The 107,788-nt window shown below is 42.6% G+C and overlaps 1 protein-coding gene across 7 annotated transcripts; it reads left to right on the top strand.

Annotated features, from left to right (window-relative positions):
• Window positions 1-22,038: 22,038 nt before the first annotated feature.
• Window positions 22,039-105,497, top strand: TPD52 (tumor protein D52). Of its 7 annotated transcripts, none has more exons than XM_033126552.1 (8): window positions 22,039-22,396; window positions 83,746-83,861; window positions 90,091-90,239; window positions 91,648-91,749; window positions 92,835-92,861; window positions 98,726-98,767; window positions 100,264-100,324; window positions 102,815-105,497. In XM_033126552.1, exons 1-8 carry the CDS (start codon window positions 22,378-22,380, stop codon window positions 102,932-102,934), a joined length of 636 nt encoding a protein of 211 aa, XP_032982443.1. In that variant the 5' UTR covers window positions 22,039-22,377; the 3' UTR covers window positions 102,935-105,497. The 7 variants fall into 7 exon arrangements, with proteins under 7 accessions (XP_032982443.1, XP_032982436.1, XP_032982438.1 ...); XM_033126545.1 differs by lacking the exon at window positions 22,039-22,396 and adding an exon at window positions 73,298-73,656; XM_033126546.1 differs by lacking the exon at window positions 22,039-22,396 and adding an exon at window positions 73,302-73,656 and having other exon boundaries at window positions 100,264-100,312.
• Window positions 105,498-107,788: the final 2,291 nt, after the last annotated feature.

Genomic DNA, 107,788 nt, shown 5'->3' on the forward strand with positions numbered 1-107,788 from the left:
CAAGGCCGTCTGGGATTCGGCTGGGCAGCTGCGTCAAGCCTCTGGCTCAAATGGTAGCAATAATACGCACAGTGATTCAAGAGCGGTAAACTGTTGGGGCAGCCGACGTTATGCAGTCCAGTTCAAAGGCACTCAGCTCCGCTGAGAAGGCGAGATGCTTCCGGGACACTTGTGGAACAAGTTAGAATGAATTTGCTGGGTATTTCTTTATGCACCACGGAGCAAGAACCTGCTGAAAGGCTGAGCTCTTCAAGACAGGACGTCCTAAATGTTTTTCACATCTTGGCGCACATTAAGTAACACATTTAGATAAACTAAAGATAGCCATCTCAGCGGCTCAGGCTGGCTGAAACTCTGCTGCTTGATTACCCTGGGGGCTGAGGAATTCAATATTGAGGTTAACCCATTGAGGGCTTAATGAACCCAGTAAATTATTTGTGCGGAGACAGCTATAAAAAATCAGGGAATTCAGTGAGGCCTAGATCCTAAATGTTGTTTGAACCTGTCTTCATAAACTCGATTTACCATGGAGATCATCCTATTTCCTTAAAGGATGGGCAAGACATTTCAGCAGCCCAGAATCAGCTGTGTCCCTCTGTCTCATGAAGTTTCCAGAGTGGAACCAGGGCTAATGATTAGAATATAAGGGGAGGGGGGCGGTGTTTCTCCTCCTTAAAACTTGCCCTCTAGACCATTCTAAATAGCCAGACACAGAATCTATCAGATGAAAAGAACCATCATAAGCACAATGGATCCATTAAATATCTTGGAGAGGTAACCTCCTCTCCAGCCGGCTTCTCTTTGGTCCCCAAGATAAGAAGAGAGCTGGAAGCACCTACCATTTAAGAAACTCCTGAGATTCTGCAAGTGAAGGAGGGGAATCATTATGATAATAAAAGGCTGGAAACAGTTGGATTAGAGGTGGTGCCAATGACGTGGCTGCTAAATCTCACCTTCCTTCAGAGTCTCTGAGAAGGTTCATCCTGACCAGCGACCAAATCCAGGCTATCACCTGAACACATCCCCGCCCCCCCCGCCCCCCCCACCCCATGCCATCGCCACCTTCTGGCTCATGGCTTCATATGGGCAGTTTGCCTAAACTCCAATTGCAGCCCATGGGTTTTATGACAAGCCATTTTATATAAATGCCAAAGAATGTGACACGTCAATAAGTAACACTTTTGAAGCAAATCAAACATGCTATCCTCTCTAAGGAATTTGTGGTCCTGGAGAGACTTAACTCTTGAGTTTGCAAAGTCTCCTCAGAGGAAATTCTTTTGAGAGACTTGTTAACTGTGCCAGGAAATCTGTTTTCACAGGAGGCCCAGGAAGCAGGTGCCTGAGCAGCTGGGAGAAAAAGATTTCTTGTTTACACTGTAAACCTTCCATGGTTCACACTCCTCCAGGGCCCGTTCTGCCCACATAGGATAAAGAGAAGTCATCAAAATGGAAAAACAAAGGGGGAATGGAGAATATAGAAGAGGACAAAGAAATGAGATAAAACCAACAGTATCTAAAATGGGACCTATAAGAGACTAAAAAGTCAGCAGGTGAGATGGTTAGAGCTAATATTTCCAAGTTCAACTTTAAGAATAAAAAAAATGAAGTATTTTAGAAGGCAATTTTCCAAAATCTAATACTATTTAAGCTTCACATCTTTAGACCGAGTTTGTTCCCTTTGACCACCATCTCCCGAATTCCTCTACCCCGAACCTCTGATAACCACCATTCTGCTCTCTATTTCTACACTTTAGCTATTTTAGATTCCTCATATGAGTGATACCTTGCAGTATTTGTCTTTCTCTGTCTGACTCACCTCACTTAGCACAGTGCCGTCAAGTGCCATCCATATTGCCGCAAAGGGCAGGATTTCCTTCTTTCTCATGGCTGAATAATAGTCATATACAGTGGGGTGCCAAAAAAATGAACACACATTTTAAGAAAGGAAAAAACTATTAAAATTACTTTGAGCACCTCTTGCAATTACAGAAGTCAAACGTGACTTGTATTCATCTTTTGTCGTTGGTATATATTAATACAGTTTTCTCCTTTCTTAAAATATGTATACTTTTTTTGGCACCCTCTGTATATATGCCACAATTTCTTTATCCATTCGTCTATTGACAGACATTTTGGATGTTTCCTTAAGTCCCAAAATCATACAGTCGGGCTGTAGTGGTAATCCTCAGATACCAAGTTCTTTTCTCCCACTACGCTGAATTTCTTTGAACAAGGTATTGTGAAGACAATATTATTCTGGAGAATGATAGGTTAGTGAGATTTTGGGGGCTAACAGGGTTTGAGGGTTTGTTGGAAATCAGACCGTTGATTGGTAGGCCCAATTTTAGACAGGATATATCACTGTAGGATTGGATGGATGAAGGCCATAAGACTCTAGGAAAGAAAAGAGTGTGTAGAGGAAAAGTGTGACATTTCAGTTGTCATCCTACCTGGGTTCTTCTTTCTATATTCCGGAGCTGCTTAATCAAGGCACTCCAAAGTCTGCCCTATCTTAAACTAGTTCTTGTTATTGTAAACCAGTTCTAGTCATTGTTGACCAGTTTAATTAGGCTTTCTGTTTATAACTGAAAACATGCTCTTAGATAGCCAGAGCTTCCTGCTGTTTAGTGAATGAGAAGCCAATGAGAATTTTTAGTGAATGCATAATACCACAGGTGTATGCTTTTCTCTACTGATTTTGCTTTCTGAAATGTTGCAAGCTTTTCACAAATAGGTGAAAGTGTTTTACATAGTCAGGAAAACTTATTAAATATTTTTAATTACCCAGATATTATTTAACTTGTAATATACTTGAGTATGTTTGTTTTATTGAAAACTCTTCATAACGTGGAGTAAAAGCAGGTTACAAGAAATTGTGTATTTTGTTACTATATTCTCTCTTTTTTTTAACTAGTGGCTATTGTTTAAATTATGAAATGCTAACTTTGTTATTTCTAAAATTAATTTGGAGAGACGATGATTGACAAAGCTCTTAGTTTGTTTGCAAGTAAAGCAGTGGCAGCTCTGCTGTAAGAATACTATTAACTGTCGCTTTCCAATAAAGAAACGTGGGCACTCTGGGGGAAAAAGTACTCCAAACGTTTGTAATGCTTTGTCCAGTCTCTGAATTCCCCTTTGTTCTGTTTGAATGCCTAAATTAATGAATTTAGTACTGATTTATTTCAAAGGCCCTAAGGATTGAAGGGTTGAGAGAGAATGAAAAGGACAGAAAGGTTTTTCCATAGACTGTGTTTGGCCTCCAGGCGTGGAAGTGAGTCAGTGGAGAGAGCATCAGATCATCTCAGTTCCTTGCTAAAATATGTGGAAAATAACTCTAGGCCAGGGCGGAAAGGAATATTACTGATTAATGAAAAGATTTTACTGTAACCCGCGTTTCTTCATTCCACCAAAGTAAACCTAGCCTGTAGTATCGCAGCCATATGGTTTCCCATATTAGTCTCCTACGTTCAGATTGCACACTGGGCCCAGTCCCCAGTCTAGTCGTACCGTGTGGGTATCCAGTAAATAGTTCCCGACTGACTGGATGGATGGATGAGCTAATGGGAGACTGTAACATTAGTTTAAGTATCTTTTTGATATAAGCCTTACTCTATCACTGCCCAGGCAGGCATGTGAGATATTTGGGTTCTCTGCTTTCAATCACAAAAAAGAAATAGAGCAGTGGAAAGAAATTAGCTTCAAGAGTGTTGTGTTGCTGCTATGGTTTAACACTTTCCACGATATACTACTTTGCCTCACCATAAATACAAATTTTGGCAGTAGCTGATATAAATAGTCACATTGAGTTTTTATTGTATGCCAGGCAATGAGCCATGTAATTTTTTTTTTTTTGTAAGGAGGGCGCAGCTCTCCAGCTCACAGTGGCCCATGCAAGGATCGAACCGGCAACCTTGGTGTTATTAGCACCGTGCTGTAACCAACTGAGCTAACCGGCCACCCCACTGAACCATATTCTTTACACGACACTTAAAAATCCATGCTCACAATGGCTTTCTAGGCAGGTAGTATTGTTTCTTATTTTACAGATGAGAAAATGTGTAAACTATGTTCCCTCTTGGGCTATATAATATATATACATTTGCACAGAAGGAAAATGAGGACATTAATGATCCTTTTACAAAGAGATTCTTTACTGGGTGACAGGATTCCCCCGAGTCTTTTAATGTAACAAATCCTCCTAATTCATTCAAAAACCTTTCAATGATAATAGTTCAACCTGCATGCTTTTCAGTTACAATAACTCCTCAAGAACACAATTTTGTACGTGAAAAAAAGAACTGTCAAGTTTCTGCCCATTAATGATATTTTTATATTTGAAAGAGAGACAGATGCTTGAACTTAGAAGTAAATTTGTTGACACCATATTAGAAAACTATACTATAAAGATGTATATTTATGATTTTTACTATGTAAATTAAATAAATCCCCATATACCAATCACCTGGCTTCAAAGTTATCAAAACTATCCAATCTACCAATATATTTTGGAAATACAGGTGATCAGCAGAAGGATGTTCATATAATTTGTTATCCAGACCAGGGCACTTTTGAGCGTAAAAGGGGGTGTTATGAATTCCCACTAAGGATAACAGGCAGTACTGAGGAAACAGAGCATGGGATCACCTTGCAACAAATTCACTTTTGCAATAGTTAAGGTCTTTGAAAACATACCCCTATAGAAGACTATAGAGGACAAAATAGTTCTGATGTGCAAGAAGACCCACACTTCTCTTGTTAAATAGTTTTCTATATTCGTCATCATCCTGGACGGTATGTGTCCTCTCAAAATTCATATGTTGAAGCCCTAACTTGCAGCGTGACGGTGTTTGGAAGTGGGGGCTTTGGGGGGCACGTAGGTCACGAGGGTGAAACCCTCATGAGAGAATTAGTGTCCTTACAAGAAGAGACACAGATCTCTCTCTTGCTCTGCACCATCGGAGGACACAGTGAGAAGATGGCCATCCATGAACCAGGAAGTGGGTCCTCGCAAGGAATCCAATGGGGCAGCACCGTGACCTAGACTCCCAGACCCCATAACTATGAGAAATAAGTGTCTGTCATTTAAGCCACTCAGTCTGTGATATTCCGTTGTGACCGCTTAGCAGACTAAGGCAATCGTGTTGAAGGGGTTGGTCTGGACTTTCACTGTTCCATGGCAGAATTAAATAAAACACCATTTTTAAGAGCAGGTGTTTGGAAATAAGTCTACGACGGTAACCTAGCAGCAGTGTGGTAATGCTAATGCTAGTCCAGCGGTTACAGTGCATGGGGGTGGGGGGTGACCCCCTACATGTGTGACTGATGCCTGCCGGTGGCGAGCTGCTCCTGCTCCTCAGGCTCTCAGAGGCCCCCCTTCCTCCTTCACCCCATAAAATGGGGGTGATTAAAGGACTTTTGGTCGTGTTGTGGGGACAAACGGGTGACGTGAGGGAAGCACACAGCACGTCCCCTGCACATGCCTTTTCTTCGTCCCTCTCCATTCCTCTTCCGTTCTCCCCCGCTCAGGCTCCTCCCAGGCCCAGGCTCATGGGTGGCAGCCTCAGAGGCCTGGTTTGGGACTTCACAGGGAAGCTGGGGTGGAAGAGCCGGGGCTGCCCCAGGGCCAACACGCTTATCACATACTGGGGACACTGCGATGACATGTCTTCTTCCTAGTCAGAGGGTGTGCAGAGTGCCACAGCTTGAGAGTTTACAAGTATGACCTTATTTATCATCAAAGGCTGGTGAGACCCGAATGCATCAATTAAAAGGAAAATTGGGATATGATTCACCTTAGGGAATTGCTATGAGGAGTCCATCAACGAACTTAGGGACAACTGGGTCTGGCTCATTGTAGGCCTCAAAGGGGTGGTTAGCTTACAGATTAACTTCTAGAAACCCTCCTGAGGAGGCACGATGTACGGAGGACTGACACCGAAGGTTCTTTCTCTGTCACAAAGGAGGCAAATCCCAGATGGCCCCATCGGCCCCATGGTGGATTCCTCTGCCAGTCCGCTCATTCCTTCATCAGCTCAGACACTAGGGCAATACTCAGATTTAAAAGATGGCACTCCTGACCGAAAGTCAAACAGAGTAGAAAAAAATGTTTTTATGTATTTATTGTTCCCCTCCCCTGGCCCCCTAACTCTGAGTCAAGCTGTTGTTCTCAGTCTAGTTGTGGAGGGCGCAGCTCACTGGACCATGTGGGGAGCGAACTGGCGACCTTGGTGTTGTGAGCACAGGGCTCCAAGCACCGGAGCCACCCGGCCACTGGCCGCCCAGAAAAAATGTTTTTAAAGACAATTTCTCCTGCAAGATTTGTGTTGATCATTAAATTTCCATAGCTTATGAAATCTTCATGGAATATTTAACAAATATTTCATGTATTGGCGATGGCGCATGTGTGAAAAATAGCATTTTGTTCTTCACTCATCGTGTTTATGGTAAGTGACGGGAGAATGCTTCACAAACCCGTAAGAGTGCTGCCATAGACGCAAAGAGAGATAAATCTTCTCAGAGGAAATTTGTTGAAACCAGTGGGCCATTAGCTAATGCCTGTGGAACCGTTTATCTTCGTCATAGGGAGGGAGGCCTGAAAGATGGAAAGACGGACCTTTAAGATCTGGCACGATACATGAGGTAATCCTCCAGAGTACAGCTGTTTGTTATATCATGTCTCTGTTTCTCAGTAGATAATATATTACTATTGAATTAGATGGAGAGCTAAGCAAAAATTTTGCCAGACATAAATACCTTCACGGAATTATGAATCTAGAATGGCAGTGTGGGGCGTATAGAAATAGGAGCATCATGTTGGCGCTGGAATTAGGACATTCATTATTTTCAAAGCCATAAACACGGACAACCTGAAGAAGGAAAGCTATGGAGAGAGAAAGAGAGTGAAGCTCTGTATTTGGCTGGATAAGCAAATAATGGCCTCATGATTTGTACGGCACACGGGACGAGTATGTTCTCTTTTCCACGCATGACTTTCCCTGACCCCTCTCACCTCTGAAATGTGATGTTTTCCCAAATCCCCCCAAAATGGTACTGCCCACAAAAATGGGGGCAGCCCACTGACTTCGACAGGAGCCCATGGGGCTCCCAGGGGCTCAGTTTCTGCCCCTGGTTTGAGAGATTCAGCTTCCTGTTTCCTTGAGTGATGCATGTTTCCAGAGCTGCAGGTCAAAGGCCCATTTTCATCCACATATGCATGTAGTCCATGCACTTTAGCATTTTGTGTGCAACCTGAACATTCCAGAAAATGGCACAGAAGCCGTGACTTGAGTCGTTCTCCAAAGGTCAAAGGCCACTCAGCCAGCTCAGCACCTGACCAGCAGGTCCTGTGAGGCAGAGTCCTTTATTCCCTCTCGTCCTCTCTTCCTCCTCCTCTCCCTCCCTCCTTTCTGTCCTTCCCTCCCTCCCTCCGAAAATATTCTCATCCTGACTTTAAGAGCCAGAGTCCATCATGAGAGAAGCCAGTCATCTTGCCTCAGCAGTGACATAGGTGTCCGGTGTCTAGGACAACAGCCCTAGGACCTAATTACCTAAAAGGGTGTCATTCTAGCTCCTTTAAAAATAAAAATGCTCGAAAGAGGATGGAAATTGTGATTCCTTTGTTCTCACTTATAGAAACTGGCAGGTTTGCTGTCCTACTCCCTTCCACCCATAGGTCCCTTCTCATTTCCTTCTTCCTTTTCTCTCTCCTTTTCCTTTCTCTTCTCCGTTTATTTCCTTTTTCTGAGATCCCACAGTTGCTGAGACCACAAATCCCTGTGTATTCTTCCTTTTCCCTCCAGGTTTCCTCCCCCCAGGATGTAAATAAATAGCATCAACATTTAAAAAAACTTATTTTTTATTGGGGAACAGTGTGTTTTTCCAGGGCCCATCAGCTCCAAGTCAAGTCGTTGTCTTTCAATCTAGTTGTAGCAGGCGCCGCTCAGCTCTAAGTCCCATCACCGTTTTCAATCTTTAGTTGCAGGAGTGCAGCCCTCCATCCCATGTGGGAATTGAACCGGCAACCTTGTTGTTAAGGGCTCGTGCTCTAACCGATTGAGCCATCCAGGGTCCCCAAGAGCATCAACATCTTTACCAGCCAGAAAGCTGCTTTAAAATCTGGCAAAAGCAAGTGCTGAAAAGAGGGAATGTTTAAAGGACCTAGCAAACTCATGACTGGGGTGGGGTGGCGGGGGCAGCTTGCTCCTGCATCCCTCTAAACTCCAATTGTAGGGACGTGTTCTCACCAGTTTCTGTGAGGAAACCTTGGAGCTATTTGCTTGAGCAGAAGTCACATCCGTAGCAGCTATGACTGCTTGAATTCCTACAAATGGGCTTCACCTCCAGACTTTAAAAATTTAAGGCAAGGGTTCAACCTCAATGTTTTCATGAAGCGATGGTACATAAGGTACAGTAACTGGAGTAAGTTACCAACTCCATTACAAAAGCCCCACAAAAGAATTCCAAATGAATGAAGGTGCTAACTGTTCTTTCCAGTGGGTGTAACAGTCCCCACTGGTTTTCAGTCTTACACGTATACTTTTGTACTTTTATAGTTCTTGTCTTGGAAAGTCCCTCAGGGACAATGACTTGGGTCTTTGTTTAATTCTCTGTAATGACTGGTCCTCGGAGGCCAACCGGGTACTAAGTTTTTCTCGAAGCTGATCGGTTGCATAGGAGGAACGCCGCTGGGTCTCAAACCGAGGCAGGAAGTAAATGCATGCCTGATCCTTACTTATCAAACGCTGTCACCACAATCAGTGTAATAACCACACCCCAAACGGAACACATCTGTTCTTACCGAGTGCCAGTGTTGCTTCCAGGTGCACAGCGAAGGGTGGAGGTCGCCGCGGGGACTCAGAACTGGGGTTCTGATTCATGACCTGAGAAGTTTGACCCCCTCATTTGTTAAACAGACACGTGTGGTGGACAGAGCGATGTCTCCTCGGAGATGTCCACGTCCTAACCCCGTACTCCGTGAATATGTTACTTTGCCTGGACTTTGCAGTTGTGACTAAGGATTTTGCAATGCAGAGACTATCCTGGCTTATCCAGGAGTGTCCAGTGTAATCGCTGAGGTCCTTCTACAGGAAAAAGGGAGGCAGGAAGGTGAGAGGAGATGTGACAATGGAAGCAGAGGCTACAGTGATGCAGGGGCCACGAGCCAAGGCAGGTGAGCGCTCTCTAGAAGCTGGAAAAGACAAGGAAATGGACCTCCCCTAGCCGGTCCAGGAGGAGCGCAGCCCTGCTGACCCATTTCAGACTTCTGGTCTCCAGAACTGTAAGAATAAATTTCTGTTGCTGTATGCAACAGAAACTTATGGTTGTTAAAGTTTCTGTTAAAGTAGCAATAGGAAGCTAACCCGGTACATTAAACCTTCCTTGCAGGGTTGTGTAAGGATTAAATAAAATGATGTAAAGACTTAATGTAGTCCCAGATACTGTGAAGAAAGAGTGGGGTAAGTGCTGTTATCAGTCTGTAAAGCACCACCCATAACCCCATGGAGCTCTTCCAAAGCTCCCTACAACACATAAGGAAAAAGATAAGGATTTAAGAGCAGAGGGAAGAAGCTAGAATTTATTGAGCTGGGCAGTTTACATAATGCCATGCCTACCACAAGTGTGGGAGGTGGGCTTCCCAAACTCAGAGAAGTCAAGTAACCTGCCCACCATCACACAGCTGGTAAGGTATTACATCCAGATTCAAATCCTGTCTGTCTGAATTGAAAGCTTGTAGGTTTTCTAGCATTCCTTTAGACTTTATAAGAGAAAATGAAGTGAAACGTCTATCTTGAAACACTTGTTAGGTTTAAAAAGACATCTGAATATATCTTCATTATCAAATAATCGTGTCGTATAGAATTCTGTCCCAATTCACAACACAGTGATATGGTCACTGCACTTTGCCAACTCTGCAGGACAAATAAGAGTAGTAACAACAATAATCCATTGATTGTATTTGTAAAGCACTTTTACTGCTAGCAAAGCATTTTTAAAAATATATATCTTGTTTACTATTCCCTTCTGCTGATAAGAACTCCAAGGACCACAGGCCACATTGCCCATGGTGCGTGTCTAAATGAAAAAGCCTAAAGATGTCACTGGTTCAGAATTTTATGTCATGTCCATTACATTGGTCTTTGGGACTGTCCTTCCCCACATGGCCTGAAAAGTGATTTGCAAACTTTTTCCTGCGCAGGGCCTCAGCTGTGGTTAGCTGACAATATACATTTAGGCAAAGGAGTCCGGAAACTGTGTGCTGAGCTGGAGAGATATTTTGAGGTCAAAAGCCAGATCTTGTTAAGCTGCCCGGGGGCTTTCCACTGAGGGCTTAGCCAGACTTCCAATGGAGTTGGAATAAAGATTTACTGCATGTCACTATGGTTTATCACCTGCTTAAAGCTCTATTCTGGTTGATAACTGTAAACTCACATCATTATGGCAGGCTCTCATATTTTATTTTTAGTTACAATGGTGTAGGAAAGAAAATAAACCATATTTCTCTTTGAAGTTCTTTTGTACAAACATAGTCGTTTCTTTTCTCTTTCCAAGTGTGGTAGCTCGCGTTCATTTGTTTCCAGGAATTTTTCTTTATACAATATAAATTCATTCCCACAGCCTGGAGATAATTACACGGGAGCCAGATCCCTTCCTTTGTAATAATTTACCGTTCGCTATCCTTTCCCGAGGCCATGCATAATTAGTCAAATAAGTACACTTAGTACTCCCCTCACTTTCCATGTAAGTTTATGTGCTTTTCTAAAATGGGGATGAATTTTCAGAGCGCTCCTAATTTTGCATTTACTTGTTTATGATGGTAAGTGTTATTGTCTGGCCTCCCCCGATGTTTCCTGTATGTTTAAATCTTCGTGGTTTTGTTTTTTATAAAAAACAAAACAAAACAAAAACCCCTACTATTTTGAAATTCAAAACTCATTGAATTGTTGTGTTTGGTGTTATTTTGAAAAAATAGTCATATTTCTAATCTTCTCCTCTTGTACTTATATACTGCATATTCATTAGTACAAGGGATCTAATTTCTGAGCATTTTTATTGCCAGGAATTTTTAGTAAATTGATACTTGAAATGGCAGAATGAGACAAATGATTGTTTACTACATATGCACACACATTTTGGCGAGTCACGGTGATAATATCTATTAGTGAAGCATTTTATAAGCAAGCCACTGTACTTCATACTAAGATGGACATTTTTTTTTACACTTTTCCATTTCTGGCATTGAGATAGGTCTTCAATCAACATGTTTAGAAAGCATAATTTAATTAACAGTGTGTTTTCTTTCCTGGCCGTATGATGTAAAATAACGCTGCATTGTCAATTTGGTAGCATCTTAGGTTCAAGTGAATGCAATGAGTAATAAGAGTATTCTACATGTGGGACAGATTCTCTCGTTTAATTCTCTAAGCATTCCCATGTTATAGGCACAACTATCCTCCACATTTCACAGACAAAGGAAATCATGAAGGAACCTGCCTCCGTTGCTTATCAGCTACACCACAGCCCGAGGCATGCTGATAACCACTGACTCTCATGGGGCTGGTGGGGGAACCGCTTTGATCTGTAGCGTTTGCCAATTTCTATGGTGTAAATACTCTCCGGATGGCTCACTGCAAGGTACCAACATGAAGTCACTGAACGTAGACTTGGGAAGATATACACCAGCACATGAAACGTTGATACCAGTTACTCATCGTGAGTGGGAAGCAGTGTAGCGACAGTAGATGGAATAGCCCAAAGGGCGCCAGTCAGAAGATCCTGTGAGCTTCTTTCCTGACCTTGAATCACACCCAAACTCCATTAGCTTAATCTTGACCCAACTGTGCCTGAATCCTACTTCACTCTTGTTATGTCCAGTTATGTGGACCAGTCCCCCCACCTTTTTTTTCTTAAACTGGTCCAAGTTGGGTTTCTATCACTTGCAGTCAACTCCAGTATGTGCTACAAAGTATCGTTTAAACCTTGAAAGTCGTATGTAGTCACAAGTGAAAGATTTTAATCACAAGAGTGATATGCTCAGCACGTTTGACTCTCTGGTTGGTCCTGAGTTGGAAGCAGGGATGACAAATAGGGAAGCTGGCCGTCGTTGGCTAAGTCCTGACTGTTCTGGGCTTTTCGCTGCGGAGGCTGTGGTTTGGCTGTTCGAACCAGTTCTGGTTCCAATCCTATTGTCAGACACGGTCCGACCATCATCCATTTCTATATTCAGTCTCCCAGGACCTCTTTTGGTCATTTTCTCACTTTTGATAAGTTGACCAACCCAGAGAATGCTTGAAACACAGAACTTTACATCTTGGGGATTTGTCCAGCTGTTTCCATAGCCAAGTATATTGAGGGATCTCCTTGACTTTTTGTTGTATCATCACGGTGATCATCTGGCAAGAATGTGACTGAGGAGATGCATTTCAAAGTCTGGAGAGAATGCAGTGAACCAATATGAGGACCACTATGACAGAAACAAGAACAATCCATATTCCCTGTAACGTGCTTCAAAACCAGGAACTCCAATTGCTCAAACCAGGACAAGAAAATAAATCCCACAGGCTTCAAGGATCCATCTTAGAAAGCCAAGTAGCTTAACTCCTTCAGACGATGCATAGTCTGTTTACAGAGCCTGCTTCCTGGATCCAAGTACAACAGGACGTGTAACGTGACTGGACAACAGGGAATCTAGAAGGATGTTATTGTCAGTTCCCACTTGTGCCAAAGAGCTGTGACTGGTCGGTGCTGCATCCAGGGCAGAGGCAGCGGTGTTAATTACTTCTACCAGAGTTAGTGAAATGTTTCTTACAGACTTTCTCATTGGTACGATTTCCACCGCAGGAAACATTGCTCGCCTAAGCAGTGAGTCAGTCGTTCCCTGTGGTCGAGTGCTTGTATAATCACGTTTCGGAGCTGGAGACGGAGTTAGAATTGCCAGCCTTGGTGATTTATAGAATTAGGGTCTCTGCTCCAGACAAGTCTTGGAACACTATTCCTAAAGTGGGTGACATCTTACTGTGCTACCGTGAGGCAAAGAGGATCGGGCATCCTTCCCACAGTTTTCTGATCCTAGGTCTGTCCATTGGGAGGGCACCAGGCTGGTGGAGCGTTAGCTAGGAAATGTTCACTTGTGGGCTGTTTTTCTTCTCTCTTGAATGAAGCTGAGTCAGTGCATTCCTGCATCCTCAGAGCTGTTTTGCTGTCATGGTGTAGTGGAAAGATCTCTAAACTGAAAGGGAGAGCTCTGGTGAGTTACAGCTCTGACATTGGAGGGGTGTGGGATTTTGAATATGTTGCTTAACATGTTTGCGTCTTAATGTCCTCATTTGTAGGGCGTCGTTCTGTGGCCCCAAGGTCTGGGGGAAGTCAGAGTATTTATTAATGTACCCTCACGTTAATTTTGTTTTCATTCAAATTCCAATATTGACTATAATGAAGTATGAATGGGAGAAAGCAGCTTGATTTGTTTTTCAGCGAGGAATTAAAAGCTTAAAAGAAAAGGTTGAGAACCATAGGAAATATTTTTCAGACAATTCACCCACAGGCCAGCAAGTGGGACCCCATGAGACCCTTGACTAATGGGGAACCCTCAGATGGTTTATTAGTGGAGACTGAAGAGAACATTTTTCTTTCGTCAGAAGAAGTAGCTCTATGGTAGGTGATTTCATATCTGGAGCCAATGGTTTACTTTAGAAGCCTCTGCTTCTTTGCCCTTTTCCCAGGGGAGGAAACTGAGCGAAGATAAGTGAGGAAGGGGAGATTCTCTTCAATGATCCATCATTTTAATTTTGGTACATTTGCGGAGGAAGGGCGCTTAGGCTTTCGTGTATCTGAGGCTGGATAGGATCCATGAAATGGCTCCCTTCCTTCCTTCTTTCCTTCCTTCCTCCCTTCCCGCCCTCCCTCACTCCTTTTTCTTTTCTTCTTTTTCTTCTTCCTTTCCTCCTTCTCCTCCTCCTTCTCCGTCTCCCTCTCCCTCTTCCTCTTCTTCTTCCTCTTCTTCTTCTTCTTTTTTATCTTCTTCTTCTCTCTCTCTTTCCCCACCCCCTCACTTGAAAAGGAGAACTAGGCTTAAAATACACCATGGGTGACGGTTTCTTTGGAGCTACTTTAAAAAGATTTTAGTGATGATGTTATGGTATATCATTACGCCATTAGGAGTAGATTTTTGTCCCTTTGGGAAAGGTTCTGGGTCAAGGGCCTATCATTTGGGCAGTGGAACATTTTTCTTAAACTCCAGTTTCATTGGAAGGTAGCTTTAGTTTTTATTTCATTGCTTGGCACTTCTTTATTCTATTCTGATTCATGTTAATAATTTATAATGTAGGTAGAAAAGCCTGAGAAGTTTATAAGACTACGATTGAGAGGATGCTAAGTGGTACCCAGGTCCTTCCTTCAGGCCTGGGAGGGTTACCAGTTGATGGATCTCTTCCATGTTCCGCTTGGAGAGTTGCCCTCAGCGGAGAAAGCCCCTTGCTTACGATTATTTCCTGATGGCAGGCTACTTTCTAGGACAGGTCCACATAGGGGTATAAAGGCAGAGTCCCAGCCCTCAAATTGGGACAACTCTGAAGGGACATCCCAGCTCCAGAGCTCCCAGAAGAATGGGACCAGGGTCTTTGTTGTGATTGCATCAAAGGTCTTCTCAGCTTATTTTACTTCTGGCCCCACAGGTTTGATCCCCACAGCACTCCCCACTAAACTTCCTGGGCACAAATTTCCACCTCACAGTTTATTTCCCAGGGAATCCAGCTGTAATAATGACCAAAACAGTTTGCACTGGGGACCCATATTACTTTCTGGTTCCTCCCTTCAGAATTCAACATCTTTTGAATTCATGTCCCTAAAGAAAGGACAACAAAATATTTATTTTATGATAGAAACTTTGAAGTTATGTCGCATCAAGGGCTGCCTTCAGAAAACATGGCTTGTGGAGAGATTCCACAGCATTTGGCCTCATCCTCAAACTATTCAGCGTTTTTTCAGTCCCTCCCAAATCATCAACAATTACTTGTAATGATTAATTAGAAGTGAATAAAAAGGACAAGTGTTGAATAATTCCTTTTTCAAATTGTGGTAACATAACTTTACCATTTTGACCTTTTTAAGTGTAAGGTTCAGTGGCATTACGTACATTTGCCTTCTTCTCCAACCATGACCACCATCTCCAGAACTTTTTCATCCTCCCTGCGCTGAAAGTGTACCCATTAAACAACACGGATAACTTCTGATGTGATAATTTAGTTTTTGTTCCTCTCCATTTTAACGAGTGGAGTTTGGGGAAAGGAGAGCATGCAGAAATCTGAGGTGATTCTGAAGAACTTGGTTTTGTGAAAAATGTAATCGGTAAACGTAAAAAAAAAAGTGAATAAAAAAGTACTGGGAAGCTGGCTAATTGAAAATTAGTATTTCTTTCTTTTTTTGAAATTAAAGTTTATTGGGGTGACAATTGTTAGCAAAGTTACACAGGTTTCAAGTGTACAATTCTGTAATATATCATGTATATATCACATTGTGTGTTCACCACCCAGAGTCAGATCTCTTTCCGTCACCATGTATCTGATCCCCTTTACTCTCTATACCACCCCCCACCTCCCTCCCCCTCTGGTAACCACTAAACTATTGTCTGTGTCTGTAAGTTTTCATTTCTTCATTTGTTTGTCTTATTCTTTTGTTGTTTTCAGTTTTATATACCACGCATCAGTGAAATCATATGGTTCTCTACTTTCTCTGTCTGACTTATTTCGCTTAGCATTATAATCTTAAGATCCATCCATGTTGTCACAAATGGCCTATTTCATCTTCTCTTATGGCAGAATACTATTCCATTGTATCTATACCACATCTTCTTTATCCATTCATCTATCAAAGGACACTTTGGTTGTTTCCATGTCTTGGCCACTGCAAATAAAGCTGCAATGAACATTAGAGCACATATATATCTTTACGGATAAATGTTTTTAGATTTTTTTGGGTAGCTACCCAGAAGAGGGATTGCTGGGTCATATGGTAATTCTATTTTTAATTTTTTGAGGAACCTCCACACTGCCTTCCATAGCAGCTGCACCAATCTGCGTTCCCACCAACAGTGTATGAGGGTTCCTTTTTCTCCACAGCCTCTCCAACACTTGTTATTTGCCTTGTTGATGATAGCCATTCTGACTGGGGTGCGGTGATATCTCATTGTGGTTTTGATTTGCATTTCTCTGATGTTTAGTGATGTTGAACATTGGAAATTTGTATTTCTAAGACCGGAAGTTTTAAAACTCTTGTGAGATAGAGAAAGTTAACAGAAACATTTTGGTTATTGATTCCTTAGATGTTTTTCCTCAACAAAAATAGCTTTGTTGTTTCTCACAAGCTTGGTGTTAAGAAAAATGACAATAACATACAAAAGAGGATAATACAAATAATTTGATCTGCCATCAAGAAGTAACTCTCAGTAATATTTGGTCAATGTCTTCCCAGATATTTTTCTATGCATGCAATCGAATCCTCAAATATGCTTTTCCAACAATGTGATTGCAATCTGCTTTGCTTTTTCATCCCAAAATATGTTTTGTCCATCTTCTAAGCACCAAAATCTTTAGAGCTGAAGGGGAAATTGGAACTAAGATAATTAGGGCCTTTATATCTCACTGGAAATGTGACAGGCTTGACAGCATTCTACCCAGAACAAGTACAGACATTCCACAGGCTACTTCAAGGTCAATGTAATTCAAGGGAAATGCAAAATCACGTCTCCCTAATAAATGTCTGGTCTACCCAATGTGTTCATGCTATTTCATTTATTTACTTAAACTTACATTTTAGTAATTGATTTTTTTTGTTCAATTTTACTTTCCAGGTTTTTTCTTTTTATTCAAGTTACACATGCACATATTTTAAAGATGAAAACAAGGCTTATTACAAAAAACTCCAGAAGGCTTCTCAGAAGGCAACTGCTTTAAAATCATTTTGTCTTCTTTTCTTTTTTCCCCCCTCTGTTCCTCCCTCCCTTCCTTTTTTCTTCCTTATTTTTTACTTTCTTATCTTTAAATAACATGCACATATTGGTACTTCTTCAGTTTTGGGCATTATCTACCAACTTCCATTATGAATGGTGAGGATGTACCCCTCTGCTGACCTCTTTCCATCACCCATCCATAACTTCCTTCTACCCAGTCCCATTCTGTTCCTTCAATACAAGGAGGAAGTAAGGTGAGAATCCATTTTCTTCAGTCAGTTAGCGGTAAGGCTCCATTGTCCTCTGGCCTTGTTCAAAAGTCAAAAATTCTTATTCCTTTTACTTTGAATGGGACCCCCTTATTTTTCATCTCTGGAACTGGTAGGGTCTTTGTCTTTAGTGTTCTGAATTCCCTAAACATATATGGTGCTCTGGGCCCTCAGGGGGCCCTTTCAATCTGGAAATCATGTCCTTCCATTTGGGGAAATTCCTTGAGTTACTTCACTAACGATTTCTTTCATTTCCTCCATCTCTTTCTTGACCTCTTTTTTGGATGTTACAACCACTGGGATCAGTTTTCTAACTTTCTCCTCTAACTATCTCATGTTTTCTCTGTTTCCTAGCTCTTGGTGTTTGTTCTACTTTCTAGGAAATTTACTTGATTTTATATTCCAAACCGTCCATGGAGTGATTTAAAATAGCACAGTTGTAGCATCTCACAGTTCTGAGGATCGGAAATCTTACGTGAGTCTTGTCAGTCCAAAGTCAAGGTGTCTGGAGGGCTGTGTTCCTTTCTGGAGGCCCTGGGGAAGAACCTTTCTTTGCTTATTCAGGTGGTTGGCAGAATTCAGTTTCATATGACTGCAGGACTGTCTGCATTTTCTTGATGGCTGTCAATTAAGGGCTTTCCCCACTGCTCGCTTAGCAGCCAGCTTTCTCAGATCTGCAAGGTCAATGTCATTAGGTCGTCTCTCGCATTCTCTTTGTCCTGGTGGGCTTACCCCTTTTCTGTAATTTTAGAAGTGTTGGTAAGAATTAACGAATGTTGTGCATGTAGTAAAACCCATTAAATTGTATACTTTAAAAGGGTGAATTTTGTTATGTGAACTACACATCAATAAAATAAATTTTAAAAACGATGAATGTGTGTGCTATGCCACCATTATCCCATAATTTATCTCCTGATGTTAGAGAGGAGGCAGTGAGCCAGAGAAGCTGAAGGAAGAAACCAGGTTGTGATGGCTTTAAGTGATTACTTGTAAGTGACAGTTCAGTGATATGTTCTGAGTTGTATTGGCCCTGCAGAGTTGAATTTTAGTGACAGTGGCACAGACTTTTGGGTCCCCTGACTCTGGGCACTTGCCATACGGGCCTACACCATTTCTGCAAGAAGGACACTGGTGCTCTGGAAATCTCACCATCCTTGCAGGAATGACATGTCCCACAGTTACCTTGTAGTAATCTTATGGAGAGATCACAAGACAAAAGTATTTGAGAACAGATGGTGGAGGAACCAGAAGAAAAGAGACCGTGGCTCTGCCTGTACTCTCCTCCCTGCCCAGCTCCTGTGGTATAATCTGATAAACACACAGAATTCAAAGTGGCTTAAAAAAATACAAGGAAGATTAAGTGGTCTATGGCTTTTCTTAACATAGCCAAGATCAATGACGCGAGATCGCTTCCTGTTAATGTTTAGGGATTTACATGTCTGACATCCATTAGTACGAAGTACTGTTTCCTGCCAATACCCCTTTTGGTACATTTTCAAAGTTGTTTATTTCACATTCACCAGTCAGTCTTTTATACAGCTGAGGGAATGCAGCTGTATCAGGGAATGTGATATTTTCTTAAGCAATTAAGTGTTTAGTTACCTGACCTTAACTCAATATTTCTCGAAACCTTGCTCTTGATTTTTTTGGACCTCCTAACCCTGGGTTATGATAACTTTTTCAAAATTGTGGCATCATCTGCCTTCGTTGTTTGACTAATCAGACAGCCAGAAATGCCCATAGAAACAAGTAATGTTGACAGAGCTCACAAATAAAAATACAGGAATCTGTTAAGAATTTCAGACAAACAATAGATACTTGTTTAGCAGAAGTATGTTGCAAAATATTGCTGGGGATATGCTTAAACTAATTGTTTGTTGTTTACCTGAAATTCAAATTGAACTGGGTGTCCTGTATCTTATCTGACAACCACAGACCCAGGCTTCTGGGGGACCCTGTGCTCGGCTCTAGAGACTGCCCACTCACACCTCTACTCTGGGTGACGAGTCCTTGATGCCATGTGGACATACCCATCCAGCCCTGCACCCTCTTTATAGACTGGGCACTGGCTACGGGCTAGTCCCAAATCTCCCATCTAACTGCCCAAGATGTTTTCGGGACCTTTGGACTTTTCCCCAGGACAGTGCAATCCTAGGCTGAGGTGCGGCCAAGGGGTGGCTGAAGGGAGAGCGCAGATGGAGGTGGGGTATGTGGCGAAGGTGTCCACACACAGGTGCATACCAGGCCCTATGGATGGATGTGGGACAGAGCCCGAGGCGAAAGGACAGAGCCAGCCCGGAGAGCCAGGGCCTCCATGTGAACCCTTGCGTGAGGGATGGGCCTGCAGAGAGAATCCACCATCTGCACATTTGCTGTGTTTTCTGTTGGCTATCGGGTGACGGGGTGGGCACAATGAGGGCAGAGAGTGGAAGTTTCCACTTCTACTGTATAGCTTGTATTTCTGTCTATCCCCTTCGATAGTTTCATTTGCTTCGGTTCATCTGCTTTTGGGGAAATTTCCTTGTAGACGTTTTACCAACAGATGGGTATCTGAAAAAAAGAAACTTAAGAGAAAATCCACGTCACCATTAACAAGAACAGTACCGAGTAAACCTAGTGCCTCTCTCGTGTACTGAGCCTTTTGAGGGATGGTTCAGCTAAGTGCACCCAGGTGCGGTGTGTAAGTGCTCACCATCCTCCAGAGAGTCACGCAAATGCAAAAACATCAGCTCCGTTCATTTCAGAAGTAACAGCGTCTGTTGCACGTGCAATTTCTGTTTGTCAGGAAAAAATAATTAAGTAGAGGGAAGACACAAGAGAAAAGCAGGCTTTCGTGGAAATATCACGTATTAGGTTGCTTATGGTGTGAACAGTGCTTATTTAAAACCTCACAGAAAAAATTATGTTCATATTTGTCTAAAGCTCAGGGCTGCACGAACTCGCCTGTGTTGAAAGCTGCCAGAAAGGGGGTTTTTTAATGGCAGGTTGTATCGGTTAGGATTGCGTTTGACTCCATGTAACAGGAAGCCACCTAGAGCGGCTTAAAAGACATCGGACGTTTATTTCCTCCTGTAAGAAGCAGCTCTGTGATGCCCCTGAAGACCCAGGTTCTTTCTGCCTTTCTCCATCCTTGGCTTGGCTTTCTGCGTCATGCTTACAAGATGGCTACTGCCCTGCTAAGCAGGAAGGGGAAGGGTGAAGGTCAAAATGATATTGCCAAGTCTGCCTTCTTTTTAATGATTTCTTGGAGGTTCCAACTAGCAAACTCCGCTCATATCTTACTGGTCATTAATATGCCAGAGAGCCACTCCCAGCTGCAAGGGAGGCTGAAATGGCCAGTGTTTCAGCTGGACACGTTGCTGCTCCTATGTCTGGGCTCTTGTAGGAAGGAGCAATAGGAAAGTGTGGTACTTGGCAGGCTGGTAGCCTTCTCTGCCACAGACGTGAACAAGCATATATGTTTTTTTTACAACACAAGGCATTTTTGCTCTTCCAGCAAACGTAACAGTGAAATTCCAAGTTAAACAGATACAAATACAATGAATAATATTTCTACACAACATTTATTTTCAAGTGCGATTTATTTGTCCACAAGTTAGTTCATAGGCTGAGAGATCGTCTCTCCGGAAATCATCTCTATACAAAAGATCTGTGCAGCAACTTGTCAAAAGTTCTTTACATTATAGAATTTCCTGCCAATGCCAAAATTTACCTTACTGTTCCATTTAAAAAGTTTTAAAAAGCGTATTATTGACACATCTTTGTTCCCAACACTGGATTATTAGCAGATATGATACACATCGTTTTAAAACGCAAACTTGAAAGCTGAACTTAGAAGATTTTTTAAATGCGTGGTGTCATAAAAGGGATGAAAAGGTGACCAAAATAATCCTCGACCTCCTGGAGCTTACAAGGTAGGAGGTTATAACTTAGTAGGACCTGTAGCTGTAGCCCGCTGGCCTGAGACCTGAGTGCCAGGGGTCAGTGACACAGAGAGGACGCAAGTGCAGGGGTGGGTATCAGGGATCAAAGAGGAAAAGTCTCATCTGGTGGGAGATGCAGGTGGAAGGAAGCTGCACTTTGCATAGCATACCTGGCATGGAGTTGCTTCAGCTGACTACCTGATAACTGAAAAACACGTTACTTAAAGCCTAGCGCACAGGGAAGTTCTATGTAACGCTGCTGCGTGCTGAAATTCGAGGCACGGTCTCCATGTAACACAGAAAGACGCTTGCGTCACTCAGATTCAGAGGGCTTCTGCAATTGAGGCGTCACCTTAGAACGATAAAATCTCATGGAGAACTGGTAGCTGCAAAACGCACTTTGAAAGCAGGGCGCTGTGCTCATAATTGAAAGTCATACTACGGGAACTCCAAACTGTCGGTTTGAAGCCTCAAAGTACATTTTCAACAGATGCCCGTTGATCATTCTGTACTCTGGTTAATTTAATTCATTTCACACATTTCACTTAATTCATTTCAGAGTGCTCTGTTTAATCCTGCACTCAGAAACGGCTCTTAGATGCAAAGCTTCCTAATTTGTCACCGGAAAATCCACCCTTTGCGTGAAAAGAGAGGAGTACCTATTTTATGCAGGAGATTTGCGTAATTTTGCCTCTTCGCTTGTTTGGGACCCAGTTACTGAAGCTGTCACACGGTATGATTTCGGTAGGAGGAGAATCTGAAGAACGTCAGGGGGGCAAGGCTTTTCTCAATAACCTTCCTGTGTTTTCTAGTCAGGAGTACCCAAGATCAGGTGCTCTTGGAGGCAGAGAAAGGGGTCGTGGATGCCTCAGAGGACACTTGATGCAAGAAATAACTTGAGGGTGGACCGCACACGCCATCCCGATCCCCAAGCAGCCTCCGTGCTAGGTTCCACGTCCTGGCCGAGCTCCCCCTCGTCCTTCCGGCCGGTTTCCTGCGGGTGCCCCGCGGCCCGCGCTCCCGGTCCTGCCTCCTGCCCGGCTACGTGGCAGGGCGCACCGGTCGGCGGTCAGGTGGTTGGGTGGCGCCAGGGAAAGCGCCACCGCGCCCCACGCCTCTGGGGGCGGAGACTGGGCGGGAGTGGCCAGCGAAGTCGAGGAGGAGCCCACGGCGCGCGGTCGGAGTGGGGACGGGCTTCGGGCGGCGGCGCTGCGCAGAGGACGCGAGACAGCGGGCGGGCGACATGGATCGCGGCGAGCCAGGTGAGGGCGCGGGCCCTGCTTGGCCCCCCGCGTGGGCGCGGGCACGGGGTGGGCCGGCGCGGGTCCAGCAGGTGCACGGGGTCCCCTGGGGCGGCCGCGCCGCGAGTGACAGCTCCCAGATCCGATCGCGCTTCCTGGTGCGGCCAAGCTGGAGGCAACAGCGCGGGGGGCCGGAGCGGGTGATGACAGAGAAGGTTCTGGGAGGCGGCGACGGGGCCGGGACTGCGGATGGTGTGGTGCTTTGGGTTCAGCGCCGAGGGAGTGCCGCACACTGCCTCTTAACTGGTGGAAACTGAGGCACTGGGCACGGGAGGGGGGGTCGTTTCGTCCCTCAAGATGGGTCCGTGACCCCCGACCCCCTTCCAAATAGGGAGACTTTCTGCCCTCTCCGATTAACGTGGTTAGGGTTTCGGGTGGCGTTGGAGCCCACGGCGATGGTTTTGCATGCAGATATTAAACATGAGATGTATCCCCAGATTGTGGAGTGGTGTCTATGGGTTTATGTGGGGAGAAGGCAGCTTTTCATAGTGAGGGTCTTCTTTTAGCCATCAAGGTGAAACCTCACCGCCCAAAACGCTTCGTCTCTTTACCATAACTTTGGATGCACGTGTTTCTGAAAATAGTGCGTCAAGCGCAAGTGTCCCCAATGGAATCCTTGTTTAGGAGAGATGTGGCAGCATTTGTAGGGTAGTGTTTTCAGATTTCCATATTTCCCCATCCTAGAGGCCTTTGCCCGGAGTAACGCAGCAGCTGTAACAGATGCGCAGCACGCTTTTAAAAAGATACATAAAGGCTAAAAACAAATACCAAAGATAACAAGAAGGTAAATTTTAGAAAGCGGGGATAGGAATTTCGCTGTTTTGAGTCCTAACACAATAGTTTTTCTCTTTTGCTTATCACCCTCCAGGATTTACCTTCATGCGTATGAGTTCCTATGTAAATAAAACCGTATTCCATATGTAGAATTTTGTGTTTTACTTTTGAGAAGTTGTAAGACAGAATCTTTGGAGCCTTCCAACCTTTCCTTTCTCCCCACGCATCAAATTAATCTGACGTGTAACATGAGCGCATATATACAATATGTAATATATATTTTACACATATGCATATATAATACATTATATATGTATATATGTATACACACACGCACACATAGTGTCTACATTTTAAATTTCTTGAGGTTAGAAGCATGTACTTTATCTTTGCCCACAGTTGGGTACCATGGTGGTTTGCACATAGTAGGCATTCAAATGTTTGAGTCAGAAAGCTTAGCACAGGTCTTATATGTGTCGTTAGGAAAAGGCCTAGGGGCCACCCTGTAAGCCAGCATTACTCTGTCTGGTTTTTAAGGGGGACAATGGGGGTGTCAAACATGTGAATATGCACATTTGTATGTGTCTCCCATTGTCATATTTAACAGAATGATGTTTTTAGAACAACAACTGTGTTTGGTACTTGCAAACATGGAGTCAGTCGCTGTGGTTGGCTTGGGTGAGTGGAGTGAGTCACTTTATTAGATTTTGTATTCGGCTTGGCTGGTAGGATCAGTCCCTAGTACGTCTGCAATATTCCAGTTGGCTGATACACTGTGTGTGGTCTGTGTAGGCCTTGTTTTTGTGTATGTAAGTCTAAGACATAGTTTGTTAATTCTTTGGCTTACAAGAGGATTCTTTTTCTGTGTCTAACTTATATATTTTTTCTCTAGTCAAGGTATTAGTTAGTCATGGTAGTCCTGTTCTTAATGGCTATTCCTCGAGGACAAGGGAAATCCATCCTCTTCAAGTGGAGAGTCTGGAGCCTGGCTTCAGAATGAAAGATGAGTGACCTGCCAGGGGCAGGTCCGCGGGCTCCGTGTACAGCTGTGCTGGGTGACAACCACATGGCCTTGCCTTACATGTCTGGGTCCATCGGCCTGTCTTTTTTGCCGTTTCATCTTTATGTTCCCATGGCGTATAGTACGTGCTCAGAAATGTTTGTGGACGGCCTCCCATGGAAGGGAAAAGTGCCCAGGAATAACTTCCAGCTGTAGGAACCGCTGATGACCCTCCAAGCTGCCCTCTTGCTTCCCACTTCCTCCTACTCTTCTTTCCCCCTGCCTTTTAAAGAAGCAGAACTCCGGGGTGAGTCAGAGAAAGTTGCTGACCAGGCTTTGCTGGGCTTAGAGTGTAAGTTTCTTGTAAGGTTTTTGAACGAGTGGGATGGATGGCTCAGTTTCCAGGGAATCCATGAGACGCCGGGCTGAAAGTGAAGAAGGAATCTGGAACTGTGCACAGCAGGTTCACTAGCAAACAATGCTGGCTGCAATCAGGTTTGTAAAATGCTGTGCTTCTGTCTTGCATTGTGATTTCTGCACAGTTTTGAAAGCCAAATCAGGACATTTTAGGATTTGTTTAATTTACTTTTTATTTAATATGAATGGAGTTGCTTGCATTTTCGGTCTCTTAAACAAGACTCTAGATGCAAAACTATATGCCCTACCTCTTGTCTTAAATGCATGTCTCTCTTTGAAAATGTCTCCTTGCACCTTCCTCCTTATAGGAAGTTGTCAAAACTTATTTATTTAACAGAGCTATAAAGTTGGAAAGGAACAGTTTTCCTTGTGATTTCAATGACATATTGTAATACTTTTCAGTATGAGACTCAGATTCTGCTCTCTTCCCCAACTTCTCCTATACCCACACTTTGTACACAATACTCTGCTTATATCGAGAGCTCAGTCAGCGTCACGTGATTTAAAATATACTTTAAGCTGCTGGTGCCTCTCAAAAGTTTCAGTGTGTTAAGCCCCGCACAGCACGTTTAATGTGTGTGGTATTCCTACTCTGACAGTGCTGTGTGCCATGCTAACTAGAGGATATACTGTGTGAAAAACCTCCTGAGTACCTTTGATGGGGCTGAATAAATATTTATACTTGCGTATTCTCCTTTGTTAGTAGTAACCTGTAGTTTACCACCATTTTATTGAAGTGACAGTCAGCTAGCTACTAAGCATTTTATCTGTGTTTGAATTTAAAAAAAAAAGACAACAACAAACACCAAAACTTTATTTTAAGGGAAAGAAGGAACGCTGCTGGGGCCAAAACACTGGGGAGAGGGAAAAGCTGTAAGGAACAGTGACATGATGATCTATCACTGTGATTTCAGCATTGTAACCATGCTGTAAAACAACAAAAATGTGAAGTGTCATTCATTTAAAAGTAAAACAAATGTAGAGATGACTAGATAACAATTTTAAGGGTCTGCTCACAAATCTCTGTGTGTGACCCAGCCAGGTTTTTGGTGTCTTTGGTCAGAGTCTCACTTTCCATATGGTGCCGGTGTGATGTCTCTGTTAGCTTACATTCACTTCCTGCATTTATTTTTATGCGGCAGCCTGCCTAGTCCCGAGGGGAACGGTGAGTGGTAGGAGGGGTTGTGTTTAGCAAGATCTCAGAACAGAATAATCCATGCACATAGCTAAACAAATACACTCACAGTTCAAAACAAAAAAGAACACCCAATTGCATGCAATTAGGTCACTAACAAAAGCAAAACAAAACAAAAAAATGAAAAGAAAGAACACTCAAATCCCCTGAACTTCAGTGCTGCTCTTCCTTTTGTTGCAGGCTAAGATGGTTTTATTTTCCTTTGGGGGTTAATTATTTCTGTTTGAATTGTTAACTATTATAAAATCTGTCTCTCGAGACTCTCCCAAATTTTATTTAAACCGGCTGAGCACCAGCTGTACAGAATCCATAATCTTAGTAGTGTATTTTTATTAGAAAATGTCAGTCAAGGAAGCTAAAAAAATGTTTGAGTTAAAAGTACTTTCTGGTAGCTGAGAGTTGTTTGTTTTTAGAGAAACCAGGAAACATAGATGGAGAAAAATAAAATAAAATCATTTATAATCCCACTCTAAAAAAAAAAATCACTATTAGCATATCGGTTTATACCCATTCTTATGTCTAAACTTTTCAACAAATCACAAAATAATCTCTTATTGAATATTTCATTTTATAACTTGCCTTAAAAGAAAATACAGTATGTTTTTAAACACACTTCTCTAACGTTGTTTTGACTAGTGTGCCCAGGTAATTATTGCTCATGATGCAATTCAAAATGACTAAAAGGTTGCAAAATGTAAATCTCTCTGCCATTCCTGTCTCCTGGGCTATGTCTCATGGGTAGTAGTACCACCATTGTTCCCAGGGTTTTATCTCTACATCCAGAGAGAGTCTGTGTATGTAGCTCTACCTACACTTATATTTAAATATATACAAGGTTGGACAATTAAGTTTGTGAACTTGCACGGTGGAACTTCGTGAACTCAATTGTCCTATCTTGTATTATGTATTTATTTATATATTTGCGAGGATATGTCATACAAATTGGCACAAATTGTTTAGCACCTGACTTCCTGCACTTAAATACAGTGTATACTTCAGAGGTCATTCAACATGTTTATATACCACAGTTGCTTCATTTTTAATGGCTGTTTGTAGACGTCTATTTGTAGATGTACCATGTTACTGAGAGGGAACAAAGTTTTGCTACCCCAAAATATACCTTTTGGGATATTGATTTTAAGCTGGTTATTAAGAATCAAAAGACTCAGAAAGAAACTTTGACCTTCCCCCGTTACCTGCCTAAAGGAAATCAGATGGAAAAACCTGCTTAAAGGAAGAGAGCATCAGCTTAGCTTCATAATATAAAATGTGTCAGACAGGAAGAAATCCAGCAAAGCCTGTTTGTTGACCTTCCTTCTGGATCCCACTGTTTCTGGGTGGCCCAGCAAGAATTTGTTTCGCACATGCTTGTTCTTTCATGTCTACCCATGAATTGCCTACTTTGCCTTTGAAATCCCAGACCCCTGCCCCCTTCTCCTTGGTCCAAAAAGATACACATAAGCCTCAACTGTCCAATGCGTCTTCGGGTCTCGGTGTTAGGGCACCCCTGCATGTACACGGTAACGAGCTATGGACATCGTCTCCTGTTAATTTGATTAGTAGCCCAGCCAGAAAAACTTAGAAGGTGGGAGGAAAAAAAAAATTTTTTTTGTGCCCCCCCCCATTATGTCCCATAATGGGTGATATTTAACTTGTTCCCTGTTGGTGGACATTTAGGTTTCCCTTAATAATTTTGCCATTAAAACAAAGCTGCAGCAAATAAATCTGTATCCAAGCCATTTGACAAATGTGCCAGTCTGTCTGCAGGAGGAGTTCTTAGAAGAATGTGACTGTTATGTTCCGACAGTGCTGTGTCCTATCTCCTGGAAATGGCACCAATTATACCCCACCGGCAGGTGTGAGCCTCTGCCTCCCGTGTCCTGTGGCAGGCTGTCGTCACACTTTTTCATCTTTGCTTAGGTCCTAGGGGAACAAGGGCTTCCCGGTGTGTGTTTCAGTATACATTGTTCTTAACATGAAGGTGGTTGTGCTTCTTTTGATATGTTGAAGATCTGTATTTCATTTTCTGTGATTGCCTGTTCATGTACTTTGCCAATTTCACCACTGTGTTGTCAATTTCTCCTTGATCTGTAGAACGCGGCCCTCCGTCCACGATAGGAATTGCTAGGTTGTTGTTCCTTTTTTTGACTTTATAGTCATGTTTTCCCAAGCAGAACTTCTAATTGATGGGTTTTTATTTTTAGCTCCTAGCTTTTGAATCATTCCTAGAAATGCCATCCTCACTTTTGAGTGTATGTTTCTATGGTTTTATTTTTTACATGCAAATCTTTCATCCGTCTAGAGTTTATGTTGATAAAAAGGGTGAGGTATGAATTTTAACCACTTTCCCCTCAGTTGGCTACTCAATCAATTTCCCAACTCCATTCATTGACGACTAGATAGTTCCTTTATTGATTTGAAATACTACTGTTGTCACATACCAAATTCTTCTGTTTTTTTCTTTCCCGTTGATCTATCCGTTCATTCACATCAACTAAACTCTTTAAATGACTGTAGCTTCATGATATGTAAAAATGTCTGGAAGAGTTATATCCAGTCTCCCTTTTCCTTTCAAAACTATTGTTCAAAAGAGCAGCAGGCTATGGCGGCAGCTTTTGAGAGGGAGCAGTAAGAAGTGTGTCGACGCCTGAAAATGGCCGAGTGTCTGTCCTCGTGCGTCAGAAATACTTACAAATGTTTAGGGCAAAGAATGTTGGACGTGAAGTTGCATCTGGGTTCAGAGTTCGGCGGCATCATTTTCTGGTTCTGAGACACTGGAAAAGTCAGTCAACCTCTTTGAGGCTGGTCATACCTCAACTATTTGTGGAAATGAAGGCGTAACCTGTGACTAGCACTGGTGTTCCGTAGACACTGACTGTGAAACTGAGGATTAGATATTCCTGTAAAATGCTAACTCAGGGGCTCCCAGTTCCAATGAAACATTTCCCTCGGAGATAAGTAGGATGTGATGCCTGCCCTCAAGCTCACGGGCGGGCCTGGAGAAACAAGCATGCATCCAACTAGGCCGCGATGAACTGTGACGGAGCAGGAAGTGAGCTGTTCTGGCTGAGTCATCAGAGAAGTGTTTGCAATGTGGATGACCTTTGAACTCTGACGTGAAGGCTAAGTAGGAATGTTTAAAAATGGTAAGAGAAAGAAGGGTGAGGAAGGGAATTGGGGGGCCTGATTTTGGGTGATGATAAAGAAGATTAGAGAAAGGCTTTCAGATTGCATGGAAAAGGAACTGGGATAGGAGTGATGAAAAGAAGCGCAGAAAGGGAGGGAGACACTGAGCTTAGTTTGGGGCATGTCTGGTTATCCAGGGCTGCATAAGAAAACACCCCAAAACCTAGTGGTTTAACAATAAGAGCATGTATGCTGGTCACAGATCTGTAATGTGGGCAGGGCTCCATGGGGAAGGCTGGTTTCTGCTCCATTCAGCATCAACTGGGGCGACTTGAAACATCAAGCTAGAAGTCATTATACCTGGAAGATGCAAACAGCTGGAGCCTCAGGTACTGGTTGGTCCTACTGCGTGGTCCCCAGCCAAAACAGCCTGGCTCTGTTTGATGATGGCTCTTTGCTTGCCTGCATTGAGTATTGTGTTTTGCTGGAGGCCATGCTGCTGGCCCAATAGCATGCTGCCTTAGGATGTTAGCCCAGGGCTCCCCAGGTGTGAGACCCAAGGGGTAGAGGGGTGGGGGGCAGAGAGAGCTGTGTGGCTTTTTATGATGTGGCCTCCAAGTCACCTGGCTTCGTCACTTCGTCCTCATTCTGTTAGTTAGAAATGTGTCACAAAGGCCAGCCCACATTCAAGGAGAGGGGAATTAGACCCCACTTTTGGTGGGAAGAGTGTCGACGAGTATGTGCACATGGTTTAAACCTGCCACCAGGTCCCTGTGGGCCGTCCATGCGGATGGAGTGGAACCACGCGTCTCAGGGAGGGGCTGGGCAGGATAGCTCGGTTTGGGAGACCTTAGCCCGTGTGGTATTTGCAGCGGTTAACTGGCTGAGACAGCCTAGGAAAAAGAGTAGAGAACTGAGCGTGGAATGTGGACGTTTCAGGGCAAGGAGGGGAAGGCACAAGTTCAGAAATGGGGGCTTGACTCTCAGAGGCTGTGGAGAGGCCAAGCCAATTGAGAGGGAAACACAGGTATTGGCTTAGGTGATGAGGGCCAGTCGTGGGTAAAGTTCTGTGGGATTGGGGTGGGGGTGCCAACGGGTGGAGGGACGATCCTGTGTGTTCGTGGTTCGGGGCCTGTGGGAATGGTAAAGGGAGGCAACGCAAGAGGCCAGACTGCTCTTTCCAGAAGCCAAGTGGTGTTTCGAAGGGACATTGGGTTAAATGATAGAGATTTGCTTGCCTGTGTTTGACATCTGTGTGTGTTCGTAAAATGAGAGAAGAAAGCAGAGGCAGGGGAGAGTAATGGGATTTAATATTCCCGTAGTGTATTGTCACCGGTTTTAGTGAAGATGCTTTCAGTGCAAAATGTATTTTAATAGGCATTGCTAGAGCTTGACCTTCAAGGAACTCAAGTCTATAAGCGATAATTCACTTCAGTGTGTAAGAGCCTTGCAGATAATAAGTACTTGTTAAGTATTAGTGGAGCGGAAGTACGAAGGCTTCCCTGGGTGCTGTGAGAAGCATTTGAGCCCAGAGGTGACCACGTTTGAGTCAATCACAGTAACGCTATGGTTTTTTTTTCCCCCCAAAGTGGTGATTTCTCAGGGCAAACGTGAGTTGTTGTGAAGGATTGCTTTGGTCGTGGAGCAGCTCGGCTGTGGAAGCGACTCGTGCAGTGTCTGGATTTGTCCCATATTCTCCCTCAGGTTCTCTTTAGAAATAATTTTCATTCCAGAGGGGCGGTCCCCCAACTGGAGAGTCCAGTCAGCTGTTTCCTCAGGTCCTTGTTGAAAGAGAAACAGACCCTCCAGCTGCCTCTTCTGCTGGTTTTGAAATGAAATGGGTTGCTTCAGGAGTAAATGAAGCTTGTGACCAACAGTGATGATTACATGACAGATTTCTCTTGGTTTCAGGGCCTTGTTTTTCTCAGCTTCACAGTCTCTTCCCCAGTTTACTTCCTCTTTGTAGCCCCTGGTAGGGACTGCAGGCCTGGGAGCCCCACTGCCCGGCTGTCCGCCTCGGGTGGGGCCTGTGGTCCCTGCAGAGGAAGAAGGTCTGATGACATTTCCTCGTCAGATTATGCTGTTTATCATGACGGTTGTAGATGCTAAGTTTGAAAAGCAGTGAACGCTGATGAAACAACCAGCTTTTCAGAGTGCATGAGATGATTTTGACAATTTCCTAAAATTCAGAGTGAAGTGTAAACCTCCAGTCACACATCGGTCCTTCCACTTCCATTGGTTTTCTCTGCGTTTCTTGCAGTGTTTCTGTGACTCCTCTTCACTTTTCCTTTTCCTGCCCCCTCTCTCTCTTCCTTTTTTCTCCGCGTGATTTGCACTTTTTAAAAAATCTTTCCCTACTTGGGCCATAAAGTGGAACTCAAGAGCTTTGTTGTTCTTGTTCTTTTTGTTTTGCTTTTACTCAAGGGATTTCATGGGCTCATTGAATACGAGTATATTTCGTGTTTCTTAGTAGTATTAAATTTTTTTCCAGTAAGAATTAACAAAAAAAACCCTGAAAATGAATTTCCTAGTTTGTTCATTTATTATTAATTAATTGCATTGCTATTGCAAAACTAATTTAGATCCTTCTCTCTCTTCTCTCTCTCTCTCTCTCTCTGTCTGGTATGTATGTAATGATTGAAAGCTTAGAAAAATATTTTTAATTATTAATTGGGAATCTTCAAAAAGCATACATTAAGTGTTTGGATCTTTGTATGAATTCTGGGCAAAGTAGAAACACGTGGAGCCACATAATTTTTAAAACTTGTTAGAAGATGAAGAGGAAACTTGATTTTTTTTTTTCCTCAATTAAAGGAATCGAGGGAAGTGGTTAGTCAATAGCAATTCTGTTCTGGTGCCATCCCAGCACCTCTGTCATAGTGTCACTGCCATGTGGGACTCTGACACACTGTCCCCAGTAAGTGCTGGAGCTCCCTGAACCGAGGGAGAGGCTGTGGGGTGGGCATTTCTTCCATCTGGCCCCCCGGGGGTGAGCTCTCAGGGCACTTGCCCAGAGGGAACAGCAGAAACCCCCAGACCCTGAGTCCCCTGCTCTCCTGACCATGACGCCTGTCCTCCCAGCTACCCTAGTGCTTTTGACAATAAACGTGCAATTCTGGGGGATTTTTTTATGTTTCATTTTCCGATTAACACCACTACCTCACATCCGTATTTTCTGCGCCAAACAAAAGGAAAATGTCACTGTGTCCTTCGCAGTATGGCAGTTCAGCTCCTCTTTCTTTAGATGTTGAAAAAGGTGAAGGAAAGGATGCACAGGGCGTGATGGCCTTTCAGCTCGGGACGAATTAGAAATTCTTAGTTCTTTTCAACCAGTACTGTGTGGAAAAGAAGGAATTTGTCGATGACGTCACCTTCACGGGAGCTTCCTCGGTCCTGGCTCCAGCCAGGCAGTTACAGGCCATGAATGTTTTACTTGATCCCTGTGCAACACCCCCACTTTGTTTTTCTGTTTTTCTTTTTTGGAAGCAACTATGGCCGTCAATAACTTTCTTCATTTGCTGGGCAGCTGTACTTAATGTATTTAGTATTTTTCTATGCTTTGCAATAATTATCATTTCTTTTTGCATCAGTTAACCATAATCATAGCGGAAAAACATGTATCAACATTTCTTGTTCATAAAAAACCTAGTGGCTTCGGTGATCTTAAACACTCTTCTCCCATGTTTATTCTTTGGTGTCGGAGCATCAGTCCTTCAAATATACATGTTGATTAAGGGATCCATCCACTAGAGGAAACATAAGCACAGCCTAGGGAAAGTGAAAACAGAGGTGCTGGCTTGTTTTCTTTGTTCACTAATATCTGTCCACCCGCCTCCCTCCTCCTCCCCTGGGCACACCCTGTCAAGTCAATATTCAAGTTCTTCATCACAGTATTTACTTGCAACGCAGGCTGCTGGCTCTGGCAGGCCTTCGGGTTTCAGGTTTCTTCTGTTCAAAGGGACCCCAGGCCTGGCTTGTGCCTGATTTCTTGCACATAACAGATCTTCTGTAAAGCTGGGTTTGCCAGTCACGTTGTACATATTAATGTATGGGGGGGTGCGTTTGGCAGGGGTGTGTGTGGAGGAAGAAGGGTATTTTCACAGCGGCATTTCAGACCTGATCTGGGTGCCACAGCGGCCTTGGTTTCAGGGCCTTGTTTTTCACTGTGTGTCAGTGATTGTGTCACTGAGTGTGGGAGGCTGGCTGGGCCCAAGGACGCGGTGGCCGTCCTCTCCAGATCAGCGCTGTACCTGGGGTGGGGGGTGGTCAGAGTGGGGGGAGGAAAAGCATTGACCCGCCCCTGAGGTGGAGAGCTGTCGGGGAGGTGGAGGCAGGTCTGTGCAGTCTGCTTCCTTTCTCCAGCTGTTACTGGGTATTCAAAAATGTCAGTTCTGGAAGGTGCCGCTCAGGCCAACCCCACAGAAGGCCGCTGCCCGAGCTGCGCACTCCAGTACTAAGCCGTGTTTGTACTGAAAGCTGCTTATCCGTAAATGCTTGCGCCTTCTCTGACAAACACCGACCTAAAGGCACTTCTGTCCCGTGTCTTGCTTTTCACTTAACTTGCTTCCTAACTCATTTAGGAATCGATACAGTACCGTAGACATATTATGCAATGATCTTGTAATTTGTCTTAACACCTTACACTCATGCTCTCCTGCTCACGTTGTAATTCTCTTTGCAGGTAAAGGATATTTTTCTTTACTGCTCTTGATATCATGGCAATTTTTTTGTTTTTAATTGGATGTGTTTCTATTCTGTGAGGCTATAGTAACTCTTTTTACTTCATTTTCGCTGGGGAAAGAATCCAAGCTTCTTAAATGGATACAGCTAAAAAGTTGGTCTTGTTTAAAAGAGGACTGAATAGTGTTAAAAGTGGATGGAATGGTGGGAGATTAGAAGAACTGTACTGGCTTTCAGGTTTAAAAAAGCAGTGATTTTTGTCTGTACCATGGAGAAACATGGCCCAGAAAATTGGGAGGCACACAGCTGCTTCTTTGTAGTTCTACAGTTGCTGTTAGCACGGGGTTTCACTCCTATCAGAGACCAAATGGGCGGTGATGACCTCTCAGTGTCCAAGAGAATAAAGCCTGAAACCGGAGTAGCTGATGTCCCCAAACCTGGGACCCAGAGTGTCCTTTTCTTCGGCCTTTTCTCTTCAGTGAAATTTGATAAGTACTTTTTATAGAGAGCGAAACTTTTACTTGGTCGTTTACCGTAGAGGTAAGGTGAGAATATCTAGGTTGTCTTAGATGTTGGCTTTTAAAATTTTTGTGTGGTATGTGTTACTGTGACCTTTTGACATCAAATCAGCTAAGCTCTCACTTTTTTTTTTTTTAAAAAAGGTACTTAGAAGCGGAAAATTAATAATTCTTTATGAAGTTGCACTTTGTTTTGTCCCTGCTTTGGAACACGACTTTTGCAGTAGTGGGGAGATTACTGTCATCTCTCAACTGAAAATTAAGTATGGCTAATCCTTTTACTAGATTTATAGGTTTTCATAAGCCTGATTTTCAAGTGGATTCCTGACTACACTTGTGTATTTCTTTTATCTTCATAAATGTTGGCAGTAATGGTTGACTTTACTTCTGACTATGAAGTTGTTGAGAAGTAAAGCACAGGGTGTGTGTGTGTGTGTGTGTGTGTGTGTGTGTGTGTGTGTGTGTGTGTGTATTTGTTTCCAGGCCCTACTCCCTTGAAGGGAGATGATCAGGTTTTAGAGGGGTAATGGCTAGATGTCCTCATCAGGATTTGTGACTTAGATTTCAAAGCTTCCTTTCTTGTCACCTGTGAGACTGTCCAGCCACATGCAAGGATGACAGTGAGGGCTGACAGCGGCGTTGGCCACCGCTGTGTGTAGTGCTCCAGAATCAACAAAACAGGATAACGAAAGGCTTTATAAAGGTTTAGCTTTCCCACAACAAGGTCTTTTTGATCCCTTGGTAGCTAGTTGTCCTGTCCTTCCTGGGAGCTGACTGTCAGGCTCTCTCTCCAGGGGAAAACCCACTGAACTCTGCTGCCAGTTTTGTGGCCCAATTCCTTCTGGGCTGGTTTCTCATGACTTTTGTGGCCTCCAACATTTCAGCAGCCCTTGGGGAACCTCCATTCTCCATCCCGTCAGCTTTTCCTCCATTGCAACTACGGAGTTAATCATTGCCTGGTCCCCTCCCAGCACCTGTCATATCTAAAGCAGTTATGGGAGAAATGCATGCAAACACTCTCCTTGTTAAAGAAAAGGGGCAAAAGAATATAGATAAAGATAGTTGTTCGGAGACCTCTGAGGTTGGTGTGAGTCCCGTTGGACTTTTTTCAGACATCTGTGTCTCTACACAGATATACCCGCAGGTCCAGCTGTTCTTGCCTTGGAGGCTAGACCATCACTGAGTCAGTGGGTCCACAGGGAGGCACGAGCATCTGCATTTTTAGCAAGTTCCCAGGTGATACTGATATGCTGCCCGAGGGTCCACACTTTGGGGATTCTCATAGAATTGATACTGTGAACGTGTGTGTGTGTGTGTGTGTGTGTGTCTTTTTAAAAAAGCAAACACTCCTCTCTCTGGCCCTCCCTCAGCTCTCTGGCCCTTGATCTCCCTCCCTCCCTCCCTGTCTCCTTCTCTTCCCCCCCCTTCTCCCTCTTCCCCACCTCAGCTAGGCTCATTCTCTTCCCTGAGAAAGTATCACTAATAAACCCTGCTTGCTTATTAAAAAAATTAAAAATAAATTTAAAAAGCAGATGCTATCATCCTATATATGCTTCTGTATTTTTCATCAGCTCTGTGTCGTGGAGAGTTTTCTGTGCTCGTCCGTGTTGGTCGTTTCATTCTAACCGCTGCGTAGTGTTCCCGGGGGTAGCTGTGCCTCGGTCTAACGTCTGTTAATGGGCGTTTGGGTTCCTCACAGCAGTTTGTGAAACTGCCGTACACGAGTGCTGCCCTGAATGCCTTTGTTTAATCCTTCTGTGTGCGAGCACGTTGGTCGAGGGTAGTGCAGAGTTGACACTGCTGAGTGTGTGTGTTTTCCACCTCAGTTTTGTTCTGCTGGGCAATGTCAGTCCGACGCTTCGCTATGCTGACCAACCACCTCAAAGCCCAGCCCTGCGGAACTTGTTTGAGTCTCCGAATCCAGGGCTAAAGCAGAGTTGCTAGGAAAATTATAAAAAAGTGCTGGCTGGGCCCTTCACAAACCACCCGACAGGGGCTTTGGGCTGCTGGCCAATCTGTTTTTTCATTTTCCATAGACTTCCTAACACAGCGATATTCAACTGTTTTTACCCCTCTCAGTACACTTGATTGTTAAGAATTGCCCTCGGTACCCATGGCTCACCGGCTAACGTTTCCAGAGGATATGGTTCCAAATGTATCTTTTTTAAGTGAAGTCATCATTAGACTTCTCCAATCTGGATTTTCTTCCCTCAGTATGTAGTGTCGCTATGTAAGTATATGGTGTCAGACTCTATATGCTTATAACCAAATGCAACCTCCACCTTTCAAACCAGTTATTCCTCTTTTTCTGCTCATGTCCCGGCAGTGATGTGTGCCGGGACGTGAGGTGAATTGGGCAGGTCTTAGGTAAGGCTGCCATCGTAGGTAAGTCGTACAGGGTAAGTGGGTGTGACATCCTAGCACTGCCTTTCCTAATATTTTATACTACAAAGATTGCTAAAATTAAAATTACGGGGGATGGGGAAAGCTCACGCTGGGTTTGTCATTTCCTTGTTTTGCCAAGTCATAAAACCACCAACAAAACAGTGTTTTGAAAATAAATGTGATATTTTTTAAATACTCCTCTACCCTCTCAAAATCAGGAAGAATATTATCTCAGAATAAAGGGCATTGATTGCTTTTAAGGAAAAAATATTTTTTTTTCCTTTTGCCTCAAAGTGAAAGTGTTGATTTAGTCTGGAGTTGGCCTACTGTGCAGAGGAACGTGTTACTTCTTGACTAAAAGGTTTGACGTCTGTATTAGTCTTTCCTAGTTTGTCGTGCTTTTTGTGCTGCTCCTAAGAGTGATTGCTGGGGGTGGGGTGGCCCTGTAATGTGCCCCCCACCTGAAGGAGGGAAACTCCGAGGAGTCTTACAGTCCCTCATTCCCACTCCTTGAGCACCTACTGTGTGCCAGGCACTGAACCAGGTCCTGGATGAAAAGAAGCAGAAAGTGTTCTTATATTTCAGCCACTCCCTGATAATCTGGCTTCTTCTAGCACAGAAACTGCTTTCCTGTGAAAATGCGTCCAGACTTTCATGGTGACAACTGCTGAAAAATCACTCGCCATCAAAATCTGTACATACGTCCCTCACTTCTGGCAGCAAGCCTAGCTTAGACAGGGTTGCTATTGTGTCTTTGAGCTCCGTGGGAGAATCTGCGTTCAAAGCGAAGACATTATTTCTATCATCAGAAAACCTGAATACCTATTACTTACTTTTGCACTTCTGCTTTGGGATGTGAAAATATCTTTAATAAATGATAATAAAATTTATGCTAATTTTATCACCAGAGCCTCCCAGATCCAGAGGGGTCTCCCTTCAGGAGTACTTCAGCCTAAGACAGCTATGCATTTTGAACCTCATGTGGTGTGTGGAAACAGATTAAAAAATAACCCACAGAGTAACTCACGACAATGTGTGAATTCTTTCTAAACAAGCAAGATCTAAGGGGCTTATTAGGTTTGATACAGATATCGTGCTTTATTTGATTTTTGTTTTTCTGTTATAATTTACTGGATGCGGTGCTGAGGGGATTGAGATAACCTAAAAAATTTGAAAACCCTTGGGTTTGGGCTCTGAATGCCATGCAAAGAAATGACACAGTGCCATGTAAAAGGGTGAGTCTAACACCTGCCCGCCCCAAGGAACCAGCGGTGGGCACCCCCTTTCTGGGTTTGTTCCAGCGAATCTGATAGAAAGGATATTTCTGAAGGAAGGACAGTGGGTTCTGAGTCGTGTGTGCGTCTCATGAACTTCCCCAAGACGACCACTGTTCTGAAACCTAATAAATATTTAATGGGAGGGGAGGCACGTGGTGCTTTCCTAGCCCTGAAGTGCTTGCTGCAGTTGCTATGGAGAAGGAGGGGCTGGTCCCAGTTGTGTGACAGCCCTTCAGAAAGGGGAGCAGGAGTGAAAGGTCATTTAACCTCAGTCAGTGTGAAAAGCCCTGCTGGTTTCGATGGCTATTGATCCGTTCCCCTATGGCCTCCCATATTGTAATATGTCTACTGTTTTCAACTGTTCCGTATTGTTAAAATACTGTATTATTTTAGTCAGAAATGGCTTCCTGTTGCAAAATTCTAGTGTTGTGGTTTGATAAAATTAAGATGTAATTTATGTACTAATTGTTCATAATATTATCATGAGATTCTTCATTGTACATAAAAGAACAAAATACTACCATACCCGTTTGCCTGACAAGGATTACTTTTCAGTTGAAGAAGCATGATCGCCATGGTTAGTTCTGACTATACCTCGAACTTTTTTTTTTTTTTTTTTAAAGCTGATTACAGAATTTGTCATATATAATTTAAATTTTGGAATCTCTTATATGGATTACACCTTACAGGTTAACCAACAAATGAACTAATGTGGCTTTTGCAAATGTTTGAAAATTAATCTCAAACAGTCATTCATGTTACGAGAGCATACATAACATTTTTTGAGAAGTGTTTTGCTTCTTTTCGTTTGCTTTGGTGCCTAATACAGTGGCATGTACTAGATTCTTAATAAACATTTAACAAACGTGCTTCCTGTTGAAAATGGATCTGTCCGATCCTTACTAGGTTTTGTAATGTGTATACATTCTTGGTCCCCAGAGTAGGGGTAAGTTCTAGAAATGGTGATTTCTAGTGGATTGATCAGTTGGTTGCTTTTAGAGTGGCGGACAGGGTGCTAACTATATGAAGTGCAAGAACGCAAAACAAGAAATGAATCCATGGCTTTGGCACCTAAGGAAGGTGTGCCTCGCTGGGGGATGCTGGCAGATGAATTCGCTACAGTAAGTTCTGTGGGGTGAGACTGCATTTAATTCGCCTGGAACATGCTTATGGGTGTCCTCTTGCTAAGTTTGAATGTGTTTTAGTTGAAGAGCAAATGTACTTTCCAAAGAACCAAACTCTTAAATTAGGGTTGTGTGTTTATGAATCATTATAAATGAAATTGAGGGTTGTCTTCCCAACTCTGGAGGCCCTTTTTTAGGGGGGATTGGTAGCAAGAAAGGCAAACAGAGATGACTTAATTGAGTCCTCGTGGTTGGGGCACAACTTCTGCTAAGGCCGGCTCCAGTGAGGGGGAAAGAAGGGCAGGAGATGACAACCACCCTTCTGGGTGTTTCACAGAAACCTGTAAATCCATCTCTCATTTAGTCTTTTCAACAGCTGCCTTCGTAAGTGACAGGTGGGAGATCTGAAGGTCCGAGAAGTGGACACTTCCTTCCTTCCCGGGGCGTATGGTTCCTAAGTGTGGAATCAAGCTTACCCAGAACGATCTGATTCCCAAGTTCGTGCTCCGGTGCCACCGCCATCAGCTGCTGGAAGCCGTTGCAGCTCCTTGTGGGTATTGTTTTGTTGACTCCTGAGCTGCCTGCTTCACGTCGTTTCCCCTGTGAATGAGCAAACATGATGTTTCTATCAATTGGCACTCTTTACCACTCTCTTCTGATGGGGTTTCCAGGGGAAGTGCAGAGGGAGGGAAGGGAAGGAAAGGTCAGTCTTGCCCACAACCAATCTGATTGTGCTTTTTTGCACACACTTTCTCCGACTCTCCCCAGTTTCCAAAAGTGGTTCCTGACGAAAGAGCCGGGTTCTCCAGTGTTGACCAAGTCTTCTTACTGGGGACCAGCCCAACTCTCACTAAGTCCCGTGGTTTGCCTTCCTAGTCGTTTGTGTACACAGGTGTGGGATGAGTGAGCAGCCCTGATGTGACGGCCCGTGGGCTCTCAGTGAGAAGACAGAGGCCTGACCTACGCCTGTGGCTGGTGTGGGATGCGGCCCGTGAGTCTTCAGAGCAATGTAAGACAGAATAACCGCTGTTAAAGAGTGACCATGCAACTGGACTTAAGAGAAAGGAGTGAATAATTCTGGTGAGGGCGAGTCCAACGCATTTGCATAAAAGACAAGTCACGTGTAACCAATTTATATGAGGATAGAGTCCATGCTGGAGTTGGTGGTGTGTGTGTGTGTGTGTGTGTGTGTGTGTGTGTGTGTATGTGTGTGTGTGTGTGTGGTGGCTCCCAGTGGGTGTCAGCGTTTAGGTGTCCTACATTGGGGGTGTTAAGGGTTGAGCACTAATGAGCACACCCACTAAATACTACCTTATGTCTGAAAAAAGGGTTCCTGGAAAAAGCAAGCTGTTTCCTCTAGTTAACAAGGTGGAGCTGGTGTCCCCTGTGGTTCAGGTTATATTAAGCACTAGACGAGTAAGAAATGATGTTATTCTGGAGACAATTGTAAAGTAATTAGAATTTGACCTCATTTTAATTAAAACTTTCTAACTCTCACCTGTCTTCCCAACTGTGTGGGGGTGCTGGGCACAGGTAGTTCTCCTTCTCAGGTTCCTCAGCTGCTTTCAGGTGACCTCAGGAGAACCTAGGCCTTGGGCTATAGAGAGAGGGCTCACAGTCTCTCCACGAAACAAAGAAAAAGCATTTGCCTCATGGGTTGAACCAGTGTCTGTGTGTCACAGCTGGCCCCGTACTGAAAAAAATCTCTAGGGCCTTAGCATAAGACAAAGGCATGTTTTATTGTGTTGAGAGCATAAACAGACTTCTTTTCTTGTTTTCCAGTAAGATAGGAAATTGGAATTGTTGAATGCTAACACAGAGTCTGCTCGTGGAGCTGGTCGAAAGTGTGGGTCCAGGAAAAAGACCAAGAGATAGGAGAGCTGGGCTGGGGGACCAGGCCGGGTGACTGTGGGTCAGGCACGTGCCCTGAAGGTCAGGTTCCCCATTTGGAGATGCCCCACGTACCTATCCAGATGCTTTGGAGGACAGAAGAAAGCCATTGTGTTGGAGCCATTTTATCAGCCCTGAGGTGCTGTCCAAATCCACACTCTTTACTATTACTTGTTATTTTAACCATTGTGTTGAATTTTCCCTGAGGGAAACCTTCAGCTCTGCCTTTTCACTCACATTTGCCCAGCAGCGGGTAATTATTAACTGTATTAATCTAGATCACATACTGTATAGTCTTTTGGAGGACACGAGTGTTTTAGATTTTGAAATGTTCTAAAACTTCGCAAGTCTGGAACTCTGAAAAAAAATTTTTTTTCCCCATAAAAACACTATCCTAGATGCTGATGGGTGTGGGCTTTCTTTTTGTGATAATGAGATGTTCTAAAATTAGATCGTGGTGAAGGTTTCACAACTCTTTGAGATAGACTAAAAACTACTGAATTGTACCCTTTAAAAGGGTGGATTTTATGGTATGTGAATTATGGCTCAATGGAGCTGCTACTGGATTAAAAAACAAAACAAAACACTTCTAAATATTATCTACAAAAGTCCCATTATTCCCTCCTCCCCTCTGGTGTCTTGGACATGGCAAGTGTGTAGTACAAACCCGTGACTGAATGTTGAGTAATGTACGAGGTCTGACAATGAAGTTCGTGAACTCATCCTAGAAAAAGTGCTACAGACCTCATTGCTGAATATCACTACAGTCACCTTCGAAGTCCTCCCCTTGGGAAGCTATGCACTGACGCCAGCGCCTAGTCCACCCTTCAAAGCAATTTTGGAGCTCTTTTTCTGGAACAGCCATCAGAGCTGTCATTGTATTATCCTTGATGTTCTGAGTGTCATCAAAATGTCTTCCTTTCAATATTTCCTTTATCTTCGGGTAAAGAAAGAAGTCAGTGGGGGCCAGATCAGGTGTGTAGGGAGGGTGTTCCAGTACAGTTATTTGTTTACTGGCTAAAAACTCCCTCACAGACAGTGCTGTGTGAGCTGGTACATTGTCATGATGCAAGAGCCATGAGTTGTTGGCGAAAAGTTCACGTCGTTTTCGTCTTTTTCATGCAGCCATTTCAGCACTTCCACATAGTAAACTTGGATAACTGTGTGTCCAGTTGGTACAAATTCATAATGAATAATTCCCTGATATCACAAAAGGGTAGCAATATCGTTGCAACAAGTTCGCGAACTCAATTATCAGACCTTGTAGTTGAAATAGTCCACATTGCAGATAGGGGAGGGTGGTGGTAGGGCCTGCAGTGGCAGGGGTAAAACTCCGGGGGACAGTGCAGCAGCAGGGCGGGCTCCTCCAGAGGGGCTGCGGCCCAGTGGGTGGGCTTGGTTGTGGGGGGTTGTCTTGTGGCAAGAGGTGGCCCTCATGGTGGACGTTGTCATGGGTGACTGGGGAGGAAGGAGACCTGCCACAAGCAGGTGGGATCTGGGTGTGAAGAGCCGCAAATGATTCCGGATGCAGGTCAGACATGACTCTTGTGTTTGAAAGTTGGGAATGATAGTATTTTATGGTCCGAATTCTGGTTACCTTGGTCTTCTGAATCAGGAAGCCATGTGATGACAGAGTGGGCTGAAGGGCAGAAGATGGCTGCATTTTGGGAAATTGGGGGGGTGGGGGCGAGGGCTGCAGTGAGTCACACTCTTGGTTCTGAGCGTGTCTGCGTCCTTGAGTAGCCAGGTATGCAGATCACAAAGGCTAGCAAATGAGGTGAGGCAAGATGTGAGCAGCTACTTACGGTGGGCTTACAAACTCTGGAGCGGGATTGTCTTGTGGGGATTATTTCCAGTGTTTTCATTTGCGTATTCTCTTTCTTTTTGGTAAATGTTGCTGAGGAGTATATTTTCAATTCTCTAGATGCATATAGTCCTGTACTTGTACAGAACAAACTGAATGCCTTTCCAGATTTACAATTGCAAAGCATAAACCCCTCTGAGTTTCATTCCTGCACCTGCAGAAGCAGACAACTAAATCTTATGAAACCACATTTTCCTCCTCAAAAGGCATTCAAATTCTCTTCCTGTTGGGTTTTATGCAATAAGGTTTCAGACTCAGGCTTCTGTCCCTTTTGGTACCTTACTGTCAAAGACAATCTGTCATCTTTTTAACATAGGTTTCTACTGAGAAATACATAAATTATGAAGGTTCGGACTTTCCCCTCCTTCAAAGGACAGTGTGGGACTCCTTTGAGAGTCCTGCTTCTGCCAAATGATTTTTATGCTTATGAAAAATAGTACATGTTAAGGCAAAAGAATCAAGCAGTACAAGGGGTATTCAGTTAAAATCTAACTCTCCCACCCTCGACCCATTTCCCAGAGACAGCTGCCCTGATCAAGCTCCTGGGTGTCCTTCCAGAAATGTCTATGCAGGTAATGTGTGTAACTTTTTTAAAATCCGCATGGGAACGTATCATACACATTATTCTGCACTTTGATTGTTTTAACCAACACGTATTTTCTGGGATGTTTTCCCTTATCTAACACACATGGTAGATCTTTTTTTAAAAAACAACTTTATTGAGGTATAATTGGCATAAATAATGACCGTATAATTTACCTTAAAATTCATTTGTTTTAAGTGTACAATTCAGTGATTTTTTTTTTTTTTTTTTTTTTTTTAGTAAACTTACAGAGCCATCCAACTGTCACCACATTCCAATTTTAGAACGTTTCCATTAGCCGGGTGCCCTTTTGCAGTCATGCCACGTTCTACCCCCAGGCAACCACTAATCTACTTTCTGTCTCTATAGATTGATTTTACTCTTTTTAACTGCAACCAGTGGCTCATTTTGTGGAAGTACAAAAATGTAACTGGTCTCTCTTCAAGCAAATTTAGTGTTTTACTTTGCTGTCTTCCTACTTCCTTTAAAAAAATGTTTGACAAGACTGAAAATTTGTCTTTGAGCCAGACTTGGTAAGAGTGATGAGGGAATTTTAGTGTGGGCTGTTCGTGGGTTTTCCAATCACTAGCTGTAAGACTGGAAAAATGGTAGGGCCTGGGGAATTACCTACATTTGAATAGAAACTGTCTGAGGTCTTCCTCCATGAGGTGGAAGCCCAAGAATTGATGCATATTTTATGGCTGTGGGAAAGTGGAACTAAGCGTTTACACATGACGGGCACTGAGGGGCATTTATTATTTTGACTTTTCCTGTTTCACTCCAGTCTCAACCTAGGAGCTGCTGAATATGTCTTAAGATTTATATATTTTTCAAGCTGCGTATTGGGACTCATAATTGGGTCTCAGACTAGCTATTTGTTGTTGTTGTTTAAAAAAAAAAACAAGTAGAACAGAATAATATTAAACGTCTTGCATTTTGTCCTTAACCTAAAATTTAAAAGCCCAAATGAAAGGCAATAGCGTTTATTTGGGATCAAAGAATTGCAAGTTAGGAAGCACAGATTCAGGCAGAAACCCTAAGAATGTCCCGATTACAGGATGAGGACAAAGGGTTTTTATGGGAAAAGGAAAGGAAATAATTACATGAAAAGAGTAAAGAAATTCCTATCGGTGCTAATAAGCTGAGTGACTCTCTAGCTCTACATGGCTGGTTACTATTCTATCTTCAGATAAGGAGTCCATCACCATCAGGCCTTGTGGCCAGGATGTCTGCTTTGCTGCTGGCTTTGCAAAAAATTGTGTGGACGACAATGTTGGTTTGGCCCATAGCAGGCAGCCCTGAGGGGTCAAGATCAAAACACACAGGCAGTTCCTCGGGGATGGCAGCACTGGCTCCATTTTAAAATGGCTTCACTGATGTCAACTTTCACACTGTAATGCTGAACATCGTTTTCTGAATTTAAATCTAAATTGTGTGTGTGTGACATAAACATCAGAAATGTTGAAAAGTCATGGCTGAGGAGTTAGTTTCTCTATTTCAGTCAAGGGAATAGATTAGTTCAGGCTTCCTCTTCATCCGAGCTGTGCCAGAGCACTTCCTAGTGGCAGGTAGAGTGAGAAAACTAGGACAGGATAGTTCACTAAGATAAAGATTAGTTGGATATTGGCTGGGAAAGTCAGCCAACTTGTCTGGGAGAGCGGGAGTTGGAAATGAAAATGTTCAGGCAAAGTTCCTGTGTGACCACTTTTCTCTATCAAAATAATGAGTTATTTCCAAAGTTCTAAAGAGGAAGCTTTGGATGGATTTTAGCCAGTTTATCAATTATTCAGTTGTGGCTTTTGTGACAACAACTGTTTATATAGCTAGACTAGGGAGAACTTCAGAACACTTGAATTCGTTGGATCGTGCGATTGGGGTACCCTAAAGTCACCAGGCATGCACCCCGTCCCCAACACCTGTGTTTGGTAGTTCTGCATCCCACACTTACACACATCCACTAAAGGGCAACTCATTAACTCCCCAGGCACCCCAGTTCTTCATCTCCTTTGTGGTGAGGACTCTCAGGCTTCATACATCTCCGGTTTCTGGATTGGATAGCTGTATTGTTCCCTATTGCTGCAGAACAATTTCCCCAAAACGTAGAGGCTTAAAACAACAACAAACATGTGTTATGTCAGGAATGAGTCAGAAATCTTGGAGCAGTTTACCCGGGTGGCCTGGCCTAGGGTCTCTCATGAGATTGCCATCAAGTTGACAACTGGGGCTGTAGTCCTTTGAAAGCTGAGTAGACTGAGGACCTACTTCCAGGATGGCTACCTCACCTCACTGTTTCCAGGGGCTTCGGTTCCTGGCTGTGTGGACCTCGGCCTGGAGCGGCTTGAGCGTCTTCATAACTCGCTCCCTCTCTTGGATCTGCCTTTCCAGGCAGGAGGCAGAGTGTCTTTTATGATCTAGTCTCGGAAGTCACATATCATCCCTCAGTTCCATATTTTATTGGTCACATAGACCAACTCTGATACAGTGGGAGAGGGTCCATACAAGGCTGTGAATACCAAGAGGCAGGCGTTACTTGGGCCATCTTGGAGGCTGGCCACCTTCACCAATGAATGGCTGGTAGTTATAACTTCTAGGGGATTTAGGTGGAAGAGCACAGTTTAGCTTAACTGAAGATGACGAGTTGGGTTTGGGTATGTTGGGTTTAATACAATTCAGAACAAATGTCAGCTTGTTGACATAGCTGCCCCCCAAATGGAAATGGTCTCCCTAAAGTACCTTGGTTAGAAATGTGATGCCAGCGTCAGGTATGAAATCGCCTGTAAGAAGGAAGAAAAAGGTGAGGTGTAATCCTAAAAGGAGACTGAATCATGGCACCATAAAATAGCTTCTTTCTTCCTGAGAGAGAACCTCTTAAGATTTTGACGCATATGGCAAAAGGTGCGTCCTGTCCTCGGTTTTCTACTTATTAAGATGTGGTAGCAAACGGTTGCTCTGTGATTAAGTAAGCAGAGGGGTAACTGGACATGCTGAACCTCATTAGAAGACAAAGCAGCCAGCATCCTGAAGAGCGATGCCTCTCAAAGGTTATTCAGCACACACCTGCAGCGTAAGCACCACCTGGGAACTTGTTAGAAATGCATGTTCTCAGGCTTCACCTCCCTGAATCAGAATTTCTGGTGGGGCTCAGCCGTCCATGTTTTCAAAGTATTCCAGGTGATTCTGATGACTTCTAAAGTTGGAGAAGAACTTCTGTAGATTCCCCACTAGTTCAGGTCTCCTGGGGTGATAAAAAAAACTTTTCTGTGTCCTTCCTATCTTCCCCCAGAGTGCTATCTGCTCCCATCTGGAATTCTCTGCATTTCTCTGACCCGGAGAGTTAAATACGTGCTACGTTTTGTCACACCGCTGTTCTAGCTGCATTGGCTCGCTTTATTCCTGGGGGAAGGGGTCCAGGCCTCCACAGAGGAAAGGGTACAGGAGACGTTGGACATCAGAGGTACCCTTCGCTCCCCTCACAAGTGGGCACAGATACTGCCCTTTTGTACCAGCTCTAGGTAGAAACTGTGCAGAGATGTTTCAAGTCAAGAAGACAGTGGACTGCATTGATTCTGAGGGAGCTTTTCTCAATTGTAGGTCTGGGGTAATAGTTTCTGTCGTGTCTATCTTATAGGATTATTATGGGAATCAAATGAGGTGATGGTCACAAAGGTTTTGGAGACGCCAAGCTACTACATGGATATTTTCCTATCGGAGGCAAAGCATTTCCCTTGTAGTTCAGGGTTGTGTCTCTCCCCCGTCTCCAGTATTTCAGCGATTGCAACACCCCTCATTGGGTTGCGGTAAGAACGGAGGGAAAGAGCACACGTAGGTTACGTAGCACACGCCTGGCACATGGTACATACACAATTAACAGCTACCATTGCTATTCCTGAAATAGATGTGACCATGGATTAGGGGCCACATGTGTTTACTGTGTCATTAACTGCAGGAAATACTGTGTATGGGGAACCAGCTTTCATTATTTGTTATATTCTGTATTTGGATGACTTCCCCAATCTAAATTCTAACCACGACTTCTGGACCCGTGTCTTCATCTTCATGTGCTGACACGATACAACCTAGGTCCTAAAGAATAAAAGGGACCCTACTTACTCTTTTTCCGCACTGTGTTGTTGCTGCCCTTCCCCCTCAGTGCCCAGCTTCCTGTAAACGTACCAACAATTATGGGTCCTTTGCTTTTCATAAGTGTCCGTGGTACGTCACGTTCCTGGAGTCCAGGTTGTAAAGTTGAGACAGTTTCTACAGGTAATTCATGGAGAATCGAGGCGGTGATGTGGCGTAGGGCTAAGGCGGGATGGAAAGAGGAAACAGATGGAAGGACCCTGGAGGAAGGATTGCCAGCACTCTGGTGGACTTGGTGGGTGGTGGGTCACAGAAGTAAAAATTAGGGAGGATTTAAGCCTGGGTGACTGGAGAACGTGGTGGTGCTGTTCATAAGAAATCAGGAGGAAACAAATAGAAGAAAGAAGATATGGTTTTGGAGGCAAGAAGTCAAATTCAGTTTCAGTTTTGAATTGGAGCGGGGTTGGTATCCCCTGGCAGTTCCATGTGGACGACCCATGGTGGGCCACAGGGCTTCTGGTTGCCATCCTTGGAACCGCTCACGGTCAGGCAGAGGGTGTCCAGTCCCTGTTTGCCTGGGTGTGCGGTACCCTGTGATAATATCTGAAGTGGTTCGTAAAGAGGGGCCTATCATTTACGGAAAGGAAATAAAGGGAACAAACTTATTGAACATCGGGGCCTTGTGCTTTTGAAGGTCACATGTATTCCTAGTCGCAGCTGACAAGGTAAGTGTGGTTACCTCAGTGTTACAAATACAGGAAAAAAACACCGGAGAGATAGAAGGCCTGGCTAAAGGCACACGGCTAGTAGGTGCTGGAGCCATGATTGGAACTTATCTTTGTGAATGCATAGGTCTTCCTTTTCCATCAGGACCAAAGGGCAGGATGGCTGGTTGAACTGCTGGAATCTGAAAACTATGAACTAAGGACTCAAAAGGAGCACGGGGCTCATGGTAACAAATTAGTTATTAAGGGTCACCCATGGAGAGGTCCTCTTTTGCCCCTTCTTTTCTCCCATTGCTGAAGGACTTCCTCGTTTGTGCTGTATCTCCGTAAGGGCACTGTTCCCCAAGTCATTTAGGCAGGACACCTGTGTTTGTTTGTTTCTCTGACTCAAAAGGGAGTGGCAGAGAATAGCGAAAGGAAGTGTGCTTTCGTATCCTGTTGTTAACCAACTTCACGCTTCATGAACTCCTCTCCATTCCTGGCACCTTACCCACCCTTATCACGGTGTATCGTTAACCTAAGGGGCACCCGTGTCCGGGCCTATGAGAAGACTTAACTGCAGGGTACCCAGCCCCATGGAAGACAGGATGTGGCCAAATCACAACACTGTTGGGGGGTGGGAGGAGATGAACTGCTCTGCAGGGCCCCCGACCCCTGACATAACAGCCACCAGATGGAGTCCAGCCCAGGAGGAGTTGGAATGAGGGGTTGGGAGACATACTCGTCTTGTAGGCAGAGGAAGAGGATTCCACCTGGAGACTGAATAATAACAGTTAGTGCTTCAAGGGACTCTGTATTCCTTAGTGTACCAGCCAGTATTGAGCACATACTTTGTGCTCCACATTCTGCTGGGACACATGCATACTATATTAATAAAGCAGATTTTACTACCAAAGAGAAACACAACAGTCAAACAGAATGGACTCTGCGCTGTTTGGTCCCCCTGTTCTCCTCTAGCAGGGGAGCCATTCTGGATCTCTCAGCGAACCTCCTGTGCTGCCTTCTTCCTTGTCATCTCAACACTAGGCGTTCTCCTTGGCCCTCCTGCATATAAATTTAGTGGATATGTGATTTGTAATATAATAATGTCTCCTAAAATTTAATTTTAATATAAATGATATGCTCATGTGAATATACTACTTTATAATGGAATATTTGTTCAATATTTTGTGTCTGGCTGTGATTTTAAAAATAATAGCAATGATTCAAGAATTAGTTTTTTTAAAGAGTTCGTGTTCTGAGACAAGCAGATGTGAGTAGGAGGAATAACGAAGATCTTTTCATTATTAATAAACCCGTGTATGTTTAATATAAATAAGGAGGTGAGAATGAGGAAGCGTCAAGCTGGGATCTTGCCCAAAGATTTAAATTCTTGAAAATATGCATAAATGAAGGAGCATCACAACTAAATTTACCGACAAGTTAGAACACATTCAGGCACACCTCACAGGTGTAAAGTTTTAAATGACCCTGTAATTTATACATTTTTGTGATCGGAGCATAACGTTACAAAGGATGAAGTCACTCTGGTGGTCGTCTGTCCTCCCTTAGCCCCCAAAAAACACAGATGGAAAAATGATCTGGAGAAATTTAGAAAACATGAAAAAAAAGTGAATTTTAAAAAAATTATTGCAAATTTTGATGGAAATGTTAAAACTTTCATTGAAAAATTATTACCTATATGTGTAAGATAAATAGAAGAAATGGTATGTACCGTAAGTTCAGTCAAATATTGTACTTCTTGAAAATAGCCTTTACCATTATAAGACATGATATCTTTCCTTCTGTGCATAAAGGTAAGTATAAATCAGAATAAAAGCTAAAAAAAGTTCATTTTATGAATTTTTAAGGTAATATGTATGAAATGAACAAATTGCAAGTGAAATAAGAAAGGCTGAAACATAGGACATTATAAATGAGATAATTATTACTTCTGTTTATTCAGTAATGTGTAGTACTATGGACAGCTGGCAATTTGTTTAAGTAAACTTTGATAGTTTCAGCAGCTATCTGATTTTTCATAAGCTGCTCTTTAGTAAATGTAAAAAGAAAAAAAATATTAAACAGCACAGAGGAGCATAAAGGAAAAAGCAAAAGCAACTTTATCTACTTTCCTGATCACCCAGTCCCATTTCTGAGAGATAACAGCTGTTAATGGCTTAATAGTTACCTGTATATTTTTTTACGCTGTATCAACACATGTGTCTGTGTGTTTAGAAATCACAAATGGGACCTGTATTTGTCTGGTTACAGGTTACAGGACAACTTCTGTAACAACCTCCAAATTTCAGTGGTTTCACCTAATACCATTTTAATTCTCGCATATCGGTCCCGTATGTGGTGTCCTTGGCTGGTGGCACTCCTTGGCAGCTTTGTAGTAAGAAGAGCCTCAGGGACCTAGGCTTCTTCCATCTGATAGCTTTACTCACACCTGTGGGGATGTAAGAGAGAACATCAGCGCTCTCTAGGGCAGGACCCAAGCTTTCTATACTCACGCTGTCACACATACCTTTTCAGTTTGTAAGTAATTAGATTTTGTGATGACGTGAACATTCTGTCAGTTTTTTGTTGTTCAGTTCATTTTATTTCCTAGTTGTATTCATGCATTTATAAAATGATGGTCAGGCCACAGAGTCTGTTAAGAGGTTGTTAAAAACATCTTACTACTTGAATACTAAGAAACACACTGTTATAAACCTTTGGATCAGAATAAAAAGGGAAATTACAAAGTGTCTAGAAACGAATAAGGAGAAAACTTCATAGTAGTGTTGATGGGGCACAGCTGGACTCAGGAGAACAACTTGTAGCTTAAATTACTTTGTTATTAAGGACTAAATACTACAAATACAGGAAAAATAAAAACAGGAAGTCCCCCTAAGGAATCTGAAAAGGAAAAAACAAACCAAAGAAACTAGGAAGAGCGAATGAATGAAGATCAAAGCTGCATTTCATGAAATAAAAAATGCATAACAAAAAAGTTCAGAAAGATAGTTTCATCCAAAACCTGTCATTTTTTTTTTTTTTTTTTTGGGAATGATCAGTAAAATAGAACTTTGTATGGTCCTGATTCATGAAAAAGGAAAAATAGAAAAACTGAAAATGGATGCACTTTGACAGACTGTTCCTTATATCTACTCCAATTGAAAAGAGGGACAGGAATTTTGTTACTGATGAAAGTATCTCAATGACTTTTCTAGCTCATAACGTGACTCATTGACTAACGCTAAATTTTAAAGTATCTTTAACCTTGAAAAATGGGGGAGTCGATGTATTTGTAGCAGTGACATTCAGTATAGTAGTTATTGGCGTGATATGCATTTAGGGTGCTTGAGTACAGCTCGGACAGTCTATGACACGAGGGTTTTAATGCCACCCACCACCCCATTTCACTAATTTCCTTTCAGTGTGTGTTTACACTTGAAAATATTGCCAAGTTGGGAGAGAAGATTCGTAGCACGAACCCTATCTATATATAGATAGATATACTATAAAGCAAAGAGCTGTAACATATTTAGCTTGATGATAAGGGTTTAAAAACATGGGGTTTCTCAGATTTTAGACAGTAGTAGCAGCAACAAAACTTGGAACTGGATAAACATGTGCATTATGTTGCAGGTTAAGGAAAAAAATCAAACAAAACTGGGATAACAAACCATAGTCAGTATGCCAGGCATCTGAGATGAGATGAAAGGCAGTAATCTTTTTATAAAAAGTCACAATTTCTCAGAACTCTTGGTATGCTTATGAATCGCCGCTTGGAAAAAGTACCCGTATCCTATCTCCCTTCCAGCTATACTGGGTTTGCATCTTATCTGCCCAAGAAGCTCTGCCCTGCCCCCTCCCGAGTCTTGCTATGGATCAGATCAGCCTCTGTCCCTCCTTCCCTCCCCCCTTCTTCTCCCCGACCCCCACCTCCGCCTCCACACTTCTCTCTCTCTCTCTCTCAATTCCTGGTAAACTGTTACCTCTGAGTTCAGTGGTTCTTAACTCGGGGAGCTTTTAGAAATGACTGCTGTCCGGCCCAGGTTGAGAACTGCTGCCTTCGTCTATGAAACAAGCCTGGACCCTTCTCTAATCTTGCTTCTCCTTCTCCTGCACAGTTCTGCAGAGAGAGCTGTTGTCATCGTGTTCACTTGCTCACCTTTTGGTCATGTTCAGTTCACTCTTCCTGAAGTGCTGTTGCCAACATCACCAGTCAACACCTGTCTGCCATCGATTTTTCCTTCCTTATTTTACCAGATATTTCCATTGCATGGGACACACTTGGCCATTTTCTCCCTCTCTCCTTCCTTCCCTCCCTTCCTCCCTTCCTCCTTCTCTCCTTCTCGCCCTCTATTTCTTACCTTCTGTGTCTCTGAATTTCACTACCCTAGTACCTCATATAACTGGAATCATATACTATTTGTCCTTTTGTAACTGGTTTATGTCACTTAGCACCATGGCTTCAAGGTTCACCTCCATTGTGGCATGTGTCAGAATCTCCTTCCTTTTTAAGGCTGAATAACATTCCATGGTGTATGTATAGTTTTATTTATCCATCCATCTGTTGACGGATAGTGGGATTGCTTCCATCTTTTAACATTTTGTTATTTAATGCATGTGTTTTTGTTTTAATTTAGTTTGCTGTAGCATCATCGTCGTCATTATTTTGTAATGTTGCTGACTTATCCTGTTCTGTTGCTTGAAAGTATTTCCCACTCTTTGCAGGCGTTGAACTTTCCCACTGCTCCTCGTGGCTGTGTGACCACTGCTTAAATGACTCCAGCTTCTCTGTCCATCTCTTAAGGATACTTGTGTTCCTGCCACCCTGCATCTTCTCCCTCAGAGAGCTTATGCATTGTCAAGTGTTCAGCGGCCATACTGTGCTCCTGATTTACATGCCTGTTTCCTTAGCTATTCCCTTCAGCCTCAGAATCTTATTTCCAGCCGCCCGTACAACAAGTCTACTTGGCTATCCCATGAACTTGACCAAAATGGAATTTCTTTTTCTCCAGACCTGTTGAACCTCCCGTGTTCTCTTTCCTAGTTGGGGGCACCACCATCCACCCCGTCTTCTATGGTAGAAATCTGAGAGTCGTTCTCTCTTTTTCTCCCTCTGTAAACAGCCATCTAATAAGGACTGTACATTTTATATCCTAAATAGTTCTCAGTATTTTATCTTTTTCTCTGTCACAAGCCACCAGGGCCTCCCTAACTCAGGACCTCATTCTCACAGGGTCTCCTCACTAACGGGTCTCTCTGCCTCTGGGTTTGTCCCTCCCAAAGGACCCCTCCACAGTCACCAGAGGGGGTCATCTAAGATGCAGAACTGAACTGTCACCTCAGTGTCTTTCCATCACCAACACTTATCTCCTCCCCTCCCGCCCCTGCCCCCAATCCCCACTGCTCGAATATTTCTTGAGGACCTTCAGGCTGCTTCTGATCACCCTGCTTTTTCCTTCCAATCTTGCGCTCTGCTCCTGGCCTGCTCCTCACTGGCCTCACTGGTCAGCAGGAGTCAGCATTCTCAGCTTGGAGGTGAGGGGACCCCAGACCTTACTGTCTAATCTAGGTCATTCACTTCGTGTCCTTGTTTATTGCCATTCGTTCTGTCCAAGGGAGACTTCTCATTCAACACCTTACCCCTCTGTGCACTCAGCTTGGTTTCACCTTATGTTCTGTTTTGTTTGGAGATGCTGGTCACACTGTAAGGCCGGATTCCTAGTTCTCACGAGAGAATGCTCATGAGATGTTAGCCAAATGAAGTAATTTACCCGATTTTCAGTTTTCTCATCTATAAAATGGTAATGATAAAAGATCACTGTCCAGGGATTTTTTTTTTCCTGAAGGCTTAAATGCGATAGTATATTGAAAGCACAAGGGGAACACGTAAAGTAGAAATAATAATGAGAAATATAATTTGTTAGTCTTAATTATATAATTACGAATGATTAGGAGAAAAAGAACCCCAAAACTTTCACTGTGTCTTATCACCTGTAGCTCTAGGAATTCAGCCAGAAATCAATGGAAATATTCCAAATGAACAAAGAAAAGGATAAAGTCAGGCTGGAGGCCTGTCTCTCTCTATACCAGGCTGTCTGTGTGCGATGCAACAAAAAGTGATCAACCGATGCAGGTTTGTGTCTTAGAGGCCACCTGGCTAGGTCTGGGCCAGGTTTGTTTTGGCATTAATTTCAGGCATTCGTACTGAGAATGTAATCCCAGTAGGAAGCCCTTGTACAGATGTACAGAGTTGAGGGGAGATAATTACATTACGTTTTCCACATGGCCCCTGAGGCTTCAGGGGATTATTAGTGTGGCGGGTCTGTTTGGGGTTGTCTACTTTTATGCCATGTTTTTGTTAGTTTTGCAATGTGTATTCATGAGGATTAATGGCTGCATTAAGTGGGAGTAATCCTAAGACTCTCTTAGAGCTCGTTATAAAAACATTCAGTCAAAATTCCCCGGTCTGTGGGACCATGATCTTTCAATTGAATAACGTGTCCTCTTATCCTGCACGGAGAGGAGAAGGGTGCTGTCACTTAGTGTGCATTCGGGGCTGCTGTCACATCTTGCCTTTTCTGGGGCCTCGAAAGGGTGGCAGTTTTGCTGGGTTCACCTTAAATAACCCTTAGTTTTAAATTGTTTATTTGTTCTTAGTGGGAAATGGTAGAGTGTTGATTTTAGTTGTCTCGGTAATGATCTTGTACCTCGCTGGATATATTCACAAATTTGTGTGGGTAGAGGAAGAGAAAACCAACATAAATAAATTTGAATGTTTACTTGAGTGCAGTTTTTTTTTGTATTAAATACCACATGAATGCTACCTCTATATTGTAAGACATGTGGTAATTAAAGAAAACCTGCTTACTGAGAAATATTTGTCTTAGTTTTTTTAGCTGAAATAATTATAATAAACATTGTTTTATACTCCTCACTGAAGAAGGTCAATTGACAGTGCTGATAAACAAGCCATTCTTAAGATTAAAGCTACATTTAACTTCTTTACATTTAACAACTTACATTTAACAACTTTACATTTAACAACTTAAAAAATGTGTTGTATTTTAGTTGCCATTAATAACTTATACAGAATCAACCTGTAATTCGTTATTTTGTTCAAAGACATTAATTTTGATTTTGTTATTTTAAGATACCATCTATTAAATTCTTATTATATGTATGGTACAAAAAGTATGTAATCTTCCATCCGTGGTAAGTTTTCTTGCAGGCTACCACTTGTCTCTTAACTTAAATTATCCTGTATCATAACAGAGTTTAAATTTGTATGTAACCAAATTTGTCAGTCTTCTAGTAACTTTTGGGTTTTGTATCTTAGAGAAGTCATCACTTAAATTATGAAAGTTATCTCCTGTAGTTTTTCTAACATTTTTATTGGGTGTGTTTACTAATGTTTATCTAGAGCTTTTTATTCCATCTGGAATTTCTGACCTGACTTAAGGAAGGGTTTATCTTTTCTCTGTTGATATTAACTATCATCACCTACAAATTCCTTTGTGTACAGGTATCCGTTTCTGAACTTCAATTTGTTTCATCGATCTATTTATCTCTTTTTATGCCAGTACTGGGTGGTTTTAATTACCGCTCAAAGCTCTTATTCTTTTAATTTAAAAACAAAGTTTACATTTTCTTTTACACGGTGTAATACAAATTTTAAGGGAACACCAAGGGATAAAATGAAAATTGAAATTCCTTTTTATTTTTTAACCTATGCACCATGGTCTCTCCCTTCCCAATGTTAATGTTAAATTTCTTGACTTTCCAGAAAATGTTTATCGATGTTCCAGCATACACACTTACCCATGGTAAAAATGTATACCAATGGGATTATATTATACATACTATATACGTATTATCCTTTACCTTGCTTGTAAATAAGATAACAGCTTGATTGGCATAAATCTGATACCATACAACTCACCCATTTCGTATACAGTTTAGTGATATTTAGTATATTCATATACTTGTGCAGTCTTTACCACAATCGATTTTAGAACATCAACCCAAAAGATGCTCCTTACTCAGTAGCAATCCTCCTTTACTGCCATCCCCCCCACAACTCCCAAGGCCTGGCAAACACCAGTCTACCTTCTGTCTCTGTTGATTTGCCTATTCAGGACATGTCATATAAATGGATTCATACATGCGTGGTCTTTCGTGACAGACTTCTTTCACTTAGCACGATATTTTCAAGATTCATCCTTGATATAGCATGTATCAGTACTTAATTTCTTTATTGTCGCATAATATTATATTGAGAGACCGCATTTTATTTATCCATTCATCGGTTAATGAGCATTTAGGCTATTCCCACTCTTTTGGCTATTTTGAATACTCATGTACATTTGTGTGCAGTTTTTTTGGGTGTGAATGTATGTTTTCATTTCATTTGGATATATACCTAGGGTAGCGATTGCTGAGTCGCCTGGTCACTCTAAGTTCAACCTTTTGAGGAACTGCTAGACCATCTTCTGAAGCGACTGTGCTATTTCTTATTCCTACTGGCAGTGTACGAAGATTCTAGTTTCTCTATGTCCTCACCAACACTTGTTGTAAATGTCTTTTTGATTATAGCCGTCCTAATAGGTACGAAGTGGTGTCTCATTGTGGTTTTGATTTGCATTTTGCTGATGGCTAATGATGTTGACCATCTTTTTATGTACTTACTGGCCATTTGTATATCTTCTTTGGAGAACTGTTTATTCAGATCCTTTTCCATTTTTAAATTTGGTTGTCTTCTCATTATTGAATTGTAAGAGTTCTTTATCTATTATAGGTATAAATCCTTTATCAGATACATGGCTTTAAAGGACTTCTTCCCATTCGATGGGTTGTCTTTTCAATTTCTTGATGGTGTTCTTGAAGCATAAAAGTTTTTAATTTTGACTATGCAATTTATTTACAATTTCTTTTGTAGTTTGTGCTTTTGGTGTCATAGCTAAGAAACCATTACCTAATCCAAAGTCATGTAGGTTCAGGTCTATGTTTCCTTGTAAGAGTTTTATAGTTTATGACCTTACACTTAGATCCTACTGCTAAGTGTATGGTTTGAGGTAGGCACCCGTCTTCTTTCTTTTGCATGTAGACATTTGGTTGTCCTAGTACTGTTTGATGAAAAGACTTTTTCCCCCACTGAATTATCTTGGCACTTTATCAAAAATCAGTTGACCTTAAACTGTGGGTATTCCTTTATGGACTCTTGATTCTATTCCATTGATCGGGATCTCTAAATACTATGGACTGACTATATCTCCTCAAAATTCCCATGTGGAAGCTCTAACCTTCCGTGTGACTATACTTAGAGATAGGGCCTTATGAAGATGATTAAGGTTAAATGAGGTCACGGGGGGGGGTCCCTAATGTGATAGGACTGGTGTTTTTATAAGCAGAGACACCAGAGTTCTCTCTCTTTCCGTACATGCTCAGAGGAAAGGCCATGTGAGGACACAGCTAGAAGGTAGCCATCCGCAAGCCAGGAAGAGAGGCTTCATCTGAAATCCAGCCTGACGGCACCTTGGTCTTGGACTTCTAGCCTCCAGAACTGGGAGAAAAGAAATTTCTGTTGTTTAAGTCGTGCAGTCTGTAGTATTTTGTTACGGCAGCCTAAAAGAAAAAAGAAAACACAAACAAACAAAAATAACCCCACCTTTTTTCTCTATTCATAGCAATTCTCCAATTCTCCAGACACCAGTTGGGTATCCTATACTTTCGTTATGACACCTGCTACCCAGAGTTACTGGAGACCCCACAAGTTAAAGGCTCAATCCCACAAGACTGCGCCCCCACCCCCACTCCCACTTCAGACACCAATTGCAAGTTCGGGTTTTCTGATCAACCAGTTGTAAATCCAGTTTTCCCACAACCCTCTCCTCAGTCTCACCATTTGCTAGAATGGCTCACGGAACCCAGGGAGACGCTTACCTATTTACTGGTTTATTAGAAAGGATATAATAAAGGATACAGATGAACAGTCAAATAAAGAGGTACAGAGTATGAGGTGTGGGGACGGGGTGTGGAGCTTCCGTGCTGTCTCTGGTGGCCATACCACCCTCCCAGCACGTCTGTGTGTCCACCAACCTGGAAGCTCCTCAGACGCCATGGTTTATGGATTTTGAGGGAGGAGTCATCCTGGAGGCATGATTGATTGTTAACTCCATCTCCAGTCTCTCTGCCCTCCCTGGGGTATCAGGGGTGAAAAGTTCCAAGATGCTAATCATGGCTTGGTCTGGCTGATGACCAGCCTCTATCCTTAAGGAATCCAAGAATTGCCTCATTAGAACAAAAGATCCGATTACATAGGAAATTCCAAGGCATTTTGGAGCTCTGCGTAAGACGCTTCTATCACCCCTATCATCCAGGAAATTCCACGGATTTTAGGAGCTTTGTGTCAACAACTGAGGGCAGAGACCAAGTATTTATCTCTTACGTCACGTGGCCCTAGCAAATTAATACACTGTCTTTACGTCTATACTACACCATCTTGATTATTGCAACTTTTTAGTAAGTTTTGAAATTGGAAAATGTGAATCCTCTAACTTATTCTTCTTTTTCAAGATTGTTTTGGCTCTTATATGTCCCTCGAATTTCCATATGAATTTTAGGATCAGCTTGTAAATTTACGCAAAGAAGTGAGGTGGAGTTTTGATTGGGATTACGTTAAATCTGTACATAGATTTGGGGACTAGTGCCATTTTAACAATATCAAATCTTTTGATCCATGACCGTAGGATGTCTTCACGCTTATTTAGACTGTATTTAATTTCTTTCATCAGTATTTTGTAATTTTCAGATTATACATTTTTCACTTTTGTTAATTTTTTTGTTGCAGTTGTAAATAGAACTTTTTTCTTAATTTCATTTTTTCAGTTTATTCTTTGCAGTTGTATAGCCATGTGATAATTTTTGTATGTTGACCTTGTATCCTGCAAACTTAATGAACTCATTTGTGAGTTTTAATAGTTTTATAGTCAATTCTGTAGTTGTCCTACAGACAAGATCATAACATCTGCAAATAGAGATTGTTTTATTCATTTCCAAATGGATGTCTTTTATTTCATTTTCTTGCCTCAGTGTCCTGGCTAGAACTTCCAGTACAATGTTGAATGGAAGTGGTGAGATCAGACATCCTGTCTTGTCTCTGATCTTGGGGGAAACCATTCCATCTTTCACTATTATGTTCGATGTTAACTTACCCTAGATACTTGTTACTAAGTTTAGGAAGTTCCCTTATGTTCCTAGTTTGTTCAGTGTTTTTATTATAAAGGGGTGATGAGTCTTGTCAAATGCCTTTTCTGCATCTCTTGTTTCCTTTACTTTGATCACATGTTTTTAGCCCTTTCTACTATTGGTGTGATGAACCATCGATTGCTTTGGGATCTTAAGCTAATCTTGCATTCCCACTTCTTCATGTTATGTACCACCTTTTGTATGTTGCTGGATATAGGTTACTAGTATTTTGTGGAGGATTTTTGTGTCTTTGTTCATTAGAAATATTGGTTTGTAGTTTTCTTGTGATAGTTTTGGTTTTGGCATCGTGATAAAATGGCAGCTGTGGCGTCAAGTGGGAGAAGGGCAGCCTCTGTGCTTAAAAGAGTGAAAAAGCTTAAAAAGGTGCACATGACAGGAATTGTGACAAACCAAAGGGTGCAGAAGTGATAGGCGCCTTGCTTGGCCTGACTTGCAAAATGTGCACTGGGCAGCTCTTCTGTAGGAAACAATGTACCCCAAAGCCTAAATGCCATCGGTACCCTCCGTTAGCTCCCAGCAGCGGAGGAGATAGGACGCAGACACAGTTAGCGACAACACGGGGAAGTCGGGCATTGGGCAGAAGATAAGCCTTTGGAGCGGAGCCTGTTATGCCTCTGAAATCGGAGAACTACTTGCAAAAAAACACCATTTCAGAGGCCTTGGAAAACGGCATCTCTGAAACAGGTGTGATGCCGATAGATGGAGGTGTTGTGGTATCCGACAAGGTGTTCCTGGAAGAGGGGATACGCAAACCAAGGTGCAGGGGGAGAAAGCCGGCAACGGAGGAAATAGTGATTCCCTGGTTTCTGAGTCTGATTGACTGGGTGTTGGGGGCGGGGAGTTAAGAATGAGAAAAGTCAGATTCAACAAATGTTTATTCACGTCAGGCACTGTTCTAGGCACTTAGGGATAGATCAGTGCACAAAATACACCAAAAAGAAAAACAAAAACAAAAATCCTGCTCCTGTGTAGGTTACGTACCAGTGGGAAGACAGTCACTAACCAAATGTGTAATAAGTATGTTGTATAGTATGTTAGGTGATGCATGTTATTGAAAAGTAAAGAAAGTAAGGTAATGGGGACTGGTTATGTGTGGGTGGTTTAGGAGAGAGCACAGTTGTGATTTTCAATGGGTGGGCAAGGTAGGGGCAGTAAGTGAGCAGGCGGCAGATGACGTAGGGAGAGCAGTCTGGGAAGCCAGCTATGGCACTGAACGTGGGGGGTGGGGTGGGAATGGAGAGTGTGCCGGCAGGAAGGGCACTTGTATGACTTGGTTGGATGCTTCCATTTGGAAGTGGAATTTCTTTTCCACGTGGTTGTATATTTTTTGTACCTTAGCGAAGAAGTCTAACCGTTACCTAGGCTGGTGAGCTTTTTCAGACATGGAGAGATACGACTCCTGGGAGTCCAGTGTATCCATGGACCACCCTTATCAGCATCACTTGGGGTTTGAGTTAAAAATGTGGATGCCTGGGCCCCGCCCTGGACCATCTGGGAGATGAACAGGATAGTGGTTAAGAACAGAGGCCTGAGAGAGTCTATCATCGTGACACTCAGTCCAGCACGCAGTAAACCCGAGCTGGCTGGGTGACGACAAGGAGCTGACTCTTACTCATTTCGGAGACTCCACGCGGTGAACGGCCTTGCCTAGCGGCCAGGATGAGCCTTGATTCAGGCAGATTCTGGCTTCTGTGGTAAAAACTCTTGGTTTCGGATGGAAGGGCAGAAGGCATCCATCCACTATCTTGGAGCAAATGCTGTAAGGGGAACTCTTTGTGTAGTGTTTCCATTTTGTTTCTGTTTAAAAGTCAAAAAAAAAAAAAAGAAAAAAGAAAAAGAAATGCGGCAGAGAAAACTCGTCAGGCCCCAGATCAGCTGGCTTAAAGCGCTCATCTTCCTGTTCAGTCGAGGACCATCCTGGTTCCTAGCCTTTGAGACTTTGTTCCTGGGTCAGTCTGCCGTGCTGTTCTCGCCTTTTGATTTCCAGTTCTCACAATCGGGAGGCCAGATGTGACCAGCGGACGATCTTTCTAAATCAAATCCTCTTATGGAGAATCTAAATTTGGCAACGTTCTCTGATTTGATCAAGGTTTAGAACACTGTTCAGTGGAGATGCTGGGGCAGGGTCTGCCTTCTTAGAAATCCACAGCAATACCGAGAGTCACCACTAGTAATTGTATCATTGGGCAGGGACGGGTGAGCCATCTTGCTAAGCTGTTTGCACTGAATTTTGCCAAGAAAAAAAGCCGTGTAAGGATCAAGTGTAGGCCTTGAACTTGGTGTCCTACTTCTGAAGTGATGTCTGTATCTGTTTAGTGTTATAGAGATGTTAGACCCCTAGCCAGATTGGGGTACCACCCTCACCTGCGGTGGAACATTCTTTGACGATGATAATATTCTTCCATAAATTCACAACATCTTTAGCTGAAAGCAGACATTCAAACCCCTATGATTTTTTTTTTCTTAAACGCATGGGAGGAATTTAACCGGAGCTGTCCAGGTGATTGTCTACTTTCCATTAATAATGGAACTTGGTACTTAAGTCATCATTCCTTTTATCATGAACTCAGATCTGCCCTGGAAACTACACATAAAGATGCTCTCTGGGGTCGCCCTTCAGATACTCGTGAGGTCTGGTAACAGTTCCAGCAGATGAGTGGCAGTGCCCTGGGTGTTTTCCTCCAGGCAGAGTGGCAGAGTAAGTGAACTGTTTTTTCGTTTTTTTATTAGATTATTTTTCACAGCAGGTGCAGGTTTACAGAATTGGGCAGATAGTATTGAGAACTCCCACACCCAACCGCCCGCCCCAAATTCCTCTACCATTAACATCTCGTACTTGTGTGGTACGTATGTTATTATTGATTAACCAATGTTGATATATGTTATCATTAACTAAAGTCCGTCGTTTGCATTAGGGTTCACTCTTTGTTTTGTACAATTCAGTGGGTTTTGACAAATGCATAACGTCACGTGTCCACCGTTACAGAATCACACAGAAGAGTTTCACTGCCCTAAAAACCCTCTGTGCTCGGCCCATTTATCCCTCCCTGCCCCTGAACCCCTGACACCCACTGGTTTTTTCACTGCCTCCTTAGTTTTCGCTTTCCAGTGTGATACCACTGGAATCATACAGTAGAGATTCTTTCACCAAGCAATGGCATTTAAGGTTCTTCCATGTGTTTTCATGGCTTAGTAGCTCACTTCTTTTTATTGCTGAATAATACTCCATTGTCTAGAGGTAACACAGTTTGTCTACCCACCTATTGATGGGCATTTTGGTTGCTTATAGTTAGAGCGGTTAGGAATACAGCTGCTGTACACATCTGTGCGCAGGTTTTTGTGTGGGCATATGTTTTCAGCTCATCTGGGGGAACACGTAAGAGCGTGATTGCAGGATCCGAAATAGGTTATTGGCCTGGTGATCTGCCCTTGTCTCCCCAGGGGCCGTTCTGACAATGGCCTCCCTTCTGTGACAACCCAACCCCCTTGCCTCTGCCAGGGGCTTCCTGTTCTTCACTGGAAACATTTTCCAAACCAATCTGGACACAAAGGTCTTGATTGTGCCCTCAGGAAAGAGTATTTAAAATGTTTAAGAGCAAGCAGTCCACAGTCATGGTTGGTGTGCTTCCATCCCTCCACTAGGGCTCCATTTCAAACTTCTTATTTTAGTCTGTCTGGTCATTTAAAGGAAAATTTAATTTAAATTTAATTTCAAGTAATTTACTTTAAAGTGTGAATGACTATCTCAACTCTCATAATTACCTCATCTTTTTTAATTGTGGTAAAATATCTATTTAACACAAACTTTGTAATTTTAACTATTTTGAAGGGCTCTCTGGGATAGCCCTTAATTACATTTATCGACATTTACATCACTGTGCAACCATCACCACTATCTGTTTCCAGAACTTTTTCATCTAGGGATATGACCATTTTAAAAGAGTAATTTTAAAAAATCCATCTGAAGCTCTATTTGGCGGAATATTTCTATCATTCAGCTTCCTCTAAATTCTTCTATAGTAAAGACCCCCAAAATTTCAGTGGCTATCAACAATCTCCCTCTCTCTCTCTCTCTCTCTATATATATATATATATATATTAGATAGATAGATAGATAGATAGATAGATAGATAGATATAGATAGATACAGATAGATATAGACATTATATATATATATAATTTTCATTTGGCTAGAGCTTAGTCACATGGCCACATCTAACTGTGAGGGAGGCTGGGAAATGTGGTCTAGCTGTGTGCACAGGAATAAAAGGAAATGTGGTCAGTGGTTAGTTAGTAGTGTTAGTCATGTTAAGTAAAATTATTAAATCATACACGCAGTTCCTGATCTTGACCTTTCAGGGATAACATGGCAGTGATTGCATAATTTGATAGCTCTGGATACATTTCAGGAGAGAATTTTCCCACTCCACGCTCCCTTCCCATTGCATCTCGAATTGCCTTGTCCCTTTACCACTAAGCGAGCTTCCTGGAATAAAATAACACTGTATGCTGTTTTGAGAAATATCTGTTTAGTCATGATGTTTTATAAAACGGAGAAAAGTCAGTAAGGAGTCTTCACAATAGTAAATACAGGTTGTACTATAGTCAGATGTTTACAATTTTCAGGTCCTCAGTTTTGTGTTGGAAGAAAGAAAGGCTGTTTCAGCCTTCCAGTCATTGATTTGGTTTGAAGCCAACGGGCTCTTTTGAGTTGACTTGTAAGCATTGGTGTTCTACCTTAAAAAAGGAAGTATGTGAAATCTGTCTTTAAAAGGGAAAATATGTGAAATCTATCATTGTAAATGGCATTTCTTAACCAGAGTAGCAGGTTCAGACAGAAACGCTAGACATTTGGGCATGAAACTCTATTTCTTCATAAAATTTGAGATAAAATGGGCAGTATTCATGCTGCGTATTTTTTTAATCGTTGACCCAACGGATTCACCTAATTAATTTATTACAGTTGAAAAGGAAGCTCAGCTGCCTAAATGTCTGACTTGGTGGTAGAGTATTTTGAGTATGTTTGTTATGCCTCAGCTTGTTGATGATGGAAGTTCATGGCCAAATATTAATTTTAAATAAGTGCCTACTGTTCTTGAGTACCTCCCATTCCCTTAAGGAAAAGTGTTTCACAGGAGCCTCTAGTTGCTAAGAATAGCTATGTAAGCAGGGTGGATGTTTTTCCAAATTGAAATCTGGTCCACCAGCGCATTTTTTCCTTTTACGTAGGTTCTGACAGTGGGGCATGTTTATGTACCTCTGCAGAGGTCTGTTTATCCTCAGTCAGCAAATTGGAAACATTTAGCCTGGTCGAAAGCTCTTTTATTGTCCAATAATCTCACCATAGAGACCCCTGTGCTCTTAAATACATTGTTGAGACTCTTGGACGGAATGGCCTGCTTTCATTCCCGTCTTCCTGAGCCATTGTTTCAACTCTGTTTATGTTGTTGTAATTCCAGACTCTAAGAAATTCCACATTGAAAAGGCCAGGCAGGTGTACGCCCTGTCGTCACATAGCCATTTCTATCCCCTATCTGCACGCTTTGGGGACCGTTAGCATAGCAGGAAAACAGAAACACAGACACATACACACACACGCAGACACACACACACACACACACACACGCAAAAAGCTGTTTCGCTGTCAAATCTGGCTCTTATTTTCAAAAGGAGATGCCTATTTAGAAAGTGCTACGGCCACAGAGAGTGGCGAGTATTTAGAGTTTCTCAAGCTTTCATCCTAAGGCATATGTAGCCTCCGTTATTTAACACAAGCATCAGCAATCGCCCAGAGCCCGTCCAAAGGCCGACTGTTCAACACCGTCCCCAGATGCTCTGTGAACATATTAAAGTCTGAGAAGCACTGGTGGGAGAACTTTTCCCTGAACCTGTAGTCATGGAAACCACCAGGAGGGACCGTAAAATTTCAACTCCAACTCTATTTATAAAATGAGAAATTTGTATATCGTAGTTAATTATCTGGGTACATAACGAATATCGCGCTAGCCTTGTATTATTTTCCGGTGTTCTCATGACACCTCCAGTGTGAGAACAGTCGTGCCAGGAACATGGCCCGGAGGCTTCAGAGAGGAGGGACCTCGCTGACATAGTGAGATCTTGGACGCTTTGGAATCCAGTCTCTGGCTCGTGACAGACAAGGCTGGCATTTTTGAGGTTTCTCAACAGGTTCTGGCTTTCCCAGCTAAAGGTCAACCGGGACATATGTTTGAAGATAGGTTGAGGCAAGGAATGAAGCCTCATTCTTGTTATAACTCTTGATCTTTAATATTTCAAAAAACATTTCTTAATGGAACAGAAGGCCCCCTGTCCTGTCTGCTGGCCCCGGACTCAATTCCAGTTTTTTTGAGAGGGCAGAAAAACACTCCACCTAGACTTGTTTTGAAGTTTCTTTCGCTTTTAGTGGTGTCCACTTTCTCTCCTCCCATTATTCCCGTGATGTTGGTCCCTCAGGGTTATCATCTTCCGTGTTCTTTTTTTTTTTTGCTTTTTAAGAGTACTTGAGCCAGGCTACCCAAGTTCAAGCGCTAGCTTCACCACTTCGTAGCTTTGTACCTAGGACAAGTTACTTAATTTCTGTGTGCCTCAGTTTTCTCATCTGTAAAATGGGGCTAGAGAAAAATCTACCCCATAAGGTCAGTGTGAAGTGCACAGAAGAATGTCTGGCACATTGTAAGGGCTCCTTAGGGATAGATCATAGCGTTGTCATCGTCGTCGTCATCATCACCACCAAAGGGCATTTCCTACCCCTTCTTAGGCTCTGTGACCTGCTTTCTACTTGTAGGCACTCACTATCTTGTTTCCCTTCTTTCCTTCTTCCTTCCTTCCTTCCTTCCTTCCTTCCTTCCTTCTTTCCTTCCTTCTTTCCTTCCTCTCTCTCTCTCTCCCTCCCTTCCTCTTTCCCTCCTTCCCTCCCTCCCTCTCTCCCTCACTCCCTCTGTCCTTCCCTCTCTCCCTCCATTCCTTTCTTCTTTCTTTCATAGGATCTCTCTTCTTTTTGGTCTCTTCCTTAACAGTCTCTCGTTTCCCACATTGACATCCTTGGCCGTCACCTTTTTCGGAGCCCCAGAGGTTAACTTCTAACTGCTGGCAGACCACTGACATTCAAAAACCTCCTGAGCATTATACACCAAACCTGCCCTAATGGAATCCATACTCTGGTCATCTAAAGTTTCCCTTCTCCCTCCTTCCATCACACTCTTTTGCTGCCGTCTTAATTAACACTGTCCCATCTTCACAACTCCTGCTGGGGAACCACAGTTATAGTGGTCTTCTTTGCCCCCCACACCCTAGTTGGGCTCCAAGATCTGCTGGTGATCCCTCCGTGGTGTCTCACAGTATGTCTGCTTTCTAGTCCCACTGTTGTTCCCTGGAGCACACTGTTGGTATTAGTCCACTCAGGCTGCCATGACGGAATGCCACAGACTGCGGCGGCTTAAACAACAGAAGTTTATTCTCCCTGAGCCGTGGAGGCTGGAAGTTCAAGATCCAGGTGCCAGCAAGGTTGGTTTCTGGTGAGGACTCTCTCCTGGGCTTGCAGACGGTCACCTTCTTCTTGCTATGTTCACAAGACTGTTCTTCTGCGTGTGTGTGTCCCTGGTGGCTCGTCCTCTTGTAGGGACACCAGTCCTCTTGGATTCGGGCCCCACCCTATGACATTTAAGATCACACCCTCAGACCTCCTTTCACCTTAATTCCCTCCTTCAAGGCCCTATATCTAAAATACAGTCAAATTGGGGATTAGGACTTCAACATACGCATTTCTGGAGGGGACACAATTCAGCCCTTGGTGCTGTTGATAGTTTCCCTGGTTTCCCATCTCCCTTCTGTAATCTGTCTTCATACAAAGGCGAGAAGAGTCTTTCTAAGGCACAGCTCTGTGCATCTCCCGCCCGTTACTCATAAGGGGCCTTAGGTGCGGAGTGAGGATGATTACTGCTATGAGACTTTAGGACTCCATCCTTCATTGCTCAGTTCCCTACATTTACTCGTCTGAAAATTGGAGATCATGTCACTATCCCTGTGCTACTGTGAGGATCAAATAAATGCTAACAAATGTTGTAAAAATCGCATTCGCACTCCCCAGCCTGCCATTCCAGGGCCTCCATCACCTGGTTGCTCCAGTGTGGTCCCCACCAGCACCCTCCTGTCACCGGGAGCTTGTCTGTGATGCCGACTGCATTGTAATAAGATCCTCAGGTGACTTGCATGTGACATCCTGGCTCCTCGCCTGGTTCTTAACTTTAGTTCACTTTCTCCTGTTCCAGAAATGACACAGGCTTTGGAGGCAGACCCCCTGGTTTCAGATCCCAGCTCCTTCACTGCGAGCTTTAGGTGGGTCTGGGTGTTTACAGGCACTGCCTTTGCTTTGTTTCCCGTCTGAAACATGGACAGTTGTACTGCTTACCTCCCAGTGGTTTTGAGGCTTATTTTTAAAATTAAATTCCATATTTAAAGCTAAGTGCTTTTCTGTGTGCTTGGTTCATGGTAGTCTTTCTTGTGTGCTTTAGAGTGAAGCTTTGCGTATTGCGGCATGAGGCGGGGAGTGAAAGTGGTGTGGTGTCCATGAACCCCCAGCCTCCGTCCTGGAACGTCCTCCTGGCCTTTCAGTGGCCTGCCTCTCCTATTGGGGAATCACATCGTCTGTGTGTGCCCTCTGAAGCCCCCCAAGTGCATTTTTGTATGTGTCATACAGCTTTTACATCAGACTACCCCTTAAGTATCTTTCAAAATTAGGGGGAACCTACCCAGACCTATTTGAGTGATGTATTAATAGGCAGGCAGAAACTTAATATTTTTCGTGGGCGCTTGTACTTCCTCCACTTGCATTTACAATAGCATGAGTCACCTAATGGGTCACTGCTCTGTGGTATGCACTTAGCGGGCTGTTAAGGGCTGAGCTGCTCAGGGGCTCCCTCTGCTGGCCCTGCCGCGCATAGCACTTTCCTGGGGTTGCAGGATGGATTTCTCCTGACCATTTTGTTTCTCTTTTGGCTGGTTGGTCTCTCTCTCTGTCTCTATCTCCAATTATTACACATTGATGGATCATACAATACAAACAGTTTGGGAACACTGCTTTTTTTTTACTGAATGTCTCAAGAATATCTTTCCCTGTGAAATACATACATGTCTACATCATCGTATTAATGGTGGCCTAATTTTCTATTCTATGGATTGTTGACTGGCCAAAATAACTCCAAAAAATCCACCAAAAAAGCAGTTTATTTGGGAAAAGAAAAGGAAACGAGGTCACGCCGGTAGTGTGCGAATGCACACTTCCTACTGACACTCCAACAGGCCGCACGAGCGGGAAAAGCCCCAGTTCCACGGCGGCTATTCTATTTATTATCATTGCTCCCCCGTAAGTTACCACAAAGTTTTAACAGGAAGTCAGGACTAGAGAGGTAACAAGGGGCCCAGCTACCCCCATAGTCCTCCCAGCTCTATGCTTAAGCATCTTTAGATGCCAGTTCACTTTTATCAGGATGTTCTATGTAGCATTTAAATACGTAATCCACTTTTTAGTAGGCACTTGAGCTGTTGATTTTTTTCATTTTCAATAGCACTAACATGAACATCCTTGGACATATACCATTCATATGTGAGTTATTAAGTTGAGCTTGGTGAGTGGGTAGGAATTTGACGGGTAAAAATACAGGGAAAAGAGACTCTAGTTTGAGAACATTGTCTAGGCCAAGTTTGGGATGTGTTCTAGAAACAGGAAAATCAAGTATGGTTGAAATATGTGTGTGTGGGGGGGTAATAGTGGGACATGATTGGAAAGTAGGTATTGTAGGACTTTTCCCACTGAAACGATAGAACCCAACATCAACCATAAGTGAAGCGGAATGGAAATGTGTTTGTTTAATAACTGGGAAGCCCAGGGTAGCTGGGTCGGGGGGCTCCGACGTGGCTCCTCCATCCTTTACCTGTCTCCATTTCATGCCTTCCCTGTGTCAGCACTGATTCTCTTGCCTGTTGGCCTGGGGAGAGAGCGAGCCCCTGGACCCTGCATACTGGTATCCACCCGCTCAGGTTACAGGGAGAGTCACTCTCTCTCCTTACTCATGGAGTGAACATCAAAGAAGGCCTGTAGTTGGCGCTGTTTGCATCAGATGTCTACCTTTAGGCCAGTCCCTGTGAACAGGGCATGGGGTGTCTGCACAGACTGCTTCTGAAGCACGAGCCCACGCCCGGAGCCGGGCATAGGTGGGAAATGTGGTCAACTCTCACCCGTGGGGCAGGTGAAGAGGGATTTGTCAAAGAAAAGAGGGCGCTAGGTAGACACACAGCAGGCTCTGCCACCCTGTCGCTGGGCGGGTCCCTACCAGAACACTCCAGGTAGGTCTGAACTAGGGTGTGGACATCGACAAACAGTGGGAAGGACGAGAAGGCGTGCTGTGCTAAGTGAATGAGCAGATCTTGGTGGTGCATCCCTACAAAGCAGGGATACTTGGAAAGCATTCCTCTGAGGTCAGGCGAGGTGGCTCAGGATGGCGAACTTGGGCGTAGGAGCGTCGTGAGGAAAACTGGTGAATTCAGTCTTGTGCATGTTGATTTTGAAGTCCTTTTGGAACACCCGTGTGGCAATGTCCAGCAGGACAGGGCCAAATCTCATCTGGTTTTTCCTCCTTTGGGCCAATAGTCCACGGCAGGACCTAGAAACAGCTGCCACAGTTACAGAGGCTTCTCTCCCTCTTGGCTGGACTGCAGCAGTAGACTCGCTCTGAGTCCCCTCTCTTTTAGCCTCTTTCTACCTACAGTGCATCCTATATACCGTTTCCAGAGTCATCGTCATAAAGCTTTTTATCCTGTCTTTACCTGGCCCAAACACTTTCAGAGGCTTTTTGGCACATGTATATATTAAGTGTAAACGTTTGTCACTTAAGGTCTTTAATGGTCTGTCCCCAAGCTGCATTTCCATTTTTATATCTTACAACTCCCTTTTCCTTGGTACCTGACTCTTGAGTCAACTGAGTTTTTGCCATTCTGTTAACATATCCCATGCCTTGCCCACCTCTGGTCTTCTGCTCTCATGTTCCTTGCATGCCGGAATGCTTGACAAGGGTCTGAATGGAGAACTACAGCTGGTTCAGAGAGGCAGGCTGTTATAGAACAGTCCGAAGATTCTACCTAACCAGGTGGAATAAAAACTTCAGCCATCACTTAAATTCTAAATCCTCGTATTTATATATAAAGCATGTCATATTTGCCCGAGCCATTGTTTGCTTTCTTCTTTCCACACTGATCAGAGCCCAAACTGCGAGAATTGGTGCCTATGTGGAGGGAAGGGCGTAGCGCACGCGTCACATTCTGTGTGCTGCGACAGGAAGTCAGAGCTGGGAGGAGAGAGGGGTTCTGAGAAGAGATGGCATTTCTGCCTAAGTGTGGAAAGATGAAGGACGTTAGCAAGCAGAAAAAAGGCAGCGTTTCAGGCAGATAAAGACTTGGCATTGAAGATGCATCAGTGCTGACGTCTTCTCTCTGAGTTCCGGCTGCTATAATCAGTTACCAAAGACCCGGAGGCTTCTAACAACAGGCGTTTATTTCTCACGGTTCTGGAGGATGGGAAGTTCAAGATCAGGGGGCTGGTTGATTTGGGTCCTGGGGAGAACCCTTTTCCTGGGTGGAAGACGGCTATTGTTTTGTTGTGTCTTCCCACGGTGGAGGGAGAGCTTCAGCCGGCTCTCTCCGTTTTACAAGGGCACTAGTCCCATCAGGGGGACCCCACCCTCATGGTCTCATCGGAACCTCATCACCTCCCAGAGGCGCCTCCTCCAAATGCCATCACCTTGGGGGGGGTGCAGATTCAACCTGGACATTTTGAGGGACACAAACATTCACTCCATGACACCTTCTAATGCTTGTGGCCCTAGGAGGCAGAATGGGTGTGGAGAAATGCTTTTCCTACCAGTGAGTGAGTGACCGATGGCCGCAGAGAGGACTGAGCGGGCAGGGACCCTACCGACCACACTCTGGCCCAAGGACATAACTACGGCACTGTCCCATCTCAGGAAGAGATCCTGTGGGGGGTCAAGAAGGCAGACAATTCATTTTTTCAAATAACAATAGAAAGGAAACCATTTATTCGGTTTCTCAATAGAGAGTGAACAGCATTTAGACTTGCCCAAATTTTGCTGTCTTTTAGGAGAAAAATACAGATTGATTTTTTGTTGTTGTTACAAATAAACCTTTTAAAAACTTAAGATAAAGACTTGCCAAAAATTGAGTACAACAGGAGACTAACAGAGAAAAATAGAAAATGGATCATAAGTTGAGATGAATATAAACTGTCTTGGTACACTATATTTTATACAGTAGACATGCAGATTTTTTTAATTTTTTTTTTTTTTAGATTTTTTTATTGGGGAAGGGGAACAGGATTTTATTGGGGGAACAGTGTGTACTTCCAGGACTTTTTTCCAAGTCAAGTTGTCCTTTCAATCTTAGTTGTGGAGGGTCCGTTCAGCTTCAAGTTGTTGTCCTTTCAGTCTTAGTTGTGGAGGGTGCAGCTCAGCTCCAGGTCCAGTTGCCGTTGCTAGTTGTAGGGCGTGCAGCCCACCACCCCTTGCGGGAGTTGAACCGGCAACCTTGTGGTTGAGAGGATGCACTCCAACCAACTGAGCCATCCAGGAGATCAGCGGCAGCTCAGCTCAAGGTGCAGTGTTCAATCTTAGTTGCAGGGGGCGCTGCCCACCATCCCTTGCGGGACTCAAGGAATTGAACAGGCAACCTTGTGGTTGAGAGCCCACTGGCCCATGTGGGAATCGAACTGGCAGCCTTCGGAGTTAGGAGCATGGAGCTCTAACTGCCTGAGCCACCAGGCCAGCCCAGATTTTGTTTTAATGCTTAAAATATTTTAGGTTTTCATGTTGCTTCCAATCCAGGGAGAATATATCGAGTTCCCTTTTTATCAGGTAGAGTTGAAAAGATAGAGTGGCTTATTTTGTTGTTGTCGTGCAGTGACAGACCATGTCCACCTAAGGGAGAGTGCCCTTTATTTTTACCTCCTTAGTAACAGATGAATCATGTGGGCAAAAGTGGCAGGAACTGCCAAGTTCCTTCAGCAAAGGCCAGAGTTAGCTAGAATGGGTCTGCTCAGAGACTGGTGCAAAGGAAATGAATGTGGTGACTTCGAATTCTCTTTGACAGACTAACTGGGGCCCAGGCATCTGCATTGCAGGCGTTTTACCTGCATGTGTGCACCCAGGTTTCTTGCACCTGAAGAGGCGTGGCCTTGGTTAAAAAAAGAAGGTGTGGAAATACCTGGAAGCTCTACCTTCAGAGTTGGTTCTTCTCTTTAAAGTACATGTAACTAAAACAGACTTTCCAGGAAGGGAGAGGATAGGGGGAGGGGAGGGAAGGGGATGAGAGAGAGAGAGAAAGAGAGAGAGAGAAAGGAGGGAGGGAGGGAAGAAAAGGAAGAAGGAAGAAAGGAAGGGAGGAGGGAGGGAAGGAGGGAGGGAGGAAGGAAAGAAGGAAGAGTGGAAGGTCAAACTGAAATTTTTGTTACACTAAGTCAGACATTACTTTAGATAAAGTAATCGTGGCAATATAGCTTTAATTCTATACCAACTTGTACTTAGAAAGCTGATCACAAACCCAGGCAGCTTGGCTTTCAGAACCCTGCTGTAATCCAGGTGAAAAAAAAGTACCACCCAGATGGCATTTGCGGGAGATTACTGACTGGTAATCCTTCCTTGTCCTAGAGGATTAAGTCCACCCTGGTGTAATTTTGGTCAGCTGACTGGTTAAAAAGAAACAACAAAAAGCTAAATGGTAGTTTCCTGTCATTCTGCCAGGGTCTGGCGTGTGTTCGCACTGTTTGTACCTCTGGGCAGCCGGCCTGCCTTGCAGGTCCCGGCCCTCCTTTGTTGACCGAAGAAAGTGCCACTCCCAGCCAGGTTGTTCCTTGTTGACCAAAAGGAGCAGCAGGTGGTGAATAGAGACTTCCTGGGTCCTCAGGAGAAGTCACTTGTTAAACAAGCCTGCTGTCCTGAGGGTGGGAAGGCCCTGCGCAGAAAGCACCTGGGCCAGGAGGCCAGGGCCCTCCACCCCAGGTTGATGTTTTCAGGGAGGGTGCACGGGGCAGGGGTGGAGGGCAGCGTGGTGCCACGGGACCTCAACTGAAGAGCTCCCGGCGACTGTCATACCATGCGTGCTGCATCCGTCTGCAGTGGACTACTCTAGAGAGATGGAGTTTTACGAGGACTACCAGTCCCCCTTTGATTTTGATGCGGGCGTGAACAAAAGCTATCTCTACTTGTCTCCCAGTGGAAATTCATCTCCACCCGGATCACCTACTCTTCCGAAATTTGGTAACTACAAACTTTCTGAAGTGAAGTTTGCTGTAACAAAACCTGGGCATCCCTTGGGGTTTGCCTGGCTTTAAAATTATCAAAGTGTAGAGACGGACCGGGGTGCTGCTGTGTTGAAACTGGTTAATAACGCTGTTACAGATTTCAAGCAGAGAGATGGCTCATGAAGTATTTAGTGTGTGTGTGTGTGTGTGTGTGTGTGTGCACACGCGTGCGCGTATGTGTACACATGTAATATATGTATGCATGTATAATGGGATTTTGGATTTTAAAGACAATGCTATTTATATGAGCATTTGAGTTCTTCTGGACACTTGGAATTCATTAAGCGCATAAATAACAAAAAAGGGGGCATCTGAAGGCGCTGGTTTTTCTGTCACCTATGTAATTTACGAAGAACGCCCCCTCCACCCCGATTTTGTCTTTGCTAAGGCTTATGAGGCTTAAGCATCTCCACCACTGGTGACATTTAAGGTCGTCCTTCTGGAGGTTGCCTTGGATTTTGTTCCGGAATACTAAGAGCAACATATGGAAATACCCAGGCAAGAGATTTGTTTTTAAATAGAGAAACTCCAAGTGCGGTTCCCTTGGTCATTCCTTCATACGTGCTGGTTCAAGAGTGTTCTAAGGCCAGGAGTTCCCATTGGGAAGGTCTGCATTTGGGAGCACGAAACTTCACAGAGCTGTTAGCCATTCTCCAGGCCAGTTCCCTCATTTTACAGCAAAGCTCGGAGACGGTTAAGTGACCTCTGTGACGTGCCAGAGAAGTAAGCCGATTTCCCTACAGGTTCCATTTTTCCTTATTAATGAAGAATAGGTCACATTTTGCTCTTTGTAACCTTAAAAAATAAGGTAGAAAAAAATGGTGACGGATACAGCATGAAACCTATTATCAGTATTTGGGTTGTGGCTTTGCTGACGGTAAGGTGTGTGCTAAAAACAACAGTCCTCTGGTGGTTGGCTGCCATCGGAGTCACCTTTGGGGTATAGTTTGGATTTCCAGGAAGGGAGAGCATTGGAAATAGCGGGTCAGGGCTGGTCTCTAGAGGTTGGGGGCTGGTGGGCAGCAGCTGGGTGTCTTCTGGGGGAGTCAGCGTGCCAGGAAGCCTTCTCCTTTGCTGCCTTTCCACTATCTCTCTGGCCCCCTCTGACCTCTGTCACAAAGTGGATCCTGCCCTCTCCCTGGCCCTAAAGGATGGCGTCATCTGTCCTGACTTCTGAGTCCTGTGTGTAGGAAATGCTTTAAGAGCAGCACACACAGTAGGGGAGTTAGCGTTCCATGACAGAGTGAAGCCCAAGTGACGGGGCCATGGGGGCCGGGCCAAAAGTTAACCGACTTCAGGTAGAGCCTGGTGATCACCGTGCAAGGGTTTGAGATTTCAGGAGGATTTACACGGCTTGTTTTAGTTCCCGGGCACTCTCCCTGTATCTCTGTTTCACCTCCTTTCACTTTCCCGGTTGCAATAATTGCTGCCTTTGGATGGTTTCTGGTAAAACAAAAGCAGTTGGTAGGGTTGGGTACCTCTGTAGGCAGATTTCCAGAGATTACCTTCCCAATTCCTAGTAGCAATCTGTAGGAGTCTGGGCTCATAGGATTAAAAGCAGAATTATAAAAAAAGCAAGGGAACAACAAAAACTAAACTCAGGTACCGACTAGCGCTCACAGTTTGTAGTTTGCTTGAATTGAAAAAAAGCAGGCGGAGAGAACAGCAAAGCAAACAGAAACCATCATAAGCAGTCATCCAGCAAGGAACACGGTGAGTCTGGACTAAGCAAATGAAAGCAGGGCATCTAGCGCCGTGATCCCCAGTCTCAGTTCCGGGTCCCCTCAGGGCACAAGAAGCCTGCCAGCCTGTGTGAACATCAAACATGGGGCGCAGATGGAATGAATACTGAGTCTTCTTTGTATTTGTTCTCTCTGTGTTTCCATGTCGCGCTCTCAGGACCGATACCACTACTGATCCATTTAAAAGCTCCCGTACATTTCCTTAATCAGCAGAGAAGTAGTGTGCAAAGAACTGAAGTTAAAAGGAACCGTCCTCAGAAAGGTTGGGAACGCTGATCTCAAACACAGTCTTCCATATTTATCCAAAATGCCATCGTGGGGCCAATGAGAAAATAATGAGATTTAATCTATGGGCAGAATGTCCCCAAGAAGCAATCTGAGTGAAGGGCGGGATGAGGGCCAGTGGCCGAAACAGAAAGAGGTCTTTGTCAGGGACTTTTCAACTCTTTCCGTGGAACCAACCTACCTTCTGAACTGCCTTAGACTTCTGGACCTGCAGCTCTCGCCAATACAAATACCAACCACTGAAGCAGAATTTATCCTTCCGATGTGTGACACACTCTGATATTTCATGCTGTTCGGTTTGTTCTCTCTAAAATGTTCATTTGGTGCTGTTAAGCGGGTTTCACAGCCCACACTTTGAAAAACACTGATTTCTAGTAAGTTTCAGAATCAGGAATATAAGCTCCATTAGGAATGTCAGTCTTTTCATTCACTGCTTTTCCCCAGCACCTGGAACCGCGCTTCACGTCTGTGGCTCTATATTTGTTAGATGGATGGATGAATGAAACGTAACTGGCAAGGAGTAGCTAGTTCATATTTCAGTCCATTTTACAGATGTGAACATTGAGGCTCAGAGACATGCTATGAAGTCCCCAAGTCACAAAGCTCAGGTAGCCTAAGTTGGGACTTGTACTTATCTCTCAGTTCTCAAGCCAGTGGTTGGCTTTTTGTTTGTGTGGGGTTTTTTTGTTTGTTTGTTTGTTTTTTCACATCCCACTATTTTGGCCTCTCTGGTAATGAATATTATAGAACAACTTACTCATTCAAGGCATAACCTTTCCTTTGGTCACAGGTTTTACTGCGAGGGTAGCTTGTTGATTCTTTCTCTGTTCCATGGACCTGAACATCCCATCCCATGTCTGCAGTTGCTGGTCAGCACTGGCATTTCAAAGGGTAGTACCTGGGGTCCTTTGTGACATTTTCTGTTCCATTCTGTGACTCCCTACAGGGATAGTTTTCCAAATGTTATTTATATAGAATCACTCTTCGTAAGAATTTTCTGGTGTGCAGAAGGATGCAGTCATGGTTTATAAAAAAAACCTTGGGTTATTTCTAGTGATGTCAGGAGATAGTAGAAGCCACTTAAAAATCTGACATTTTAGTTTTATGCCGTCATCTTGAAACTCTAAAAACACTGAAATAAAAAAATGAAACTGAAGTTCCTTAGCTGAGCCCTTCTTCTCACTCTGTTTATTACCCTGTTTGATTTCTACTCTCTCATTCTCACTTCTTTTTAGGGAAGTGGTGATCACTTCTTGAAAGTTTTTCATGATTGTGAAGGTCTTAAGTAGCAGACACTTCTATGGTTTGTTTTCTAAGGAAAAATCAGAGCAGAATTAAAGAAATGTAGACCCTTCTTATTCCTGGAGAGGAAATTTAAGGATGGAAGTGACTTCCTTTCTCTCCGTGGCTGACCTTTTGTTTCTCTTTTGTGGGGTGCCCCAGTTACTAGTTTTACACTTGATTGGGGTTGTGGGGTCTGATGGATCTGAAGTAATTGAAGATTTTCCCTCTTTTTTTTTTTTTTTTTTAAGATGAAAGGAATTGAAGGGTCCGTTTAAGGATATCTGAAGAGGCAAGCCAAGCATTTGAAAATACTAATATGTTCTGCCTTTGCCATCTTTGCATCCTCCTGCACTCTTTGTGGGAGGTGAAGTTTTGGGAGGGTGACCCTTTTTCTTGGGTAGGAAGTTGACCGCTGTTCAGGGCCCTGCTTTGAGAGTTGAATCTCTGGCCCTTTGGCGGACAATCTGGGTCACAAGCTCGTGTTCTTTATGCCTCAGGGCTGCCCCCGCCCCCAGCCCTGGCACTGACCAGTTAATCATCTGGGTTCCTGGGTCTTCCCAAATGGAATGGGTCAAGTTTCCTCAGCTGTCTTGTTCCTTGCTGCTTCAACTACAATTACTTGACTCATTTTTTTTTCTCTCCTGCAGTTTTATTGTTCTCACCATAGGCAAATATGGGAACATGACAGCCTCAAAACACAGACAGTTTTCATGGCTTATGCTACTGAATGTCTTTCTTCTGGAGATAATCAGTGTCGAACAGGAGATACCAGGGGCCCCCTTGCCTTAAGTCTATGTTTTCAACCTGGGCAATTTGGCCCCCCCTTGGGCATTTGGCCATTTCAGGAGCTGATGTTGCAGTGAGTTTGGTTGTCACACTGGATGTGGGGAGGGACCGCTACTGGCACGAGTGGGTAGATGTCACATGGGAGGATGCACGGGAAAGCCCCACTACAAAGAATTACCTGGCTTAAAATGTCCATCATGCTGTAGTTGAGAAGCCCTGTCTTAAGTGCGTCCTTTGTTTTTAGGATCTCTTAACGGGAACCACTTTGGTGTGGGGACCTCCAAGTGTCACTCCTGCCTCTGCTGGGATTTTGTTACTTGTAGAAACGAAGAACAGGCGCAGAGAATGGGAGACCTGAACACAGACTTAGAAGGGGGAAAATTTCTTTATCTTGTGATCTTTTTGGATACTACCACGAAAGGTCTTTGGAACTGTATGTCATACCTTTGTCTGTGTGTGTCTCTAGGTTTAAAAAAGGGGGTGTCTATTTCCACTTGTTTGTGTATAAATAAAACAACCCCTAGAGACTGAAGTTTCTTATTCCCACTCTGGTCTTAAAACCATTGTTGCCTCCTTGAAGACGGTAAGAGAAATGGATGCAGTGTTATTTTCCAGAGAAGCTTCTGGGGCTTGATTATAACTCTAACAAATTAGATTCTTCCCTCCTAATTGAATTTTCTTGGGGTTAGCTGGCATTATATTCTTCCTTCTATGATATCATTTGTGCCCCACCTGTACCACCTGTGGTGTAGGCGCTTTCTCTGTAACGTGAAGGCAGATGACCTCCAAATGTAATCACCTTCGGATGGATTGTAAGGCAGAGTTGTATTTCTTTAGAAAAGTGACATTTTGTATATTCTAAATAGAAAATCCTTTGTAGGTGAAAGCAGTGAAGTGAGAATGAAATATATAAAATAAAAAGCTCAAACTATAAGGTGCATAATGAAGGAAGACAGTTCTTTCCTTTTCTTTAACTCAACTGTGTGCCTTCATGTAATTCATTTATTCAGAAAGTGTTTCTGATAATCTGTCCTCCAGAACTGTACTGGGTGAAAGATATAGGATCCAAACTCAGTGCTTGTTTCTTTCCCTGGTTGACATTTTTGGGAGTATGTGGCAAGCAGGTGGCTATGCATGGAAACATAAAGAGAAACTTAGTTTCAATAAACCCAATAAATCAGTTCAAATAAAACACTGTTCCAGGGACGGTGAGTACTGAAATGAAAAGATAAGGATATGGCATTGGGACTTTTATCGGGTAGACATGGAGACACGTTCAAGACTGAAATCATTTCCCCATTCTTCCTCGTCGTTCCCCACGTGACTGGCCTGTCACACACATTTCCACCGAAGCCTGAAACCTAAGAACTTAATTTTCCTCAAATTTACTAACAAGTTCCCTGAAGTCTGAAGTATCATATTTCATCACATCTAAGATGTCATGGATTTTAAGATGTACCATTATTCTATGTTTCATTAAGGGGGGAAAAAATGGCTTCAAGTTAAACTAAAAAAGCAAATGCTTTATTTTCACTTAAAATTTTAATTTTATGCCCATTAACATTCTTTTAGATTTATTCAGACATATATGTTGACCACAATGCTCCTGTGCATACTTTTTAAAGAAAAATAAGTTAAAAGTTTTTCTGAAACACCTTCACGTGCATTGTGTAAGTTACCCGAATTGCTTTTCAACTAGGAATAACCCATGTCTGTTTTTTTGTTTGTTTGTTTGTTTGTTTAATAAACCACAAAATGTCTGTGCTGCAGCCTGTCTTAAAAAAAAGAGATCTGCGATTGTCTAAGCCACTCTTGCCCATTTTGCAAATATTGAAGCACAGTTACAAGTGATAAACAACTATGCCATCAAAGACTGCTTACCTGGCTGGATATACAGCACGTCTCAAGTTCGAAGATGTAAAATGTAAAAGAAAAACGTTGTGTTTTAGGATTGATGAAGATGACCCTCCTGGTCTCTGCCATCTTCTCCATCGCTTCCTGGGCTGTGGGGCTCTCACCTGGGCACACCACCCAGCGGCCTGGCTGTGGGCTGCAGGTTCTCCCCTGCCCCCCAAAACTCTCCAGGGTCTCATGCATGGAATTGAAGACAGGTGGACAATCTGTTGGCACAGCTAGAAGAATTAAGGAAATGGCTAAAATTTTAATAACAGAAAGGCTCTTAGGCTCCGTTGTAGGAGCCCCATATATTTTTAGACCCTCCGTGAAGTATTATAAAACGCCTCTGTCCTCTGCCTCCAGCTTCACTTCGGTGATTTGCCCTTTTTCCTCCCTGCTCATTGGCGCTTCTCTGAGAAAAAGTGTACGTGAAGGAGAAAGAGTTTAGAGTCAGAAAGGCCTGTGTTTGAATCTCACCTCTGTGACTAACACAAATTACTAACCTTGGAGGGCCTCCCTGTCCTACGGAAAATAAATTCCGCTCCTCTCATCCCAAGTTGGTGGTAAGGCTCTCGTTTTTCATTTTTCGTGAGGTAACTTGTGACTCTCCGTGGCTGGCTAGTACCTTAGACCTCATTAAATAGTAGTCATGTTTTGTCCCCCTTCTCTCTTTTAAAAACAGCTTTCCATCAGATTCTGAGGAGGCACATCAAAATTAAGAGTCAAATCAGAATTTTTTGGATTACTTATAGTTTTAAGTAGCATACGCTATTAAATTTTTCCTGTTTCCCAAGTTTCATGTTATGAATGAGAAATTAACATCTTTTTTAACCCCAAAGCCAGACTCCACCTCTACAATAAATACTGCACTCTTACTGAACATAGGGGAATGGGAGCATGTCTAGAAAAACTTATAAGGCACAGTTTGAATTCTAGGTTTAGGGAAACTGCCCATTTGGACATGACGAAGCAATTGTTTTTGATCTAGTCTACCAGGTTCTTTTATTCTGTACACTCTTATTTATCGTTGCTTCTAGATCTGACCTTCAGTCTCTACTCTTTGTGCTTTGGAAATCAATGATTTTGAAGCACATGCTTTCAAATCAAACCATCTAGATTCAAAAGCCAGACTCCAACAGAGGTTCCCGTGGGCGAGTTGCTTAAGTTTCAGTTTCCTCCCCTGTAAATGGCAGTGCTGATCCCCACCTCACACGTGTGTTGCAGGTGAATGATGTCGGATTTATGTAGCGCTCCGCTCAAATAGGGGTCTGAATGAAACGCATTCTTAGGTGATGGCTGTGGTTATGAGTAGTTTCCCTAAGTCAGGACATGTTTTGCTGGTGATTCCAATATCTACCATTCTGTTTTCCTTCATGTCCTTTATTTTCCATTCCCCCCGCCAGTTGATTATCCTAAAACAAACCTCACCTTTAAATTAGAATGCCGACCATTTGCTGCCACCTGCAGGCTAATACAGAACAAAGCAAAACATGTAGTTAATGGACTTGCTTAGATTCTGAATATCTCAAGGTCACCTTGGAGGTTCTGACTCCAAGTGTGGGCAACCCCTTTACCCCATTTCCTGAGACATTTATTTTCCCTGATAGTCTAACTAAATATCTGAATAGTGTTCAGAATCCCCTTAGATTCTTTTTGGAATTGGACAGTTATGCATGAAGTACTATTAGTCATCAGATATTTCATTCTTCTTCTTAAATAGATTTGCAAAATAATGTTTATTAAAAAGCATGAAAGCGTCTTCGTTATTTAAGGCATGGCGTAGCACCTGAATTTTTTTTTCTTTTGGGGGGAGGATGTCCTGTTCTAGTTGGAGCACTTGAGAGGTCTCAGCAAAACATAAAAATAAAGCATGTTTCTAAGGCATTATGGTTCTTCCTATGTTGCGTGTGTAACTGTCACCTGTATGCTCGTCTTCCGTCCTCAGTCTCATCCTCCATCACATAACCTGGCGTCGGGGACGAATTTGCAAGCACACACGGACCCTCCTCAGGGATATCTAACAGTACCCAGTACAGCAGCTTGTCCACAGCTCGATCTGGCTGGCGTTGGAGTCCGGAATGCCAGTGCCAGGTAGCAGATGATGGGCACAGTAAGGCCTGTGCCCTCAACCACAGGGTTGAATTTTGTCCTGAAAACAGCAAGGAGCCATGAAAGGATTTTAAACTGCAGAATGGCACGCGCAGCTTTCTGTCCTGGAAACATCACTCAGGCAGTCTGTTGGAAGCTATTTCAGAGGGAACCTACAGAAGCGATTATTCCTTGAGCTGGCTGTGATTGTGTTGTCTGATTGGCTTGTCTCTGTACAGAGGACTTAATCCTGTTCCGTTTGCCACTCCAGCCTGTGGGTGTCCCTTTAACAATTCTGGAAACACCTTTCAGGTGCGCTCTATTTTGGCACTCGCATGCCAGTGGTTATTGTTCCTATAAATATTAACTACCATTATGCAGTTAATAGACACTAGGCTGGGTCGCAGTTGTCTCTGTGTCTTTCATACGGGGTACATACTCGTTCTGTCATTGACGCGTCAATTCCTCTGAGGGCAGCCGCAGCGCTGGCTGCTTGTTGGACCGCGTGGTTCTTCTTCTTCCTCTCTGCCTGGTTGTCACATCCGTCATCTGCTGCCCAGCAGCCGGCTTTGGGCGGGTGCCACACAGCTGCTATGGCTGACCTAGCATTTCTCAGAAGTGGACGTGGGGGTGGGATGGGGTGGGGAACAACCGTGGTGGTAGCTGTGATGCTCTCTGGCAGGAAGAGGGGGAGACCTTCCCCTGGTCCCCTACGTGAAAAAGTCTGTTACTATAGGAGCCTGCGAGAACACAAACCCGTGCATGACATGGGAATTGATGGGGAGGACCATGAACTGGTGACAAGTCCTTGCCTCAGGTGTACAGTTTAAGAGGGACACCCAGAAGCTCCGTGATCAAGATAAAAACATGCTAATGTGGCAATTTCAAACATTAAAAATAATGTAAAGGAAGCCTTGATGAACAAAATATTAGAATTTTAAATGAAAAAAAGATTAGGAACAGTGCCGTGCAAAGCCAGGTTAGAGTCCGTGGCAAAAGGACAAATTAGCAATAGTGAGCCTATCTGTTTAAAATTTTGGCATTTTGTTCATCATGGGTTTTTTGGTTGAACTTTTTTTTTTTTTTAACAAATATTGCATTAAAATCGTAAAATTATTCATATGGAATTTTGGGGGTGCCCCCTTAAATTTTGCACCCCTAGTGTGGGGGCCTCACTGGCCTCCCCTAGCCCTGTGCATAGTGGGGTGGGCAGAAGGGAGGGGAGAGCTGCCGAGAGCCAGCTGCCTCCCTGCCCACTCTCTAGAGATACCGAGTTCTTCCCGATGCACGGGCAGACCTGGCTCTGTTCCAGGGGAATGGGTGCGGTGGGATTGGGCATACCTCATGTGGAAAGCTCTACGTGGGCGTTGGCCCTTTCTCTGACTATACACATTAGGGATTTTTAAAAAGATATCTGGATGATATATTTTAAAAGCTACAGGAAGGTGTTTCCTACGTCTATTAACTAATGGAAAGAAGTAGAGTAACATTTCCTTAGGCATTAAGTTTGCTCAGTGGTCTTCCTCCCGAGGTTGTTACGTAACCGTTGGACTCCATACACAGAGGAAGCTAAAGACACTGGCAGCCCCTCACCCGGGGTTAGTGTGAATTACTAGTCCTGCTGGTTGACTAGTTCCGCATTGAAAGCCTTGCCGAGACCCATTCTTAGCCTCTAAGGTCTTCTGCTTTGCAGTGACTATCCTGTGACAGGACGTGAAAGAAGCTGAGAGAATGCTGTGTTTTCTAAATTCCGATTTTGACAGAGCCGAAGTTGGTGGTTTTCAATGGTTGGCTCAGACTCCTGTGGTCCTTTCTGGGGCAGCCAGGTCATTTGAAGGTGCAGAAAGATGATGCGTGGATCTAATCTCAGTGGCTTGAGTCTGGCCTCGGCCGTGGAGGAGCTTCAAGGAGAATTTAACTTAGCTTTCATATCTTACAGACTTCTTTTTTTAATCCCCATGAAGGTCTTCTGAGAACTGACCCAGTACCTGAGGCAGGAGAAGATGTTGCTGCCACGATCGGTGCCACAGAGACCCTGTCAGAGGAAGAGCAAGAGGAGCTGAGGAGAGAACTTGCAAAGGTAAAGGAGCGTTCCTTCTGGAACTTTCTGTTTTGTACTTAAAAGGTATTGTCACTGTGTTTCTAAAGCACGTGGTAATATCTTAAAAAGGCAGTTCCAGGGGAACGAAAGCGAGCTGTGTTTACTTGTTCTAGAGGTCTTGAGTGGGGGAGAGGAGGTAGAGAAGAGATATCAGTTTGTTTTCACATGAGGAAAGGTGTACATGGGTAAAGTAGATCTGAGAAGTAGGGTGAGAAGTAGGAAATGGTAAGAGGAGGGCTAGTGAATGTCTCTGTAGGGACCTTCCCATGTCTAATACACTTGGATTTTCAGCTGTTCTACCCTCTCTCTTTCTTTCTCTCTCTCAAAATAAACAACTCATCTGCTTTCTGTCTCTGTGGATTGTCCTATTCTGGATATCTCATATAAAGGGAGTTTTACAACACCTGACCTTTGGTATCTGGTTTCTTTCATTTCGCATAATTTTTTGAGGTTTGTCCTCATTGTAGCATATATATGGTACTCCACTGCTTTTTACGGCTAAGTAGTATTCCATCACATGTAGCAGCCATATTTTGTTTAGCCCCCAGTCCATTGACGGACACTTGGGTGGTTTCCACCTTTTGACTGTTGTAAAAGTACTTGTTTCAGTACCTGTTCTCAGTTCCTTGGGCTCTCTACCTAGAAGTGGAATTGCTGCATCATATGGCAATTCCATGTTTAACTTTCTGGGGGAACGGTCCAGCTCTTTTCCACAGCAGGCACACCATTTCACACGCCCATCAGCCATTTCTGTACATCCTTACCAACATTTGTTTTTTTCTGTCTTTTTTATTGTAACCGTCCTAGTGAGTGTGAAATGATACCTGATTACTGTTTTGATTTGCATTTCCCTAATGACTAATGACATTGAGCACCTTTTCATGTGCTTATTGGCCATTTGTATACCTTCTTTGGAGAACTATTCAAATCCTTTGCCCAATTTTTTTTTTTAATTGGCTTTTCTTTTTGTCTTTTTGTTGTCGAGATTGAAGAGCTCTTTATATAATTTGCAAATGTATCATTTGCAGATTTTTTCCCCATTCCGTATGTTGCCTTTTCTCTTTCTTCATAGTATCTTACTACACAAAAATTTTACATTTTGATAAAGTCCGATTTATTTTTCCTTTGGTTGCTTGTGCTTTTAATGTCATATCTAAGAACCCATTTCCAAAACTCAGATCATGAAAACTTACCCCTATGCTTTCTTCTAAGACTTTTAACTCTTATATCTAAGCCTCTGATCCATTTTGAGTTAATTTTTTAGATGCTTGTGGTAGGGGTCCAACTTCATTCTTTTGCATGTGAATATTTAATTTTCCCAGTACCATTTGTTGAAAAGACTATCTTTAATGAATGGTCTTGGCATCTTTGTCAAAAACCAATTGACCATAGACGTAAGAGTTTATTTCTGGACCTTTGATTCTGTTACCTTCATATATATGTCTGTCCTTCTGAGAGTACTAAAACTGTTTTAATCACTATAGCTTTGTAGAAGTTTTTGAAATTGGGAAGTATGAGTTCTTCACCTTTTTCTTATTTTTCAAAATTGTTATTTAGGATCCCTGAAATTCCATGTGCATTTTAGAGTCTTTTCCACCCACACCCACATACACAAAAAATGCCACTGGGAGTTTGATAGGGCTTTTATTGGCTCTATAGGTTGATTTGGAGAGTACTGCCTTCTTAACAATATTAAGGCTTCCAATCCATGAACATGGAATGTCTTTCCATTTATTTAGGTCTTCTTGAATTTCTTTTAGCAATGTTTTGAGTTTTTATTTTTAGTATATCGATCTTATACCTCCTTAGTTCCATTTATTCCCAAGGATTTTATTCTTTCTGATGTGATTATCAATGGACTTTTTAAAATGTCCTTGTCAGAGATTTCATTGGCATTATAGAGAAATACAGCTGCATTTTGCATGTTAATGTTGTATCTTGTAGCTTTGCTGAATTTATTAGCTCTGAAACAGATTGTGGATTATTTAGAATTTTCTATATATAAAATCATGTTGTCTGCAATTCAAAGTAATTTGACTCTTCTTTTTCATTTTAAATGTCTTTCATTTATTTTCCTTGCCTATTTCTCTGGCTACAACCTCCCGTGTAATGTTGAGCAGCACCGGTGAAACTGGGCATCCCTGTCTTGTTCTGAATCTTCGGGGGATAACTCTCAGTCTTTCACCATTTAGCCTGATGTTAATTTTCAGCTTTTTATAAATGCACTTATTCACATTTAAGAAACTTCCTTCTATTCCTAATTTGTGCAGTGTTTTTATCATGAAAGAGTGTTGGATTTTGTCAAATGCTTTTCTGAACTATTAAAATGATGATGTATGTTTTTTCCTCTTTGTTCAATTAACATGGTATATAACACATTGATTGCTTTTCATTGAAGCATCCTTGCATTCTAGGATAAATCCCACTTGGTCATGGTATACAGGCGCACCTCATTTAATTGAACTTCTTTATTACGCTTCACAGATATTGCAATTTTTTTTTTTTTTTTTTTTACAAATTGAAGTCATGACCCTCCACTGGCAAAAAGATTAGAACTTGCTTTATTGTGATACTCGCTTTATTGCGGTCTGGAACTGACCCTGCAATATCTCCGACGTATGCTTGTATATCCCTTTAATATCTGCTGGATTTGGTTTGCTAGTGTTTTATTGAGTATTTTTGTATTCGTATTCATGAGCGAAATTGGCCTGCAGTTTCTTTTCTTGGTCTAATTTTTGAATCAGAGTAATACTGGCTTTTTAATATGAACTAGGAAGTGATTCATCGTCTTCTATTTTGGGGAAGAGTTAGAGAAAGATTGGCGTTAATTTTTTTTTAAATGTTCGGTAAAATTCACCAGTGAAGCCATATGGTCTTGGGGTTTTCTTTCTTGGGATGTTTTTGATTACTGATTTAATCTCTTCATATGGCGTAGGTCTGTTCAGATTTTCTATTCCTTCTTGGGTCAGTTTTGATCATTTGTATGTTTTTAGGAATTTGTCCATTTCATCTAGGTTATCTAGATTGTTGGCATATAGTTGTTTATAGACGGCTACCCAGTGACTGACGGGTGGCAGTGCCTAAAGAGTGGAGATGCCAGACGAAGGGATGAGTCACCCTCTGGGTGGGACAGAGTGGGACAGTGCAAGGTTTCATCATGCTGCTCAGAACACAATTTAAAACTTAGGAATTGTTGATTTGGAATTTTCCGTTTAATATTTTCAGGCTGTGGTTGACCGCTGGTAACTGTGAAAAAAAGGAAAGCCAAACCGTGGATGAGGGGGCTACTTTGTTGAAATTGTTTGACTAATCTTTGATTGGATTAGTTGTCTTCTTATTACTGAGTTGTAAGTGTTCATTATGTGTTCTGGATACTAGGCCTTTCTTAGGTGTATAATTTGCAAGTATTTCCCTCATTCTGTCAGTTGTTTTTTTACTTCATGATGTGTACTTGAAGCACAGCCATTTGCAATTTTGCTAAAGGCAATTTATCTAGTTTTTCTTTGTTTGCTTGTGCTTTAGGTGTCATATCTAAGGAGTATTGCTTAATCCAGGGCTATGAAGATTTACTCCTGTGTTTTCCTCTGAGAGTTTTATAGTTTAGCTCTTACATTTAGACTTCCTATCCATTTTGAGTTAATTTTTGTATATAGTCTGACTTAGGGTTCAAGTTTATTCTTGTGCATGGAAATCCAATTGTCCCAGCACCTTTGTAGAAAACACTGTTCTTTCCCACTGAAATGTCTTTGTAGCTTTGTCGAAAACCAAGTGACCATAAATGTATGGGTTTATTTATGGACTCTCAGTTCTATTCCATTGATCCATATGTCTATTCTTATGCCAGGTACTACACAATCTTGATTACCATAGCTTTGTAGTACGTTTCCAACTCGTTATTTTTTATTTATATCAGAGATTCCTAATCATGCTCTCCTTTATTCTTTTAAGATACACACACACACACACACACACACACACAAGGTATATAGATGTATATACACACATATATATTCGATATACAATATATATTCGATATATTGAACATACAGAATATGTAATATATTGAAGTACACACACTCACAGATGGTGCCCCCAAAAATGTATACACATTTTTAGAAAGGAAAAAACTGTATTAAAATTGTACTACAATGAATGACACTGGCATTCATTTGATTAACGCCATGTTTTGAGCAAAACATCATACTATACTTGGCTACCGTAATTCAATTCAACTTCAAAAAGTAGTACATAAATAACATCTTTTAACATGTGAATATTGTTTTGGTACCCCTGGTATATTGAATCAAGGAATCGTAATATTGTACATATGGTGTGCTAAGTTAGGTATATTAGCTGCACGATCTAACCAACAAAGGTGGGAATACGCTGGGTCATGTATTGTTCAGAAATATTTACAGTGGTCTTTTCCCCCCACTTTCATTAGGGGAATTGAGTACTTCAGAGAATGTCAAGAGGTCAAAAGCGTACCATTTAAGTCTATTCTTCGATGTGTCTGAAGATTTGGAGTTTGGGGTAAAGAGAGAGGTTTTGGGAAGCTAAAAATGAGCAATGAGAAATTTGTCAGTAAACTGACACGTGGAGTCAGAAAACCTGGGTTGAAACTCTGGTTCCTACACTACGAGTTTGATGAGTTAGGGCAACTCATTTAACATACTTGATGTTTAATTTCATTTACCATTCCTCCGTTATTGCCTTTTTCTTCTCATATTCCACTTTGTCAATGTACATCTTAAAACGTGACTTCCAAAGCTGGTACAATCACGTGAAGCGCTCTCTGGCGAACAGAGAGAATTCTCTTTGTTCTGGACCTGCATTCTTGTTCATACCATCCAAGAGCTATGTTCTTCTTCTTCTTCTTTTTTTCCTTTTTTTGGCAGCCAGATTACATTTGATTTATCCTTCTCTCCTTTTTTTTTTTTTTTTTTTTTTTAAAGATTTTATTGGGGAAGGGGAACAGGACTTTATTGGAGAACAGTGTGTACTTCCAGGACTTTTTTCCAAGTCAAGTTGTTGTCCTTTTAGTCTTAGTTATGGAGGGTGCAGCTCAGCTCCAGGTCCAGTTGCCGTTGCTAGTTGCAGGGGGCACAGCCCACCATCCCTTGCGCGAGTCGAACCCGCAACCTTGTGGTTGAGAGCCCACTGACCCATGTGGGAATCGAACTGGCAGCCTTTGGAGTTAGGAGCATGGAGCTCCAACTGCCTGAGCCACCAGGCCGGCCCTATCCTTCTCTCCTTATGTTGAGTACTATTTTTCTTCACTTCTTGCTCTCTAAAGATTTAATTAGCAGTGAAAACAGTTTACTTGACAGTATATGTTGTTTTAAGGCCATGTTGTTATTGAAATCATAGAAGTACCGGGTACATCCAGCCTGTGAATATGGCTCCTCAAGCAGCCAAGAGAAGCATTCTTTTCAGGGTCTTGAATATTAACGAATATACTTTAGGGACGTAGTTTTTCAATTTCCTGGGACAAAAAGTCTCTTCCACATTGTGGATTTGGCCTTTCCCTCTGTTTTCCCGGTGCAACCTTTTCCTCTACTCTGTGAGTCTTTTTCTTTTCTTCAGAGCTTCTGCTTCGAGTTTTGGCTTCCTCGGGTATATTTCAGCTTTCCACAACATCTCACAATCTCACTGTGTCCTACCTGTACCTCGGGGCTTCTTTGCCCAAGTCTTTCCAGCTTCTCCTCCCAATGTTTTCTCAGTTTCTCAATCTAGATTCTTGGATGAAAAAGAGTCTGCTCAGTCAAGCATCTCTTTTCACATCAGGCATGTCACTGGTTGTTGGCTACAGGATGTGGAGCAGGGGCCCACTTCTAACCACCTAGCGGAGGCTGCTCAGCCAGCTTCAAGGGTCAGGGGACGGGATGGTAGAAGAAAATGAATATTATCTCTGTAGAGTTTCGAGCCCTATGTCTCCAGGAGGCAGCTGAGTAAGGAAATATAAGGGGGAGGCGAGAAGGCTGAGGACAGAAATACGTACGAGAGAAAAGACAATCTCTACAGGACATGTTATTATTAGCATGTGACCAGTGTACTTAACAACATGTGATACATTATTTTTAAAGAGACAGATACATGAATCAAAAAAATGTTTTGAAATAGCTAGAATGGTGCATATAGTTTTGCGTTAATAATCTAACTTACAGAATGACCTTGCTGTATTCTTACCCCACCCTCTTCCTTGCAGGTAGAAGAAGAAATCCAGACTCTGTCTCAGGTATTAGCAGCAAAAGAGAAGCATCTAGCTGAGATCAAACGGAAGCTTGGGATCAATTCACTACAGGAACTGAAACAGAACATTGCCAAAGGGTGGCAAGATGTGACAGCAACACCTGCGTAGGTCCCCTTGATCATATGTCTTTCTAGAGAATGTAAAGGACACTTCTGCCCTTTTGTCTGGAGAGGGGAGTAGAAAGGCAGCGAGGATGCTTCTTTAACCTCTCTTTGTACTACACAGGGCACTTTCACCCCAATTCTCAATGTACCTGATGGTGCTCTAACTTTGGTCCTCCAGACAGTTCTAGGGAATGGAAAGAAAAACAGCCTCAGTGAGTCGAAGAAAGAAAATCTAAGTTCCCAAGATGTTGTAGGTTGACTCGCCAGATATGTGCACGTGCCATTTAGATCTCAGACAAACCCAGTGGAGTGAGTGGTGAGAGAATCCTAGATGAAGAAACAGGATCAGATAAGTTTTGAGGTCACCAACTTCTCAAAATGGGGAGGCAGGATTTGACATCACTGGTGGTAGAGGCTCACCCCTTATCTTTTTGTCTTTCGCCACATGACTTTGGATATGGCATTGTCATGGTGCCGTGTTGTTTTCTGGCACAAGAAGGAGCACACTTCTAGTAATAGATTCTGAACACCGTTGTCTGTCTTCTGTGTTCAGTCTCACCTGCTAAGCTGGCAGGGCCGACTGCATCCTGACATGACAGCGCTAGCGTGCCCACCCCCTTGGCCCACTTTCTACCTATAGAAGTAGGCAGTGGGCAAACATGCAGGAAACTATTCTTTGTGGCACCATAAACTGTATTTGTGTTTAATATCAATCTTGAAAGGGTGAGTAAAAATGCCTGAGCATTCCTTTCTATAATGCGGGGGCTCTGAACGTCTTTGCAGGAGGTACCATATCCTTTTGTTTTGTTTGTTTTTGTTTCCCCTTTGCTAATCCCTGGGGAGATGAGAAGGGGGAGGTGGTGAATCATACCTTTGTGCCTTTGTGTCACAGCAAGGATCACAGTCATGTGAAGTATTGTACCTTTTCCGTCCTCTATTGAGAGGCCACAAGTCCTTATTTGGTAGTTCTACAGACACACAAAATTAAAAAAAAAAATTCTTTATGCTCATACAGTTCATTTGGATAATAAAGTGTACATGGCCCCGACCTTTCTTCTGGCCCCTTTTTAGGAGACAAACTTGTAAAAGGCATGTGAGGAATTTGATTTCATTTTTGTTTTGTTTGGCTTAAGTGGAGAAGGCAAGACTAAGAGGTATAATTTCTTTCAGCCTCTGGCTCACTTTCATCTTTGCTCCATGACTGTTTTTAGCCCTTACCCTGAGTTCCTTGGCCTTGCTTGTACAGGCGTCTGTCTTGCCAGCTTCTCAGGGCACCACAAAGATTGTGAAGTGATGGTTAAGGATGAGATAACATGGTGATGCTGAATAGTTGTGAAGGATGTTAGATGTTCTAGGAAAAAACAGGTCGGCTTACTTTTCTTTGCTCTGTTTTTATCATTTAACACAGATACAAAAAGACATCGGAAACCTTGTCTCAAGCTGGACAGAAGGCTTCAGCTGCCTTCGCATCTGTGGGATCAGTCATCACCAAGAAGCTGGAAGACGTAAAGTATGTCCTCCATTTTCCTTGCTCGTTAAGTAGCTGAGGCAAATTATTATACAATATACCGCGGTTGCCTTTGTCTCCTGACTGGTTCTGGACGAGGCTGGAACCATGAGGGTGGGTGCGCCTTCAAAGCAGGCCCTGAAACATCGCCTCAGTTCTTCCAGGCACAGCCATCTCACTTTTAGGCATTAGCATTCTAAAGGGTCATCTCCTGAATACATTTAAAGTTGCTGGAAAATTCTGGTTGTGAACTTTTCTCCTTTGAGTGCTTCCTGACTGTATGGGGTAAGTATGTCTCTCGTGGTTGCAAGGGTGTGGTCGTGGGCTGAGCCTGGGGTCTCACTGAGGACGCATCCAGGAGCATATGCCGCTGGAGCGTTCCCTTCCCTTGTGTGTGGTACATTCTTACACTGTGATGTGACTACAACACACCCACCTGTGCACTGATCTGCACGCCGTGTCGACATTCACGCTTAGGCCCAAATCTTGATTTTGAGCTGTTGCGTTTCATTTTGCATTGGTATTTTCGATGAGTCTGCAGACTTTTCCTGGCCAGTTTGATGAAACTGCGTCCCAGTGCTTTTGTGTGCCTCGCCCTGCCCCACGCGTGAATTACAATGGTGCTGAAAACGACAGATGGGGTTTAAATTTGCTGTGCTTCTGTTGGCATGAGAGACTTGTGTTTTAAAAACAAAATCCCTCAGATTGCATGACTTTGTGTTTTTCATTTGTGGGGAAAGTGGATTTTACAACCAGAATTTTGTTGGTTGAACAACTTTGGCTATCAGTGTATTATACTTTGTACCCAAAACACCAAATGACTTGCTCATTATATTTGGACTATCGACATTCTAAGCATAACATAATAAACACAGCTTTCTTGAACCCTTTGACACACACACACACACACACACACACACACACACACACTTCTCAGGTGTTCTCATTTCCTTTTACGCTGACTCGATTATGTAGCACTTCTGAGTTCAGTTAAAACCTTACACAACTTTATAAAAATAGGTGATTGAATTGTTTTAGATTTACCCAAACTTCCTTTCTTTTTTAATGCTTACTCTGGCTTCTTGCAGATTGCAAGCTTTTTCACATTCCTTTAGGTAAGGAGGGTTTGAACCGTCACTGCCGCTCAGCAGTTGTCTCAGACAAGCGTCCTTCCTAGCTTGTGTTGCCACGTTGGATGGTTGTGTTTGTCCACTGCGTAATTTTCTGGCCTTTAGAATACTTTGCTCTAATGCTATTCCTGTTTTTTAAGGGAGGATTTCTTGTATACCATGGGTAATGAGTAAATTAAAAGGAGAAGGAATTGACACTGTGGATCAAGGGATATGGAAAGGACTTTGGCTTTTTTTTTTTTTAAAGGAGCCACTCTACCATGGCACGCAGAATTCCTCCCTTTTAATGTCTGACTTTGTTTGTTTGGTATTGATGCCTTCATTTCTTTGGTGCTCTTGAAAGGATGGGTCATTCACCTGGGTCCCATTATGCGATTGTAGTAGACTGCATATGTACTGGTAGTCTTCCGTCTTATACCGGTTACTCTGAATTTTTTTTTGTGTGTGTGTGTGTGTGTGTGTGTGTGTGTGTGTGTGTGTGCTAAAGCAGACATAAGATAAAATATGCTACTACTTTGCACCTTTTAGTACCTGTTTTACTAGCTTACAAAGTGTACTGTTTATTATTTATTTACACTAGCTATATTCTTTAACTATGCGCACAAATTCATTGTTGCAAAAGGAAAAATAAAGTCTGTTAGGCTAAAAGAGAAAGCACATGAAAAGGATGTCAGCCCAAACCATGCCTTACAGAAGGAAGCTTTGTGATGTGGAGCAAACCTCTCCTCTCTCTCCCATAGAGACCATTTATGCAGCTAGTAGTTGAAGAAAACGAAGGTGGAGGAAGGTCTTCAGAATGTAAGCAGGAAGGATAATATAGTAGCAGCCATCTTTGGTCTATGCACGCTAATTGTCTTCTCAAACAGTCACTAGCTGAGGTCTAGCTATTCAATCTTCTTAGGTCAGTAAATGGGTACTTAACAGATAACGCCCTTCTATCCTGGGGACACTTAGTCCTGGACGTCAGAGTAAGTCATGGGGATTAATCAACTGTAAATGTTGAACCCTTTAAAGCTAAAATTGTGCTTTAAAAGAAAATCAAGAAATCAATTATAGGAGGTGATTCTGTATCTGGCGTTCTATTAAAATATACCCTCAGTGCTCCAGGCAAGTACGACAATTTTATCTGAAGTTATTTGAAATGTGTAACTACGTATTCAGTCACATCACCCACTCTGCCACCATTAGATTGTCTGTTGTGAGCAGGTTCAAAGGCTGTAACCATCAACCAGAAAGGTTCTTGTTCACAGAGACCTGAAAACGCTTGAGTGGATGGAGTAGGGGAAGGCAGTGGGGACTCGGGACAAGTTCGGATTGGAAGAGCCCTGCTAAGCCCTGGTTATGAAACAACGTTAGATGTGATAGAAACAAAAATAGAAAGATAGGTAAGTGCTGGTGAGGAATGACGCGTGTCATCGGTCCGCAACACCATTCTTTCTCTCTACCTTTAAAAAGATGAAGCGAATGACGCATGGTGGCACAGTATGTGCTGTTTTACTGATTCACCAGAAAAACATGGGGTTGTGTTGCTCTTCTCTGGCCACTTTTTTCATTTCATTTCATTTCAAAAATATAATTGAGACTATACTCTCTACCATCTCCAGCCTTGTTTTTCAACATACTGCCTGCCAATATGTGGAAGTTACAGTAAGGTCTTTGATGCAAATTTGGAAATGAAGGACGTAAGATTATCTTTTGAAAGCTAAATTTCATAATTAGTTCTTACCAATGAAAAATTGGGTCAAGTCCTTTAAAAAAATAATTTCGAGGCCAAGAAGTTCTGGTGGTAATCTGATTTAATGTGTTCACATAAAATAGAAAGTATTTCAAAACATGTATCATAGAAAACATATAAAGAAAACCACATCTTGTAGCTAGATGAGTGAGTCACAGAGGCAAATACTGGCCACCTGCCCCCAAGAACTGTCCAAGAAGAGGGAGCTGCAACAGTAGCAGCTGAGTGATTTACTCCCAGCAAGGCCTTTTCTCCCAGGGAGGTAGAGCCGGATGCAGGAGGTCCTTTTTGGTTAATCCTGTTAAGTCTCCTTTGTTCTGGGTCCCACTTCCCAAGCAGACTGTGGCAGTGATTTCATTCTCTGACCGAATCGTGCATATTTTGCTGACCTGAATTGTTAGACTAGTCAACAATTTTTATCTTATGTTGCCAATTAATAAATTAGCCCTTGGTATTTAGATGATCTGTCCTAAGCCGTGGGTGGGTGTGTTACAGAGAAGGAAAAAGAAGAGAGAGAGAGAGAGAGACAGAGAGAGAGAGAGAGAGAGAGAGAGAGAGAGAGAGAGAGAGAGAGAGAGACCTGGTTTTGATGCCCTGAGAACTAGTTGTTTGCCACAGCAAGGTTGGGAGCCAGACGTGGGACACGGTGCTTTCACCCTGGGAACCTCTGGGGACAGCCATCTTTCCCCCCATGTGGTGTGTTCCTATCCACCCTTCTCCTATTTGCTTATTTCCTACACATAATAGAGTAAGCATTGACTTTGTGCCTTAATTTTTTGAGAGAAACTTTAAGAGAAACTTCTTATTTCACTTAGTGCCAGTGTTAAGCATTGATTTTCATGTTAGTAAAGCATACTGTAATAATTCAGCAGCCTCATGAGTCAAGTATTTTTTGGTTACTTAAGAGGAAGTGCTAATTAACTTTGCCTTTATTTCCAAAAGCCATTTCTCCTTTTTACATGTGTGTGTGTCTTCATATAAACCTCTAGATATTTTTTATTTGTGTGGGACTCATGAAAGTTATTCTAGACAATTCTGTTTTGCTGAAAATTGCCACCACTTAATGGGAAAAGAAATGATCTTTTTTTTCCTCCTCTCGTTAGAAAGACAGTGCCTGTGGATTAGAGTCCGAGAAGCCTTAATGAACTTTTCCACCTTTTGAGCCCTTATTTCCTAATTTCAGTTACAACAGTTCATTTTTATTCATTCATTCTTTCATTCAGAAGTATTTACTGAATGCTAACTATGTACCAGGAAGTGTTCTAGACGTAGGATTGGAGTTACCAAGCCAAATAACAAGCTGGGTGAAATTTGAAAGCTTGAAAGAATATAATCTCAAGTGAAATAAATGTGAGTATGTGTTTCAGCGAGTCATCTGTAATAACCAAAATGGTGAACAGTTATGTACCAGGCAAGACTATATATAGTACTTGGGAAGGAGACCTTCTCAGAGCAGTGACAGTAAAGGCTATTCCCCCCCAGCCCCCCGCCAGGCACTTCCAGCAGTTACTTTGGTTCATCACTTACAATCAAGAGATGACCGTGAGGGCAAAATGGAATAATAATACATAGATAGCTCTTAAAAGCCTGTCTGGCACATAGTCAGCATTCAAACATGTTAAGTAGTAACTCTTCCTTTTCTGTGTATACTACTTACTGCTTCCTTCCTTCTCCTTCCTCCCTGGCTCTCCTCCTCCCCGTTAATTATTATTAGGGATGGAAAGATCAAATAACTAGGTAAGAAACAAAGACAATTTAAAAAATCAATTCGGCTTTTTAAACGAATCACTTTTCCGGAGTCAGAGTAGATAGAAGATGAAGACGCCCTTAGTGAGAATCAGGGTCCCCTCTGGTGGGGATTTACTTGTTATGCAGGATAATCCTGAATCAATGGGTGCCCTGGGTGTTGATTTTACAGTCAACGTGATGCATTTAGGATTCATTTGGCGATTATTCCTTCCACTTGGCCTTTGACCTGCGCCCTCTTAACCGGCCTGTATGCTGGTCTAAGGGGCAGGCACAGAACTGACCGAACAGCCTTTTACGGGGGTGCTTAGGGACAGTCACTAGACTCAGCTGTGAATTTCTGAAATGCGCACTTACTGTATCCACCTATTTTCTCATTTTGTTGATACTCTTGAATTCAATGTGTGAGTCCCATGGACGAGCAATTTATCACACGTTTGGCCATTCCTCACCTTCATTTGCCAGAATTTGGTAATTTCTGCCAAAATAAATGTTCTTGTCAAAAGTGTTTCAGTTACAAGGAACAGAAAATTATGCAAAATAGCTCACTTAAAAAAGGGAGAATGTGTAGCAGAGAAAGGAAGTTTTTAGAGTCCAAGGAGAGGAAAGGAAGGAAGCAAGCCGTGGCCCCACTCTGACTAGCCCCGCTGATTGGAAAGCCATTAAAACCAAGGTAGCTTCTAGAAACCCAGGAAACCACTGTTCCTCTCCCACCCAGACCTCTTCCCTGCATGGCCATCTCTCCCTCCTTTCCTCTGCCTCTCTCTGCTTATATTCGGTCCTTTCTTTGGGAACTGGCGTCCTCTGCATTTTTGCAGCTGGCACCTGGTCCCCCAAAATGTCTTCCTCAAGTTCCTATCCCGACTGACCAGTGGCTGAGTGTCCTAATGACAGACTCTCGGTCTAAGAATCTTAACTGTTTTGACTTTTTATTGTCTTGCATTCAGTCCACACAATGTGCAGACCACCACCAGCTTAGCTGTACTGGGTGGAGCTGTACTGGCCCATGTGTCAAATTGACAATGGTGGGGACAGCTGTGGCAGTATGGTTATTGGGCAGCTTCTCTAGAAGGTTCTAAGGAAGGGCCGGGAATACTTGGAGTTCTGGCATTGTAAACTGAGAAGGATGGTTTTTATGAATCTCTACCCTTCAAATATGGATCCAGCACACACTGCAACAGATCAAACAGAAAAGGAATTAGCGAATTCCTCCCGGGATCGTTTACCACTGTGATAGGCTAGAGAGAATGCTGAACTCTGGGGCTCTTTTCCTGTGTTATGTACGACCTTAAGTCTGAGGATGTCCAAATAGTTTACTGATTCTCTTGACTGCACCAACTGCCAGCATGTTTTGATTTATATCAAGCTCATGCTCCATATTACTACAAAATGCAAAATGAGATGTGGGGAACGACACTTGAAACACGCTGTCATCTGTAACAACCGAGTCTGAGAAAACCAAATCATAAACACACATGACATTTAAGTAGAATTGAGAATACATACCCTGGACTGTCCAGTTTACCCAAAGGAAAGATTATTCACCAAAAATGCCGTGTCCGTGATCAAGGTGTTATAAGTGCAGTGGCAGTAGCAACAGGACACGGTGACTTTGTGAGCCCAAGAATTGAGGTACTTTCTTTTGTCTTGTGAGGTGGCCTCTATGGGAGACGGCTGAGAGAAGGTAACCTTGTACCTAAACAGGGAACTGCATCGCCCTTGAGTAAGAAGGTCCTAGTAAAACAGGGGACATGTGTTATTTGAATGGCCAGTAAGAATGTTTAGTTTAATTGAGATGAAGTACAAATGTCTGTTAGTAGAAAATGGACACTGTTGCTACTTAGGAGGGATATGTAAATCCCTTAAAATAGGTGATTTATTTTGAAACCTTCCTGTTCTGGTACCAAATAAGTGGGAGAAAGACGACGGAGGAGACCTTCCTTGGCCTGGTTTGGGCGTGTGTGTACCTGTATTTGTGTGCCTTGTATTTTTGTTTTTGTTTTTGTTTTGAGGGGAGGCGGTGAACACTGAATTAGGAGTCCAGAGCCCATGTTCTTGACTCTTCTGTGATCATGGGTAAATCATTGAACGTCGGAGCCTTGGTGCTCGATGCCCTGTAGTTTGCAAAGTGTTACAAACACGCAAGGTTGAATCATTAGCTCAATTAACTACGGGGGTTACATTGGCTCAGGAATGGGAGTAAATTATGTGGGAATAACCGAGACTCTCCTCCACCTCAAAAAGTAGGTGATTCTCCCTGGTGCCCAAAGAACAAGCTCCTAGAAAGCGAAGTTTTGCTTGCTCTTTATAATGTCTAATCACCACGGTACTAACTTCATTTCTGTCTCTTTTTAATGCTGCCTCTTAGTATACGCTCCATTCAACATTCAATTAGCATGCCTGCTATGAGGTAAAGTATATTTTTACAAAATAAAAAACGTTGGTCTTGTGCTTTCTTATTCTTGACTGAGATGTGTACCTTGAGCTGTTGTGAAGGAGAATTCTACTCTAAACAAGCTGCATGTGTAACACTGTGTCAGTTTTCAGTTGCTTTTCCTGTAATGTTAGAAGGGGTGGATAGGAGACAGCCAGACAGTCATTAAATGTTTGTGATTTAAAAAGAATGGTTATTTCTATTTTATTTTCTAACCCTGTTGTTTCGTATCTGACATCTGTTCGAGACAGTGGACACGACTCATCTGATAAACCTTTTCATGGGTATAGGCGCTCCACCACCTCTGTCCACTTTAACTTCCTTACACTTCTCTTTTCTCCATCTTCCCCATTTCCGCTTCCTGCATCCCATTATGACATTTGGAGCCAACTGCGACTTAATTCTTCTGTCCTTTTTCATCAGAAGCAGTTGGTACTTGTTATTAGCTTGTCTACTTCTCTAGAGAGGCCGAGGGTCTCTAACAACCTGTGTTTGGCTTAAACTTCAGTGTACATCAGGACTACCTGGAGGGCTTGTTAAAAGCCCCCTTGCTTCCGGCCTGCCTCCTGCCTCCCCCCCAGTTTCTGATTTTGCCAGCCCAGGGTGGGACCTGAGAATCTGCATTGCTAACAGCTTCCCTAGAGCTACTGAGGCAGCGGTGTGGGGACCACACTTTGGGAATGGCTGCCCATTACCACTGTGGGAAGGAGGAAGCGCCTGCTCCCGTCTGCACCTTTTCCATCGTGGCAGTAGTAGGAAGGATATTCGAGGCGGTGGATAGGATAAAACTTCCGAAGCCCAGATGTGAGCGACGTAGGTGCTGTGATTGCCCTCATTAATATGGATGAATGTGGGAGGGGCTTTCCATGGGCTCAGAGTGCCTCTGGCAGTCTGGGCAGCTTGGTGAGGAGGCCAGCCACGTGTCTGCACTCCTCCCTTCCTTTTGGTCGCTCCTTTCCCGTCTGTCCTGCTGCCCTCTGGTAACCAGGACCCCTGGTACGGACCCACCTATAGTCTGCTTGTCAGTGTGGGTTCAGGTAGGAATCTTGCCAGGCAACATGGGAATTTAAACACAAGTTCTACAGCATAGTGCCTTCACCCAAACTAAACTGACCCAACGGTGGTATTTCCTTGTACTGCGACAAGTTGGTTTGGGAAGTGACAGAATTGGTGCTTTACCTTGTTTCCTCTTCACATGGTACTTGACTGTATCTGTATCTCTATGTCTAAGACTGGCCTCATTCGTGGAATCACAAGCATCATTGTAGAAGCCTTAGAACAGAAGTGGATCATTGTACAGAATGATACGTGTGTGTGTGTACACCTGTGGTACAGATAAATACATCTGTGCTTTTGCTAATTGAGAATAATGGCCAGGAGGAATCAATCGACTGACGATGTTTTCAAAATTGATGGATTTTTGTTTTTCAGTGTTTGTGAGTTTACTACTTTTTTTTTCTCTCTCTCCATAGAAACTCCCCGACTTTCAAGTCATTTGAAGAAAAGGTTGAAAACTTAAAGGCAAGTAGAGAGGTGAACAGCTGTTTATTTTCCTTGGTGTCTTAACATTCTTTGGTTGTGGGTAAATCATTCAAATTACTATTTCATGCTAAAAATATTTAAAGAACTTTAACAACTTTATTCTATACATTATTAATGGATGTTTAAGAATATTGAAGGTGCTGTGTATTCTCATTCAATTTTTCTGAGTATGTTAGAATGCATGACTGCATTTTAAGTGCTGAAAAGAAATGTGTAATTTAAAATACAATAGCTCTTAGAAGTGTGTGCTGCTCTTGCGTGATTCATTTCAAATACTTTTGTAATTGGACAAAATTCAATATAAATTTTATTGTATACAATTAAAAACAATGTAGCAAAGCACAAAAACAAAACAACACAAATTGATCTTACCACACAGAGACAGTGGTACTCTGTGTATGCCAGGTGACTGTGCTAGTATGACTTAGAAGAGAACCCACCGTACATTGTATTTTGCTGTATCATTAAGTATTCCTTCTCCGTGTTTTGTTTAGTGGCTGCCCGCATGTGCCTTGTAATGGACATTGTCCAGTCCTCAATTACTGGGCATTTTTGTTATAATGACGATGCCATGGTGATCATCACTGATGATTCAGTTTGTTGGGTTGCTTTGATTTCAGTGAAGGTAGACATTTTCCCATAATGATTAGCTTTATTAACTTGTAAATTGTATTCTTTTCAAGATTATATTCAAAACTATAAAATCATCCACTGTTAGGATCACAGGTCACCAGAAAGGTTGTTTAGTTCCCATCGCTGTCCACCCTTCTCTACAGTTTGTGCAAAGCCCATGGGTTCCTTTCTACCTAAACTAATCCTGATAATTATGGTGGGTATTTTTTAAGGATTAAAACTAACATCTTAAGTGTTTTATATAAATAAACTTTAAAAATGCAGATTTAGTCAGTCTTTCAGAATGGTGAGTCATTTATGTTTTACTTATTTTTTCTTGCTTTTTATTAGTTTCAGGTGTACAAAAGAATGTAATAGACATTTATACCCCTCACAAAGTGATAACCGCCCTCCCCCAATCTACTACCCCTCTGACATCATATACAGCTGTTACAATTCCATTGACTCTATTCCTTATGCTGTACTCCACATCCTCTGACTATATATAGATATAGATAGATATAGATATATAAAATTATAGTTGACATTATTTTTAAGTGCATCATTTATAAATTACAGAAGCAGGGAAGAAAAACAAACGCTGTTAGGAATTATAATCCAGGCCCAAAATTAAGGTAGCGCCAGTGGGACAAAGTCGAGAGATGTTTAGAAATAAGAAATGACAGACAAAAAGTTAGTGATTGACTGGATGTGGAACAAGAGGGGGACATATCAAGGAAAACTACTAGGTGGCTGAGTGGGACAGCTAGGTAGGTGCTGCTGCCATTCAAAGTCTTAAAGAATAGAAAAGGGACCAGTTGTGGGGAGTTCAGTTTTAGACACGTTGAATTGTAAGGAGTTTTAACATTATTTTTTATAATTAGGAATGTCTTTTTAAAATTTAAGAAATATAAAAACTGTGCAAATTTTTCAAACAACTCAGGAAAGATTTTGGATGGGAAAGCAAAAAGAATGCTAGAAATTTTCAACTAGATTGCAGTTGCTAATGAGTCTCTGGCTCGTGAATTAAAATTGAGCTAAGAGCAAGGTCGAGTTAAACCCACTGAGTTGCACTGACTGGTTTTTTACTGTTGGTCACCTGTCCTCCCGGAAGAGAGAGAGCATAGATACATCAGTGTTGTTAAGTATGAAGTGACATGTGTAAGGATTTTGAAAGCATAAAATATTGTACAAATGTAAGGCAGATCTCTTCATTCAGACACGTGTTTATTGACAATTTCAGGCCAAATAAGTTGGTGTGTAGGAAGCACCTGGAGAGCTTATTGAAGTGTAGACTTCAGGTCTGCAGACGGAGCTGGGGAGGCAGGTCTCTGATTCTGCATTTCTAACAAGCTCCCAGGTGAGGTGGAGTCTGTAGGTCTTTGCAGCACATTCTAAGTATGAATAACAATGGGTTAGAAAGCTGACACTGTAGCAGAACACATGTTGCTTTCCTTTGTTGCTTTCCATTGTTGTACTCAATCATGTTTCATGCATGAGTGTAGCTGAATGCGCAATCTGATGGACTACAAAGTTATCCAAATATTAAGAGAATTCAATTGATATTTTAGAATAATAGGCCTTAAAGAATTCTTCAGACAGATTTCCCTGTGCAGAACAATGAGCAGATAGGGGGAAAAAGGAGGAGAGGCAGAATTTATCAATCTGAACGTTTCAGCAGGGAAGACTGCATCTTTTTCCATATAAGTGCACTGAATTCCCTACATATATAATAATCACGGAGCCATTGCGTTCCTATTTGCTCTTCAAAGTCAAATTGGACTTAACTTTATGCAGAGTCAGCTAAGTTTATGTTTCATGATGTCTTGAAGTTTATGGTGCCTTTTCCTTTTTGAACTTATTTTAAAGTCTAAAGTAGGGGGGACCAAGCCTGCCGGCGGTGACTTTGGAGAAGTCTTGAATTCGACTGCAAATGCTAGCACCACCGCCACGGAGCCCCTTCCAGAACATACAAAGGAGAGTGCGTGAGATTCCTACCTTGGTTCTGCTACCCACTGCCAGATGCTGCGAGCGGGATCCAGGCACATCTTGTCAACATCCATTGCTGTGAATTTCCACCCCATGTGCTTTTCTTTAGCTTTACATATTCCTTTGACCAAATAGTCTGTGGATTGAACAAAATAAATGTATCTTCACCTCTGTTCCTGGGCAACACCACACCTGTTCATATGCATTTAAGTCCCTTTATTTAGGAAGCACGGTAGTACTTGGGGACCCTCACTAGAATGGTCTGAGAAGCTGCAGGTTGTCATAACGGCTTTCTTCCTTTACAAAGTGGCTCTGGATCGGGGATGCCAGTTTGATCTTTTCTATGTGATTTTTTTTCATCTTTGAACCTCTGTATATTTGATTCCTAACTAAAATTGTTCTTTACAATTTTCTGAATCCTGGTTATTGAATGTTTGGACATACTTTTCTTTACCTCCAAGGGAAGGACTACCAGGTACAAGAGATATTTTTGAATATTGTTTTGGTGTAAGCTATCTTATATCTTGGGTGTCTGAAGACACCAGACTAAATAAATCAGCACTACATCCCATTTGTTACAGTTTTGTGAGTGATGATATGTACAGTAACCGGTTCCTAGGTGACTTGAGAATGGAACCCTCACATTCTTGCTTGTCACCATTTGTGACAGTAATCATCGTGTATTCGTTCTTACGCCAGTTATTTATGTCAACTTATTCTCACCAGATTAGAGTTCACCAGAGTAAACTGCAAAGGAGCATTCTGAACCAAGCATATTGTATTATTATTAGTAGGTTGAAATATGAACACTCTCATCCAAAGCTCAATTCAAAAGTCTGAAAATTTTTTACATCTAGGTAGCTGTCAAAAATGCTAAAATCAATCACATCTAGGGAAAACACTGCTGTCTCCATTTAATTCATTTAGCACCATTTAAAATAGGAAGCACACCGAATTATATGACTGATACAACTTGAAAAAATTTTATAACAAGGGGTTAGTGATAACTCCAGAGGATTTAACGCATTCATAAAAATCGACTCGTCATTTTCTACTTGTATGTTTCCAGTGTGTGAGAAATGATTAAATGATTCTGTAGACATCGCCCCCAACTTTGAAAACTGGGTGTCAGGGCTGAACGCACCAAAGCCTCCGGCAGTAACGGCATGGAGGCCACGTACTCTGTCAAATTCTAGTGGCTACTTACTCATCACGTTCCCCATATGCGGTGTATGGTCATGGCCTCAATGCTGTCTTTGCTAGTTATCAAGTTGTGATTGTCTTATTATTGTTTATGCCAAATGTTCACTGCCAAGCTTGGAGTGACCTAAAGCATTTTTAAAAAGCATGACTAGATGTACTCCGTACGTTATCTTAGGAAAACTAAATTTGAAAAGCCACAAGTGTTGGTTGTTATAAAATAACATGCTGCCATTCTTGATTCTGAGAGCTTTTGTTAGCATTTCAGGTGCATTTGACACTCTGCTCTATTACATGTGAGAAGCTTAATAAATTCTGTATATCAGTAGTATAGGTCTCAGTATTTATTATGAGACCAGTGGTCTGGAAACAGCTTGTTGTATTGAATAATCAACTGGTGTCCTATGCTTTAAAATAAGGCACTTTTTTACCATCTGCTTTCAACACTGCTTCATGGTATCAGACTAATATATTATAAATTATTTCCTTAGAGAGGATTTAAGGCAAAGGTTGTTGAAGCATTGTCCCGAAGGAGTGAAGCTGTAGAAAAAAATTTTTTAATAGAAATATTGTGGTTATTCAGCATAACTGTTAAGTTATATTTTTCTACCAACTATGTAGTCTTTCAGTTTTTTTCACAGTATCTCTTTATCACATTGTTTCTTGAGCATCCCGCCCTTTTACTATCTTAACAAGGCAAAATGGAGTAAGATGGCAATTTTTTCAGTTGAGTGAAATATCCTGAAATCTCTAGTTTACGGGGAGAAATAATAGAAATAGGGGTGGAAAATGGGGTGGTGTTTGTGGGTACTGGTGATGGCTGTGAAAGAAGAAATCAGACAAATCATGTAATCTAAAAATGATTTAATCTATCGTAAAGTACTCTGCCTCTTAAAAGAGTATAGGGAGGATGAATTTAGAAAAATAAACATGGATTTAGAAATAGTATTCAAAATGGTCTTTGTGGAAGATTCAATGTTTTGAACTCAGTTACACTTTATTATGTTTTCCGTTTGATGCTATAAAAAAACAGCAACTTGAGGGTGAACTCTCAGATATTCAAGGATTCAAGAAATGTCAGAGAATAACCCCTGAAATTGTCCCCTTCTTACAAAGACATGGCCCATTCTTATGGAGTCTGTGGGAAACAAAGCAAAAATTCTTATGCTTATGAGACCAAAGTAATCAATGGAAGAGAGTGGAACTCACTGGATTATCATTTAGAAACTCAAAGAAACTACTGAAAAAAACAAAAGGCATGTTTAATTTGGAATCACTATTTCTGGATTTGTTAATCAAGAAATGCACTCTGTCTATTTTTCTTTTGTATAGTATTTGAAAACAATAAAAAGTCTGAAATTTGGGTGTGGGTCCTTTTGTATGTATTACCTGTCTGTTGAGGAAAGATGTGATCTCTCCTCTCCTGACCCTTCGCATCCTGGATGTGGAAAAAACCATAAGCAGCTATGTGGATTTAGTGTATCAACAAAACTGAGAGGGCTACGTGCTGACTACCTCATGGCATTTGTAAGTGACTATTTGTTGTCTATGTGCCAGAGGAAATGCTACAGGAGGCCATATGTCACGATCACGTGTTTTCGTCATAGCTCTTACGACCCAGATGAAAAATCAAATTTTTGCCCTTAGTAAGGAGACATTTGGCCATTCATTAGTGACTGTCCCATTGTAATTGGACTACTTAGAGAGACCATGTTGGATTACAGTTAATATAAAGCGTTGTCACTTTTAAGTAAAACTTCAAACCTTACATTTCACGCTTTTCGTATTGTTCTGAACAAAAATCAAAAAACAAGCCAAAATAACTCAATCATAGTTTATAAGCCACCAGAGGGCAGGGCCTGCATGTGCCTGTCACCTGCCAGGGTTTCATACTTAAAATAAATGCTATTTGGCAACCAAAATTCTTGCCAACTCTCATATGTAATTTTGATTTTGCTGTTTGGCTGGCAGTATGATTATTTTAATGTGGCAGTTTTCCTAGCACCTAGTAAAAACCAAACACAATTTTGTTGTTGGGATATTTTTAAGTGGGTAGTATCTTTCACTTTAACACCCTCTATTTCAATGGACTTCAAAGTTCCCCCTTGGATTCTAGGATTAATTCTCTTATTTTCCAGGTCAATGTAGTGTTCCTTCTTCCATCTCCTTAAATGTTATTGCCTAGTCCCACTCATCTTCTACATGATCTTCTTAATGATCTTATTCATCTTATGGCTGGAAAGACTGTCTTTAGAGTGATACTAATATCTCCCAAATGTATTGCTAGCTGTGTCCTTTTTTCCAGGTTTTCATGCATGCTTAAGGGGCATGAATGTCTCTCATTACCTCCTGGTCACCTCCATATAGCTGCTGTTTACCGAACGTTCAGTACGTGTTGGACACTGTATATCCATGTCCCTTAATATTTTACTCAAGGACGTGGCTGTGTCACTATTTTACAGATCACAGCCAGTAGACGTGGAGCCAAGACTTGAACAATCTGTTACTTTCCTTGCCATCGCCATTACTAATATTTTTACAAAGCATAGTAACAATGTGAAGCTATAGGGGAGACAAGAGGACTGTATAATAAAGGAAGGGATGGTCCAAGGAGTAGAGCAGGATCAGAATCCCTGTGGTGCCCTGAAGATGTTAAAACACTGCCTTCCGATTTTGATGTCACAATTGGTGCTTGCGTAGTCAAGAACAAAGTGTGCGGACATCTCTTTGTCAATTTGCAGAGTCCTTTACGTCCCTCTCCTTTGGTGCTCTACCAAAGAGAGAGAACTAAGCATACCTTGAAGTCGGCTGAAACAAACTCATGTTAAAAATTTGAGGATTTGTTCCAAAATACCTGTTGTCACAATTTTCAAGGTATCTACGAGCTGGCTAAGACAAGACATGAACATCGTACATCTAGTGAATTCTAAGAGCTGGGATGTTAGTAATCCTGTGTATCCCGTAGCCAGATACAGATAAGTTTACACAGCACTTTCTTAATTTAACACAGGGCCTAGTAATTTGTTTTTACAAATGAGGAAGCCAAATTAACATTACATTGGTTTGCCTGAGGTCAGGATTAGAGTCAGGACTAGAACTAAGGGTCCTTAAGGTCACTGGCCAATGCTCCCTAGAATTCATCACACTTTTCCTTGAATGGAAGTAGAAGCAGCAACAGCCATACAGAAAGAAAAAGGCAAACGTGTCTTAGGCAAGACCTCATTAATCGCCAAGGGAAGTAAATGGTTTAAGTGCCAAGAGAGGAGAACTTCTCTGGAGTAGAGTTTATGTGGAGCCCCTTACTGAATTTGTAAGGATTACCTTACAGGTGGCTAGTAATAAGCCTGTGTAGGTATGTGATTCCCACAAGTACACACCATTCCCAAGGTACTGTACTTCTAGTGTTCTGTATTTTGTCTTAAGATTTAAAATCCGTAGTCAAAGGTATTAACACGGGCTGTGGTCATACATAAAAATTCCTTCTTTCAAAGTACTTGCGAACGAATTGGAAAGAGTGCGTTCCACCGGCCCCCAAAATAACTAATTACATATAAACGCTTGCCTAGCTAATTAATATAACATTACTGGTTAGAAGATGGATGGACAGCTTTATCTGTCAACACTTCCTAAATAGGGTGTTAGGCTCGGTTTTGA

Source organism: Rhinolophus ferrumequinum, chromosome 14 (genome assembly GCF_004115265.2).
Source record: "Rhinolophus ferrumequinum isolate MPI-CBG mRhiFer1 chromosome 14, mRhiFer1_v1.p, whole genome shotgun sequence".
NCBI classification, from domain to species: domain Eukaryota; kingdom Metazoa; phylum Chordata; class Mammalia; order Chiroptera; family Rhinolophidae; genus Rhinolophus; species Rhinolophus ferrumequinum.

Coding starts and splice junctions, on each gene's coding strand:
- TPD52 (XM_033126545.1), top strand. CDS start 73,533: ATGGAGTTTTACGAGGACTACCAGTCCCCCTTTGATTTTGATGCGGGC. Junction 83,862..90,090: donor TGAGGAGAGAACTTGCAAAG/GTAAAGGAGCGT, acceptor TCTTCCTTGCAG/GTAGAAGAAGAAATCCAGAC. Junction 90,240..91,647: donor GATGTGACAGCAACACCTGC/GTAGGTCCCCTT, acceptor CATTTAACACAG/ATACAAAAAGACATCGGAAA.